The sequence below is a fragment of the Euleptes europaea genome, chromosome 10, assembly GCF_029931775.1.
Source record: "Euleptes europaea isolate rEulEur1 chromosome 10, rEulEur1.hap1, whole genome shotgun sequence".
Lineage (NCBI taxonomy): Eukaryota > Metazoa > Chordata > Lepidosauria > Squamata > Sphaerodactylidae > Euleptes > Euleptes europaea.
This window is the reverse complement of record NC_079321.1, coordinates 48074297-48184764: the sequence shown is the minus strand read 5'-3', so window position 1 is coordinate 48184764 and position 110468 is coordinate 48074297. Positions and strand designations below refer to the sequence as shown.

Below are 110468 nucleotides of genomic sequence, written 5' to 3'. Positions count from 1 at the left end.
GATGGCCAATGGCTATATACAATAAAACTTTCATTACAGGGAGGAGGAACGGCTGTGCTACTCCCGGCCATCGCTTATCCACCCTCCCTCAGGAAAGGGCTGCCTGTGGGGAGAGATTTCATTGCATAAGTGTGTGGGGAGGGGGATTTATATCAATGGTCAAAAGCTGTACGTTTAAAGTGCAACTGAAAGAGTGCCTTCAAAGTAGGGTTGCCAACCTCCAGGTAGTAGATGGAGATCTCCTGCTATTACAACTGATCTCCAGCTGATTAAGATCAGCTCACCTGGAGAAAATGGCTGCTTTGGCAATTAGACTCTATGGCATTGAAGTCCCTCCCCTCCCAAACCCCACCCTCCTGAGGCTTTGCCCCAAAAATCTCCTGCCGGTAGCTAAGAGGGACCGGGCAGCCCTACTTCAAAAGGGCTTATTGTGGTGACTTTTATTCCTCATAATAACAAGAAATGTATATGAGCATGGAGAATAATTATATGTAGTCTGAAACACAGGAAATGAGGGATGACTGCCTCTCCTTGCCATCTTTAAACAGCTTACCTGCAGATGTAATGTGTTTATACAAAACATGGAGCTGAGACCAATAGCAGCTTCCGGGTTCTTATGAAATAAATTCATGGAGCCCACTCACATCATGTGCGATATGGCTACATTCAGAGATCATAAACATGATGAGCCAGGAGGTCCTCAAGCTCATTCCCCTTGCCTTGTTCATGGTGCCAAGATTTCAGACTTCCTGGCTTGAAAGAAATCAGTTTATTGTGAGGTCTGAATTGGGATGCTTGAAGAAGTTGTTTGTTTCTTGCCTACAGAATGTTTTTCTAAGATAATTTGATCATTGTTTAGAATCCCAATTTCTAAGCGAGAAGCAAACTGGGATTTTTTAAAGCACCCCAATATGGATATGACAACAAAGTGTGGTTTCTTTCAAGCCAGAAAATCTTCAGTCTTGATTGTGCATACAATGGAAGGAGGAAGAAGAAGAAGCATGCCAGCCTGAGGAGAGTGTGAAGTACTAATGCAATTAATGTCAACCCCACAAAAATCACAACTTTTGACTAGCATCACCTGCTCATACATACTGATTTGGAGTTATTTGTGGACTAAGAGGGAGGGAGGGAAAACTAACTTTCCTGTTTGGGCAGCTTCTCTGTGCCTGGTTGTTTGGACTCAGCACTGATTGTTAGGAAAGTTACTATTTACAAATGGATGTAAGGGCGATCTGGGTGCGGCATCTGTCACCCCATTGATCACCAGGGTTGATTCGGCTGATCTGGCCGGCTAGGCGGGTGTCCCCTACCTCCCTCACCGCTCCATGTGCATCCCTCCTGAAGCTGCGCATTCTGTGGAAGAGGACGACCATCCCAGATAGAAGGAGTGTACCATTCTTCGGTCAAGAGTATATTATTTATAAACATACTATGTGTAGATGTAGCATGCATGTCAACATGTATTGTGTGAACTAGCCACTAGTTCACCTTGCTATACTGTCAGCTGCAATCTTATTATAACAGTTCAGTACTCCACTAATAAGTGATACTTATTGCCAGGGCACAGCCTGGAACCCCTGTGTCAGGTCCCAGGGCCAGAGGCAGAGGAGGGTAAATAGCAGTTTGAGTTCAAAGCCAAGGTATGAAAATGAAAAAAATAACATTGAAAGATAGATTGCAATATCTTTTAAATAGTTTGCTATGTCTCCACACTAGATCTTTATCAAGAATTGCAAAAAGTTAAATATGAACTAAATAATAAACTATCAGAGCAACCCATTTTACAGATATAAAATACCACTTCAGCCAAAAACAAGGGTGTATTTTAAAGATAGTCTTAAGAACTACAAATGTTTGGTATTAATTGGAATCTCTATATTCCAATATATAAACATGTTTCAGTAGAACACCACAAGGTGGCATTACGATATTGCTTAATAAGCCTCAGACAATATACAAGGGGTAAAGGAAATTCCATAAAAGGAATGTCTAGTAATATAGACAATGTATAAGGAATTGGCACAATTCATTAAAATTAATGGGACTAACAAAAAGAATTTCAGGGGACTTGCAGTGCAAATCTAACCATGATTACTTAACAGTAAGCCCTCTGGCTCAGTTAATTATGCTTAGCTTGTGGTAGCAACAGAAATGGCAAAAATAGGGGGGGAAATTAATTTTACCATGACAAATAGAATTCATAGGAATGGCGTGTTACTAAGTTTTAATGTTTTCTTAACTTCAGTTTGGCAAGTAAATCTGCAGCACTGGACATGCTGAGTCAGCAGACTCATTATTAGGGTCTTGCATAACGATATACCCAAACAAAAAATAAACTTGAAATTAACCATTTCAGCAATCTTCAGGTTTTGGGTCGACCGAATACCAAAACCTGGGAATCTGCCTAAAACTGAATAGGCGATTCCCGAAAAGCCGAATAATTATCGCCTATTTGGCTTTGGGCAGATTGCCAGGTTTTGGTATTTTTACCTACTGACTTGTTACTATCTATGAGAGATAGATTTGGTGGATGGGGCGATGTACATTGGTACATAGGGTTGCCAACCTCCCAGTACTAGCTAGAGATCTCCTGCTATTAAATTTGATCTCCAGCCGATAGAGATCAGTTCACCTGGAGAAAATGGCCGCTTTGGCCATTGGTCTCTATGGCATTGAAGTCCCTCCCCAAACCCTGCCCTCCTCAGACTCTGTCCCAAAAATCTCCTGCCGGTTGCCAAGAGGAACCTGGCAACCCTATTGATACATGGAAAGGCAAGGACATTACCATGTACTATTAACACAATACTTATGCTCAGAGAGATGATGACATTCTACTGAAATAGAATTTCTGAGCTCCGCATTAAGCTTGATTGTGTATTTGTGTTCTAATTAATATCAAAATATTTGCTTTTCATTCCATGTCTTGTCATAAAAACAAAGGTATAGACTATTGATATTTTTGAAAGATTCTGCCAGAATTTGTAGGCTGACATGAACTTTTTATCCGTCTTTTGCTCATTCTCTTTTATTTCAGGAATGTTCATGCTGTATAGAAGCAATGGAGATTTGTAGTATCTTACTTTATTGACCTTGTGCAGTTGCCTTTCAAGGGGATGGGTTACTTTGTTGTTTCTTAATCCTTTCTGGTGTAGAGAGCTATAAATTCTTTATAGCTGTACATAAGAATCGTATGTATAAAATGGTATTATTGGAGAATTGCCCAAAAGACTTTAAATACAAAATAACCAATTGTTACTTTGATCAGATCTCATTTTCTGTGATAGTTCAAATGTCTTGCTCATTTCTATAAAACAACAAACCCTAATAATACAGTATGAACCTATAGCCTTATAGACTTTGATCAGACTACTGCTAGTTGATATTATATTAATGAAGAACATTAAATATTAGAAATAGATTAAATGTGCTTCATGATACTTGGTGTCCACAAATGGATTCTTATAAACATGACTAGTATCATTCAGCTACTCAGACATTGCTTAAACAGCTGTGGTCATAGGGTTGTTACTACCTTTATATAGATATAAAGTAAGCCCTTTCCAGATGTTTCCATCATGTGTACTGAGAGCCCACCAACCACATGTAATAGGGCACTGGGACTGGCTAATTTTTATCCGCTAAATTATTGGTTTTAACTGTTTTTAAAATGTGATATTTTTAAACAAGAGAGATTCTAATCTCACACAGGATGTATCTGGTCATTTTATTCTGGCTTTTGCTGTAAATAAATTCATTCATTCATTCATTCATTCATGTAATAGGGGGATATACTACTCACGATCAATCTTCTCTATAGGTGCAATTTCAAAATTGTATGTACAAGGGCACTGTGCATATTTACCATGTGTGCACACTCTTGGTATATGTGAAAGCCAACCCTGAAAAATCTAATGATACTAAATCCTCTATACCAAAGCTGTACATGCACGGTAAACATGTAACTAACCACATTGCCGTGTTCAAACAACATGGGAACTGCATGTATTGTGAGGATCACAGAGAATATGCACTTCCATTAAGCATGATTGATAGCTTCCTGGTACACATGACTGTAAATTCTGAAAAGCAATGTACTATCCCTGAGAAGTGTAATTCCTAATTGTGCTGTCTAGGGTGAACTCGCATTGCCACATGGCCATAATCCCATTAAAACTGTTATACTACTCCACAGAAAAAATGAATGCAATCCTAGATTTCTATATATCCCCAATGGTTGCACCCTTAATACAGGTAAAAGTCTTAAATGCCCCCCCCCTTAGAAGCAATGGTCCACTTTTAACAAAAAAATATATTGATACTAAAATTTAATAAGATGGTTTTTAGAACTCCTCCTTCATGAAGCACTGGGTACTATTGTCCAGTTAGATGTATATGTAAAACTATCTAGGAAGAAATAGAGATGCGTTATCTTTTGCCAGTTCATATGTTTGCAGCAACATTGTACGAGTTGTTGTATTCTCATGCCACACCCAGTACAGCTGAAGGAAACAGAGGAGACCATACAGGCAGGGTTGGTGACCTGGTGATCTCCTAAACAATGGCTTGGATTCAGTGACTTGCAGGTGGAAACTTGAGTGGACTTAGTGCAGTTCTGCTTGTGCAAGCTCTTGTGTAACATCTAGCGCTTTCATCTGTATATATTATAGTGCCTGGAAATTGGTTGAACTACATCTTGCATAAGCTGAAATGCGGGGGTGGGGGGGATACAATATGTTTGATGTACTGTAAGCGGCTAGTGCAGTCTATTTCTTGCGTCTCTGCTTGCACACGAGCTTTAGCAGAAGCAGAAATTTTGTGCGGGCTTCAACCCAATATGTTAATGTAGTCATTATGGTATAATCAAATTCTACAATTTTCAAGAAAGCTTATATATCTTTTATTTTTTCCACGGATCACAACATGGTTAAAACAAAATGAGTTATCTGTATAAAAAAATTAACAAAGAGTAACCAATTCTTTTTCAAGTTGCTGATCTTGTATCAGCCGTGTACTTCTGTCATCCTCTGGTCTTTTCTGGACTCCTGTTACCCTGACCTCAGAACTGAACCTGACCTTGGAATTGGATTGCTCCTCTGGTACTGACACATAGTGGGGGGTCTGCCAAACCCTCCCAAACCACCAATGAGCCCTGTCCTCTGTGGGAGGAGGTTTCTTGGCAAAGGAATGAGCTACCAGTCCTGTGTAGGTCTTTAAAAGTCCCCCCAGGAAACATTCCTGGGATCTTTTCCCATTGCGCAAGACAGGCCATGGAGCCAGGAGGCCATGGCTTATGCTGCCCACATGCAAATTGAATCTGCTGGGCTTGAGTGCAGGAGGCATCATCACTGGGGTGGGAACAGGGAAGCAGGTTTGGGTTCTTGGCCCCTGCTTACCTGTCAGTGAGTGGTCGCTTCTTTGGGTTGAGTCTGCAGAGATGGGGTAGCTGTTCATGTTCTGCAATGAGACATATCAGTCACACACAATATGGACTTTGCTCTTCCCCCTTGGGTGCTCGGGCACAGTGCTCGCCCAGTAGTGTGAAGTGCCCTCTTTGTGCCTTTCCCACCACCAAAGTGCCACGACACTCTCACCCCAAGTCCGCACAACAGGGAGCTCCGAGACAGAGTCCTGTGCCACACACCCTACCTAATGAGTTCTGGGGCATCCTGGCTGGGGCTTTGTAGGGCTGAGGGGGCAGTGATTGGGTGCTGAGGAGGGGGGTTGTCCACCACAGGGAAGGGAGGTGATTAGTTGCACCCGTGGTTGGCATCCTGTACTCCTCCAGGCCTTTTTGGCATGGCTGCACCAGTGGGGGGGCACTCAAGTTTTTTGTTTGCATGGACACCTATGGGCTACACCATGTTTTTTGCTGGAGTAACTTTCTGCCACTGACTGGGGTGTGTGTGTCCGTGTGCTGAAAAACCTTAGGGAGCCAACTAACTCCAGCCATGCCCCCCGGCTCACCCACTTTCACCCTGGCGCAGGGACCTTCACTACTGACGGGCCAACAGGCAGTTGCCATGGGGCTGTGACGATGGCCAAGAAAGGCAGGGCAGCACTGGGATTCTGTACCTGCGTAACTCCAATTTATGAGGGCATAGCTTTGAGATAGGCCAGCATAACAGTTAGTTGGTTCCTCTAGCTCTTTCAGCCCCCCCCCCTTAGGATTGCACTGTAAATGTATGAGTATATGCAACACTCTAGATGAATAAAATGTTTAAATTATTTTAAAAACTATTACATCATTTTAAAAAGTATAAAAGAAGAACTATTACTGATATACCACCCATTGTGTAATGGATAAGGCTGCAATCCTATGTAAAGTTAAAGTTGGAAGTAAGCTCCTTATAGCATAGCCAAACTTTTGATTGAGTATACACTTGATTGGGTTGCAGTCCAAAGAAGGTTACAGTGCAACCTATTTATTCTGGGGTAATCCCAGTAGTGTTGATGAGTATACTCTAGTAGTAAATTGATTATGATCCACCTTATGATTCTGTTATGGGCTATTTACAGCTACTTGTCACACTTTCCGTATTCTCTTTTGTTAAATGGGGCACCAGTTTCCTGTGTTGCTACACAGGAAGCATTGCAAGAATTACACATTATTCAATTGTACAATTACACCATTTGTAGTAAGCATGAACAATTATGCCAGAACAAAGACAGGGTGTGATCCAGCCAAGGTTTAGAGCTCTTACATTTTATTGATTTTAATGGGACAAATTAATCCTCCTATTTAAATTAATGAGAATTGAGATTTTAAAATTTAAGTAGATCAACAACATGATTAAAATTGATTAATACATTTGCCACCCTACATGCTATTACACTACTGTGAATTATTTCATGGACACATATATCTTATCCTAAATGGCCTCAATTCCAGAGAAAATTAATTGTATTGAAATTAAAGGGAGGAAAATTAGTCACAATGATTTTAGGAATATTTAAGCACTACCTAGACTGGGGCCACTCTGTATGAATCAGTAATACCACTAGTATACCACTACTACTATCTAACATTTACTAGATATCAACAATTTGCTTGTATCATGAGGATGACTATCTTGTGGCTTCCATTACAGCCTATTCATGACAGAAGCTCTACATCAGCGCAAATGATACTAGAAAGCAAACACAGAAATAGATTCATACAACCAGTGCATTTCCTCTGTTGTCCACACGAAGTACTCAAGTTGCCATAGCAGCCTGCATCCAAGAGTATTGATTATCATCTTCTGACTCTTCTGAAGGAGAGGCGCTTGGTAACTGTAATCCATGCTTAATTTAATGCAACGTGGTGTTCTTAAGGCTTTCTTGAAGAAAATTCAAAAAACTTAGTTGGCACAGAATGCAACATCTCCATCTACTGTTATATCATAATCATGTATTGCTTCAACTTCACTTTCTGTTTATTAACTTTCAGGCCCAATTCAAGGCATTGGTTTTGACCGTTGCATCTCTTGAGAAGCAGGATTGTGCATGTTTTATGGAATGTCTTTCTTTCCTAAAGGGTTGCAAACTGCCTGGGGGAAAAGTCCGGTCTCTCTCATAGAGGCTTAATAGGATGCTATTTACCAGGAGATCATCAACCAAAAGAGAGACTGCAGCCAATAAATCAGAAGGAGATTGAGACTGGGAAGCGCAGCCATGAAATAGCTAGAAAAGATCGTTAAGTGTAAGGATGTGTCACTGGTGACCAAGATTCATACTATAGTATTCTCCATTAGTATGTATAGGTATGAAAGCTGGACAATGAAGAAAGCTGACAGGAAGAAAGTTGATTCATTTGAAATGTGGTATTGGAGGAGAGTTTTACAGGTACGATGGACCACCAAAAAGACAAAAGAGTGGGTTCTAGATCACATCAAGCCTGAACTCTCCCTAAAAGCTAAAATGACCAAACTGAGGCTATCATACTTTGGTCACATTATTGAGAAGATGAGACCTTGAGACCTTGTAGAATCCTAGATGGAGAGATTTGGTTGTGTATAAACAGGAAAAATACCAAATAGTTTCCAAATTCTCCATATCCTGATTCCTGAAGGACCCCCAGCTAGTACTTTTGAATACTAGATGCTGGGGACAAACAATGGGGCCTTCATGCCCTCTTGTATATTTTTCTGGATGTTAGAAACAGGATGCTCAGTTTTGACAGTGGATTTCAAAATATTCAGGTCACAAATAATTATAGATTAGGAATGAGGACATTGGATGAAATCCAAATGCAAATGTACAAACAGTACTTTGAATGTTTTCCTGATAATCTCTTCTGTCTAAAATGTTGAACTGTGTGTTTTGGACAAAACAATTATGGTAACAGTGACCTTAACTTTTATTCCTGCCATGAGCTGTAGTACTACAGCATAAGGAAACATAACAACATGTCTCTGAGATAAAGGATATTAATAAGAGATTTATTGTTCATGTGTCACCGAAATAAGTCTATGACTTAAATCCACAAAATATTATGTATCTAATTCTGAACCAGGCCCCATGCAGATTTTAAAAAAGAGAGAATGGGCCAGGTACAGATATGGAGTATTTTGTACAAAACTGGATGACCCCTCACAGGTATGCAATTTTTTTTAAAAAAATTGAAAAATAAAATTTAATGTTTAGTGGAAAAGACTGGCCACTGTTTTAAAGAAGGTAAGAGCAGCCACCTGCCACTGTGTGGTCCAGGGTAGCTGGGGAGGATGAGGAAAAGTGAGCATGGGAAGAGTTGGAGCTGCCACCACCTTTCTCTATCACCTCTGCAAACCAGGTGGGACAACCAAGCTGAGCAGGGGTGGGGTGAGAGCTGCTGCCACCCTGCTCCATCATCACTGCAAGTAAGGTTGCCTACCTCCAGGTACTAGCTGGAGATCTCCTGCTATTACAACTGATCTCCAGCCGATAGAGATCAGTTCACCTGGAGAAAATGGCCGCTTTGGCAATTGGACTCTATGGCATTGATGTCCCTCCCCTCCCCAACACCATCCTCCTCAGGCTCTACCCCAAAAACCTGCCACCAGTGACGAAGAGGGACCTGGCAACCCTAACTGCAAGCCAGGCAGGTGAGCTAAGTTGGGCGCTCGAGGAATGGGAACTTCTGCCTCTCTCACTCCACCATCAGCACTGCAGGTGAAGAGGGGAGGAGTGGGAGTTGTAGTGGTCCACCATCCCCTCCCCATGCTACTTCCCACAAGCATCCAAGAGTTGGTGGGGATCTGTATGTGTGTGAGGGGGGTTGCCCTTACTTGCTCCCTTCCATCCTATCATATGGGATAGATTCTTCTCACCTCTCACACTTATCCATCAGCCATTTGAGGCACATACAGAGGCAATGTACATATGTGAGCTAGCTGCTGCACATATCTCTCCCCACCTGCTAACACTCTAACCTGGTCAGGTGTATTTGGTCTATGTTATGCATGGATAAATAGCCAGGCACTTGGGTAAAAATCTTTTGGTTGCAGTTTTAAAGCTTTACAAAGGGGGGGAAAAGATCTTTATTCACAAACTTATATCTCAACTTTCTAGGAGCACAGATACACAGGAAAAGAGTATCAGAACATTAGCAGAAGTGTCACAGCAGATAATATAAAGAAACAAGACCATCAGGCTAACTTGGTTGAACATGTCACTTGTTTTTCATTGACCTTCCTTTCAGAAGAATGAGCAAAGCTGGAACTTAGAAATAGTGGCTGGTCAATGCAGACTTCATCCCCTTTCTCCCTATTCCCAGGTACTTGACTTGTGTACTTTCACAAAGTTAACCCTTTTAACTCTTTCTCATCTGGCAGAGTTTCTCTTTGATGTATCCTGAACTAGGGGCCGAGTCCCCATGCTTCCCTCTACCCAATGTTAACCAGGTGCACATCCTTAATCATTATGTCCCTAACTCAGAATATCCAACAACTGATCTATCATACTTCTTCCTGTCAGGTGGGCAAATTATGATCTTCCTTTAATGTATGTTAAAGAAATCTTTGTTGTAAAAAAAATTAGATGGATCTGCTGAAACCACTGTTGTCTCCCTTTATTTTAAGAGTATGAGTGCCCAAATTGGTTTTAATCTTACAGGAGATTTTTTAAAAAAAGATGTGAGGTTCCTTTGCTATCTCTGCGTTTACTGAGGTAGCCATAGGGTGCACTTCTATATCCACTGATAACTCAGCAGCTGAGGAACTTCGCAAAGCCTGCTCCAAACTTCTCAGCTGTTGACAGGCTTGACTTGCTGAGAACACTGGTTAAATATAGCACAAGCGAGCTGAGCGCAACAAAGTCATCGCTCTTAACAGTGCTCAGGGAGTCCAGGAGAGGGGAAATGCAATCTTAGAACTTCACTGCCAAAGTCTGTGATCACAAAGCAACAGTTGTGGGTGGGGGCAAAAAAAGAAAGAGAGAGAAAGAGAAAAAGGAAGAAAAAAAGGCTATTGAACAAAAGCCTGGGTGGAATAGAAGAGAAAATTGGTACCTCCTTTTTCTTCTGACTAGCATTTCTCTGAACAGGAACTACGTTCCTCTTCTGCTCTCTTCCCTATTTCCTGCATTACTTCAGTCTATGGTAGATCTAGAAAAGTAAGCTTCTTTCTATGTGTTCTCCTGGGCTGGATATCCTCAGTCTTGATGATGCAAGCTAAATGTCTGAAGTCTTCCAAGAACAGAGTGCCTTATTGAAAGACCTACATCTAGCTGCTTACAGCTGGCAGGTAAGTCTGAACTGACTTTTTCTCCAGTGGATTCTTCCAGTAAGAATCATTACTTATTCTTGGTTGTGAAGGTTTCCTTGGTTCCTTTCCTTTTCTTCTGCTCTGTTGTGCTTCATTTGAATAACCTTTTTGATAAAAAAGAACTCCTCCTTTTGGGTTTCTCAGTACAGGAAAATCTTTGTGTTCTTCAAAAGATCTGTTTTACGAGCAAAGCCACTGGCAAAATTTTGAAACACTACAGGGCTAATGAGAGAGGCGATAGTATACAAAGACATGAGATCTAAATGAGCTGTTCAGTGTCATCTTTGTATAAATATATGTTATCAGAAGATGCATTAAGATTTGGCTTTTTAGAAGACTGGCTTGCAGAGAGTCATAACAACTATAAAACACAGTAATGAAGCCTGGATGGTAAGTAAGAGGAAACAATCATCCTGTAATATAATTATTTTTCTACATCTTGCCTGTTGCTTTCACTGATCTATTTTTGCGTATCTGTCACTGTGTTTGTATACTTGGTACATTTTGTCCTGCACTTCTGACAATAGCCCTAAGTGCTTCTGCTGGTATCAAGAATATCTATCACATTAAATCACTCTTCAAATGTTTACTTCATAGGAACAACTTCATGAGTCTATTCTCTGGGCACTCATTAACAGGGATATTTTTGTACATAGCAATGACTGAGTTTATTACTTTAAACATTATATTTGCATAGAGCAGTACATAATTTAACCGTCTTCCTAGAGTCCATGTTTTTGTTTCTTAGTTAGAAAGAAATATTTCAAAACACTTGGAAAGGAGCTCCAATTGACTTAAATGGAATGTAATTCTAGTCATGGATATTCAGGACTGCCATTTAGAACTGATAGTTTTGGTCAGGTAGACACATAATTGTGCTAATGTTTAACTATCTAAAACAATTTTTAAACAAACACCCATAATCTACTAATGAATAGTCAGTGCTTTTTTAAAAAGTGATATCGAAAGCATGTAGTTTTCTAATAATAAGATATGTCACTTTAGGAATTGCTGAATTTTTTGCTTTGTTCCTAATTCAGAAAGTTTATTCTGTAGAAGTACTAGGAAGATAAGAATGCTTTGTTTCAGTTAAATGCATGTGTAACAGGGAGTGGCCACGGCTCAGTCATACGGCATCTGATTGGCATGCAGCATGTCCAAGATTCAATTCTTGGCATTTCCAGTTAAAAGAATCAGGTAGTAGGTGATATGAATGTATGGCACACTAGGAATGTAATTGTTAACATGTTTTAACTTTAACCTCAGGCTGCCATGTACCTGTTAATCTTTTGGTTTCACTAAGAATGAGACAGAATTCCAAAAACCATTGAAAATGTTTTATATTATTCATTTTTCTAACATATGCCAAATGCATTTTTGATCCAGTATCAGCTGTAGGCATTAGATCAATTTAATCAGGCCCCTGGGTTCCGTTCTGCCCTGTTGAATACAGTCTAACCTCCATTTTTTTTCTTGTAGTACATGTCTTCTGCCCCTGCTTCTACTGCCCTCTTTCTCTTCTTTCACCAAAAGAACTTATCAACTTCAAGTGCCAGGAAACAACTCCTAGCCATCTAATAGAACAGGCAACTCTCCTTCTCTTGGCTAGTGAGGTCAAAACAAAATTAAATTATCACAACAGCAATCTGATATAACAAGAAAGGCCCTTCAAATTTCATGTAAAAAGATATATCCTACTGCAGTGAAAATTTATCCTAAGGGAACAGAAAGATACAATACAAAACTGACTTATAATGCAATCCTAAGCATCAAAACCCACTGAAGTCAAGAGTTTTAGAAGGGTGTTACTCTGAGTTCTTGAATAACTTGAGATGCTCCATCGTTTTCATTTCTGCAATCACCAAGTAGAACGGCTGATGTAGAAAAGCTTTATGGACTTCTTGCTTTGTGGTAAATACATTATTTTGTTCCCTTTTAGTGAAGCTCGTGTTAATGTTTCTTGGCATTTTTGATGGGTTAATTAAGGTTCTATCCCCCCCCCCCCGATATCTGTTTTGTCAAACAACAAGCTCAGGATTCAGTCCCAATGTAGCTCCTGCAAACTGATTGGTTGATTAGTTTCACCTAATTAAAAAAATACTGTGATTATAACTCTTTCCACTGTAAAGTAGGCAAGCAGGCTAAAGTTACTCTTCTGAACAGGTGTCCACAAAGGGACTCGGGGATTTTCCTATCAAATCTGTGAAATATGTAACATAGACTTTTCAGCAGCTGTGCTCAGATTGTTAATAGCTTTGACCATTTTTCAAAAGTTAAAGTTAAATGAGCCCTTAGGATGGACTATAAATGTATAGAAGTAGTGATTATTGCCTTTGGCTAAAAATGTTGGTGTTGACTGCATCATCCATCAGCAAATAGTTCTGTCTTTTCTCTATCCACCCCCTAACTCCTTCACTTTCAGATGACCTTACAGATGTCACAAGAATAGGACTTCTTCTCAATGGCCTGATCCTACAAGCATGGGCTCCTGGTGATAGGCAGCTTCTTATTCTATTTCATGAGAATGGAGTCAATAATGCTGACTTACTCTGTGTAATCCACCTTGAGTCCAAGTGAGAAAGGCAGAATATGAATAATGTAAATAAATAGCTCTGCTTTTGTCTAGGGTTGCCAGGTCTCTGTCGCCACCGGGCCAGGCAAACCTAGCTTTTGTCACTACAATTTCAATTGGTTGGGCAATAAGAACCACTGTTGCAGATGGCCCACCCACAAAAGCTGATTGAACTTGTTGTGTATGTATTTAGTGGGGTAGTAAGCAAAGGGAGATTTAGGATTCTTGTAGGTTATCCGGGCTGTGTAACCGTGGTCTTGGAATTTTCTTTCCTGACGTTTCGCCAGCAACTGTGGCAGGCATCTTCAGAGTAGTAACACTGAAGGACAGTGTCTCTCAGTGTCAAGGGTGTAGGAAGAGTAATATATAGTCAGAAAGGGGTTGGGTTTGAGCTGAGTATTGTCCTGCAAAAGTATTGTCCTGTAAGTATCAAGATAATGTGCTAATGAGGGTATGGTATGTTAATATGGAACCATTGTATCCTGAAGTGATCTGTTAATGTGTGTAATCCAAAGCTAATCTGTATGGCTATTGTTGAATGTTGTCTTTGTCTGGAGGTTTTTCAGGGCAGGAAGCCAAGCTTTATTCATTCTTAAACTCTCCTCTTTTCTGTTAAAGTTGTGCTGATGTTTATGAATTTCAATGGCTTCTCTGTGCAATCTGACAAAATAGTTGGTAGAATTGTCCAGTCTTTCAGTGTCTTGGAATAAGACCCTGTGTCCTGTTTGTGTCAGTCCATGTTCAGCCACTGCTGATTTCTCAGGTTGGCCAAGTCTGCAGTATCTTTCATGTTCTTTTATCCTTGTTTGTATGCTGCGTTTTGTGGTCCCGATGTAAACTTCTCCACAGCTGCAAGGTATACGATATACTCCTGCAGAGGTGAGGGGGTCTCTTTTGTCTTTTGCTGATCGTAGCATTTGTTGTATTTTCTTGGTGGGTTTAAACACTGTTTGTAGGTTATGTTTTTTCAAAAGTTTCTCCATCCTATCAGTGACTCCTTTAATAAATGGCAAGAATACCTTTCCTATGGGAGACTGTTTTTCTTGAGTTTTCTGAATTTTGTTTGGTTTAATGGCCCTTCTGATTTCATTCTTGGAGTAGCCGTTTGCTAGCAGTGCGTGATTTAGATGATTAGTTTCTTCCTAATCATCTAAATCACGCACTGCTAGCAAACGGCTACTCCAAGAATGAAATCAGAAGGGCCATTAAACCAAACAAAATTCAGAAAACTCAAGAAAAACAGTCTCCCATAGGAAAGGTATTCTTGCCATTTATTAAAGGAGTCACTGATAGGATGGAGAAACTTTTGAAAAAACATAACCTACAAACAGTGTTTAAACCCACCAAGAAAATACAACAAATGCTACGATCAGCAAAAGACAAAAGAGACCCCCTCACCTCTGCAGGAGTATATCGTATACCTTGCAGCTGTGGAGAAGTTTACATCGGGACCACAAAACGCAGCATACAAACAAGGATAAAAGAACATGAAAGATACTGCAGACTTGGCCAACCTGAGAAATCAGCAGTGGCTGAACATGGACTGACACAAACAGGACACAGGGTCTTATTCCAAGACACTGAAAGACTGGACAATTCTACCAACTATTTTGTCAGATTGCACAGAGAAGCCATTGAAATTCATAAACATCAGCACAACTTTAACAGAAAAGAGGAGAGTTTAAGAATGAATAAGGCTTGGCTTCCTGCCCTGAAAAACCTCCAGACAAAGACAACATTCAACAATAGCCATACAGATTAGCTTTGGATTACACACATTAACAGATCACTTCAGGATACAATGGTTCCAAATTAACATACCATACCCTCATTAGCACATTATCTTGATACTTACAGGACAATACTTTTGCAGGACAATACTCAGCTCAAACCCAACCCCTTTCTGACTATATATTACTCTTCCTACACCCTTGACACTGAGAGACACTGTCCTTCAGTGTTACTACTCTGAAGATGCCTGCCACAGTTGCTGGCGAAACTTCAGGAAAGAAAATTCCAAGACCACGGTTACACAGCCCGGATAACCTACAAGAACCAATGAACTCTGACCGTGAAAGCCTTCGACAATATTTTGGAGATTTAGGAGTTTGAGTTCCGCACGAAGGATCCTAAACCCTGCTCGCTCTACTGGCTAAGCAAACGGATCCTATTGGCCCCAAGCCAGCATGTTCCATTGGTCACTGAGAGGGTATTCCCCCCCTATCATGGATCGGGGGGGAGTGGCCACAGGCGGCCAGGGGGGCATATAAGCAGGGCATGTTCAGTGTGTAAGTTAGTTTTGTGCTGAAATCAAATAAAGCTGTGTTGTTGAACTCCGTCTCGGATCTTGTGAATCCTTCCCACGTGAACTTAACAGTGGCAACGAAGACTGGGGAGCGGCCTGGCTGACCTGCTGACTCACTCTCGCTCCGCCGTTCACAGTGACCGGTGGGCAGCCCGGTCCGCAACGCTGAATCACACGCCAGCTTACCAGCAGCTTCCGCCTCGCTCCGCGACCTTGCTGTGTCCAGGCGGCCGGCCCGATTGCTGATTCGCTGGGATTCTTGGGAGAGACGACACACACACTGCACGATGGCCACCATTGGTTCCGTAGAAGCCTTCGACATCTCCCGCCCCTGCGAGTGGGAGAGTTATGCCAACAGCATTACTTTCTTCCTGTCTGCCAACTCAGTGACGGATGGCGAGAAGAAGTGCGACGCCTTCCTCAGTGTTTGTGGTCCCCGGACATTCCAGCTGGCCAAGACCCTGCAGGCCCCGGCAAAGCTGAGCGCCTCGTCCTTTGACGACATCATGAAGACTCTGAGTGAACACTTCTCTCCACAGGCCACTCAGATGGCCCAAAGCCTGGAATTCCACTTGCGTGACCAGGATCCCGGAGAGTCCGTCACCGAGTACCGCGCTGCGCCAGATCGCGAGGTCCTGCGCATTCAAGGACCTCGATAGGACCCTGCGGGACCGCCTCACCTTCGGCTTCTGCAACAAGAAGTTCCGCCGCCACATCGTGGCCAAGAAGGAAGTGACTCTGGCCACTGCCATCGAGGAGGCCACCGCAGCCGAGACTCATCCCGCCTGCGAGGTGATGCTTCTGGAGTTGCTGCCCTCCCCTCCCCTCTATGCATCGGACATCGCCGCGCACACTGCGAAGGATCGTGCCCTCACCCGGGTCCTTAACTGGGTGGGGAAGGGGTGGCCGGCGACCCGGTCGGATGGGGAATTCAAACCATTCGCCTCCCGCCAGACCGAACTATCCCTGCACAAGGGGTGCCTGCTGTGGTGGAGCCTCGTCGGGATCCTGGCCAAACTACGCACGAAAGTACTGTAGGCTCTACACGCTAGCCACCCAGGGGTCGTGCGCATGAAGGCCCTAGCAAGAAGCTATGTGTGGTGGCCGGGCATCGACGTTGCTGTCGAGGAGTGGATGAACCATTGCCAACCCTGCCAGGAGTCACGGCCGGAGATGCCATGGGCCCCGACCCAGCGCTGGGAGTCTACCCACACACCCTGGTCCCGCATCCACATAGACTTTGCAGGGCCGTTCTAGGGTAAGACATTCTTGATTATCGTGGACTCCTACTCCAAGTGGCTGGAGGTGGTTGACATCGGTTCCATGACCTCGAGTGTGGTCATCTGTGAGCTGCGCAAGGTGTTCACAACCCACAGCTTGCCCGACACCATGGTCTCCGACAACGGGGCCCAATTTACGTCCTCCAAATTCAAAGACTTCTGGCCAAGAACCTGATCTGCCACGCAACCTCGGCCCCGTTCCACCCCGCCACCAACGGGCAGGTGGAATGGATGGTCCGGACAACAAAAGATGTGTTACAGCACATCGACCACAGTGACTGGGACGGGGGGCTAGTGGGCATCCTCTTAGCTCAGCACACCACACCCAACTCCGCGACCAGCAAGAGCCCCGCAGAACTCCTCGACTGGCTGCACCCTGACCTGGCGCCTGAGTACCCGGGCCGCAAGGACTCAACCGCCACACCGAGGGTCATTGAGCAGGATGACCCCGTGTTCGCCCGGAGCTATGGAGCGAGCCCCGCCTGGATCCCAGCCACGGTCCAGGACGCCACCGCCCCGGTATCCTATCAGGTAGCCACCCCGGAGGGGCGCGTTCTGCGGCGCCACATCGATCAGCTACGTCGCCGCCCTGCCGACTTGCCAGAAGCAGCCATGGTTCCAGCGCCGCTGCCGACCCCCATCACCAGTGAGACGGAACAGCTGGAGCGCCCGGAGCCACCGTTGCCGCTGCCTGTGACGGATAACACCTACGACCCAGCCACCGAGGGTGAGATTGATCTGGCGCCAACGGACCGTCCAACGGCCCCCGTCCCGGCACTGTGCCGTTCCCAGCGGAACCGCTCACGGCCGAGCTACCTCCTAGACTTTGTGTGCTTCTAGTGCACCACGAGGATTGCTCGGACTTAAGGGGGAGGGGTGTTGTGTATGTATTTAGTGGGGTAGTAAGCAAGGGGAGACTTAGGAGCTTGAGTTCCGCACAAAGGATCCTAAACCCTGCGCACCCTATTGGCTAAGCAAACGGATCCTATTTGCCCCAAGCCAGCATGTTCCATTGGTCACCGAGAGGGTATTCCCCCCATCACGGATTGGGGGGGAGTGGCCGCAGGCGGCCAGGGGGGCATATAAGCAGGACATGTTCAGTGTGTAAGTTAGTTCTGTGCTAAAATCAAATAAAGCTGTGTTGTTGAACTCCGTCTCGGATCTCGTGAATCCTTCCCACACGGACTTAACAGAACTATAACAACAACAACCATTATCAGGGTGGATTGAGACACAAGAAAGTAGGGTTGCCAGGTCCCTCTTTTTGGGGCAGAGCCTGAGGAGGGGAGGTTTGGGGAGGGGAGGGACTTCAGTGCCATAGAGTCCAATCACCATAGCCATCTTCTCCAGGTGAACTGATCTCTGTTGGCAGGAGATCAGTTGTAATAGTAGGATATCTCCAGCTAGTACCTAGGAGATGGCAACCCTAAAGGAAAGGCCATGGAAAAAGGCCCCATCCCACTGCATAGAGGGGAGAAGAGGAGCAGACTGCCCACTTTGCACAGTGTGAGGCTGCCTTATTGTAGTGGCAGTGACTCCCACCTGCCTTGCATGGACTACCCTGCATAAGATGTCTACCCTTACCCAGGGATGGAGATGCCTTGGTGCCCTGGGCCATCGGCCCCCTTCCAGACTTTTCCTGTTGGCCGTAATGGTCAGTCTGTCCCTGACCATTATGGATTTCATTTGTTATTGGGCATAGTTGTTTTTTTCTGTGGCACTTCTCAGGGTGCTTTTATTGTTTGCATCATTTAGATTTATTTATTTACTTTATTTGCAGTATACCTTTCTCTCTGAAAAGTCCGGTGGATTCAGCAACACTGCCCAACACTTGCAAGCCATATAGGAACCATGCTGATGTCTGTTCAAAAGGAGCTACAGGCTCAGCATGGGTGGTACTGTTCAAAATTATGTGTAACTGCAGCATTTGTTAGTGTCTTGCTTCTGCTCTGATCTAAATTTAGATTGTAAATTGCGCAGGGGCCTGTGTTTTGCTTTGGTTACTCTCTAAACCATTAGGCACATTGATGGCATTACACAAGTCAAACACAATAATAAAGAGAGGATTATGGGGCAAACTTACCCAACATGCTGTTTGAAACCTCTACCTTGTGGTCTACAAATGCCAAATCAACTGTAGGATAAGTATATAGCATCAGATATGATTTTAAACAAGTAGTGCAACATGGAAGTTGAATCTTGAAATGGTAGAATGGGCTATACCAGTGCAAATTAGGGGTGCCCTTTTGGAGTTGTTTCCTCACATCAAAGTTCCATTAGTTAAACATCTAGCAAATCAGGGAGAAGGGTTCTAGCTCAGCCAGCATTTTCAGAGATGCTTATTAAAAAATGAAGGAGAATTCAAAACTGTGGTTCCCCTACCTGCAGATTTTAGTGGTGCAGTGCGTTCTATCACCTCTGAATTATATTACTCTTTCTTCTTCTGGCATGTGACCAAAATGCTTGATAGTTCCTGCTATGATCATGGCTTGGTATTAATGCTTATCCCAGGCATATGGGCCCATAGATCAAAGAAGCAGACCCATGCAGATGTGCAGCATTTCAAAAGCCTCTGAGGTGCAATGAAAAAAAGAAAATGTGCAAAAAAATCATAGGATAGGTGCTATTTCGGCCTCTCGCAAAATCAGTTATTCCAAAGGAGGATGCTAGCCCAAAGCTCAGCACCATTGCCTAAGTAGCAATCCTCCTAGCCAAAAAGCTCAAGGGGGGATTGAACCCCCCCTCCTTGTAACTGTCCGCACCTGCTTACAAATCCCTGCTCCTCCAATTTAGGCATTAGACCATAGTGTATGCTTGAGTTATTAATGCAGCAAATTATCTGACAACTTTGTGGAATCTAGACTGTCAGGGCTATTGCTTGATTAGGCTTTTTTGGCACAATCACCCACTAACTGCAACTTCTTCCTTTTGGTCCCTCCTTATCATCTTTTCCAATGAACAAAAATAGTGATCTTTGTCATTGGTGACAGAATACATTGGTCTGTATTCTGTGTGACTGTCCTGGCTCTGTGATTCCTTCTTCATCAACTATCCAAGACCTTGTGCCACATTTAGTGCTTAACGTAATTCTGTTCTTGTGCTTAGTTCCAGTTGCCATTTCCAGTTCTTCCCCTTTCCCACAGAACAGGCAGTCTATATCTTCCTCATCCATTCCCCTGTTGGTGCCTTATTTGCCTGTGCTAACAGACCTCCTTCTTTCCTGAAATAAGCATTTTACTCTGCTACCAAAAATATTTCAACTGTCCTGAATTTGTTTTTTAAATACTATATATTATTTTTAAAAATAATCTAGCTCATATTTCCCCCCCATAACTTTGGTTTTAAATTATGTAAACCATCCGACTCTACTTCTATGGCTCAGTCGAGAGAAAGTTAAATTCCACAGAAATCAACAGAGCTTAATTTAGCTGTGACTCACTGGATCCATTACTTTCAATGGATTTAAGGGCAACTAGCTCTTTCTAGACTGAAAATTATCACTATAAAATCCTAATCATCCTGTTCACCAACTTGGGATCCTATCTATTTCCTTGTAACGACATAGGAACATAAGAAATAGATTCACTATTAATGAAAACTGCATTTTCATGTCACTCTTGGCTGTTCCTTCTAAAGTGTTACAAAGTATTTCTTCACTGATGGTTTAAAAAAATGTAATCAGACATTAGATGCACAAGTCACATTCCATGAGGTTTGCTCCACTGGTGTCCAATACAAAGAGTACATTACTTGGAGAATGATGTACTAGAGTGCTTCCGAAGTTGTTCCTTTAAACATGAATTCTTTCTGTGATAAATAAGAAGAATGTTACATTTTATAGAGAGGTGCAACCCTCCAGGACATGTAGACTGTGTTTTGAGACTTCTGAACTGCAAGGTTCCCAAAGTACTGTAACCTCCCCATAGCTCTTCAGACAGGATTGGAAAGAGTCCAGGGAATTCACCACATATGGAGAAGGATGACAGAGATAGGAAACAAATTTTCCTGACTCCAGACACTGGCCAGAGGCTGAACAGATGCCAAGACATTGGTTCTTCCCTGCTACCCAGAAGGAACTTTGCCACATTGCTGGTTGTCTTTTGGCTACAGAAGGATGGCCTCCTTGGTTCCAGTCATTGGTCACAAGGCAAAAAAGCTCCTGGTTGGATGTATCTTCCCCTCCCAGCAAAGAAGGATTATGGAATTTTTAATTCATGAGTTTTTTGAGGAAATTATATTTTGTTCATTTATTTTTCACAAAAACCACCAAATAAATGGGTGAGCTACCCAGAGGCTAAAGGAAGGGTGGGATATAAACCTAAACTAATAAATAATAATGTTGATGGATGTTCATAGCATTGTCATCCCCTCAGTCCCCTCTAAACACATCAACAGGCACATTTTAATCCACTAATAATGGTGTCTCCATTAATCCGTTTCTCCTCCTTGAAAAGAATGTGTGTGTGTGTGTGTGTATTCCTTTATTTACATATTTTTGAGAAGTTTCAGAATGTGCTTCATGACATACAACTGGCAGAGGAATGTATACACACGGACAGTCAGGATCTTGTTTGGAATCCATGGTTCTCAGGCCCAAAGCCAGAAATAGTGTGCTGAGAAGGATTCTCAGGGGATGGGGAAACTACAGCAGCCAGAACATAAATACAGGTAGCCTCAAATATTTAAATAATAATAGAAGTGTTTTTTTTTAGCAAAGACACTGGATGCCATTGTGTCATATGTTTCAGTCCATGGTAGAGTAGCATACACTCTCCCTCCAAAATCCCCACAAAAGCCAACAATGGTTTTTACCAGAGAGACAGACATGGGGTACAATCTGGATAGTCAAATCATTTGAATTCTCTGTTGAAATTGTAACGAGACAAGTTTTAGCATTTGATTAACTCTCTCACTGAAATTGACAAGTCTTGAAAGTACTTAAATTGGGCTAGTATGGAATGCCATACTGTGCATTCCAACATACAGATTAAAACTAAAAGCAATGCAGGAAGTGAGGATAATACATACAACATGCATAATTAAACAACGCTGCACTAAAAACACAGTGTAATACAGATGGTTGTGCATTGCAAGCCAATAGATATTCAGGGGAGCTTAATCAAAGTCTCATTGACAAACTGAGTTGTACCCAACCAATTGCCAGGACAATAGGCATAGATTTTGCCCATAGACCTCTTTCTCCAGCAGTCCCTTTTGATCCCAAAAAGAAATTGATGGTACCCACAGGACTTGCATAAAAAAAATCCAAACCAGTTGGACGAGGGCTACAGTAAAATGAGAATAGGGCAAACTCATCACCTCTGCTTCCTCCTATTCACACAACTCTGTTTTTGAAAAAAGGAGGGGGGATGATAATAGCCCAGTTCTTCCTCCTAACTGCCCCCAACCTGCATTGTGTGTTGTGGGCATGGCCCTATAACTCCAGGAATTATCTTTGTAGAGGTCAAAAGGGATGCTGGGGGAAGAGGAATTACTGGGAAAACCCACACCCACCAGTGCCTTCCACTGGCAGTTGTTTGGATACAGCCCACTGATTGCATATTTGAAAAATAGTCTGTGATGACTATACTTCAGCATAAATTTGGTGCTTTACTTTCCACAAACAAATGGGTGGTATCTTTCCCAAAGAATACATAATAAATAAGGTCAATGAGAGAATATATCTGTGGGGTTTTTTAGTTGAAGCAATTATGAACACTTTACCACACACTCTTTTAAAATGTTCATGAAATTATAGCATAATATTTGTGTTTAGGGAACACTGACTTTTGTTTATTTGCTTTTTCGACATAAAATTATATCTGTGATCACCAGATTTACTGGAAAAAATGAGAAGTAGTGTCCCAGTGGAAACATTCATTCTGCAGTCTTATGATTGAAAACTAAACTATAACTCCCTGTGTATGTATTTTAAGAGTGAAACATGCTTTCTGGCTTCACAGTATGCATTTCTGCAAAGAGTGGGTGAAAATCATATGAAGTTCAGCGAAATAATCTGGAGCATGAACAATCTCCCTTAAATGGCCCGTCTCACAGTGTAACTGACATAAACAAGCAACAATGCAAGGGGATATCAGTATAAGGATTTCTGTACAGGAACTGCAATTGTTTCCTTACTAAAAATGTACATTGTTGAAGGTACATTATTATTCAATTAACAGTACTGAAAATGGGCAGAGAGGATCTAGGTTCCTTTATGTTTCAAATGTATTTTACTAAATATCAAGAGTTCAAATGTCTAAATGTAAATTGTTGGATCCAGCAGTACTATGAGTAGGAAAGAGATAGTTGCTAGGCCTGTTCAACAATTGCTTGCACCAAGAGCTTGCAAAAGAGCTATACTAAAAGTAGCAACTATCAGTGGTCTTAGACTTTGTCTTGTACAAGAGGTTGCATAGGCTGTTGACCATTAGATTTAGTTTCAGTTTGTTCATCCCACTTTTCTGCCATGAGGTGTTGAACTGTCCTTTCATAAGCAGAAGGCCACGTGCAGACCTTCCGATCCAACCTTCATACTTCAATAGCAAAACAATGTTGAGTGTTATGACCAAATAAATAACTATTTGTGTGTGTATAAAGTGCAGTCAAGTTGCAGCTGAATTATGGCAACCCCTTATGGGGTTTTCAAGGCTAGAGACTAACAGAGGTGGTTTGGCAGTGCCTTCCTTTGCACAGCAACCCTGGTATTCCTTGGTGGTCTCCCATCCAAAAACTAATCAGGGTTGACCTGGCTTAGCTTCTGAGATCTGACGTGATCAGGCTATACCATGCTGCCTTCCCTCCAAATAACTATTTACCACACTATAATTCAAATTTCAAATTTTGAAAATGCTTGGTTTGACTTGCTTTCTCTAATCTTAATACAACTACACACTTTTAGTATTGAAAGGTTCTCAGACCTTCTTTAACAACTGTTGGAACGACAGCAAAACTAACCATTCCTCCAGAACATTGACACTAATATCTTTACTGGGGAGGAGGCAGATGGGGAGAGGTCCAGTATATTCTCTGTGAAACAGAACCATAATTCTTTGAACTGATGCTAGCTGAACAATATAATGGACATGGGATTCAGTTGCTTCTTAGTCATAAGATTTCAGTGAAAATGGAAATCTTAATGAAAAGATGCTCCAGTAGAGTAAAAAGAGTAAGCGTGATTAATTGGCAGCATTTACATCATTAGAAATAATATGCTGAAGTAAATCATTCAATTTCAACATTGATCATTGGTGGTAACTGACCTAGTGAACTAATTCATACAGTCAAAAACCAGGCATTTATGCTCAGAGCCGGCTATGTGGTAGAAGGGTAATCTGATTTCTCCATTGCAGTCCTAGTTTAATTGTAGATGAATAATTTTCCCCACATACAATTATGCAGGCTGAAAATACTTCAGTCACATGACACAGCAAGTACTAATGATGGTAGGGAAGAACACTGACCATAAGGTCAGGGCTTTTGGGGTGGCAGGAGGAATGCTTTTAGTCTGGAACTCATCCATTCTGGTTTCTTTTAATGTAGGACAGAAAGTGGAGAAGCATTTTAAAATTACACTGCTTAATGTTTTCAAATGATACAAATATGGAAATGCAAAAACCAATCTCTAAATGTCACATGTGAAAATGGCCTGTGATCAGTCCTAAACCTCACCTAGATCTCAGTTCTGGGGAGGGTTTTTGGTTATTTTTCCTTTGGGAGGAAATTAACTTATGTTGCTCTCAAAATTATATTTTAAAAAGTATCATCTGTTTTTACAGAAAGATATGTGAGTTCTCTTGAAAGTTGAGAGTCAGTCAGTCAGTATTACAGCCCACAGGCCATTCAGAAGCAGAGTAAAACAGATTAAAACAGATTAAAACAGTAATATAAAATTCATTATCTACATAAAATCTTTCCATACATCACTTGTCCTAATGTATCTAACAGTTAAAAGGTTTGAATCTGAGAAAATCATGCACTGGACATTATCTCAGCCCATATTCTCATTGCAGAACACAAAAAGTTTGCCACACATATAGTAGTTCTTTGGTCAGCCCCTGCCAATAAGACTTTGAGAGTCTTCTGCTCGAGGAACAGTTTCTTATCAGCCAACACAGGATCCAATAAATCCAAGCATGCCTATACACAGAATCTACAGTGGAAAAACCCATGAACCATTGCCTCAATCAGGTTAACAGAGCAAAGACAAAATCTACAATTAGAATGTTTTTGAATCTTCCTGACAGGACTGCATATGGTAGCATGTTTAATCTAGCCAGAATAAATGCATAGCGATATCTTGGAATGGTTGATATAGATAGGTAACATGCATATTGATGTGGGATCCATGGAGTTAAGTTAAATAGTAGGGGAGAGAACACACCACGGGCTTTAGCCAATGTTTCTTGGATAGCAAAATCTTTTATATGGTCATTAATTGCTAAACTAGCTTTACTTAATCCCGTGGATTTAAAAAAAGGGGAGGGGAGACCAAAAATGGTCAATTTCTCATCTGTTGGGTTGAGCCAAATTGGGGTATAAGGATCAGTCATCACCCTGTAAAGAAATTGTTCTGATCACTGATGAACAAAAATTGGATTCTAAATCTGAATGCTGCTAGCCAGGCCAAATTTATAAGTAATGTAAGACCCGTTTCTAATCTAAAGGCCAAAGAGGGTCTCGACTATAAAATCGAGAGAATCGAGCAGTTTGGGGTTTATAAGTTGTGTTCTGCTTTGTGAGAAGAAAAAATGATCATCACTTTATAAGCAGCAAAGCCAAACTTTAGAAGAACTGAAAAGTAGCAATGTTAGAAGCGTTCAGTTAAATAGTTATCTGATTTTATACCCTATTTTTGTAAGGTCTCATTGTATGTGGGTGGCACTGTGCCCTTGCTTGTCTTGCTCGTACAGTAGTCACTGTTACCGTTTATCAAACATATTGTTTTTTTTTTAAGAGAAAAATATAAAACAAACAAGTATGTGATGGAAAGCAGTAGACTATTGATGTCATCCTCATATACCGCTGCCAACTTGCCTTGTTTATTGATGAGATCTTTGAGAAAATAAGGTCTTTCCCACACAAAGATGAATCACGGGAGAACTAATGGGGCTAAGTAGCCTTTCGTTGTTTTTCAGATTCATTTTCCCTCTGTGTTCTAAGGCACTTAAGCTAAAGTAACCCTGTAATAGTTTGAGTTCCGGTAACTGAATAAGGCTGACATAAGGAAAGAAGCAGGGTAGAGTTTGTGGTGCTATTTTAGCACGACGACCTGAGCAGTTAAGGAAATGAAGCAATGGTCATTTATTTGGAGATCTGCAGTCACTGTGACAACAGATATATACTGACAAAATCCTATACATCATTCCTGCCTCTGTTCAAAGTCTTTGAGTCCTGCAGGCGGATTCTCTCTTAAGTCCCTTACATACCTGGCAATGGGGCTGACACATGGCATTCCTCTTTTGTAATGGTTTATGCAAGTCATTTTGGAGAGCTAGCAATAGTGCAATGTGTTTAGGTTCGAATTGGCCATTTCAAGCTGTACATTCTAGAATCTTGTAGCTTTGGGGGGATCTTGTGTGTGTGGGGGGGTGTCTCTGCTTTCAGTTTTTAAAAAATCAAGTGTCTATATCACAGCTATGAAGAAAGTGAATCTGCTGAGTTGGACTTTGACTTACAAAAGCTTATGCCACAATAAATGCACTAGTCTTTAAGATGCCACGGGACTATATTGTTTTATATGCAGGAAGTATCTAGCAAAAAGGCACCCCACTGCAGACCCCCCCCCCTGCACCCCAAAGCAACCAGAGATGTTCTGGGTTTCTCATTCATCCCATTTCCAGAACTACCCACAGGCATGTACACTGTGGAGTTTCAACACAATTAATTAGGGTTTCCAACCTCAGTATTATAGGGTCGTTTGAAAAACAAACTAATAGGTAGTCGCATTTTACTCTGATTTGTATTACCAGCATTTAAAGAGCAGTAACATTATCATTCAGGTGGAAGAATAATTTGGAATAAAGAGGCCTTGGCTCTTAATGGGATTCATTAGAAACAAACACCATCTGACTTGCAAATCTATTTTGGAACTAGGTTTGTTCACTCTCTTACTGGTGGTAAGATGCAGCTGCTGGTTCGTCAGTATTTCTGCTGACAGCTACAGCTGACAGATTCATTTCAGTTCACTACAACATCAGCTCTGCTTCAAAGTCCTTGCTTTGATTGTAAGTGTTTGAAATGCCTCTGTACTCTCTTTCCCTCGTCCCATAGTCTGATAGTGTATTTGGAAGTAATTCCACTGATTTTTCGCTTAAATGAGGATTGTGGCTTTAACCTACATAACAACTTGGTAAAGGCAGTGGAGTCACTGAAATGGTTTCCCAGAATGCTATGCCCCCTCACCTTGGTTTGAAATTATATTCTAAGGAGGGCTATTTGCTGAAATATTATACAAAAACTATGTAGTGCAGCAGGGGTTCTTTGATAGCAAGCATACCATTGCACTAGGTACACATTCTTCTCACCAGTGTGATGTGGATCACCACATGAGTGGCAGGAAGATGACCAACTTCTTCACAAATATAGGCCTCACACCCACACTGTTGAGTGGGGTTGACTGGTGATGTCAGCTGCAATTGGGGGAAAGGGAGGTTTCTGGGGCAGAGTCTGAGGAGGGTGAGGTTTGGGGAGGGGAGGGAATTCAAAGCCACAGAATCCAATTGCCAAAGCAGCCATTTTCTCCAGGTGAACTGATCTCTATCGGCTGGAGATCAGTTGTAATAGCAAGAGATCTCCAGCTACTAACTGGAAATTTGGAAAAAAAGGGAAAGGCTCCATGCTGTATAGTAGATAAGGCAAACCAGAAACAGCACGCAAGAACAATATGATATAAATATAAATATATTAAAGTGACAAGTGAAAAGGTGAAATAAGCAAAAATACAAACAGCAAAATGCACAAATATATACAACAAGTTCAAAGGTAAGCTTTCAGATCACAGGCTTTGAGATCCCAGTCTGGTCCATTATGAAATGATACCTATTAGGTGCATTCTATTTCCTCTTTTTTTGCTTGCATAGCTGATGAAGCCCATAGCGAAACGTGGTCACATGATCTAGACAACACGTCCTATCAATGAAACTATGGATTAATTCTTGATGTTTGTTCCCAAGCTATCTGTCTACTTCTTCCTGCAAAAGAGAAATACAAGATTATATAGAACAAGCATTTTCAAGATCTGTGATCTGAATATTTACCTTTGAACTTGTTTTATCATATCAGTTTCTGACGATTGTTTGAATTGTCTAGGCTGGGAATTATTTGTTGTATATATTTGTGTATTTTGCTGTTTGTATTTTTGCTTATTTCACCTTTTTACTTGACACTTTAATATATTTATATTTATATCATATTGTTCTTGCGTGCTGTTTCTGGTTTGCCTCACTAACTGGAAGTTGGCAACCCTAATTTCTACAAACCAAAATAACATCATGTAATGTAGAAACCATGTGGATTATCAAAAGGAGGACCAGAATCCTGTGACTGCTCATAAATCTATCTAGAAGTTGTTTTATGTAATAACCACTGAAGACATCAGCTTACAGTGCAATGCTCTATGGCAGAGAAAATGTTTATCCCTAGGAAGGTTCACACATTTTTGTGCCCTGTGTGAACTATGAACTTGTTGAAGAACAGATTTACTTTTAATTCTTCCATTTGAACAACATTTTAAACCTCTGTGTATGAAAGTTTTGTTTTTTTAGCTTTATGTGCAGCTGAAATGCCTAAAATTCCCAAAGATGCAGAAGATAACAGTGGCTCAGTGTCAAATAAGCACATACTTTAAAATGCTGTCATAAAATTTCACAGGAAGGAAAACAAACTGTACATGTTAGATTTTCTTATACATTTCAAGAGAACTGCCAAAATGAATTCTTTGCTGATGAAAAAAGAGACCAAATTCAAGCAGCGTCTGCTCATGTCATGTTTTTTAATACAAACTAACATCTGTAGCTGGTCATGAAGAAAGTATGATGGACAATTTTACAGGAGACAATGGGATGGTTATGATGTAATGTCAGTCCATGGCTTGGCATTACATGAACAAGTTGTATTCTCAAACATTCCACTTCTTCCTCCCATAGGGCAGTTTGAAAAAATTAGTGATTTCTGCTTTAGTGTAAGCCATTACATCATTACATCCAAATTAGCAAACCAATGTTCATCCTCTGCTTCTGAACCATGATTACAAATAAGCTTTAAACTAAGGACTCAACAAGACATTACTTCCAAATCAGCAAACTATCAAAAACCCCTAAGAGGTCCAGGAGAATCGACAGAGTTGCCCGCCCTCTGTCTATCTTCCAGCATAGGTCATCCACCAGGGTAACCAAAGTCCCATCACCAGGCCTAAAACCATACTGGAAAGGATCTGAACAATCTACTATATCCTGGAAAGTTGTCCAGCCACCACCAGTTCAGTCACCGTGCTCAAGAAGGGAATATTTGAGGCTAGTCAATAGTTATTTTAATTAATTAATTAATTGATTGATTGGTTGATTAAAATATCATCATCATCAAGATGATGATGCCCCATAGAGCCACCCAGGTGGCTAACAAATTAGAACATACAAATTGTACACTGCCCTTTTCTTGTGGTTCAAGGTGGTTCAAGGTTATTGAGATCTCCTGGGTCCTGGGTAAGCTCCTTTAGAAGCAGATGTCCCTCAGCCTATTTCAAGGTGACCACCCCCTCTTTCAAAGAGGCATTAAGTACTGCTGAGACTAGGGTTGCCAGGACCCTCTTTGCCACCGGTGGGAGGTTTTTGGGGCAGAGCCTGAGGAGGGTGGGATTTGGGGAGGGGAGGGACTTCAATGCCATAGAGTCCCATTGCCAAAGTAGCCATTTTCTCCAGGTGAACTGATCTCTATCAGCTGGAGATCAGTTGTAATAGCGGGAGATCTCCAGCTAGTACCCGGAGGTTAGCATACCTAGCTGAGACTTAGTCAGCAAGCCCCCCTCCTGGCAGATTTAAGTAGCCTGGAAGGCCAAGCATCATTCGAACAGGTGATAGGCCTCAAACTTCCAAGGTTCCTGTCCTTATCTTTGGACTGAATGTACCAAAAAGTATCTAAACCAGCTGGACAAGTTGGCATCCTGGTACCATCTGACCCTGTCACTGCTAACACAGAGTCTAAGTCAGAATGAATGTGAGATTTTTATCTGCAAAGTACTGAGCAAAACTGTCACAACAGGCCCCTGGGCAGTCCACCTCCTCCTGCAGGCCAGAACTGCTCTACTGGCCTATACTGTGCAGACACAATTGTGGTTGAAAAGTCTTGTTTCTTTGCCACCATCAGTGCCACGTAATACACTTTAAAATGAGCTTTCGCCCATGCCTTATCGAATTCATCCTAAGTCTTCCTCCACTGTTGTTCTAGCAGTCTCCTTTGTCTTTTCATCCCCTGAAGACCCTCAGTAAACCAAATGGTTTCCTGGGCTCTCACTAGGGTTCCCATATGCCCGGTTATGGTGGGCAATCGCTTGCCAATTAACCGGGCTGCCTGCTGCCCTTCTGCTGGTCGGCGGGTGGAAGCAAACCAGCTGCGGGGGGGGGGGGTGATCCGTGCGCACACGTAGCACGATGAGATTACTTCCGGGTTTACCCTGGTAGCACTGCCATCATGACTGGGACACTCTACCCCCCCCCCCAGTGTGCTTAAATGTGCTAGAGCATCCCGCGTGATGCCATAACTTCCGGGGTAAACCTAAAAGTGACATAATTGTGCCATGCATGTGCAGGTCGCCGCCCTCAGCCCCACCCCCACTAAGCTCCCACTGGTGTCGTCAGGGGAACCTAGCAACCCTAGCTCTCACACTTAAGAGAGGGCACCTGGGAATGATTGTGTCAACCACCCAGGTAATTTCCTCATTCTAGAGGTCAACCAGGGCATTGACAGAACTCACTGTCACCCGTACTTTGGGTCTTTGTGTTGATTATGCATGCTGTTTCCCACTGTCAGAGCTCGCCTTGCTCTCCCCCTGCATTGCCCCACGTTTTGCTTGTGGAAAAAGGCAGGGGGAGAGCGAGGCAACCTCTGACGGTGGGAAACGGCATGCATAATCAACACAAAGACCCAAAGTCGTCGGATGGGTGATGGTAAGTTCTGTCAATGCCCTGGTAAGGGGTTGGCATTCCTTGGTTTCCATAGGTTGAGAATGCTCCATTGTCTGAAGTGGGGGTGGAAAAAACTTCAGCAGGAATATTTGAGTCGTCTCTATTGCATTTCTGTCTTAATTTCTCTAAATTTTCTTGCAAATAGCAGAACCTTTTAATCGTTTAATCTTGCTCTGAAGGAGTGAGAGAACTAAAGGAGGGGAAAAGGCTGGCTTCAATCGCATCCAATGCCACTTCACCTAAGCCCCTCATGGGCCTCCAACTTGGGATCAGAGGCACCAGGATTGGTTAAATGTGCTCTGTCTGGGGACCCTGCAATCTTATTCATGTTCATGCCATTAAAAGCTTTAATGACTCATTTGCACCCATAAGCCACTGTTAAAGAGACAGGACATTTTTCTTTTATATATTGCGTGTGTATATAGATCAACACATTTTTATCAAGTGTGTCCAGTATTTTTGTTGAACCCATCTGGCAACCCTGGAACACAGCTTGGCCAGAGGTGCAATAGGGTTGTCCTGGCTGTCTGCTGTCATCCTGGAGGAGACCGGAAGGACTTGTATTGCTGCAGCTGGTAAGGTAGGGTAGGGTCCTGCCACTCAACACAACCTCTGCTGGTTTAGACAATAAAATATGGAACTGGATATCATCATTGTCAGAATGATGCCCCACCTCACGACTATAGATGATCTCCCCCAAGAGCTTCCTATCTCATACAAATGGCTCATGTTTTCCCAATGCAAACTTTTGTGTCCCATTCAGTGAGGAAACATCTAGACCATTACAGCACAGAACCTCTAAGACCTACTCCTGCTTCCAGGCATCTCAATAGTATCTCATGACCCACTATGTAGAAACCTGCTTAGCGATCTAATTACAACCACAAAACATATGTTTAGCTAGAGATTGTCCACCAGAGCCATCTAAGCTGTCTGATAGCCTGGCCTAAAGCTAAACTGAAAAGTGGTCAAGGGTATATTCATTTATTCAGTAAATTGGTTGTATAGAATTAACGAGAGATAAGCATTTACTTAGGTAAAAATGACCCTGGTTTCATAACTTCCAAAACAAGTATTGGAGTATAGGCCAAGATATGCACACCACAAAATGCTGATCTAAAAATAAAATAAAAAGATGGTACAGAATCACAACACAAACTAAGCCTTTAATGCACTGGAGCTTTAATACAGGCAGAGTTTGATCCAAGCTTTGTCTTTGATCATGCAACTGATTAAGAAATTATTCAGCATGTTACTTCATTTCACAAGCCCTTTGCCATACATGGACTTGCAGAAATAAAAATCTTAAGGATTATAATGTCACAAGGAATTTTAAGGGCACAGTATAGACCATAAGATTAATATGTCTTTCTGTCTAGTGCTTTGCAATCTTTATTTCACAACTGAGAAACAAGTCTATATTTGTTCCATTTAACAGGTGAGACCAGATATCCAATACTTTGCAGGCTACTTTGATGAGACACTGGGTCTGTGTGTATGTGTAAAGTGCTATCAAGTTACAGCTGACTTACGGCAACCCCAGCAAGGGGCTTTCAAGGCAAGTGAGAAGCAGAGGTGGTTGGCCATTGCCTTCCTCTGCAGAGTCTTCCTTGGTGGTCTCCCAAGTACTGACTCTGCTTAGCTTCTGAGATCTGATGAGACTGAACAATACCATGCCACCTTCCTTGGGTCTAACGATTTGCTACATAAAAAAGTATGCAACAGGCAAATTTTTCCATTCTTCTCCCTCTTTGCTGACCAGGGCTAGCACAAGAATTGGGACTGCTGCCATCAGTCTGGCCTAGGAAGGCAACTAAACTGTGAGACTTTGCATTTCCACTGCATCTCATTTAAAGGATGCTGTAGCATGTGCAAAGCAGCTCTTCACTGTTAGCACACCAGCACAAGACCCATGTAGGCTAAAGATCTCTGGCATGCTAACTATGTATGTGTAGCAGCTTTGCATTATAGGCACCAGCTGGTGCCAGTTCATTTCTGGCCTTATAGAGCAGGACTTGTCCTGCAGCACCATTTCATCCCTGGTATCAGCCCCACCACCAGCCTGGTCCACATGGACCAGGAAGGCCAGGAAGGAAAATAAATTACACGCAAAAAGGAAAATGAATGGGATTATAAAAAAAAGAAAGAAATGTTTCTTGCCACTTCTAGTTGCCAGTAGCCAGAAAACACACTGCTGGGTAGCAGAAGTCACTTTAATATACTCATTCACTTGGTTTGTTGCATTCCTAATGTTAATGAAGACAATTCAAAAATTTTATTTTTTAAAATAAAGAGATCAATAAAAAGTTTAATGTTAATATTTTTTACTTTAATGAAACCTACTCTAAGGCACACGTAATTAAAAAATAATTTATACATCCAAGGAAATGGTAGACTAAATGATGTCATGGTAACAAGAGTGCTGCTGCTTCTTCCCTGGAGGTTTTTAAGAAGAGGCTAGATGGCCATCTGTCAGCAATGCTGATTCTATGACCTTAAGCAGATGATGAGAGGGAGGCCATCTTCTGGGCATGGAGTAGGGGTGTGTTGGGGGGGGGAGGTAGTTGTGAATTTCCTGCATTGTGCAGGGGGTTGGACTAGATGACTCTGTGGTCCCTTCCAACTCTATGATTCTATTATTCTATTATATGATTCTTCTGAGTTCCAGGGCTGTCAAGAGCCACATCAGGGGTCCCAAACTTGCAATGCAATCCTAAGCAGAGTTACACTTAAGTCCATTGGTTTCTATGAATTTAGAAGGGTGTAACTCTACTTAGGACTGAACTTTAAGACTACCCCAGTCCTTCCCCGGCATCCAGGTCTAACAAAACAAATCACGAGTCGACTCATTCAGCACCAGGGGATAATAGGTAGGGTTCCCAATTGCCTAGTAAGGCAACTCACCTGGCTGCCTGCCAACCCTCTGCTGGCTGGTGGGTGGAAGTAGGCCAGCTGGGGGGGGGGATCCATATGCACCACGCACATGTGCCGTACCCTGGAAATGCCGGCGACACTCTAGCAACCTCCTCCAAAATTCTATGGTTTCCATAGATTTTTGGAGGGGAATTGCACCTCATGGCCCCATAGATGAGGCTCCTGCTGGAGCCACGTAGGACCTGGCAACCTTAATAATAGGTAACCATAGCATTAAGTGTAATGAGTGGTCAAGTAGATACAGTGTTTGTATTACTGGGTTCCTGCAGGTGGGCTCTAAACTGTACAAAGGTCCAAAGTCTTAGGTTGAGTGCAACAAAATCCAGTTCATCTTAAAGGAGAATCCTCAGGGCCAGGAAAATGTCAGCAGCCTAGAAATCCGTTCACAGGAAGACAGAACTGCAGTGAGTGTTAGGCAGATATGTGGTGAGGTGAGGTGAAGGCAAAGCAGTATTGAAGGCAGTATTGCAGAGCTGGGAGACAAAAGGAGGCAGAACAGCAGATGGATACAGTCAATAGCAGGAAAGAAAAGAAAGTTGTAATGCTTCCTTTCAGTCCTTTGTATTGCTGTAATTCCTTTCATCCAATCAGTTCCAAATAGGGTTATCAGGTTCCTCTTCGCCCCTGGCAGGAGGTTTTTGGGGCAGAGCCTGAGGAGGGCAAGATTTGGGGAGGGGAGGGACTTCAATGCCATAGAGTCCAATTGCCAAAGCAGCCATTTTCTCCAGGTGAACTGATCTCTTATCAGCTGGAGATCAGTTATAATAGCAGGAGATCTCCAGCTAGTACCTGAAGCTGGCTACTCTACTTCGAAACGTGATAGCCAAACTATGCCCAGAGCTATGTTCACATTAAAAGTCCAGCCAACGTGGCACAACCACTGCTTTTCAAGCCAGGAAACATGGCCTCGGGGTTTCCATTGACAATTGAGATCATCTTCTTCAACAAGACCCTCCCCCACCCACCCCCCGGTCACTATCCATGGCACTGGCAGTGTAACAAGTTTGCTTTGAAACACAAGAGTATCTTTAAAGCCCCATGAATTACCCTTTTTCGTATTACTTCATAGATTTGACAGCATGAGTCTTCTGGAGTGTCTCTTTGGGCCCTGCAAAGTTATGCCAAGTTTGAATGTTTCCATTCCTGTATTCTTGTCAGCGTCATTCTGCCATGTTTAGTCTCCATGGCCAACAATGTAAAGAGACTTTGGCACATCAAACCAGTGTATGTGTATGGGGGGGGGGGAAGCAGTGGAGTAATAGCAATACAAGCCAAAGTGGATATGAAGGCACGCAATGATTAATATCAGCAATGGATGGAAGGGTTTCTAAAAATAAGCAGGGAGGCCTCATGAACTGTGAAAAGAAATTTTGGGAATAATGGGGGAGTCAGGAACCCAGTGAAGAGTTTTAAAATATCATTGCTTTATCAAGAGCCAAAGTGTATTGTATGCATATGTTAACACACACACACACACAATGTGAGTTTAATTTTTAATTCTGGGGGGAAAAGAACTTTCACACTGGCCTGTCGAAATGCCTGCCTTACAAAGGAGCTCTCAGGATAGCAAACCAACTAAGCAGTCACCTTTCTGGCAGCTTCTACAGTGAGATACATTTTTTTGGCATCAGAGAGTCAGAACGGTCTTGCAGAAACAGAATATGGATCACTGCACCTGAAGGTGCTTTGAGAGATGCCTGAGTCTCTCCAGCCTCTGAGCTGTCACAAAGTGAAAGAGTTAGCCTAATCTCTTCCCCTTCACTGTGTGCAGGGGTCGCCTTAATGAAAAGCAGGGCTAGCAGGCCTGCTGGACAAGGCCACGGAAACCCATCATAGAAACCCATCACGGAAACATCATGATCATTACATCATGATGGTGAGTTGGGCCAGCTCATTTCCCTGCAGAACCAACTTGTTTTTTTTGGAAGGGGGGGCTTCATGAAAATGTCTATGACAAGTTTTATGAATGCATTTTAACATGACCCTGCATGTTATATTAAGTGTGTGTGTGTGTGTTAGGGTTGCCAACCTCCAGGTAGTAGCTGGAGATCTCCTGCTGTTACAACTGATCTCCAGCCGATAGAGATCAGTTCGCCTGGAGAAAATGGCCACTTTGGCAATTTGACTCCATGGCATTGAAGTCCCTCCCCTCCCCAAACCCCGCCCTCCTCAGGCTCCACCCCAAAACATCCTGCTGTTACCAAAGAGGGACACAGCAACCCTAGGTTGGATCCAGGGGTGTTGGACAGGGGGGTGGGGCCACATTCCTTTAAATGACAGACTTCCACAGAGGCCAGGGAAGAAGTGAGCTGGAGTTCTCCCTGCTAAAGTGCAGTCTAGCCGGGGAGAAGGAGAGAGAGAGCAGAAAGGGAGGGCCTGGCTGGGCAGGATGCCTGAATAACTTCCTCACTCCCACTCTGGGCAGAAATGAATGCTTGTGAGCCCTGTTTCCCCACAGTACATATCTGAGAAAACTTTGCTATGAAAGTTGATGACACAGAATGTACCTAGGATTCTGCAGGATTTTAAAAAATATTCTTTTAAAACATGCAGGATCATGGGAAGGTTTTCTTGAAATTAAAATGTTCATTGCTTATCTTTTTAGCTCTGAAGCAAACCCAGAAATGCAAGCACACTATAAACCTGACAAAACCCCTAGAGAAGACCTTCACATTATTAATATTCTGTACCTTTTCCTGTAAAGCATAACATCCAATATAAAATAGATTTTGAGCTACATATTAAACAAGATATACCGAGGGCTGGTAAGAAACAGCGTCTGTTAAAAAAAAATCATTAAAAACTTACACAATTTGATTCTGGAACTGGTAATTCAAGATTTATGTTTCATATTCAGATGTTCCAAGATGAAAATTTATATTTCATTATCTGTAAAATAAACTGCTTTCAACTAGGGTCAAACTTTTCTCTCTGTTATGGGGCTGTAAACCCTCTGTAAGTCTGAGTTTGGCTCTGAGTTTACCATATTTCTCTCCTTTTCAATCACCCTTTTCAATTCAGGCTTCTTTGAATGTGCTCTTAGATTACATGTTGATTGTAGAGACCGTAAATGTCAAGTTATTTTCCAGCCCTTTCCCATTACTTATAGCTTCTCCCACCACTCCTTTTTGCAAGGATGTACAAACAATGCATTTAGAAAGGACATGGGAAAATGCGTCTGGTGCTAATATAATTGCTACTACCCTGGCTGCCTATCAGTTGTCCTCAGGGGTATTACTTAAATGGTGATTTCATTTGATATGACCCTTCCTCTGTTAAGCAAAATAACATTCTGCAGAGGTGAACAAACAGTGCGGGTTTTGTGAGTCAATGTAGAGACAGCTGGCACCAAGTTGTGATTTGAGTCAATGGCGTTGACTCGCTGTGCTTCCAGGCAGAATGTCTGGAGCCAGCCCCTTCCAAGAAAGCTAATCTTCAGGGCATATATAGACATCCATTTTTCAAGAGCAATGGCAACCTCTTCCCATTGCATACCATTGCATAAGGTCCTGTCTTGTTGCAGGGACTTGATAGTGGTTCAAATGGAATGGAGCAATGGAGGTGGCTTAGGGTTGCCAACCTCCAGGTACTAGCTGGAGATCTCCTGCTGTTACAACTGATCTCCAGCTGATAAAGATCACTTCACCTGGAGAAAGTGGCCACTTTGGCAGTTGGACTCTATGGCATTGAAGTCCCTCCCCTCCCCAAACCCCGTCCTTCTCAGACTCTGCCCCAAAAACCTCCTGCCTGTGGTGAAGAGGGCCCTGGCAACCCTAAGGTGGCTGCAAGAGGGGCTAGCCTTAATCTCAAGAAAAATAAAATCAATAATGTACATAAATGGAGTTGCCGGGTCCCTCTTTGCCACCTGTGGGAGATTTTTGGGGTGGAGCCTGCCTGAGGAGGGCAGGAGATCTCCAGCTAGTACCTGGAGGTTGGCAACCCTATACATAAACCTGTGACGTGTGACAGTTACTTTTTGTAATGAGCTACTCAATCTCAGTACTGACTGAATCCAGGTATGATAATGTCCAAGCTACATACCCAGCAGTTTCCTGCTGTTGTGGCCCTAGAAATAGAGATAATGTCCAATCTACATATCCAGCAGTTTCCTGCTACTGTGCCCCTAGAAACAGAGATGTGTTTTTGTAATGTGTTCATACAATCTAAAAATTTCACTTGATGTTCTAGATAGTTTTACAAATGAATAGTTTGTAAATCAGCAAATAGTATCATCTTATTGTGCTATTTTCATCATAGAATTTTAAAGAACTTAAATGGATTGTGAAGCCCAGCAATTTGCCCTGATTCAATGATGACTGAAATGGGTCAGTCTTTGTGTTGAGCTGTAGTTTGGGGAAATTGTTTGAAAGCACCCTGCATGATATTAGTTTTCCTAGCAATCAGACTAGACCAGGGGTCGCAAAAGTGCGGCTCCCGAGCCGCATGCGGCTCTTTGAGCCCTTGAGTGTGGCTCTTTCCATGTCCGGGCCCGGCTGAGTAGCGAAAGGGGCGGGGGGCGGGAGAGAGTTTGTGCAGGAGGCGCTTGGGTTACGTAGGAGCGACCACGTGCCGCTGCTGCTGGCGGGCCTGCTGTGGGGAGAAGTCTGCAGGAGGCACTCGAATTACAAAGGAGCGACCACGTGCTGCTGCTGCTGGCTGGCCTGCTGTGGGGATTGGGGGTTTCTTAAGCAGCGGAGGAAGCAGCCGCCGTTTCGATATTTGCACGGTAAGCCCACCCGCTGCCTCTTGGCTTCTGCTGTTGGCCCCTCGAGTCCCTCTTCAGAAAGGCTCGAGAGAAATTCTCATTGCTTTGGACGTGCTTCGCCCAGACGAGGAAGCCCCGCGCAGCGCCTTTCTCGCTTGAAGCTGCCCACAGCCCAGAGGGGAGGGGGAGGCAGAGAGCGAGCTGCCCCGCCACCTCCCCCCTCCCTGCCGCGCGGGCCTCTCTTTCTGTACGGCCGCTTTTGCCCCCAGGGCTGCAGAGCGGGCCCAAGGCCGTGCTCAGGCCGCCCCTGGGAGGGGGGAGGGGGCTGGCGCCGTGGGCTCGAGGGAGGGAGGGAGGAAGGGGCAGTTGGGGGACTCTCCTTTCTCTCCCCCCCCCCGTGGAAGCCGCCTGGGCGCGCGGCCCTGCCTGCCTGCCCCCCAGCTGGGGGGGGGGCTCCTCCAGCCAAGCCACCTTGCCCGGGCACCCGCCTGCCTGCCCTGAATCTGGAGCCCGTCGGTCCCAGAATGGTGTGGGGGGGTGAGCACCTGCCCCTCCCTCTGGTCAGGAGGGAACTGGCATGTCCGTGGCGGGGGGAAGGAAGGATGGACTGTGCATCTCCCCCTTGTTTGTTTGCATGGAACACACACAGACCAGGGACCTGCTGGCCTCTTCCTCTGTGCCTGGGATCCCTCGACATCTGGACCCTCGCTGGGTGATGGTGGTGGTGGGGAGAAAACAGTGGGCCTTTTTGTCTGGCAATTGTTAGTCCTCCCCTGGCCTATTACTACAGGTTTCCCCTCTTCCTGCTACTTTGTGCCTCTTTCAAAAGGAACCAGGGAGGGTTTACACTCTCCCCACAGCCATTCACCATCCCACTGTGCAGTAGGTGCTCTACTGGTTTCCACTTCTGCTAAATTTTAATTAAAGTTTATTATGTTAATAAACAGTGTATCTACCTATATAGTTTGAGTTTAAAAAATTTGGCTCTCAAAAGAAATCTCAGTCGTTGTACTGTTGATATTTGGCTCTCTTGACTAATGAGTTTGGCGACCCCTGGACTAGACTAAAGATGCTTGGTAACAAAAATGCATGTCCTATCAACTGCAATGATCACAGATTTTAAAATTGTTTTATAGTGTTTAAGACAGCCTGAGAACATTTGGATAAATAGGTGGCATAGTAATGTGGCAAATAAATTCAATCGATAAAATTAAATAATTTAATACCTGGAGCCAGGTGAAAAATAACTTTTTGTTACTCAGGCTTTCAATGGGACTTAAAATTGTCTATGCCTCTTCTTGGCAACGACTCTTACTGAATTATGGTTTGTTGATTTTGCTTGTTGCTTTTTATTTTGTATTAATCTCTTTCACTGCCAATATGGCATTTTGAATGATTTGAAAGCCACTTTGATGACAGTGGGAGTCCTTAAAATATTTTTAAAATATTTTTGTATGGTACCGTCTCTGGTACTCCTGGTCCACTGTAGGCTCTGAACATGGGACTAGAAATGGTAGATCAAAGAGTGGCATAAGATCCTCTCTAACTATTGTTAAAAAAACCCCAAACTTCTGGTCAATATTGCTCAGTGGTTTGAGCAACAAGGGGCCTCACCTTTACCTTTTCATGGGACAGCAAATCTTTGCCTCTGCCACACCCAACTGCACCTTGAATGTGCCTTGTCCTCACTCTCTTAGCTTGGATCTGTTGCTGTACCCTACAACAACCTGATCTAGTGCATCAGGACTCAGAAATGCAATATAATATCCTTTTGGGTTGACGATGGGTGGCTGGAAGACTTAAATGGATAGAGAACCAGAATTCGGTTTCTGTACAAGGTGGAGAAACTATGCAAATTTTGATCATTATGATAGGGAATTTGAAGGCAGGCAAGACAGCTGGAAACAATAGTCAGCAGTTGTTTTTATTATCGACATAGTGCCATTACTGCCCATGATGACATCAGTTACTTCCCAGGATTACTTCAATAAGTTCATGCCATGGAGGAAAACAAATTATTGTGGAAGGAGCAGAAGGCTTCAACAGGATTCAAGCAAAAAGAGTATATATTTTTTAAAATACAGAATCTATTTTTCTTTCAAAAAATGGTTCAGTTCTGTAACAACAATAGAGAAATGCCAAATGTTTTCCTTATATTGAGGATTAGATGTTTCATGAACAAAGAAAGCCTTTTCCAGGCCAACTAATCTATTGGGTAACTTGCCAGGCACATTTCTGCTAACGACGATGAAACAGATTTGGATGAACATTAATTGTTTCCTTTTGAAGTTGCCATTTAAACTTCAGGAGCTATTCTGTAAGACAAACAAGCAAGCAGAAATTTGAGAAAGGAAACATAGGTAAACCTCGCGTTATAAGGGTTTTGGGAAGAGACGTATTTAAAAAAGCTTCAGAAATGGTTTCAACATGAAACCGGGGGGTGGGGGGTGGGGAGTGCATTCAAGATGTAATAAAACATAGCGAGACGCTTTAAAAACACGTAGCAACACTCAGTGCGGTAATATAGAGCTGCACTGAGGAAGCTTTCCTGTTGTCCAGTTCCATTTTACATCAGTAATGTATGGAAGCTTGGATCACTGGGATAATCCTAATCATGTATGACATTAGCCCTGTGAGCATGCTACAGCTCGAAGTCTGACTGATTTGAAACTGGAGGGTTTTTTTTTTTAAAGGACCAATGAGCCGGTGACTACAGAGGTGTGTGAGTGTGCGAGGAGGCTCCTTGTCACCCCTGTCTCTGTAGCTGCTGGCTCAGCTGTTCTTTCTAAACTTTCTCCCAACTTCTAATTGGTCAGGCTGCAGGGAGAAGCAGTGCAGGAGCTGGGCGGGGGGAGATTCCTCCTAGGGTTGCCAGGTCCCTCTTTGCCATTGGTGGGAGGTTTTTGGGACGGAGCCTGAGGAGAGCGGGTTTTGGGGAACGGAGGGACTGCAATGCCATAGAGTTCAATTGCCAAAGCAGCCATTTTCTCCAGGTGAAGTGATCTCTATCGGCTGGAGATCAGTTGTAATAGCGGGAGATCTCCAGCTACTACCTGGAGGTTAGGAAAACAGTGCAGGATAATATATATACACAAAGTGCAAATTTTATGAGCTACTGAGATGAAACAAGGACCATATACATAACACATACAAAGCACAAATATATACAATATATACAATCTGCATAAAGCAGAAATGATTCCAAAGGTCTCAACAGAGTACCAGGTAAGTATTAGTATTGTAATCTTTGTGTATAAAGTCCATATAAAGCCACAGTCATCAATGGATACGGCCGTTTCAGATCCACAGCAGTGGAAATCTTTCTTCAGTCCTTCAAGAAAGTTCTGTTATACATTCATAATTCCTTCCCATGCAGGGTAAGTACAGTTTGTTTCAATCAGACGTCAGCAAAGTACATCACATAGTGCAGCAAGTGATGTACTTTGCTGACGTCTGATTGAAACAAATTGACCAATTAGAAGCTGGGAGAAAGTTTTTAAAAGGTAGCTGAGCCAGCAGTTACAAAGACAGGGACATGAGGAGCCTCCTCACCCGCTTGCACATCTTTATAGTCACTGCCCACCTGCTTCTCCCCCCTCCCAAGCAGCAACAGTGATGGCTCTCCCAGCAACCTGCCGGTTTCTTCCTCCCCCCTCCTCCACAGCAGCAGTGGTAGGGCTTTCTGGAGCCACCACATTGGTAGCAGAGCTCAGGAGCTACTGCATCGGCAGCAGGGCCCCTGGCAGCTGGCAGGGCTCTCCAGAGCTGCCGAAGTGGCAGCAAAGTCTCAGGAGCGATGGTGGTGGTATCTGTGACAGGGCCCCCTTCTTGTAAGTGCTCTGCACATGCGCAGAAGGTGTTTTTGCTTTGGGGGGGATTTAACCCCCCAATGTATTCTTTATGTTTTTAGATTTTTTTGGAAACCTGGAGGTTCCTCCAAGTTTGGAGAAAAATCTTCTTTCTCTTAGTGTGGACTTCAATCCACAGATTTAGGTATCTGCAGATTTCCCCCCACCTGAGGAATAGCTATTTAGATTTTTTAAATTAAGTTTGCATACAGGGAAACTATTTTTCCCTGCCTGAAAGAACTGACACAGAATAAAGTATTACAGACAGATTTTGAGCTAGAGAGGATAATGGCCTTAATGGAGAGCAACTGGTTCCATATCTAGAAGTGGTTTGAAAAGGATGATAGATGCTTTTGAAAGAAGCTGACAATAAGGTAGGTGAAACTCAGTTTACTGCAGGAAAACCAAAGGGTAAAAGGAAAATACCTGGAGAGGAACAGAATTGTGACAAAATTTATGAGAATCAAAGCCTGCAGTTGCACATAATTCTGTGGAGTAGATTAAATATGTTGTGGTTTGAAAGATGGGGGAAACTAGCATTTGACATGGTCCTGATCTTTTTGACAGACCGAAGCAACTGTTGAAGAGGGTAAGCATTTAACTGTAGTTACCAGTATTGTCACTGAACACTGGAGCTGATTAAAGAATCAGTTTAGGTTGTCATAGGCCTCCTTCATTTTTTAGGATCATTGCTTTCATAATATTTGTCAAACTTCCAAACTCATTTATTACTTGAAAACATGATATCTCATATGAAAGTCCTGGATGACAAGAGATCATGATACATGAATGGGAAGTCTTGAAATTGTAGCTTCTCTTTTGGATTCTCCAAAGTGTGTAATACATTAATTTCGGAGCACTCCCACTGTAAATATGAAGTCTGTTTGGGTACTTAGCTGTGATGATATATGATTTTACCACAATATATATACATTTTAAAATAAATATTTATCATGTGTTTTAATTTGTTTTCCTGTGTAGGTCAGGATGAGATCCCGAAATCCAGGTGGGGAAAGCTCATCCAATGGGCATTTCTCCAGGTCAAAGCCCATTACCAACACCATTGAAAATCCAAACTTGCAGGAAGATGCAAAGAAAAAGAGCAAATGTAATCGAAAAGGAGAAGAGATCATCTCAGGAGCAGTCAAACAGCACAGCAAATTGCCAGCGCCTGGTGAGAAGAAAAGCAAGAAATCCATAGAACTTTCTAAAGAGGACCTGATCCGGCTCCTCAGTATAATGGAAGGAGAATTGCAGGTACCTCAGAAATTCTCTTCTGTAATTTAAAAATATATTTTTGCATGTGAACTATAAACAGAATGCATGCTTTCATGCAACAGAACATTTCTAATGTGTCTTTCTATGCTGTGCAATAAGCCATTTTGAATCTGGTGCAGAATTAGCCTCTTGTGAACTAAGGTTGTCTGCTCCAGACCTTACAAGAGCTTCTGTAATTTCAAAGCTGTAATTATGTGCATAGTTGACTAGCAGTGAGTCACATAAATCTTCCAAGCAAATATGAATAGGTTTTGGCTGCTGTCAGAGCTGCACAGAAAGGATAAACCCACCAAGGATTCTTTTTATCACTTACTGGTGCTAAAAGCATCAATTCTGCCTTCAAACAAGCTTACGGCAAAACTAAATGTTACATGCAGTTCCTTGATTCTTTTCCATGACAGCTCTCTTTTAACTGGTAAAGCAAATACAGGTGGCTGCACACTATGTGGAGGACTAGCTTGGGAGGAAGGGGCTTTATTTTCCAACCATTTTTCCTCAAATTGACAGCCCACTCCCTTTTAACCACAGGGATAAAAGATAAGAGACTTGTCGGCTTCCCACTTTATGGACTTCCCACTTCCTAGAACACAGATTGAGCTTGGAGTCCCCATCCTGTGTAACTATCAGATGTCAGTGCATCCCATAGAACATGTGACTTTTCTCCAATGGAGCAAATTGCATTCCCTGGACAGGGCTGCCAAGTGGAGGAGGGGGAATCTCCCCCCCATCCCATTGCTCACTACCACTTAGAGCAGCGACGGGGCAAAGGTGACAAAGGGTAGCTCTAGGAATCCACAGAAACTCAATTGTAAAGCCGTGGAGTTTCTGGAGATTCCTAGAGCTACCCTTTGTCCCTTACAATAAGAACATCTCCTGTCAATGAGAATATCTCCTGTGATGCTGCACCCCCCAGCCCTTCTGCTGGAGGGTTGGACCATATCATGTTGGGAAAATGGCATGGGGTGAAGCCTTCACACAAGCTGTGATCACAATTCAAATCAGGAACCCCACATGCAGCTATTGAGAAGAACCTAAATGTCACATCTGACTTTTACACAGGAGGGCACCCCAGACCCATCCTATATATTCTATAATCTGTGGGAATCAGCCAGTTTTTAAGAAAAAAGAAACCTAGGAAAAGAATAATTTTTGACCAGAAATTTGACTGAGATGGAAAGGGTTAACTCCCCCATCTTCTGCTTAGTATGAGATTATCTGTAGCTGCTTGTTTTGATAGTAGGGATGCCAGGCAACCGGCTGGCACCCCCAGGAGATTTCTGGGCAAGGACCGGGCCAGAAATGATATATATAGCGGCACATAACACATCTGTCTGAAAACCAGTGTCTTGGACAGATGTGACATTTTGTATTGCCAGATTTCCTTTCTGGACTTGTTTTTTTCCTCCCGATGCTCAAAGGAGCAAAAGCAGGTGGGGAGGGCCCAGCCAATTGGTGGTCTCCTTCCAGACGTGTGCAAACGGTCTCCCTGTTTGACAGGTTGCCTATCCTTTTCCCTGCTTAGGCTAATAACTGGCTCAGAAGGGCTGGTTATGTGGAGTGAGCAGGTAAGCTCACTCTCCCAAAGCTGTGAAAATGACACAAACTGCCTCCTCTTCCAGCTTTCGTCAAATGAAATTGTAGATGTGAGGGGATCAGATCATAGATCTCTCATGTCTACTTAAGCTCTCAGGTCTTTACAAACATTCCTTCTAAATAACTTATTTCTCACTTAAAAAATAAACACAATCTTGTTTAAGAAGCAGAGAATTCGTGGAACAATAGTGGCAGAAAAGTTCATTTTTAATATTTCATTTGTTACAAATGAGAAAGACAAGAGAAAACTCTTATTAGAACAGGGCTGGAAATAAAAAGTAAGTCCATGATGCAACAATGAAACAAACAAACAAACAAAAAAACTTACTAGCCATTCAGACCTTTTCCACACTGTCTGCTTCCTGTGCCAGACCTGAGCTGTCACTGCTCTCTCCAAGAGGCAGACCTCAGCTCCCCCTTTCCTCTTTTGCCCTCCAACATTTCATCCCCCCCTCAAAGGTGATTGGATCCTGGAGGCTCATCTGAGTGTTTTTCCCTTCAGGGGCAGGACAGCCTCCTGTCCATCACACAGGGTGGTAGAACTTTCTCTTGGCGATAAGGAAATCTATGTGGAAGTCCAAGTTAAATGGAGATGGCTGGCCAGAACTCTGTCAGGAGGACAAGCTGCTGCTGACCCAGTTTCCAAAAGTTCCTGTTCAAACCATGTCTCTGTACTTTGGAGCAATTCCAAGTCAGCCATCTGTTTTCTAAACAGGCATTCAGAAAAAGAGAAGAAAAACCAAAGAATTCTTTTGGGGGGGGGGTGCGAGGGTAAAACAGTAAAATATAGTACAATAATTCTAAGGCTTCTGAACACAAATTAATTTATATTTTGAAAGTTAGTAAGAGGTAGAGCTTTTGAAAAGACAGTCAGAATGGAACAAAGTATGATTGTGCTCTTTAAGTGGACAAACTCACCTTTCTCAACTGGTAAGAACCTTGCTACCACATCAGTTAGAAATTGTAGGAGAAAGGATTGTGGCTGTCTGAGGGAGCACACACACACACACATATATATATATGGGGTTTACTCATAGATACATATGTTCCGTATTTGAAAACATATAAGACTACTGGAGACCCATAGGAAACTTGCAGGGAGGGTGCATTGTATCTCCCTTGCCTTTGCTTGCTTCCCTCTCCCCTCTCTAACAATCTTCCACCCCACTTTTCCTCCCTTCTCTGACAATCTCCCCCCTCTTTTCCCCCCACCTATTCTCCATCAGTCTCCTCCCTCTCTTTCTCTCCCTCCTCTTCTCTGATAATATTTCCCCATATCTCTTTCTCCCCCCCTTCCCTCCTTACATTGCCCTCCTCTTGGGCCACTGGGGCTGCCCATGCTCCAAGACCCCAACAGTTGGCAGGGCCCCTGGGAGCTGTCATGTCAGCTGCCAGGTAAGTAATCTGCACAAGTGCAGGGTTTTTTTTTTGGGGGGGGGGGAGTTAGCCCCTCCAATATAATTTTGTAAGATTAAAGATTTTTCTGCAAACCTGGGGGATCCCCTAAGTTTGGAGAAATCTTTCTGTCAGGGTGGGCCTGATTCATGGATTTAGATATCTGCAAATCAGCTCACACTTGGTTGTTAGATATATAGATTTGTGGAATAGTATCACTGAATATATATATCTGTTATTAGATTAAAATTACATTTTGGGATCCTCTGATCTGGTTTGTAATTGCTTAAGCTATAGCTCAAGTGCCTTCCTGTTCTACTAGCATGTTCAGAGCCAGATTAATTTTTTATGTTGCAAAGTGGCGTGATGGCATCCTATCTCCAGACCTAAAAAAATAAGAGACGTCAATTTCACACCCTTCAAACTTTCTTTCTGTACTTCTATTTTTATAATTGAGGTTTTGGGGACTGTTTAGTCTTCTGGTTCTCAATGAGGGTGATAGCATAATGGTAAAAGGAATCATTTATTAAGAAAAGAAATCATTCTCTTTATTAGGCAAGACAGTAGGAAGTCCAAGCATGTAAATATTAACCCTACTGATAGCATAGGGCCCCCCTGTGTAGCCTTGGGTTATAGATAAGAAGGGAGAAGAAGCTTTGAAAGAATATGTTCTTATGCAGGCTATGGGAAGAGTGTGTTCTCATACAAACTGTGAAAGAAACTGTTTTGGTAAAAGCAAAACAAAGCTGAACTGAAATATGTGTACAGTATGGTATGCCAACAGCACAGATACCGGTAGTTGAGATTTTACACATGTCTAGGAATTGTTGCTGGGCAGATGCAGTGCCCAAGTTTGGGTAGAAGAGGTGTCTAATTGAAACGAAACATATTTTTGAGCCAATCAGCATACTAACTGTTAAGGTATACAAGTCTATGGCAATCTTATTGTGCTTTGTGAAAACATTCCCAAGTGGCTTTGCAGCTACAAAGTAAACTTTGCTTTGCACTTTCCTCCATGTGTGCGGTCATCAGTCTCAACTGCACCAAGCAACGATCCTGTGCCTAAATTGGGTAACAAGGGCAATGCTTGGACTCAAGTGCCATCTGGTATTCACTTGGCCTATTATGAGTAGGCTTACCAGGTGCTGTAGCTCCATCGGCGGGAGCTTTCCAGTATCGTTGTTACAATGTGCGAAACGTGCGCGCGCCTGGCGCGATGCACATGCACATCTTGCACAACGCGCCCACATCACTTCCGGGTTTACTCGGAAGCGACGTGGACACTGTATCAATCTCTGCCGAAACTCTATGGTTTCCATAGAGTTTCTGCAGAGGTTGCTAGAGCATCTGCATCGCTTCTGGGTAAACTCGGAATGATGTAGGCGTGTTGCGCGGGCCCGCGTTGCCCACCACCACCAGGCACTTGGCAACCCTAATTATGAGGGGTTTATAGGTTTGAAAGAACCACACAGTAGGCTTGATGAAAACAACTAAGAAAGAGGTTAATTTCAGTGGTATGTGTCTGGGTTCTTTTTTCTCCTTTTCTCTAGCCTTCTAATTACAGTAATAGAGTTACTGGAGAGCCGGGGCCTCAGAAAGAGTAACAGTTACAAAGCAGGTTTGTTGTTTCACTGATTCAGACTTTTACCATGAAACAGAGAGGCATTTAACTTTTAACTGGTTTTTGATATCTACCGATCTTCAAAATACCTGAAGACCCCAGTTGGCTGCCTGCCTAACTAGCAGACGTTCTAATCCTTAGAATCATAGAATCATAGAGTTGGAAGGGACCACCAGGGTCATCTAGTCCCACCCCCTGCACAATGCAGGAAATTCCAGACTATGTCCGCCACCACACACCCCCAGTGACCCATACTTCATGCCCAGAAGATGGCCAAGGTGCCCTCCCTCTCATGATCTGCCCAAGGTAATAGAATCAGCATTGCTGACAGATGGCCATCTAGCCTCTGCTTAAAACCCTCCAGGGAAGGAGAGCTTACCACCTCCCGAGGAAGCCTGTTCCACTGAGGAACCGCTCTAACTGTTAGAAAATTCTTCCCAATGTCTAGACGGAAACTCTTTTGATTTAATTTCTCCCACCAACATCCAACAACCCCTAGCTCAGTCAGTTGGTCAGCAGTTAAACGGCTCAACTCCTCCTTTTTCTTCTTGTTTTCAATATTCCAATCCACCATTTGTAAGTGGTTGGCTGAGGCTGCAGTCCTGGGGTGGGGGGTGGGGAATCTCCTTAGGAGCCAGCGTGACCCAGCGCCGGCGTAGGTGCCACTTTATCATGCGATAAAGTGGCACCCACACTGGCACGGGGCAAACACGCCAGCGTCCGGGAGCCACGGAGCTCCAGCGCAGCCACTATGGAACTAAATCCCAGAAGAGAATGGCCACACCAGTGTGGGGGAGGCGTTCCTGGGGCGTTCCCGGGAACAGAGCTGCCATTAGGCAGCTTCCACAGCCCTTTTGGCCCGGGAACATCCCCTTGAGTGGTGGGGGGGCTTCACCACCTTTTTGGGGTGGTTTTCAATGGGGCCTCCCCCACCTTTTCTGTATTTTTATTTTTAAAGACCTTTTTTCCCCTTTGCGGTGGCTGGGATCTACTCCCCCCCCTTTAGGAATGGGCTGTGAGTCTCCTAGAGGGCAGAACTTGACACTGTCACAGGTGTGTTTTCCAGAAAATTATGAATTGGGAAAAAAAATCCAGTGCCATAAATAGTGTGGTCTAATAGTGTAATCTAATTTAGCATTGAGAGCCAGTGTGGTGTAGTGATTCAGAGCCGTGGATTCTAATCTGGAGAACTGGGTTCAATTTCTCACTCCTCCACATGAAGCCTGCTGTGTGACCAAGCTTCCTCTCTTTGACTGTTCATATGTTGCCAACATTAACCAGTGTTCTGCCCTTCCTTTCGCCTTGCCTGTCTATGAAATATCACATCATAAAATAAGTAAAAGCATTCCAGTCCTTGTTCCGGGTAGGTTTGCAGTATTCGAAATTCTTCCAGATTGCAGCACGACATTTACCTTTTGTGGTATGATGAGAGAACAGTCCCCATGTTCCAATCCCAGTACAGCAATAGAGTTGGGTTTATAATATGTATAAATATATTGCTTAGGTGTATATTACTACTCTAAGAAAAACAGATTTGTGTCTTTTGATCTTTCACTCAGTAACTGCTTAAGCAAAACATGTTCCTAATACAAATTAATTTTTAATGAAAATGAATATAAATCACAAGAACCTTTCTTGTATGTACCGTATCTGGGTTAAAGGCTCCACCTATTGGTCAATTGAGGTGCACTAAGTATAAGAATCTCATATAGCAAACTATTGTGTGTTGAAGCTGTTATCTAGCTCTGCCGTAACATTATTGTTTGAACAAAAAATTATGTAAGATGTGAACAAAAAAATTATGTAAGATGGATTGCAAAACCATCAAATAGCTATGCCTCTGGACAGATTCACTTCAGATACCAACACCATAAAAGAACTTACTATAAATAAATTTCCATAGCAAATTGCCAGCCATCTCCAAAGATGATATTGGAAATAAGCTAAGGCTCAAACAATTATCTGATTTGTGAATTTACAGCAATGCATAAAATTGTACTGTATTTTACAAATCTTGTTGAAACAAGACCTACTTTGAATTGTAGATAGCAGTTCTCAAATGTTTGCTTGGAGGGCCTAGCTCTGGAAGGAGAGGAAAGAAACAGGCAGGTAGATAGATAATCAAAGGCAGATAGATCATCAAAGGCATCAAAACCAACTTCTAGTAAGTAGCCTGAGTCTGGCCAATTGGGAGGCTACCAAATTTTCTACCAGTCATGGGGCCTCATGTTGTACATCTCTATTTCCTGTTACACTAGGCAACTTCAACAAACAGTCCCAGGCAGCTTGAGCAGGTAAGTTTCACTGGACTTAATGGGACTTACTTCTGGATTATACACCTTTAGGTTTGTACAGCCCCAGTTCCCATTTGTAGCTCAAAAGATTCCCTGTTGTAACCCTAGAGTCCCTGACACAGTATGTAATGTAAATATTACTTCTACTTAGGAAAAAACTTTGTGGGGTAAATGTGGGGCACTGGATTTTTATGATTTAAAGTAGCCTCTTCTCCTTGCAGTGGTTTCTGTTGGACAACAAAGAACAGCTGTTTATACTGCTCACCCTGCCCTGAGGATAAAACCCCAAATTTCTGCAAATAGGAATCAAACCTAACATTAAGGAGTTAGCTGATGCTTCAGATCTCTGTATTGTATGCATGCATCACAGGTATATTTATAAATACGGTTGCCTTCTCTCTAATCCTGTCTCTAAGTCTTGAGTTTGAGGGGGTTGATGATGATGGTGCAAACAGTACTTGGTGGGCATACTGGATTAAAAGTGAGTACCACTTCCTTAGCATAACCCGTGGTTGTCCTTTCTTTCTGTAAGTGTCCAGAAATTGGTGAAGGAAAGAATAGGGATGCTCTGTTACCCTCAATAACTGCAGCCCCTAAAAATAACATGTGCATGATATTTACACATGGCTGAATTTGGCCATGATACCATTTATAACAACTGGTTGCAGGAAACCACAGGTCAGCTGGCTTATCTGTTGTGGTATCTTTTTTCCTAGGGCATGTAAGACATATTTCCACATGCTTTGATTGGTGGGCATAATCTGCAGTGACCTTTGGGGTTTGCTTCTTCTGCTGCCGAGGATCATGGCACCATAGGCTTCAATAACCTCTCCCTTGGTGTGATAATACAGAACAAAGCTCTTTTTTTTTCAGTGTCAACAAAACTAGAAGTGATATCTTTCAACCCTTTAAAAGTCTGAAAACATCAAGTGGAGTTGAGTTAATTCCCTGTCATGGGAATTTGCTGTCCCAGGGCCAGACTACAGATAATGAATTATGTCAGTGAAAGGCTCTGGGGGCCGGTTCTCTTCAGAGCAAAGTGACATCATCGATGCAGCTCTCAGGCAATAAAGCAGAACCAAAAGCTGTGTAGGCAGGAAATAATGGAACAACAAAAAAAGGGGGAAAGGGGGGGGACTCAACCAAATATGTAGAGAGAGCTTCAAAGGTTGAGCTACAAACTATAAACTACATCAAAACAATTACATTTATTGCGAGGTGTACACTATAAAATTGTTAAAAACACAGGGCCTGGAATGCAGGCTACAGATAAAAATATCAGTTATTACATTCTTACAGTGCATTCCTAAAGAGAGTTTACTCCAGTCTAACCCCATTGAAATGAATGGGTTTAGACTGGAGTAACTCTCCTTAGGAATGCACTCTTATACACAGTTGATATACAATCAATATAAATGACCAATGCAGGAAATAGTGGACAGATGTCTCCCAGTGCTCATTTGATCTATTTCAAACCTCGGGGCAAGAAGTAGGGTTGCCAGGTCCCACTTCACCACCGGCAAGAGATTTTTGGGGCTGAGCCTGAGGAGGGCGGGGCTTGGGGAGGGGAGGGACTTCAATGCCATAGAGTTCAATTGCCAAAGTGGCCATTTTTCTCCAGGTGATCTGATCTCTATCGGCTGGAGATCAGTTGAATTAGCAGGCGATCTCCTGCTACTACCTGGCAGTTGGCAACCCTAGCAAGAAGTAATGAAGTGAGACTCCTCTGCATCTCTGCAACTGTCCCCTCTGTATTTTATTTCCAAATGCATGAGGCTGATGTTCTCAGTCCCACTGGAAATGCATTTATATGAAGTTTCACACAGACTGAGGAATAGAACCAGCTCATTGACTTAGACCAGCTATTTGCTTAGCCCAGTATCTTGCTTCTGACAACAGATTGTATTTGCTCTTTCAGGGAAGGTACTCATCAGCATGCTATAGTAGAATACCCCATTAACTCAACTGCTCTGACAGGTTCATAATTGGGCTGTTCCAAATAAACAGATTTTCACAGGCATCTTTGTGGAAAGTGGCATTTAGTCAGCAATAGCTGGAACAAAGGACAATTGCTTGTGAAGAGAGTAGTTTAAATATGAAACTGTGGAGCACTGAAATAGCCATGCACAGTAGTGGTAGTGAAGCAGTTTCTGTTATGAATAGGAAGTGATGCACAACCCGTCCTACCAAGTGTGCGATGTGCAACTATAATGCAAAATAACCATTGGAAAACTGTGAAAATTACATGTACACAAAAATTGCCCTAAACAAATGTTCCAGAGAGCAAGGAATATTGATGGATATTTAGGAAGATATTTTGATTTTGGATTAGAAAAACTGGGTTAAAGTAATTTTAATAGCTAAAAATCATTCCTATAGGTGCAGGGTTAAGGTTATCATCATATGTTTTGTTATATTCTAGCTTTCTTACTCCTGGACCAAAAATATAATGACATATAGCAATTTCAGGCAACCCAGAATAATGCCACAAGTGCACCATATATAATTTCTCTTCTTCTGAAATGGAAAATTAGATGACACATTTTACATTGGCAATAAATAGCTCCTGAATACTGTGTGTCTTTGAAAACCAAGTGTCATTTTTCTTACACCTGGACCAGTGAAGCAAGTAGTTGTCCAATAGTGTAATACATCAGGACTGTATCTAATTTTGGTAGCCAAGAAGTGCATTACAAAGATAACAAACAGAGGTGCATGTAAGACAAACAAATGTATTTACATTTTCTTTTAAAAATCCAGCTATTATATTTTGCCATGCTTGGGACCAGGCATCATATGTTTGCCAACTCGCAATGTCATAATTTACTGTCCGTATTCCTGGACCAGTCAAACAGAAACAAACACAGCCAATAATAGTTATGCTTATTATTGAAACATTTCTGAAAGTATGAACAACCCATCAAAAGTATGGGTAGGTGGCAGGCTGCATTTGTACATTATCATTTCTATATCAGTGGCAACCATCATTTACCATTGGTAAATAGCCTTGTGGTGTATATTAAAGCCATAAGCCCTACACCATGAAAATCAATGTGCTTAAGGATTAGGGTTGCCAGCTCTGGGTTGGGAAATACCTAGAGATTTTTGGGGCTGAGCCAGAGGAAGGTGGGGAGAGGGGAGGGACTTCAATGCCATAGAGTCCAATTGCCAAGGCAGCCATTTTCTCCAGGTGAACTGATCCCTATTGGCTGGGAATCAGTTGTAATAGCGAAAGATCTCCAGCCACCACCTAGAGGTTGGCAACCCTATTAAAGATGCCTGTTATACTTTGATCATTGGAATTACTTTTCACTGACAAAGGAGGAAGGTGATTTTTGCTGATTTCCTTCTTCCAATACCACACATGGAGTTCCATCCACAATTCATAGCATACAATTCATGGTTTCTAAGTGATAAAAACATTAACCAGTACAATAAGACAAGCGCTGCATAAAGATGTGTTGTACAAATGGATCTGATGTATGTCTTAAAACATACACAGTACTATTCTAAATCTCCCAAAACTGACAAAAGACCTGCTCGTTTACCTGAGAGATAAAAGCTAGTATACCCCTGAATGTACTTGTGGCTGAGAACAGCCACCTGAATCTCTCCAGAGACCCACCATGTGAAGTTGTACTCATGTTCTTTGTTAGGTCTGTGTGAAAAGCTTACAAAGTCCTTTGGAATTTAGAAAATGTGCTACTGCAACACTGCATGGGGGACCCAAGACCTTATCTTATTTCTGATCCTGGTGCGCAGCAGCTGTTGAACTATTAATAAACAGACCAAGTAATACAGGGTGCTCATGTCCGGGGTTTGACAGCTACTTTAATGGCATAATCAGAAGAAAAAATATGGACTTGGTAAACTTTGATCCTCTATTTCATGGTACTTATGCTGATATACTTCTAGCTGTGCACTACGGAGATTAGCAGAGCCATCCTGGGAAGTAAATCATTCCAGTTGAATTCCCAGTGATTTCATGGACCACAATTTATGAATTATATTATTGTCTTCAGTGTTATCAAGCTCCATCATAGCCTGTTAGACATTGTTTACTGTATTACTGATGTGCCAGTATCTAACATGGCATATCAATTATCTGGGAAACAAAGTTGTTACCAGTTCAAAGTCAAGATTAAATGGGTGGGGGGAGATTGGCTTCATGGGCTGCTTATAGTGTGCCAGACAGCCAATGAATTGTTGCTTTAATCCAGTACAGAAAATTTTGCTCGATGTCCACACTGCTGTATTTTTGGGACATAATATTTCTTATTAATACTTTTAATCCAAAAAGCAATTGAATGTAGCATCCTGTACAGGAGAAATACAGAAATGCTTTAAAGATACCATTCGTGCTCCCCCTACAATTGTATTGTTAGATCACAAGGAATGCCTTTCTGGATCAGATCAAAGTCCATCTTGTCCATCATTCTGTTTCCATCAATGATCAGCCAGATATTTCTGGATGCTTACAAGCAAGGCATGATGGACCAACAGTAATTCTTTTTATTGTTGTTCTCAGTTCTGTTTCTCAGAAGTATACTAACTCCAAACAATGAAGATTTTATTCAGCTGTGAGAGCTAATGGATATTGATAGATATATTATTGAATTTGTTGAATCTATTGACAAAACATTTGAAGCTATAGGCAATCCCCATATTAGATCATGATGAAGAGGGGTTGTGGCTGAATAGTAGAACATCTGCTTTGGCATATGCAGAAGGTCCCAGGTTCAATCTCTAGCCTTCCCAGGCAAAAGTATCAGACAGTAGGTGATGAGAACAACCTCTTTCTGAAACTCTGGAAAACTGCTGCAACCATTCTGAATAGACAATAATAATCTTGGTTAAATAAAGAGTGGGATATGATCAAAATGGTGAATGTAAGTGCCGTCAAGTCACAACCAACTTATGGCAACCCAGGGGCTTTGAAGGCAAGTGAGAAGCAGAGGTGGTTTGTCATTGCCTTCCTCTGCAGAGTCTTCCTTGGTGGCTTCCCAAGCAAGTACCAACCCTACACTCCAATATTCTAGAGAAGTTAGAAACTGGGGAATATGTTGGTACCTCATGTTATAATGAAAGAGAATTGGTAGGGTTGGATCCAGCACAAAACTTCCACTTGTGCTAGAGTTCTTGCGCAAGTAGAAATGCGGGGGGAAAGACCTCAATAGCCTCTTAAGCTATGTCAAACTTATTGTATCCCCACTTGGGTTTCCACTTGTGCAAGATCTTGTGCAATTAATTTCAAGGCACTATAATATATAGGTGGGAAAGTGCTAGTTGTAGCATAAAATCTTTATAGGTGACCCTAATTTCTAGAGCTGAGAAATATGCTCTTTCTACACACCATTCACAATTTTATAGATCCCCATTATGTTACCCTTTAGTCCCCTTTCTAAATAAAAGTGCCCAAAACCTTTAGCCTTTCCTTAGTCGGTTCTACTTCTCTATGTAAGGGGTTTCCCCATCTTCAAAGAAAGAGGACTTTGTTCTACCACTAGGAGCTCAGTTGTTGCACATAGAGCACAGGGTTGTGTTGACGGTATCAAAATACCAGATAATGCTATTATTCCATTGTGTTAATGCCTAATAGGGTGTGTAAGTGCTGTCAAGTCGCTTCCAACTCATGTGGACCCTATGAATCAATGCCCTCCAAAATGTCCTATCTTTGACAGCCTTGCTCAGATCTTGCAAATTGAGGGTTGTGGCTTTCTTTATTGAGACAATCCATCTTTATTGAGTCAATCCATACTTAACAGTAGTAATACTCAAAATATTGATGCATAACCTTGCAGGCTAGAGAAGACGTTATCCACATGCTGAAGACAGAGAAAATCAAGCCTGAAGTTCTGGAGGCACACTATGGATCTGCAGCTCCAGAGAATGTCCTAAGACTATTGCACAGGGATGCTATCCTCGCCCAAGAGAAATCTGTTGTAGAAGATGTCTATGAGAAGCCTATTTCAGAGGTAAGCACCTTTCAGTTGACTGTAAGAATACTAACCAATTTGAACTTGCATTTGGTCCTTTTTAATACCAATGCACTGTACCAATAAAGAAAGCAGGGATAGAACCCCCTATTCACCACTTCCACATGACTTGATGTAGCAGTACTTTCATATATGGATAATACAGCTGATTTACTGTGGCTGTAGTTCATTGACATCAATGTATGTTTCACTCTGCACAGGATTGCACTCTAAAACTAGAAACTAAGGGTACTACTAAGGGAGCCAACATGGTGTAATGGTTAAGAGTGGTGGACTCTAATCTGGAGAACTGGGTTTGATTCCCCACTCCTCCACATGAAGCCTGCTGGGTAACCTTGGGCAAGTCATAGTTCTCTCCAAACTCTCTCAGCCCCACCTACCTCATAAGGTGTCTGTGCAGAACAACACACTGATGTTCACATTGTTATGACATTTGTATATAGTCTTAGGAAGTTGGTTAGCTCAATACATGAGAAATTAACTGAGCTGACTCTCCAACATCTTGCTGCACATTTGTCCTATATTCACCACAAGATACCCATTCACACATCACATACACACCTGCATGCTGAGCTACTGATACTGGTAGACCAATTCTATGTTCTCCTAACTCTCCATTGACATAGTGACCAAGAAAGCATAAGCTCTGGATAACTATTCAAGGAGGCATTCTTTCTCCCTACTTCTGTACTTCAGACAAAACATCTCACATAACAAATGTGGTGGAGTTTATTGTTTGACAACCACTGGTAAGTTTGCTGTACTATGATGATGCTTAAAAAAACATACATACACCATAAATGCTGTAAACACTTTCTGTAATTTAATTACAAACAGACATCAGACCAGGCCTTCAGACTTCATTGACAATATTCCGTCCACTCAGGCTGAAACCTCTTTGTTTCTCTACTGAAATCTAAAATGAGACAACCTCCTCAGGTCTTTGTGACTGCCAACTCTGACTTGGGAAATTTCTGAAGATTTTTTTGGGGGGGGGATATCTAGGGAGGAAGGAATTTGGAAAGGGGGCTCAGTGGGTATGTGATGCCATACAGCCTGCCCTTGGAAGCTGCCATTTCCTCCAGGGGAACTGATCTCTAGGGTTGCCAGGTCTTTCTTTGCCACCAGCGGGAGGTTTTTGGGGTGGAGCCTGAGGAGGGCGGGGTTTGAGGAGGAAAGGGATTTCAATGCCATAGAGACCAACTGCCATGCCAGCCATTTTCTCCAGGTGAACTGATCTCCATCGGCTGGAGATCAGTTGTAATAGCAGGAGTTCTCCAGCTAGAACCTGGAGGTTGGCAACCCTACTGATATCTGTAGTCTGGAGATCAGTTGTAATTCTGGGAGAAACCCTGACCTGGAGACTGGTAACCCTATAAAGTTTCTCATCAAGGTCAGGCCCTCAGAACTTCATTACAGATGAAGCTTGATAGCATCGACATTTTAACTCTGCTTCCTGACTTTTTATTGAAAATATTAAAAGAATAATAGAAAGCATTTTTTAAAATTACTAATGGCTGCTTATGAAAAATAGACGAGACCATGCCACACTTATGAAACATATCCTTGATCTAAAGTCAGCCAATGGCATATTTAACATAGTTAATTTTACATTTCAATAAACCAGCTGGACATACTCGAAGAAAAACAGAAAGAAACATACCGGCGCATGCTGGAGCAGCTTCTCTTGGCAGAGAAGTGCCATCGGCGCACAGTTTACGAGCTGGAAAATGAGAAGCATAAACATACAGATTACATGAACAAGAGCGATGACTTTACCAACCTCTTGGAGCAGGAGCGTGAAAGGTGAGCTTTAGAGACGGCCTGCTGAATAAACCCTGTTTTTAGGTCAGACAGGAAATTAAGGATTTAAATGACATTTTCAACAGAAATTCAGAATTGTGGTTATTGTAGGCTCTCCTTGGTCCTGCTGGTTCCCATCAGCCGGTGGCCTTGGCTCCTTGGACACTCTCTCTGAGGACACCGAGTCTGAGCCTCTGAGCTTGTCGAAGGGGGTCACGATACCTCCCTGGGGAGGTTGTTCCATAATTGTGAGGTCGCCAATGAAAAGGCCTTTTCTCATATACCCACCAAATGAGCTTCGATTGATGGGGCAGTCAGAAGGGCCTCTCCCTGTGATCTTAATTCCCCGGCAGGGACATATGGGAGAAGATGGTCCTTCAGATAACCCAGTTCCAAGCTATGTAGAGCTTTGAAGTTCAAAACCAACACCTTGAATTGGGCTTTGGAGTGGATTGGTAGCCAATGTAATTGCTGAAATATCAGGGTCACAGGCCCCCAATAGCTGGCCCCAACTGCAGTCTAGCCGCAGCATTCTACACTAGCTACAGCTTCTGAAGACTCTTCAAAGGTAGCCCCAAGTAGAGTGCACTGTAGTAGTCCAGTCTAGATGTAACTAAGGCATGGATCACTGTGGCAAGATCTGACTGACCCAGGAATTAGGGTTCCCAAGTGCCCACTTATGATAAGCAATCTACCGCCCATTGTTCATGTTGCTCGCTGACTTTCAGTTGGTGGGCGGGAGATTTAGGGAGGCTGGGTTGGGGGCTGCAACCAGCGTCATCTATGTGATGACGTCAGGTCGGGTTTGTTGGGGGAGCCCCAACCCGGGTGGTGGAGAGAAAAGCAGCTCCGTCCTCCTTGCCTCCCCATTAAACAGCTGATTGAAAAAACAGCTGATCAGTAGCGAGGTTCTGGGGTGGGCGGGGAGGATCGCTGGAGAGGAGGAAACAAGGCGACCCATGGCAGCCACCACCCGGAAAGCCTGAGGAGCTGGCCCAGCCCTGTCTTCCTCCCAGGGTGACCCAAGCCCATGCCTTCCTGAAACTGGGCGCTTTTGTATAGCAAAACAGAGATGCCTGGAGGTTGCTCTGCTTGCTGCTGAGGCAGGAGAGCCCTCGCTGTGTCTTCTGATGCTGGTGATTTATTCAACCCTTCAGCATTGCACTGGGGGGATGCTCCAGCACTCGCAAAAAAACCTCTGTGGTTTCCACAACAACGACAACAGAATAAAATGTAACAATAACACATTCACTAGAACTTAGCCCAAATAAAGAATTATATAAATTTGTTTTATGTAGAAAACACAACAAACCAGAGCCAACAAAATTCCTTCTACAAAAGTCATAACTGTCAAAATCATTTGGCAAATGCCCACTGGAATAAAACTGTTTTACAAATATTGCAAACAATGACAAGAGAAGGTACTTGATGCTCCTCCTCTGATAGGCCATCCTAAAGGATGAAGGCTTACTTTTACAGGGGTGAATTTCTCTGTCTCAGTAGTAGTCAAATTTATTGTATAAGACCATAGACCATTACAATATAAAAGCAATATAACAACAACTTTTTAAAAATGATTCAGGTCAACTGAAACTTCTGAAAGAAGGAAGCCTCCTGCCATAATTGTTCAGATGAGGTATGTGCAGGGCAATGTTGGATATGTTCTAGAATATATTTACAGTTGGAGATGGTGAAACACAACAATATCTCAAATTAACCGCATGCCTTGAAATCTTTAACAGCGTACAGACATTGCACAGTAGATTCCTGTCTTGGCTGACATCTTGATAAGGAAAGTGTTCCATGAATGTTCAAATTCTGGAAACCCCTGTGATGTACCATTAGCTATCAGTAGAGTCAAATGGTAAATACCACTATAACTAAACCACTATATGTGCCAGATGCCAAATATTGTATTGAAACCTGTAAATATTCACATTGTCAGATAATATCTGGTGAATATGCAAAATGAAAATTCCCAAAGGAGTATGATGAGGATGACTTTGTGGAGCAACACAGAACTGTGAAGCAACCAAGAATATAAAAAAATGTTCCGTCTCCACTTTGGGTACATTTCCATTTTTAATGTCTGAATTTTCAGACATTGTTATATAGGGACTATCTTCAGTGGTCATGGTAAGCCACTTGAAGGGAAATATAGGCAGCTGGTGGTATATATGATACCTGCTCTTTACAATGTCCAGTGTGGTTATTAGTGGATATATAGGACCCTAACTCCTTAAAAGAATGGCTTCTCACTTGGAGTCATTCCTGTAAATTGTGAGGTAGAGCAATAATGGAATACAGCTGTTGATAAACTTCAGTCCCCCAAAAATCATGCACATGGGAACTTCTGTGGAGAAGAAGGTGCAACATGTCATGTTGTTCTCTCATGCTAAGTCTGTAACTTTCTAGTACACCACCCCTCATTTGCCACATAAATGGATAGGGATCATGGCCGATTGTGTGTGGAGGAACTCTATTGTTTGCAGTCCTTGGAGCCAGTGAGTGCGTTGGAGACCTTGACAAATGCCCTTACGTTGTTTTCCTTATCTCTCCATGCAGAAAAATTGCAAGTGTAGCTTAGCTTAGTATCATCAGCCCTTACATGGGTCTCTTCCTGAAGGTCAAACTGCTGGAAGTGATTTCATGTTGGAGGTTTCCTACAGCACTGTGACCTGAAGCCTTCTTCCTTCATTAAAGCTGCTGGATCTCAACGATAAGTTCTTCCATGACAGAATTAAAAATAACATGCTATTTTGCTTAAAAGCTAACCTGTTCACTCTGCATTTCCTTCCACCTATAATTATATGTATCTAGAGGATTCTCAGACCCCCTTGAATCGTCTTCTACAAAAGCTTTCTTTCAGCGGCATTTTCTGCCCTCCTCTCTCCATCCCAGCACCCCCAGCAAAGAAAGCTTTGGAGAGTTTCTTAGTGGTCTGTGAGAATGCATTCCTCTCTGTTTCAGTCATGCTGGCAGCGAGATGCTCCTTGGCTGCTCTTCTGGTGATGTAATGCTGGGATTGCATCACCTGCAAAGGAAACTGATCTGCAAGTAATAAAGAGCACAGCCGCCTTGAAACAGAAACGGGAGCACTGATGTTAGTGGATTTCAAACATCTCTTTTTTCCCTTCCCCCTTTTGTGCTTTTGTTATTCAGGTTTCCTTCTCTCCTTTTTCCCATGAGAAGCAGGCTGTTGAGCCTTTCTTCCGAAATGTTTTCATTTTGCTCCACTTTATTTCGTATACATGAGATGCAGACAGAGGGCGAGAAAAATGTCTGTGGAAGCCGAATTCTGAGAAAGACCTTCCCCCTCTGATACACTTCAGATCTATGACTTTAGTGGGTTTATACAACAGAAATTATAAAAATGGAAGCAACAGTGAAAGAAGAGTAAGCCACAGAATATTTTTGCTAGTGGCTGATTTAGGTTACCGAAGGTAGGAAGGCATAAGACCTGCCTTAGTTCGTTCAGTGGACCTTTTTTGGTGTTATTTATTCCTTTGAACTGCTGCTCCCCTGCCTCACTCATGCCATCTCAAACTGCATTTGCAACTTCAGGAAAACTAAAAAAAAATATGCAGGGCAATTCAGCCTGGAACGCTCTGCTAATTACCAAGCATAAATGGCCATAAGATTACTTTCTCTGCCTTGGTTCTAAAGTAGAATCCCAAAAGGGGAGGGGGAGAGAATATCACACTGAGTTATTGTGGGAATCCATATCATTGTATTCATAGTTCATCTTACCAGACATCAGTGATAAAAGTGGCAGAAAGAGATAAGTAGGAGAAGCACATTCTGAGGGTTCTGGCAAAACACGGCTGTACATTACTGGCAAAACTATAACAGGGAATTAGATTGTGGCTGCAGTTTTAACAGCACTTTACTGGGAGTGAGCAGACTGAATAAAATGGGACTTACTTCTGAGTAGACCAGCTTAGGAGTGCTCCCTTTGTCTACTTTTCAGTGATCTCATTAATATGCTGAATTTCTTGTAAATAATTTTAAAGTTGCCTGAAAAACAAAAGCAAGAATTTGGATGATGGAGGCAAAATTTTATCTTGGAAGGAATGTATAATAATTTAACGTAAAGATTTTAGAATTACTTTGAGGAACATTTAAAAAGCCCTCAAATTCAGCTGTTCTGAGTTCCAGCTGGCTTCCAAGATAGCTACTAAGCCTGAAAGTAGTCTCAAGCTTTTGTATCTATTAAACATCTGTCTCCATTACGGAGACACAAACTAAATAATTGCAGCCAAATTATAACTTGGGTGGGGGGGAAGCCCAGTGATATCAGGATGCAGTCTCCAAACATTTTAGCAAGGGTTATGACCTAATCAGAGTTATTCAACCATTTTCTTGATTAGTATTGACTACCATAAAGGTGCCCTGGCCTGGATGGCCCAGGGTAGCCTGATCTCATCAGATCTTGGAAGCTAAGCAGATTCAGCCCTGGTTAGTATTTGGATGGGAGACCACCAAGGAAGTCCAGGCTGCTAAGTAGAGGAAGGCACTGGCAAACCACCTCTGAATGTCTCTTGCCTTGAAGATAGGGTTGCCAACCTCCAGGTAATAGCAGGAGATCTCATGCTATTACAACTAATCTCTAGCCCAGGGGTCGGCAAACTCATTAGTCAAAAGAGCCAACTATCAACAGTACAACGATTGATATTTCTTTTGAGAGCCAAATTTCTTAAACTTAAACTATATAGGTAGGTACACTGTTTATTAACTTAATAAACTTTAATTAAAGTTTTAAGTCTTAATTATACTATAGGTGCACTGAATAAAACTTGATATCATACTTAATAGTGATCTTATTTATTGATAAAAATTAAATTGTAAGTCCCTGCCATTTCCCCCTCCCCGTCCGGAGTCCTCGTCTGGAGGCCTGGTCTACTGCCATAAAAGCCTATTGGTAGACCTGGCCTCCGGCTGAGTCCCATTGGGAAGCCAGGTCTACCCATTGGCTTTCTTGGCAGTAGACCTGACCTCCAGAGGCCCATAGAAGCCAATTGGTAGACCTGGCCTCTGAAGGGGGACTTTTTCCCCTCCTCGGAGTCCAGGTCTACCGCCAAGAAAGCCAGTGGGTAGACATGGCCTCCCAATGGGACTCAGCCGGAGGCCAGGTCTACCAAAGGAAGCCCGCCCCGCCCAACAGCTGATAGGCGGGCGGGGGGGGGGGCAGGAACCGCTGAGCCGCCCGCCCAGCAATCGCGTGGCTAGAGGGGAGGGGAGGCTTTAGCCTCCCAACCATTGAGGGCAAGGGAAAGGGACCCTGCCATTCTCCATGGCGGGGGGGGGGGGGGAGAGACAGCGCTCCTGCTCGCCTGCTCTCTCTCTCAGGCACGCCGGCTCCGCAGCCCAGCTGCCGGCGCGAGCGGGCGCGAGAGCAGGGGCTCCGAACCAAGTTTGGAGAGCCGCACTCAATGGGCTAAAGAACCGCATGCGGCTTGGGAGCCGCAGTTTGCAGACCCCTGCTCTAGCCGATAGAGATCATTTCACCTGGAGAAAATGGCTTCCTTTTGTAATTGGACTCTATGGCATTGAAGTCCCTCCCTTCCCCAAACACCACCCTCCTCAGGCTCCGCCCCAAAAACCTCCCGCCGGTTATGAAGAGGGACCTGGTAACCCTACTTGAAGACCCTGTGGGATCCCCATGATGGCATGTTACACACACACCATAAAGGACTGCCTTGAATCTGTTTTTAGAGAACAGATGGTGGTGCTTCTGCATGGCTGATAAAAAGATACCACAATTCTAGGATGTGCCCTTTTCAGAATTTATGACTGTGAGTACCAGAAGCCCGACAACTATGTATATCAGGAGCATCCACTACCCCAGATCTTTCTGATATACATGGTTGTCATGTTGTCTGAAAGGGGCCACACATGGACTTGGTGTGCACATATAGCCTCTGTACTCACTACACCAAAGCTGTTGGTGTAGCATGTACTGAAGCTGAAAATCCACACATTGCCCCTTTCAGGCAACATGACAACCCCAGACATATCACGGGAAATTATCCACAATTGCCAGCCTCCTGTTACTTATGGACCATAATTAGGATTGCCAGGTCCCTCTTTGCCATCGGTGGGAGATTTTGGGGGCAGAGCCTGAGGAGGGCGGGGTTTGGGGAGGGGAGGGACTTCAATGCCATAGAGTCCAACTGCCAAAGCGGCCATTTTCTCCAGGTGATCTGATATCTATTGGCTGGAGATCAGTTGTAATAGCAGGAGATCTCCTGCTATTACCTGAAGGTTGGCAACCCTAACCATAACGCCTGAGAAGGGCTGTGGTTTGTGTGATGTGGAGTCACAAGGACATGTGAAGAGTGGTGTAGTGGTTAGATTGTTGAACTAGGATCTAGGAAACCCAGGTTTGATTTACCAACTCTGCCATGGAAGCTTGTAGGGTGACCTTGGGCCAGTCACACACACTCAGCCAGCCTGACAAGTTTTTTGTAAGGATAAAATGGAGGAGAGGATAACAATATAAATAGCTTTGGGTCCCCAATGAGAAGAAAGGTAGAGTGTGAAGTCAGTAAATTATGTATAAGAACAGTTCAGTGCCATCACCTATATGTGAGTTGCTAACAGGTCTGGAGAAAAATGTCTTCTCCCTTTAACAGAAGATTAATATGTGGAAATAGGCAGCTGATGCTGTTTGTGGCACAGAGGTAAATAACATCACCTGGTGAATTCTATCCCATTAAGCCTCTATTAAAGGGACCAGACTTTTTTTCTCCAGGGAATTGGCAACCCTAGTCTAACCTGGGTCAATGTAAGGAGCTATTCTCTGGGATAAGTAAATATGGTGGAAAACATTTTTCACAGCTGAGCTAATTTGCAACAATAATTATGGAAACAGTATAGTCCCAAGCCTCTTAATGGAGTCAGCAAGGGTCAGCTGAGGCCCAGCAAGTGTGGGAAATACACATTGGACTTCAGGGCCTCAGCCTTCTAACCAGCATCTAAATTCAGATCAGGGTGGCCAGTCATTTCTATGGAAATCAAACTTAGACCACAAAAACCGGAGAGAGGTCTGATGCATTCAGAATAAAATCTCAACAGATTTTAAACTCTGGAGGCCATGAAACACTGAAGGGAGCTATGTGCTCATCCACGCTGTAAACCTGATTACTTTGTAGCTGAATAATGTGATATTCTGAGGAAAAAACTGTGGCTAGTTCCTTCCAATCAGGAGAGCCCAAAATAGTCTGCCTACTGCAAGAGACTGTGTTCTGAAACATAGGAACATTTCGATTGCAAACCTTTGTCACTGGCTTCTATCATGGGACTTCCACGGCAGCTTGCTGTGCAGATGTTAGCATGGGGTAATATGCATCTCCATGCCTAGAAAAGCTTCACCTGCTGATATCTGCCTGCCAAGCTGCTGTTAAAGACACCAAGGGAAGCTAGGCCAGATCTTTATTTCCTAGCCATTTGTCAAGGCTCCTCAGCATGCCCTTCGACACTGCATCTCACACTGGTTCTTTGAAAGAACTGACAACTAATTGGGTTGTTTAGGACATTGGCTAGGTCTGCTTCTAAGTTTATGACTTTGGGATTAATTCTGAGGTACATGAAAAAAACCTTGCAATTTTGCTTCTTTTATTGTTCATCCTTAACTTTCTGCTTCTTCACACTAAAACAATGAGGACCAAGAAGATTTAGAAAAGCTGTGGTGAGAGTTTGACCTATCAGACAAAAGTTACATACTCAGTGCCAAGAGAGTATTTTACACTGCTTCACATCTTACTGCTTATTAAACTTAAAATTAAATATTTTATTATTATTACAACATATAGTAACAATTAGTAAAGTTGACTCTCTCTATAGAGAATTTATTACATAAATTTTGAATGATTCATTTCTGTACTGTTTCATTACAGTGCATTCATAATAACTCTTATTAAAAAAGCTTCTTTTAAAACATTTCTTTCTTAAATCCTTCCCTTTTTACTTTATTTCTCTTCTGAGCCTCTCACCATATATGTATAAAAGGCATTCAGTTTTGCCTGAAATTCCAATCTTGGTCTGTTATTTATATATGATACTAAACTTGCTATGACACCATATGCTGCCAATTTGTTTTTCCGTTCTTATACAGCTGGGCATTTGTCTACTTTCCACTTTGCTGCAAATATTCTTTCCTGTTCTAAGAGCCCATTTTTGAAGGGAAGGCCGAAGCTCCTTAGCAGCTGGCATGACCCTGCACCAGTGTAGGTTCCACCTTATCATGGAATAAGGTGGCACCTTCATTGGCGCGGGGGCAAACATGCCAGCATCCGGGATCCACCAGCTCCCGCTGCCAGCATAGCCCACACCTGTGTGGGGGGTGCGTTCCTGGGGCATTCCTGGGGGAGGAGTTGCCATTAGGCAGCTTCTGTACCCCTTTTGCCCCAGGAATGCTCCTTTTTTTTGGTGGTGCAGTCCCGTTATAGGCAATGGGGGATTTCCTCCCTTTTTTTGTTTTTAAATTTTTAAACTACTCTTTTTGCCTCTGCGGCAGTCAAGAATCCTCTCAGGAGATGCACAGCTGCACCGCTCCTGGCCACTGAGGATCTGCCCCTGAAGGTGGCAGATTGGGCTGCCCCAAGTTCATTCTCTCTATTATTCCCTTTATTGGCTCTCGTTTTTCTATTTTCTTTTTTGCAGCTATTGCCAACAGGGCCGTCTTATAAAAGCCTTACTTGCTTCCCAGACTGTTATGGCAATTCTGGCTGTGTTACTGCTTTTGAAGTATTCAATCAGATCTTTCTTGCATTTGTGCATGACTTCATCTTGTAGTAGTAGTGTATCATTCATTCTCCATCTTCTTTCTGTCTTTTTTCCTGTTTTCCAACTTAGTTCAATTGGATTATGGTCTGCTAGGTCCTTGGCTGAATTTATACTTTTTTACATCTTTAATTAATGCTTTTGAAATCCAGCACATATCAATTCTTGAGCAAGATTAATCTCTGTCTGAGAAGTATGTAATTTTTTAAAATCCAGATGTAATTTCTCCAAACATGTTTCAGTTCTAACATATCTCGTGGAAACTTGTTTGGTGTTGCAAATCTTGAGTTGATTCTAAAAATTTGATAAATTTCAGGAAAATCTCCTTGTATCTTCATGAAATTTTGGATTAGTTCTTGAAATCTTTTTTCTAGATTTAAGTCTCCAAATTCTTCTGGGATTCCCCCAAAACATAATTTTTTACTTCTGAGATTTGTTTTCAGAACTTTATTTTTTTTTTTGGTTGGCTTTTTCTAAGGAACTTCCTTGTGATTCTAGTGATAGATCAACATCTTTTTTTTATTTCTTGGAGTTCTTGTTTATTTTCTTGAATTTTATGACTTATTTCCTGCAGGCCAGATGTTATTTCTCCTCTTACTTTTTGTATGTCTTCTTTGATATCTTCAGTATTTTTCTGGGTCCTTTGTTTGGCTTGTTGGAGTTGGGATGAGAGATTTTTATTTGCCTGTTTCAAGTCTGTTGCAAGAGTCTGGATCTGCTGAGATAGAGATGTTGATATCTTCTCAAATAATGGTGTCTGTATCCTGTTCTATACTGGCATCTTTCTTAGTTGCTTGAGTACCCGATGCCTTCTTCCATGATTTCCTTCTTTCTTTCAAGATTGTATGCAATTTTTCCAAATAACAAAACAGATGTAATATATATTTTGTTTCTTTTGCAACCAATCAGCACATCATCTGCATTCCCTTTACATTTAGTAAATATGAATTCAAATTCCCAACACCTAAGATATGTATATTCATATATATGACTTGTATGTAAGGTATATTATAGTTAATAAATATTAATAATTATTATTTAAAAGAAGAAATTAAATAAGTAAGTAGTTCAATAATGCTAATTGTCAATTACATTTTGTATTCAATGTCAATATCAGTTAATTTGATCACAAACAGAATTTTTGTCTTTAAATAATTTGTCTTGTAATAATTGATAATTTTTGTCTTGTAAAGGATCTATATTGGGACCAGTGCTGTTCAACCTGTTCATCAATGACCTGGAGATGGGGGTGAATAGCAAGGTGACCAAGTTTGCAGATGACACAAAATTGTTTAGGGTGGTTAAATCAAAAACACATGAACACATGAAGCTGCCTTATATGGAATCAGACCCTTGGTCCATCAAAGTCAGTATTGTCTGCTCAGACCAGCAGATTGTAAAGAGCTCCAAAAAGATCTCTTCAAACTGGAGGAATGGACATTAAAATGGCAAATGTGATTCAATGTGAGCAAGTGTAAGGTGATGCATATTGGGACAAAAAATCCCAACTTCACATATACACTTATGGGATCTGTGCTGGCAGCAACAGACCAAGAAAGGGATCTTGGGGTGGTAGTGTATAGCTCGGTGAAGATGTCAACCCAGTGTGCGGCAGCTGTGAAAAAGGCAAATTCTGTGCTGGCCATAATTAGACAAAGAATAGAAAATAAAACTGCTGCTATCATACTACCCTTGTACAAATCTATGATTAGACCACATTTGGAATACTGTGTACAGTACTGGTCACCACACCTAAAAAAGGATATTGCCGAGCATGAGAAGGTGCAGAAAAGAGCAACCAAAATGATCAGGAGGCTAGAGCAACTGCCCTATGAGGAGCGGTTAAAACGCTTAGGGCTTTTTAGCTTAGAAAGAAGGTGGTTGAGGGGAGACATGATAGAGGTCCATAACATTATGCATGGTATGGAGAAAGTGGACAGCTTTTCTTTCTATCTCATAATATTAGAATGCATGGTCATTTGCTGAAGCTGGAGGGTGAGAGATTCAAAACAGATTAAAGGAAGTATTTCTTCACACAATGCGTCGTTAAATTGTGGAACTCCATGCCCCAGGATGTGGTGATGGCTGCCAACTGGGAAGGCTTTAAGAGGGGAGTGGACATTCTCACGGAGGATAGGGCTGTGCATGGCCAATAGTCAAAATGAATACTAGTCATGATGCATACTCATTCTCTCTAGTATCAGAGGAGCATGCCTATTATATTGGGTGTGGTGGTACACAGGCAGGATGGTGCTGCTGCACTCATCTTGTTAGTGGGCTTCCTAGAGGCACCTGGTTGGCCACTGTGTGAACAGACTGCTGGACTTGATGGGCTTTGAACTGATCCAGCATGGCATTTTTTTATGTTCTTAAATATATATATATAATTTAAAATGTAATATGAAAAAATACTAGCAGATTGCAGAGGTAAAAAAAAAATTCCTTTAACAATCCCAAGGAGGGAAGCAGGTCCATAACATTTTTTGTTCTGTTTCCTGAAAGGGGGAGGGGGGAATTTTTTAAAAAACAAAAAACAAAAAACATTGTTTATAAATTCTCTTCTTTGAGCTCTGTACTATAAATGGTAGTTATAAAATCCAAGACTGCTTTTAAACAAGGTGGCAATTTAGTTCAATTAATTCATCTTTTGCAGATTATAAGCACAAATATCTAAAATTGCTGAGCTGTTTAGTCTGTAAAAATGCATTCTTGGTTCCCACTCATCATACCTAATTGAAACTTAAATGCTGATAAGTCTCTAGCGTTTAAAGTTTAATTAGTTCCTCTATGATAGAATGAAAAAATAAAGAAAAGAAAAACAACTTCCATAAACAGTTCACATTCAGTGCACAGTCATCATGGCGAAACGAAAGTAAAATGCCGGAATGTCTCGTCTCATAAATTTGATTAATTCCTCTCTGAAAGATAGCATAGAGTCCATTAAGCTAAATAAGAGAGTTCAAGGTTCCAAGTTGTTCCAAGTTGAGAATTTCCAGAAATATGAGTCAGGAATAAGTTGTAATTAACAGATAACAGATAAAAAGGCAAAGGCAGACTTTGTAGCAGCTTGTGAAGCCCTCGGTGATTTCAGTGCCTCAGAAAGATGACAAGCCTCCTTGGAAAACAAGGGAAATCTCTCTTCAGCACACCGGTAGGTTGAGCCTTCCCAAAGATTAGGAAGGGGCTGGGGTTAATTAATAACCCTGCCTGACATTTTGATGCCCCCGCACAGGAAATGCAAGAAAGCACATACTAAAATGTGCATTCATTTGGTCGCCTTCTTGGCTCCTCCTCCAATCTGGTATTAGTCTTCCTTTGGGTCACAAACCACACAGCTGATTTATCTTGCACAGTGAATATTGTGGATAACTAATGAGAAGCCCTGTGGTGCAGAGTGGTAAGCTGCAGTAATGCAGTCTAAGCTCTGTTCATGACCTGAGTTCGATCCCGACGGGAGTCAGTTTCAGGTAGCCGGCTCAAGGTTGACTCAGCCTTCCATCCTGCCGAGGTTGGTAAAGTGAGTTCTCAGCTTGCTGGGGGTAAAGGGAAGATGACTGGGGAAGGCACTGGCAAACCACCCCATAAACAAAATCTGCCTAGTAAACGTCGAGATGTGATGCCACCCCATGGGTCAGGAATGACCCGGTGCTTGCACAGTGGACCTTCACTTTTTTTTTTAACTGAGGAATAACTTTGCTATGTTTAAGGAGAGCCAAGAGGCGATTAAAGGATATGATGCTTCAAAAGCACATTAGCAAGTCTAATAGATTTTAACCTCAGCTCTGAACATATGGTAGTTCTCATCAATTTTTATATGAAATCTAGACTACCAGCTGAAGTTGTACCACATATTCACTTTCCTTAAACCAACGGTCATTACCTAAGGATGCTACATGCTTCTGGCTGTGCCTTTAATAACTGCATGACAGACAGACATTCACAGGGTAGACCTTCAACAGTGGTGGAAGTTCTACTTGTTCATTTATGAACTTCTGCCTGCCATGTAGCTGTTACAAACCCAGAAATCCACCTAAAAAAACAGCTGGTGGGAAGGGGACACTACCTTTCTTAGGACTGCGAACAAGTACTATATTTTAGGCTCAAGTCCTATATACACTTCCAAAGAGTTAGTAATGTGGTTATAAAGACATTCAGAATTCAACTGTAAGAGTATAAATAGTCTCTATTGTTGTAAAACCTACTGCAATCCTACTATGTACAGACAGTTGCAGACATATTTTTGTGTAAGAATATTTGATGTAATGATTTCATGCAGCATTTGGTAAGAGGTATGTATGACTGGCATTCACACAGCCAAAAGGGCTTCAATAATATTCTCTAATGGTACTAATGTCCATGCCTCTAGAATGCTCAGGCTCACTTGTACAACAAGAGCGTTCCTGTGTTTTTTGCTTTTGGGTTGAGCGTGTAGTATAAAGTCAGGGTTGTAATTATACCACAAAAGAGAATGTTTTGCACCATTCAAGTGAGTTATTTGATGGAGGAAATGGAGAAATAAGGCTAACAGGATCAAGTCCAGTGGGACTTTCTAGCACATATGGTCATATATGTTGTGAGAAGCCAAGATTCTCTTAAGTTAAAAAGAGGGAAAAATAAATACAGTGGTGGGTGGGGGGAGGTAGCAGTATCTAAAGATAATCCACTTAGTTCATGAAACTATACAAGGCACTAAATGCTTAATGGGATGACTTAGCCCAATTCACATGGTGGAATTTAAAGGGGGGAATAGAACCTCAGTCCATCTACTAGGCTGGGGGAGAGAAACCACCCTCGAAGAACACTATAGTGTTTTATATCATCTGCCTAGAGCAATCCTGTTTTAAATAAGAACAATGGTTAATGACTAAGGCCAGTTGTTCTGGCCAGTTGTTCTGTCCAACTGAGGATTTTTAAAAAAGGAAACATGATGTAAGTAATATAAAATGTATAGCCTGAAATCAGTACACCTTCCAAACTTTCTGTTTCCCCTAATCTCAGAAGCATTCTTTTCCAAGGATATGTTATATTTTTCTTTACTGAATGCTTCCCCAAGAGGCACAATATGACTAATGCAATATATTTTTAAGTATATTGGAAACAGCAAACTTTTTTTCTTTCTTTCTTGAGTTTTGTTGTACGTACACAAGCAGTAGATTTTGGGAGCTCATTAACGACCATTAAACATCTAAGATAAACTTGGGCATGTTTGCTAATGATCCTAATTGTCAAAAAGTATCACCTCTGAGCACAGGAAGAAAGTCTGGAAGTTCATTAACACAAGATTTATAGTAGTTTCTTTATGGAGGATGCCTTTTGATTTGTTTGAAGTGCCCTTTCATGACAATAAGGAAACACAAGCCCAAGAGAAGGGTTGTTTGTTTTTCTGTAAAAGAAGCATTTGGCTTGCTTTGGAGAGTTTTAAGCAATGTAGCCGTGGAATCTGGGTAGGGCTGTGGATGTTACCTTTGCTGTGAGTTCCTGTTCTTGTGGGGGTCTGCTATCGACCGCCAAAGACCCCAGTACTTGTGAGGGTCTGCTATCGACCACCAAACCAGGCAGAGGACTTGGATGGGACGCTCCTAGACCAGATCACAAAGTTCTCAAAGAGACGGGACATGGTGGTCATGGGAGATTTTAATTACCCGGATATCTGTTGGAAGTCCAATGCTGCTAAAAATGCAAGATCCAATAAATTACAGACTTGTCTTGCTGACAACTTCCTATTCCAGAAGGTGGACAGGGAAACAAGGGGGTCTGCTATCTTAGACTTGATTCTCACCAACAGGGAAGAACTGATCGATGAGGTTAAAGTAGTAGGCATCCTGGGTAGTAGTGACCATGTACTCTTGGAATTTACAATCTTGGGGAGAGGAAAACCTGTATGTAGTCAGACATGTAGGTTGGACTTCAAAAGAGCAAATTTTAACAAACTTAAACTTATGCTAGGTAGAATCCCATGGTCAGAAATACTTAAGGAGAAGGGAGTTCAAGAAGGGTGGGCATTTCTTAAAAATAAAATACTGAAGGCACAATCCCAAACCATTCCTATGAGAAGGAAAAATGGGAGGAGCCTAAAGAGGCCAGGGTGGCTCCATAAACAGCTTTTTAAAGGGTTGAGAAATAAAAAAGACTCATTTAGGAAGTGGAAGGAGGGCCTTATAACCAAAGAGGAATATAAGCAAATAACTAGTGCTTGTAGGGAGAGTGTTAGGAAAGCTAAAGCTCAGTATGAACTTAGGCTAGCGAGAGATGCTAAACGCAACAAAAAAGGGTTCTTTTCCTATGTACAGAGTAAGAGTAAGAACAAGGACAAGATAAGCCCATTGCGTGGACCGGAAAGTGAAATTGTAACAGGAGATGAAGAGAGGGCAGAACTCAATTCCTACTTTTCCTCAGTTTTTTCTCATGAGGGAAGTGGTGCTCAACATGGCATAAACAGAACATGTGATGAGGGAAGGGATTTGCAGCCTAGAATTGGCATTGGAGTAGTGCACAAACACCTGGTTTCTTTAAATGAAACAAAATCCTCTGGGCCAGATGAATTGCACCCAAGGGTACTCAAAGAACTTGGCAGATGTAATTTCGGAACCTCTGTCCATTATTTTTGAAAAGTCTTGGCAAACAGGTGAGGTGCCAGACGATTGGAGGTGGGCAAATGTTGTCCCCATCTTCAAGAAGGGGAAAAAGGAGGATCCAGGTAACTACCGACCCATCAGCTTGACTTCTATACCAGGAAAAGTGTTCGAACAAATCATCAAACAGTCCGTCCTTGAGCATTTAGAAAGGATGGATCTGATCACTAAGAGCCAGCATGAGTTTATCAAGAATAAGTCATGTCAGACTAATCTTATCTCCTTTTTTGAGAAAGTTACTACCTTGCTGGATCAGGGGAATGCTGTAGACATAGTTTATCTAGATTTCAGTAAGGCATTTGATAAGGTCCCACATAGTATTCTAGTTGACAAATTGGGAAAATGTGGGTTAGATCCTATTATTGTTAGATGGATCTGCAACTGGTTGACAGATCGTACCCAAAGAGTGCTAGTTAATGGTTCCTTGTCCACTTGGAGAGAAGTGACTATTGGAGTTCCTCAGGGATCTGTGCTGGGCCCTGTGTTGTTCAACATCTTTATAAATGATTTGGATGAAGGAATAGAGGGGATGCTTATTAAATTTGCAGATAATACTAAATTGGGAGGGGTAGCAAATGCGGTAGAAGACAGAGCCAAGATGCAGGATGATCTTGACAGGCTAAAGAAATGGGCTAGAACTAATAAAATGCACTTCAACAAAGACAAATGTAAAGTTCTGCATTTAGGTAGGAAAAATCAAATGCATAATTATAGGATGGGGGAGACTTGTTTGAGCAGTAGTGTGTGCGAAAAGGATCTTGGGGTCTTAGTAGACCAAACACTGAACATGAGTCAGCAGTGTGATGCGGTAGCTAAAAAGGCAAATGCAGTCTTGGGCTGCATCAACAGAAGTATAGGGTCCAGATCACGCGAAGTGATGGTATCGCTTTACTCTGCTCTGGTTAGACCTCAACTAGAGTACTGTGTTCAGTTTTGGGCACCACAATTTAAGAAAGATGTAGACAAGCTGGAACGTGTCCAGAGAAGGGCAACAAAGATGGTGAGGGGTCTGGAGACCAAGTCCTATGAGGAAAGGTTGAAGGAGCTGGGTATGTTTAGCCTGAAGAGGAGAAGACTGAGAGGGGATATGATAACCATGTTCAAGTACTTGAAGGGCTGTCATATAGAGGAGGGTGCCGAGTTGTTCTCCTGGAAGAAATGGGAGATTCTATGACACCATGTCCTTGCCAAGCTCCTTCTCCTCCCTAAACTCTGCCTTCCCAGGTCCTACCTCCAGATCTCCAGGATTTTCCCAGGCTGGAACTGGCAACCCAAGTGGTTGGCTGAATTTGCTGTATAATGATCCTGCAAACACAGGAATCCTTTTGCAGCTACAAATATTATGTTGCGGTTCTCTCTTAAATACATACAACAGTTGTCCTTTTAAATTGCCTAAACTTAAAACTTGGCAAGCTATACAAAGTACGTGCCCTAATTTTTCAGTAAACTACAGATAGGCAACTGCCAATTGTAATTAACCTAATCTTTAGTAAGGATAGGAGCCCTGTGGTGCAGAGTGTTAAGCTGCAGTACTGCAGTCAAAAGCTCTGCTCACGACCTGAGTTCGATCCCGACGGAAGTCGGTTTCAGGTAGCTGGCTCAAGGTTGACTCAGCCTTCCATCCTCCCGAGGTCGGTGAAATGAGTACCCGGCTTGCTGGGGGTAAAGGTAAGATGACTGGGGAAGGCACTGGCAAACCACCCAGCAAACGAAGTCTGCCTTGGAAATGTCGGGATGTGATGTCACCCCATGGGTCAGGAATGACCCAGTGCTTGCACAGGGAACCTTTACCTTTTTAGTAAGGATGCTGATGTAAGGCTACTGTTAGAAATAGTTTCAGTGGGAAAGCTATTCCCCCCCCCAAAAAAAATGAAGTTGGAGGAGGGGTGTTTTGGTTTCCATTTTATTTTGTGTTTTAATTCCTTTGCAACTGATCGACTGGCTTTCTTTCACGCGGTTTGATTTCAGCTCCTTCTGCTGTTTCATAGAGGATTGCCCATTGTGGCTAACACATGTTAAACAAAACTGGCTGGAGTTCAGTAGGTTTGGAAAGGGAGGATAAGTGGGGGAGAGGGAGAACAGCCACCTCCCCCCCACACACACATTTTCTTGCTAGGAACTAAGCTTTTCCTGTGGCCAACTTTCCCCCATTGCTTTGCTTTCTGAAGAAGTAAGGCTGCTCCCTCCACCGCCCTCCTCTCACTGCCCAAAGTGAAATCTGCACAATAATGAGCCATCTAAGAGAGGGATGACATCATCAGCGAGTGGTCCCAAGCTGTTTTGCACAACATTCACCTTTCATTGTTCTGATGACATGGCTGGAATGTGATGGCGAATTCCCTGGAGAGCAGGGGGGCTACGCAGGGCCTACCGACTAGCAAAGAGGGGAGGGGGCTAGGGAGAGGGCTTCTCCCTGGAAAGTAAAGAAAGCCATGCTCTGCTGCGGGTTTGTTTGCTTCCCCGGTGTTAGCTGTTTCTGGTAGATGCACATTTTCCAGCGGGTGCTAATGGATTTCCTTGGCAGCAAGATTCAGCAGTGGGCTGCCGCGAATAACTGTGTGTGAAGAGCAGACACGTGCTCAGAGGGATAAATAACTACAGGTTTTTGAAGTTAGCAGCTCAAGTCTGTGCCGAGCCGACTTGAGGAGGGAAACCTCTGCCTCGCAGCACAACTAGGTTTTCAAGGTAATTGATATGGAATGCTTTGACAGTTTTTGTTAATGGATGCTCTGAAATTAACTCTTTCCTTACAGTTGTTGTGGTTTTGTTCATGCAACACAACCCCCACACCCAAAAAGGTTGCTACGGAAAAGATAACTTCAGCTAGGAAGAGACTTGCCTGAACTTTAAATCCTCTGTTTATCACTGACACATGCAGACTCTTCCTCTGGTTGCCTTCGCTGACCTGTGTTGTAACTGTACTGAGGATTTGCAGTTATGCAACTGAGAAGCGGTGTGGTATCTGAAGGCATTCTGTGTTGGGAGGACCTTTTCATGGCATTTTATGGCATTTGGAAAGTCAGTGGCTTATCGAAATCAGCAAAGCATCCCATGACTTCAAATAGGAAAAGTAGCTGTACTTTTTTGAGTTAACAAAAAGCAGGAGATACTTGAGCCTAAAATGGACTGAGTGAAAGATGTAGTCTGATTCTTTGTTAATCATTGACTTTTCTTGAAAAGGTGACTTTCCTGCTCTCTTAATTCTTAAAAGTTACAAAGTTCCATTGGCTGAAGCATTATGATTAGCACTACTGTTTACTTTGGGCATATTTTTAATAGAAGGGTAACTAGTATTCTTTCCTCCTTCCCCTCCCCTGTGTTTTAATTTAATTATTTATTAAGTACATTTTTAACCTACCCTTTGTCTAAAGAGTTCCAATATTCTATAACAATGATAGTGGTACTAGTGGTAGTATTTTCCATATCAAAGAATTTCACAAACTAACTTTGTCTCATACATATTACTACAGCCCTATAAGGTAAGCCAGTATGATTATTCCCATTTTAAAGACACAGGGCTCAGTTTGGCAGAACAGGTTACCCAGTACATTTATACATGAGGAAAGATTTCAGCAGGAGATTGCTACATTAAATAAATGTGTATAATATATTTACATGTATTTCAAATGATATAAATGTTTTCTGTGAATATGTTTCTGCTGCATTGCTCAGTAAAAGTATACAGTATCTGACACTGGATATTTATGAATACTGGTACATTAACAATGCAATCCCAAACTCTGCAAAGAAATGCACTACTAAGCTGCATTTCTTTGTAATTCCCCTCCCCCCTTGCAAGAGTCAGCCAAGTATAAAAGACTTTACCTAAAGTTCTTCTTTTGTTTGGAACTGAGTAATAAAAGGATGCAGTGAAAATCTAGCATTAGCTATATCTCTGCATCATAATTATGTGCATTTTATTGCTTAATTTGACTAATGAGGAAAAACTTTCAGCACATAAAATAATGAAGACCTCAGAAGTAAGTAGTCTCTGTGGACTTGGTTGTGGGAAGGGGGCTAAGCATTCACTGAAAAAAGGCCAGGGCAATAAGGTTTCAGAGCTGAAAGCAAACTCACCTTATGCTTTTATCCCAATCTTAGTGAAAGAGATCTCTGCATGTATGCACATGAATACATCAAGCTGCCTTGGTAGTCCAATGGTCTATCAAAGACAGTATTGTCTATTCAGACAGGCAGTGGCTCTCCACAGTGTCAGGCAGAGGTTTTTTATATCACCTGCTACCTGATTCTTTCTACTAGATTGAGCCTGAGTCCTTCTGTATGCAAAGCAGATGCTCTGCCACTGATCCATGGCCCCTCCCCTTGTTCTAGACATACAGCAATTGCTGCATGAGGAACTGGGGGGCATAAATCAAATGTGCATTCAAATGTGCATTAAAATACAAAGCCATCTGGCAGTGATACAGTCTCTCTCTGATTTTTATTTGATGCATATCTGAATGCACATCCTGTCCACATTATCAAGCTGAGGCCATGGCTCATTGGTAGAACACATGCTAGGAATGCTGAAAGTCTCCGATTCTCTCTTAGCATCTCTGCATAAAGGATCTCAGATAGCAGGTACCAGAAAAGGCCTTTCTCTGTCTGAGATCCTGAAGAGCTGTTGCCTGTCACAGTAGAGAATACAGGGCTTGATGAACCAGTGGTATAAGGCAGCTTCATATGGTGATTTTCCTAGTTTCCTGTTTCCTATAATCATGCTGAAATACAAGCTTGGATCCAGTGATCCATCAGCAGAAAGTGCTGATGGTCATGGATCTTTCCAGCATTCACCCCCCACCAGCAGGGCTTTTCCACCACAGGAGAGTTTATTCCAGGGGTTACAGAACCCATGTGGACTAAAAGCCATGCAGATTGGGAAGCTGCAGTTGGAGAGTGGGATGAGAGTGCTCTTTCTTCTTCTTCTATCAATAGTACTGGAAGAGGAGGCAACAGCAGTCTGGTTCCCTTCCTCTTCCCCACTGTAGCCTCCATCCTTCATGGCTATTAGTCCCCTTGGGTCCCTCAACCCCAGCAATAAACTTTCCTGGGGCTGAAAAAGACTGCTTGGGGTAAGGGGGATGCAGGAAAGATCCATGATCCTTGGCTCTGTGGATCTCTGGATATAACCAATAGTACTTCACACTTCATGATGTGTTTTTAAAAGTGCTTACCCTCTGAAGCTACACACTAAATATATTGCAAGCCAGTGCTTGGGGATTATCATGGATTTGTATTACTATTACAGGACATTAGTAGTAGACATTCTAGAACTGATAAATGATGCAAAAGTGTGGCTTAATCAGATAGGAGTGGCTGGGTATCATTGGGTAAGTTCTTGAAATCCGTGGTTTAGCAGGCCAGGTCTTAAGCACAAATGCTGGATAGGGAAGGTGTGTGCCGCTCCAAGGCTGGCTAGTATGGAGCCTACATTCCATTTAGGAAACGTGTTATGTATGAAAGCACTCACATGCAGGAAATTACATGAATCCTATGAATAGATCATCATGGGCTTCACACATTCTTCTTCCATGGAAGTCCTTTTCAGGTAGGAAAATTCCTTGTAATGTCAAAACAAGAGTCATGTGGCATCGTAAAGACGAATAGATTTACTGACACATAGGTTTTCATGGGCTAGAGCCTGTTTGAAGTAGCAACAAGGTAGGCTGTGGCCCACAAACAGTCTGGGGTTCAATAAGTCTGTTAATTTTTAAGATGCCACAAGGCTCCTTTTTGGTCTTGCTGCAACAGACTAGCGTTGGAATTTGTAACATGAAGCTTTTTGTGTAATTTCTAATAGCATACAAACTGAAGAGTTGCCTCCAATTATATGTGCTATAATTTAACGCATACTTTAGATGTGTGTCAGTTTTCTGGAGTGCAAGACTGCTTAGGTTATAAGTTATAAAAGCAGAGGTAGGTTGTAAAAACATCTTATTATTTTCTGGAAACCTTACAATATTTCTGGTAAGTGGAAATATGTGAGTATTATGTGAACTTTCAACTTAAAGGAGTTGTATGGAGAAAATTTGCCACTACTTTAAAAGGTAATAAAATGAGCCATTTCATGAGAATTTAATTAATTTGATATGCTGTTAGGTTAGCTGTGAGGTAGCCATTGACGGGAGGGCTGGGGATTAATTAGTTAGCATCTGAACTAGAATCAAACTGGAGAGTTAAAAAGCAATACTTATGAACCTGAATTGAAACAGAACCAAGACTTTGAATGGTTTCTGTCTCTCTGGTCTTAGTTCTTGTACACCTGGGCACGAGAGAAACCTGTGTTGCCTAAAGTGAAGATCCTAAAGAAACAGAGAATTCTGAAAAATTATTTTACTTTAAATTCACAGCTATTGGGACTTGTGCATTTGGACATTACAAGTGTGCGTGTGTGTAAAGTGCCTTCAAGTCACAGCCGACTTATGGCGACCCCTTTTGGGGTTTTCATGGCAAGAGACTAACAGAGGTGGTTTGCCAGTGCCTTCCTCTGCACAGCAACCCTGATATTTTTTGGTGGTCTTTCATCCAAATACTAACCAGGGCTGACCCTGCTTAGCTTCTGAGATCTGACAAGATCAGGCTAGCCTAAGCAATCCAGGTCAGGGCTGGACATTACGTAGCACACAGCAAATTCCACTCATAAAGGTTTGCTAGCACAATGACTGAAACTTGTTCTTAGCCTGCCTTTTCCCTTCACAATTTCACTGAATCAAAAATACAAAATCCAAACAACCGTATTTTCCCTTTGCAGTGAAATTGAAGAAATGCATTGAGGCCCTATTATTGTATAAATTCCAACTTTTTGGTGGAAATTGCCCCTTTACTCTCTTGAAGAATGTACTTTGAGACTCTTCCTCCAGTTAGTTTCTTCTTAGTACAGGAAGTGTGGTGTCAAGGTAGGATACTAGGCTGAGGTCCAGGCCACTAAAAACTCAATAGCCTGAACTTCTGTTCCTTCTGTAGCAGTTCCTTGAATGTCTTGACTACTTTCTCCTCTTCTTGCTGCACTGAATCATGGGAGGGAACATGTATGATAGGGCTGGGGGACACTCAAACTAGTCATGAAAATGCCCTTCTTCTTCCAGACTGCTTTTTCAAAGGTAGAAAGTCATACTACAGCAGAGTAGAGAAGAAGCAGTTGCCCAAGATTCTTAGGGGGTTCCCTTTCTTATGTGGTCTACACAAAGATACGTAAGTCCTCAGCCTTCTTCCTATTATTGAGTCATAGATGGGCCACTAAACATTGGGAAGGAGGTTCTGTTAACCAAAGAGCAAGCCACCTTATTTCCCCAGTGTCTGGAGCCCTCCACCACAGTGCAGTAGAATCATGTGAGCTCTAGTCCCATGATAATCCTATAAACAGACATCAGCAGACAAGCAGTCCAAAGAGAGTTGATTTATTGGAAAATCCACAGGATAACAGAAGCTAATGGTCAAATGGACACTAATGGAAACTACTAGCACAGTACAGGGCATATATGGAAGAGCTTAGGGCAAATCGGGGTAGATCTGGATGCCATGGCAACCCCCCTCCCTGGAGCTGTCAGGGAGGTAGGATTCTTCCGGCATTCCCACAGAGTCCAGTCTAAACATGTTGTTTGCAGGGCTAGAGTTGGCCTTGGCCAGCATCTGGAGGAACCACAACATTCCTTTTTCAGGCCATGCCTGACAAATCATGGTAAGTGATGGAGGCCTTGTTGCCCTTCCTTCAGCAATGTGCAGCTGTGTACATATCTTGCAAGACAGCATGGTGGGTAACACATCTTCATTGGCTCAGATGCTATTGTTTCTCCTGTTGGTCTGTGCTGGAAGGTGGGTTGAAGACTCTTCTCTGCTACAGCTAAATAGGTGGTGTCTGGGAAATGACAGGCTTAAAGGGCTGGATTGTCTTCTTTATGGTTTGGCCAATCAATGTGCACAAGGGACATCTAACAGCTTATATGCATTATTAAAGAGTGTTTAACTCATTCCTTCCCCACCAACAAAAACAGTAGCACACTGCACATTTTGGCAGATGTGGATATGGGCCAAAGTACCTAGAGTTGTATAGAGTTTTAGAGAACAGGAATAAAAACGTTTTTGAGAAGAGAGCCTATGCACTATTACATTGTGTGTGTGTCTTTCCCCGCTTCAGATTAAAGAAACTTCTTGAACAGGAAAAGATCTACCAAGCCCGCAAGGAAAAGGAACATGCCAAAAGGATCAACAAGCTAAGAGAAGAGTTAGTCAAGCTCAAGTCATTTGCACTTATGTTGGTGGATGAAAGACAGATTCATATTGAGCAACTTGATCAGCAAACCCAGAAGATACAAGATCTGACCCAAAAATTAAGAGAAGAAGAAGAAAAGTTGAAAACTGTAAGTTCCAAAGCAAAGGAGGATGGGCAGAAATTGATGAAATTAGAGGCAGAACTTGAACACAAGACATCATCATTTTCTCAAGAACATGAGGAGATGACCTCTAAATTGGTCAGCCAAGAGTCACACAATAGGCAGCTCAGACTTAAGCTGGTTGGCTTAACCCGAAGAATTGAGGAGCTGGAAGAAACCAACAAAAATCTTCAGAAGACTGAAGAAGAGCTTCAGGAGTTGAGAGACAAAATAGCCAAAGGAGAATGTGGGAACTCTAGCTTGATGGCTGAGGTAGAAAACCTCCGCAAGCGTGTTCTTGAAATGGAAGGCAAAGATGAGGAGATCACAAAGACTGAGTCCCAGTGTAAAGAGCTTCAAAAGAAACTGCAGGAGGAGGAGCACCATTCCAAGGAGCTAAAACTGGAAGTGGAGAAACTACAGAAGAGAATGTCTGAACTTGAAAGGCTGGAGGAAGCTTTCAACAGAAGCAAGTCGGAGTGCACACAGCTGCATTTGAACCTGGAGAAAGAAAAGAACTTAACCAAAGACTTGATCAATGAGCTGGAAGTGGTAAAGACACGAGTAAAAGATATCGAGTCTTCAGAAAGTAAGCTGGAAAAGGCTGAGCTCCTCTTGAAAGATGACCTTACCAAGCTGAAGTCATTTACTGTCATGTTGGTTGATGAAAGAAAAAACATGGTGGATAAGATAAAGCAGGAAGAGAGAAAAGTTGAAAGCTTGAATAAAAACTTTAAGGTGGAGCAAGGCAAAGTTATGGAAGTGACTGAAAAGCTCATAGATGAAAGTAAAAAGCTTTTGAAGCTGAAATCTGAAATGGAGGAAAAGGTGACCTGTTTGACAAAGGAAAGAGACGAGTTAATTGGCAACCTGAAGAGTGAGGAGGAAAAATCTGCTGAGCTGAGCTGCATGGTGGATCTGTTAAAGAAAAGAATTGATGGTATAGAGGAAGTTGAAAGAGAAATAGCCAGAGGCCGAGCTAGAAAAGGACAGGGTCTCTCTGGCCAGGAGGATAACAAGATTAAAGAACTCACAGCTGAAATTGAAAGACTGAGAAAGCGTCTCAAGCAATTGGAAGTGGTTGAGGGAGACTTGATGAAGACTGAGGATGAATATGATCAGCTGGAGCAAAAATTTAGGACTGAGCAGGACAAAGCTAATGTCCTTTCTCAGCAACTGGAAGAAATGAAGCTCCAGATTGCAAAAAATAAAGCCATTGAGAAGGGTGAGGCAATGAGTCAGGAAGCAGAGCTGAGGCACAGGTTTCGACTGGAAGAAGCTAAGAGCAGCAACTTGAATGCTGAAGTGCAGGCACTCAAGGAGAAAATTCATGAGCTGATGAATAAAGAAGACCAGCTTTCTCAGCTCCAAGTGGATTACTCTGTTCTTCAGCAAAGGTTTATGGAAGAAGAAAATAAAAACAAAACCATGGGGCAGGAGGTGCTAAACCTAACAAAAGAGCTTGAGCTGTCGAAGCGCTACAGTCGTGTTCTGAGACCCAGCATGAATGGCAGAAGAATGGTAGATGTACCTGTTACATCCACTGGAGTACAAACTGATGCAGTAAGTAGTGAAATGGCAGAAGAAGAAACGCCTGCTGTGTTTATAAGGAAATCCTTCCAGGAAGAGAACCACATCATGAGCAATCTTCGACAGGTGGGCCTTAAAAAGCCTATGGAGAGGTCATCTGTGCTTGACAGATATCCTCCTGCAGCAAATGAGCTTGCAATGAGGAAATCCTGGATTCCATGGATGAAAAAAAGAGAGAATGGTTCTCTAGCAAATCAAGAAAAAGGAACCCGAATACATACCAGTCCAGAACATCCTGGGGGAGTGGTCCTTTCTCCAAAGCAGGGACAGCCCCTTCATATTCGGGTAACACCAGATCATGAGAATAGCACGGCTACTTTGGAGATCACTAGTCCAACAGCGGAAGAGTTCTTCTCAAGTACTACTGTCATCCCCACCTTGGGAAACCAGAAACCACGGATTACCATTATTCCCTCTCCTCACATGTCCCAAAAAGGAAAAAGTGGAGACAGCCCTGTGGGCCCAGAACGAGCTATGTCCCCAGTTACTATAACTACTTTTTCAAGAGAGAAATCTTCAGAGACCACTAGATCTCCCTTTATGGAAAGGCCCGTGTCCCCCATTCAGATCATGACAGTGTCTACCTGTGCTGCACCAGCAGAAATTACTGTGACCCCAGAATCACAGGATATGACCATGGGGAGGGCTGTGTTTAAAGTGACACCAGAGAAACAAACTGTCCCAACTCCAGTCCGGAAGTACAACGCCAATGCAAACATTATAACAACTGAGGACAACAAAATTCACATCCACTTAGGTTCTCAGTTTAAGCGCTCACCTAGCGCAGCTCAAGATGGAACCAGCCCTGTGATAACTGTTAGACCGATGAATGTAGGAGCAGAAAAGGAGATGATGACTGGTACCGTTCTTCGTTCTCCCAGGAGTAATGTAGCATCGAGGCCTGCAGCAAGCAAAGTTACAAGTACCATCACTATAACTCCAGTTACTACATCATCCACACGAGGAACTCAATCAGTGGTAAGCAATATTTATGTATACATGCTTAGGTGACCGGGGAAAGGTTAGATAGTAGGAATCAGGGTTGTCTAGTGTACACAGTTTGACTTTATTTGTTTAAAATATATTTAGACACCTCTCTCAGCTCAAAAGTGCTCCAGGGGTGATTTATAACATAAGGAAAGCAATGAAGCATCCACCTTTCCAATAAAAGATATACAGCTTGGATCAAGGAGGGTCTCAGTCCAAGTCTAACCTCTCATTAAGGAAGACTGTCAAAATGTGTGTGTGTAAAGTGCTGTCAAGTCGCAGCCGACTTATGGCGACCCCTTTTTACCCCCCCCCCCAAAAAAAACCTTACCTTTGTTTTTGGGTTATATTCAGGATCTGGATGCTCATTAGAGAATCCTGGTCAGTTCTGGTATCCCTATCCTAAATATTCCCGGAAATATCCAGGAATATCCAGAGCCGGTGTTTTAAAGCACCATACTTGTGGTGGTGTTTTTTTTTTTTTTGCTTTTTACAGGTTTCCTGGGCAACGGGAGGGAGGGGGGAAGGAGGCAGCTTCCACAGGCAAATGGGATCACATGTTAGAGAGAACTTTCCAGGTTGGTTCTGTTGGAATTTTCTGGTTTGACACTGGTTCTGTTGGGCTTGCTGTCACATTGGCTCTGGGTTCTGCTTGGCTTCTGTGGTTTTTGACACTGGTTCTGTTGGGCTTGCAACAGTGCCCCTCCTTGCAAATTCAAATTTCAATACCTTTATTGGCATACCCTCCTTGCTTAAGTTGGTTCTGCTTAGATTCTCCGTTTTGACATTGGTTGTGTTGGGCTTGCCACATTGCCCTGTTGTTCTGCTGGGATCCTCTGGTTTGATGTTGGTTCTGTTGGGCCTGTTGGCTATGTTTGCATGGGGAGGATTTTGGCCATTTTATTTTATTTTATTCGATTTGTATCCCATCCTTTCCTGACTACAGTCAGGCTCAGGGCAGCTACCAACCGGGATAAACAATAAATGTAAAATATATACATACTATAAACTTTAAAATCTCATAAACTTTATACAATCTAAAATCCAGTCAGTGCCCTATCAATAAAGAACTAAATAAATACAATGTTGTGACAGGAACAGGAAGGAGTGGAAAAGAAGGTAAGGGAAAACAAAAACTAAAGTCAGCTAAAGAGATGAAAGAAGGTAAATAAACATGGAGACACGGACTGTGTGTTTAAACTCCAGACTAGATATAAATCCAGGCTAACAGTTTTCCAGATTACCCTGCAGCCTGGGAGTTTCCTCACTAACTCAATCAGATTTTTAGGAGAGCAGCCTAAAAGTTTCCCTACAAGTCTGTTCTTGACCAAAGACTTTAAAAGGTACCAGGAGAATTGAGAAATGATCCATCATGGTACCTCTGCCAGCTTGGCCAAATGGTGAGATAAGCCCAAATTTCATGTTAATTGTTCTTGTGTATTTGGCTATTCTTTGTCCTGGAGAAAGCATGGAATTTTTTTCACCATAGGAAATAATGGAGGATAGCGGGGGGGGGGAAGCTTTGTTCAGGGTTCTATAGAATTGGATCCCTTATCCCTTGGACCAATTCACTTGGAACTTGCCGGGGGGGGGGGTCTTTAGTGGACAGGCAGCACCAACTCTGCTGCAATTCTGGTGTCATTTGCTTGAAAAACAGCCTTCTACCCCGTCCCCAAAAGATTTCCCATAGGGAATAATGGATCTGAATAATTTCAGAATCCTGAAAAAAAAACCAAATCCAGATACCAAACTTGTATTTGGGACCCGAATAACCCAGAATACCAATAATTATCCACTCTCTGAAATCTAGATCCAAAAAAATACTGATTTTTTTCCCCTTGGTGCACATCCCTAGTTATCACATGGCAACTCCAAAACACGTGTGTGAAAGTTGCTCCCTGCTTGGTATGCTTCCGGCATACAACTTATTCCTTGATACCAAACAGTCAGCCTTCTGGTTAATTTTTAATGGGATTTGGCATAATTGAGTGTTTTACGACGGTTGCTTTCACAAAAGTTGTTTAATCTAGAATGGACAGTTTATCCATTCAGTTGCAGTCATGAAAAAGATTAAGGAGTAATTGTGTTGGCTACAATAGAACATATAATAGGACTTTACATTGACAGATTACTATAGGGAATGTAAGGGATGATGGTCCATTGGCTACGAAATGAGAGTTTCTAAAACAGAAATGATTTCAGGCAGATTAGAAATAAGACAGGTCCACATGCAAGAGAACAATTGAATTAATCACCACCCATTTATCACAGTTGTGGAGATTTTTTTCTGCAGTTCAGTGACATTCAATAGACAATTCTGTGGGCTTCAGCTGTTGTCTTTTACCATTTAATCTCGGCTAGGATTGCACATGAGCTGGGATATGGACCTGAATTTTCCCATGTCTAGACCCAATACTTGAGCCATTTCACTACACCAGCTCATGTTTGCATGCTGTTTGTTCTGACAGCGGTTTTTTTTAAAGTGCATTTGCTCCCTGTTTGTAGAAATAATGGGGGTTACTGAACTTGTATTCCCAGAAATGTATTAAGAGTTTGAAAACGTTATAAAAAATACTGTTCGCACTTTGTTTGGCCCCTTTAGCGATGAAGACGTCTGCCAACCATTTATAAGCTGTGGTATCCAAAACCCTTTTAAAGCGATGTTTTTTATAACATTTTCAAACTCTTCATACATCGCTGGGAATACAAAGTGCAGTAACCCCCATAGATTAGATAATCCTGTATTGGACAAGGTGTTTGACTGGATGGGCTTTCATTGCCTACCAGCTTTGATTCCAGATGCTTGTAGGAAATGCACGTTTCTTGCATTGGGGGCAAATATATTTTGTCTTATGTAGGGGGCAAATATATTTTGTCTGAAAAAAACAGGTAGGTAATGGCAAATATCACAGTGACACACCATAGTATGTTTTACATGAGTGAGCCTTCTCCTTGGGCTCAGGCCTGCTGGTATTACTTCCAGTTTTGGTTCTCTATACACATCTTTATATTATATGTGTGTGTGTACAGTGCCATCAAGTCGCAGCTGACTTATGGCGACCCCTTTTTTGGGGTTTTCTTGGCAAGAGACTAACAGAGGTGGTTTGCCAGTGCCGTCCTGTGCACAGCAAGTCTGGTATTCCTTGGTGGTCTCCCATCTAAATACTAACCATGGCTGACCCTGCTTAGCTTCTGAGATCTGACAAGATCAGGCTAGCCTGGGCCATCCAGGTCAGGGCTTATACTATATAAATACACATAAATTTGAACTTCCTCTGAAGGAGCATGTTCATAGGTTGAAGAGGCTGATGGATGTTGGCCTGCAGTGGCAACCTCCAGATCAGAAAATTCCTGGAGATTTTAGGTGTGGAGCCTGGGGAGTATGGAGTTTGGGGAGGGGAAGGACCTCAGCAGAATATAATTCTATAGAGTCCCCCCTCCAAAGCAGCCATTTTCTTCAGGGAAAACTATCTCTCCAGTCTGAAGATCAGTTGTAATACCAGATCTCCAGGCCCCACCTGGAGGTTGACAACCTCCTCCATAGCATGTAGCACATTTATTATATATACAACAATATAATATTCATAAGCCCTTATCGTTAGTGTGATCCCTACTTTAATAAGAATATCCTGTAACAAGTCTATTAAATATACAAGAAATATCAAAATACAGCTTCAAATCTAACAAAATAATATTTAATATTTTGTTCAGTCACAAGAACATAAGAAAAGCCATGCCGCATCAGACCAAGGCCCATCACGTCCAGCAGTATGTTCACACAGTGGACAACCAGGTGCCAAAAAAGATACTTCTAACTTTTGTTACTAATTCATCACCATAAGAAAACCTCATACTAATAGAGCATATTTTATCATAAATGAGCTCATAGCACATAAATAATCCATATTCAATAGAAATACCAAACATAGCAACCATATCTGCTCATAACAATGATACACAGTTGTACCAGTCAAAAGATAAGCTTAATTCTTGCCTCCAAAAGTGAAAGAATGGTTTTCAACGTTTTAAAAAAATTGGGTTCCAGGCCAAAAGATTTCTTTTTACCCAGCCTTTTAACAGACGAAGTTTATCTTTTTAGCTGTTTATGCTTTGCTTCTGGCCTGAGATCTGTTTTATGGATATATTTATCCTGTTCATGTCCTGGCTTATTTTTAACATCCTGTGTTGTTTTTTATATTATTTTATGATTATTTTATTGTATGGTGTTTTTACTTGTAAGCTGTCTTGGACTCTAGAGAGGCAGCATAAACATTTCCTTTTCCCCCCGCCATCAAGTCACGTCTGATTTATGGCTAGGGTTGCCAACCTCTAGGTAGTAGCTGGAGATCTCCTGCTATTACAACTGATCTCCAGCCGATAAGAGACCAGTTCACCTGGAAAAAATGGCTGCTTTGGCAATTGGACTCTATGGTACTGAAGTCCCTCCCCTCCCCCCCACACACACGGCGGCGCACGTGGTTCTGCGCAACCGGGCTTCAGCCTTCCCACACCCCAGAGTCCACCAAAGGCCTTCCCAAGCCTCTGCCTAATCGGCTCCCCTGCGCATGCTCCGCCACAGGGAGCGGCTGGCTTCTTCTTCTGCCCCCGAGGGGGGGTGGGAAGGCTAAAGCCCAGTTGCGCGGAACCCCGTGTGCCGCTGGGTGTGCAGGAACCCTGCAGCACACTTTAAAAACCCCTCTCCCCGCTCAACAGCTGACAGGCGGCGAGAGGGGTTTTTTAAGTGTGCCGCAGCGTTTCTGCAAGCTGCGGCTTCAAGAACAGTTTTGGAGGGCCGTGCTGCACGTTTCTATGGAAGGACCCTGGGGCTCCCGAGGGCCACAGAAAATGTCCTCGTGGGCCGTTTCCGGCCCACGGGCCGGAGGTTCCCCATCCCTGTTCTAAATAAATAAAATATGTCAACTGAGGACAATACACAATGCTTCTAAAAAAGTAGGCTCCAATCCATGAAAAATTAAGCCTTAGTAAATCTGTAATCTTGAATGAGGCATCCCATAATACTCTGTTGATTTTCAGAATTATCTCTCTTTATCCTGCCCCCCCCCCCCCGAAGGAGCTCAGGTCAACATATATACATCTCCTATCCCCATTTTTCACAACAGCCGTATGAGGGAGGTTAGGTTGAAACAGAATGACTGGCCCAAGATCAACATTCATGGCTGTCTAGGGATTAAAGTGTCTTCATAAACTGTAGGGGAGTTTTTCTTTCATGTTTTATTATTTTATGGTGATCATTGATAATTTATTGAGATGGTTGCATTTTCTGTTTGGAATAGAGAAAATGTAACCAGATCAAATGGTTGACCTGTAAAGTGGTATAAACTTATCTTTGCATATTAAAATAGAATTACAGATAAAGTCAGTGACATTTGAATTTCATCTCCACAGCACAACCAGTGATACAGAGTTTCATCTGTTCTTGGAATTATGTTCTCATGTTTTACAGTGAACCATAGATGTAATGTTAAATGATGTAAGACATTGCTTATACTTGCTCCTCTTAAAATATGTTAACACATTCACAAATTGCTGCAAGCCATCTGTAATGTTTAACTGGTTGTATGCTGCGGGGATTTATCAGTCATCCCCCGGGAATCTGGGGAATTGTATGGTGCTCTCTAACAACATTCTCAACAACTCATGACTGAATGCATTTGCATTGTGAAAAATCTATATACGCATCCTTACCCCTAGTAAGCACAACAGAGAAAAAGCAAGGCTAGAAAATTTATCCTTCACAACTTTGGGTTGGCAGTTCTAAGTTGGGAAATACCTGGAGATTTGGGGGGTTGAGCTTGAGGAGGGTGGGGTTTGGGGAGGGGAGGGACTTCAGTGGCCTATAATGCCATAGAGTATACCTTCCAAAGCAGCCATTTTCTGCAGGTGAACTGATCTGTCACCTGGAGATCAGTTGTAATCCCAGGAGATAGCCAGCAGCCACCTGGTTTTCTATGTGCATGGAATGCTATTAGCGGGATATTTCGTTCTGTAATCTGTCTCATCTGCATTTAGGGTTGCCCCCGGCAATGAGACAGATTCTTTAATCTGTCTCATCTGCATTTAGGGCAACCCCCCCGGCAATTTACCCCTCTGCCCGCTGAGCACCTGAGGGTCAGCGGGCAAACGTGCACGCGGGTGTACATACCGCGTGCACGTCACTTCCGGTTTACAACCGGAAGTGCCGCCTCACGAGGGGCCTTATATCACTCAAACTCTTAGTTTGAGGGGTAAAGGGCTGCTTTACCATTCAAACTAAGAGGTATAAGGCGCCTTGGGAGGCGGCACTTCCAGTTCTAAACCCACACACATTCCCGATAGCAGCTGGATAGCCTCCTGCCGGAGGAGAGGGGGGACCTGGCAACCCTATCTGCATTGTGAAGTGGTACAGGCCAGGAACATTTTTTCCACAATTTGCTATTAAAGTTGCCAACTGTGGCTTGGGAAATTCCTGGAGATTTTCTGGGGTGCCGGCTTCGGTCAGAGTTTGGGGAGTTCCGTGGGGATGTGATGCCATACAGAAGACCCTCCAAAGCTGTCATTTCCTCCGGGGGATCTGATCTCTGTAGTCTGGGATTGGCAAACTTATTTGCTATTTAGACAGGGCCTGAGAGGCTAGCACTCCCTGGGTAGTGGCCGTACATATGATTGGGCGGTCATTTACTTTACTTTAAAAGCTTGTTAACTATGAAGAGCTGCAAACTATGAAGAACTGCAGCCAAAAGTGAATAATTAACATGCTGAAACTTTAAAAATGCCTGAGAGTCCAGCTGCTCCATGTAATTGCTGTATGTTTACTTGCACTGAAAAGTCTTCAGGAAGTACAGGATGTTGGTCACTTTGGCTGTGTATTATGTTGATACTGGTTCAGTGGTGATAGAGAGCACCTGCCTTTGCAACAGTATGCAACTTCTTGACACCTGCTACTTCTGACCTGAAGGGGCCAAGAACAGGGTGGCCTAAGTTAGTTATTGTAAATTCTTCTGGCTGTTGAAAAAAAGTATTAAAAAATCTTCCTACTAAGAAGAAGAGTTGGTTTTCCCCACCATTTTATGGTTGCTGGCTAAACACAAGTCCAAAAGAAAAAAAATCATAGGAGTTTTTCCCAGTGCTCTCTCAAATTCCCAGTTTTTCTGCTGGACAAACTGACAAAATTCGGGTGGGGTGGGATGGAAATAGGGCTTTCTGCCCCTACCCCCTGGCCTTGACATTTCTAGCTAACTACCTTCTGAATTAATAGTAGAGATAAGATTTTAACTGGGAACTTCCCAGTTACAGCAAAGTGCATTGCACTGGGTCACTTGTAAGAGCAAGAAACGTCAACAGGATAAAATGGATTTCAACATGTATTGGTCAGACTACTCAATATATATTAGTTGCTTTATTTTGCTAGCTGTCATTGACTGTGGTTTAATTTAAATACATGTTAGGAAGTCTGTGAGGAATTAAAGAATGTGGTAAAAACTTTAGAATCCACACATCAAACCCTCCAGAATTCTATAAATCCTCAGAAGATTGCACAAGCTTATTTTCCCTTCCCCTTTTTTCCTTTAATTGAGGTGCTGGAACTCTTGACATTCTATCCCTTCTGGAGGATTATCAGTTCTCAGGTTGGTTTGGGAGAGGTTTTTGTTGTGGGATGATTTGGACTGTCTTATTTTTCTGCATACTGATCCTTAAGTACAAAGGAACCCCTGCCTTGCCTATGGCCTGATGAGATGGGAGACATCCACTTTACTATTAGATGTAGGGAGGCTTTGAAAAGACCAAGCCCTTCCGTTAGAGAAGGCATTACAGATGGAATACTGAGCTACAAGAAGAAATTCTTAATGCTTCATTACGTTTCTTTGTTGTTCATTGTCTTGCAGACAGGACAGGATGGGTTGTGCCAGAGACCGACACCCACCCGAATCCCTGTGTCTAAAGGTATGAAAGCTGGGAAGCCAGTAGTGACAGCCTCGGGAACAGGAAATCAGACCAAATTTGAGCCTCATGCCGAGACTCAGTCTATGAAAATAGAACTGAAGAAGTCTTCAGCCAGTAGCTGTCCCTCCCTTGGTGGAGGGAAGGCCTGAGGGCAGTGGCTAAGGGGGTATGTTGTGCAGATTTTACTGCTACCATGGAAATAAGCCCCCTGTCTTTTTCATGTTTGCACTTACTAATTAGGTCTGCTGATGCTGTCACTCTTACTAATAAGTGTGTGTCTTACCTATTGAATGTAGTAACCCTCCCTCTTCCCTCTCTGTTGAGTTCAAATCTCATTTAAAGTAACCATGTTCAGCAATTTCTAATTTGAGGCTGCTGCTTAGAGGACTTTTCAAGTTACTATCCTCCCTATCTCGTTTTCTTGAAAAATCAAATGGACATTTTTTTGCCTTGCATAATCATTGAGCCAGTACCCAGTACTCTTGAGACAACTGAATCAATGGTTTACTAGAGAAATAGTGTGGGTGAGCACTGGATTTATAGGTCATTTTAGTAGCCACACTGTTAGTTCATCTGGTGTTTCTAAGGAAGAAACTGGTAGTATGGAAACATCTCTTTAAATATCACTAGCAGATTCTTTGTGGCCTCTCAGAGGATTTAATTTTGATCAAGCCAATGTTTTCTTATTGCTCAAATAGAACCTGACTAAGGACTTGCTAAAATCAGTTGAAAGCTTTTAATTGATTTCAATGAGCCAATAGTATAGTAAGGAATCAGAATTTGATTGTGCTTTGTACCTTTTGATATTGGCAAGGTCATCCCAAATTCTCACAGGTCTATAAACAGAAGGTGGGTAGTGGTGTAAATGGAGATTTGCTTATTATATGGATAGGCTGTTGGTTACAACAAATTCTGGATATGTGCATTTTTTAGCATTTGCACATGTAAGTTTCTTAGTAGAGTTTAGTCCAGACTTTATTTCTTGTACTGGAGTCATATGAACATATGCAGCTACCTTATACCCAGTCAGACTATTGAGCCATCAACCTCAGTACTGTCTACTAGCAGTGGCTCTCCAGGATTTTCTCCAACATCTGCTACTTCTGAACCTGGGACCTTCTGCATGCAAAGCATGGGCTGTGTCATTGAACCCTAGCCATTCCTGACGGCCACTTGAAATGACTTGCTTTTATTTTGGAAAGCATGTTTTAACAGTAGTGAGTGTGAATTTGCTTGAGTGACTGCCATTATAACTGTGCTAGTCTGACAGAACCACAACTGTCATGAACTGTTCCATTGCGGAAGATTGTCCACAGAAGTATCCTACAAGCTCCGACTGAGGTGACTTATTTGTTGTCAGGTTTATTTATTTATTTATTTGGACATTTATATCCTGCCTTTCCTCTTGGCTCAACAGGAAAAGAGAGTATCATTTAAAAAAAGATCAGTTGCATGGCTTACTGAAACTTCAGTCACAAATTCCTTCATGGTGTCATGAAATAGGGAAAGAAAACGTACAACAGCAATGAGAATCTAGATACAGCCAGTTAAATTAAATGGCTAAAACACTGTGGATTAGGAAAGTATCCTAAGAATCTGTGCAGCAAAGAGGTTTCTGCATTTAATTTATGTAATTTAGAAGACGTTTGAGGGAGGAATCTGTGAAGGGAAGATGGCCAGCTATTGATAGGTTTAGATGGTATGTGAATTAAGGAGGAATGAACTGTGAATGAAATGTAGGCCAAAATAATATATTAGTCTGCCATTCTGTCAAAGATAACAAGTATTTACAATAGAAAATCTAGTGAATGGGAAACAGTTTATTCCCCCTCTTTATTAATTTATTTATGGGTTGAAACATTTCATTGGCATTTTAATTCACCACACATGGTTAGCTACAAGTTTAATTAGGTTTAGCAGGAATTAGTGGATAGTTGCCCCCAAAAGACAGCCCCTATTGACTTTCTGATGATGTAAGCGTACACAGCGGTTTCCGTAGGAGATTAACAATGCAGTCCTAAAGAGAGTTACTCCAGTTTAAGTCAATTGAAATGAATGGGCTTAGACTGGAGAAACCCTCTATAGGATTGCACTGTTAGCATCAATGGCAGTTAAGGTGTATCTATTTTTCCATGTTAGATTCCAGTAACTTCTCATGCTTAATTTCAGCAGCAGTCTAAATCTACAAAGGAGAAACAATCTAGTTGTTTTAGCCCAAGAAAACATGTTAATGGGACACTCAAAGTTTAGTTTGTATTGGCTGCTGAAATGTAGAATAATTTATAGCAGTAAAATAAAAGTTCATGCAGATTGATACAGTTGTTTGGATTTAAATGTGTAGAACTTTCTACAATAACATACCTTTCCAAATAAATTAAGTTGGTGCCACAGTACCAGTAAAAAGGAAGTGCTCCCTAAAGCTTCATCCAAATAGCCATTTGCACACAACACTAGAGAATGTTTAGTAGAAAAGCTGGTAAAACCAGAGCACTTAATAAGGGGTGTATTAATTTCCTAGATTTTCTCCTGCCTCGTTACACACAATAACTCACTGAGCTCCCTGTCCTCTTTCTCTCTTTCATAGAGACACCTGCAGCTACTGTAGTACGTGTGTGTGTGTGCGCTCGCATTTTCTCCTCTTCACAGCTTCACATCGCTTCTCCCTTGCTCCTTTCTCAGTAAGACTGTGGCAGAACTAGCCAATGCAGCAGCCGTTTCCCTCCTCAGGAAAGCAAACTGGTGCTTTCATGTGGAGAGGATCTTGGAGAATGGTGTCTTATGCCTTAATGCAATGTGTGACTTGAGTATTGTGGATATATGTCTGATCAGTGACAATTCTTTTCCATCAAAAAGAGGGGTAGTGGCTCAATCCTATCTTTATAGTTCCCTCCCCCCAACAAAGAGGCATGATTTTATTTCAGAGTCACACTAGTGGGAGATCATCATATCATCATACATATATTTAGATTTATGCCACTTTTCTGCCAGAGTTCAGGGTGGCATACACAATCCCCCCCCTCCATTACATCTTCACAATAACCCTGTGAGGGGGATGAGTTTGAGAAAGAGGATAACTGTCCCAAGTTCACCCAGTAAGGTTCATCGCAGAGTAGGCATTTGAACCCAGATCTTCCAAGTACATACCATATATCTAATTCTGAACTGTGCCACAGAAGATATAATTAATGGATCTGCAAAATGGAGCTAGGGACAGAGGGGGGATTTCTTTACAAACCTGAAGGAGGTCCCAGGCTTGCAGAAAAATCTGAACTATCTATCTACCTATCCTCCCCAAAATAATAGAAACAATGCCTGTAGCTTTAAGAAAGGAACGCCCACTGAGCCGTCAGTGGCCATTTGGAGGTTGCTAGGCAATCCCAGAAATATTGCTGAGACTTCCAAGCCTTGGTTTCTGTAACAGCCCTGGAAAAGGTCCCATCCCCATCCCCTGTTATGTTCCCTGATGGACTCAGTGGGGCCATCAGAGACTCACTACCTGTGCAACTAGCCCTGGCTTTTCCCAGGGACAGGCTGCCAGGGGAAGGGGAAAGCTGAAGACAGGGCCAGATAAAGGTTGAATGGCTGGTGGGTGGAAATGAGAGAAGGAAGCAGAATATGGTGAGAGACAATGGAATCTGCCAGGGAAAGGAAAGAGGAAATAGTGTGTGGGTGTGTGTGGGGTGGGGAATGACATGCTTCTCACAAGTTCTTGCAGGTTCCACATTTGTACAATTATAATAATTATAACATGTCCTAAGCCAGGGGTCTCAAAACTGCGGCTCCAGAGCCGCATGCGGCTCTTTGGCCCGTTGAGTGCGGCTCTTGCGCCCGCTCGCTCCGGCAGCCGGGCTGCAGAGCCGGCGCGCCTGAGAGAGAGAGCAGGCGAGCGGACGCGCTGTCTTTCCCCCCCACACACACCGTGGTGAATGGCCGGGTCCCCCTTTCCCTTGCCCTCAATGGTTGGGAGGCTAAAGCCTCCCCTCCCCTCTAGCCGCGTGATTGCTGGGCGGGCAGCTCGGCTGTTCTTGCCCCCCAGCCTGCCTATCACCTGTTGGGTGGGGCGGGCTTCCTTTGGCAGACCTGGCCTCCGGCTGAGTCCCATTGGGAGGCCATGTTTACCCACTGGCTTTCTTGGCGGTAGACCTCGACTCCGAGGAGGGGGAAAAGTCCCCCTTCAGAGGCCAGGTCTACCAATTGGCTTCTATGGGCCTCCCGAGGCCGGGTCTACTGCCAAGAAAGCCAATGGGTAGACCTGGCCTCCCAATGGGACTCAGCCAGAGGCCAGGTCTACCAATAGGCTTTTATGGCGGTAGATCTGGCCTCCAGATGAGGACTCCGGACGGGGACGGGGAAATGGCAGGGACTTACAATTTAATTTACGAGGAACTATATTTCCCCCCTTTTAATATACAAATCCAATGCCTCTGTGACTGACATAATGCCTTTTTTACTAAGTGGTAGGGACCCCAAAGCTACATTGTCAGTGGCAAGATTTGTTTCAGTCCTTATATCCCTCCAACACTAGATATATGCTGCTCAAGATCAATTGATCAAGGAGCTTCTAAGGGATAAAAGGAAAAAGGAAAGGAATTTTTATCAATAAATAAGATCACTATTAAGTATGATATCAAGTTTTATTCAGTGTACCTATAGTTTAATTAAGACTTAAAACTTTAATTAAAGTTTATTACGTTAATAAACAGTGTGCCTACCTATATAGTTTAAGTTTAATAAATTTGGCTCTCAAAAGAAATCTCAATCGTTGTACGGTTGATATTTGGCTCTTTTGACTAATGAGTTTGCCGACCCCTGTCCTAAGCAATATGCTCATCATTTTGATGTATGCAAAACTTGTATATTGCAAGATACTGGAGGGACTGCAGTGCATATCCACTCTCTTCCCCAGGCCCTATAGGATCCATTCAGTGGTGGCTGGACTACCCAGTACCAGGATGGAGGATGAGGTTTCGCCCTTGGTACAACAGTAACTCTGAGTTCAGTGCTTTATTTTTTCTATGAGTCTGAGTGGTAACCATGGCAAGGAGTACGTTCCGAAACACTACTATGTCAGTGGATAAGTCTGTTTCCATCTACTGAAAATAAAGATTGCTCCTATCTGTACTGCAGGATAAAAATAAGGTCAAGGCCAATGGTTGCAAGTAAAGGAAAATACATATTTTATTAATCAGCTAAAAATTACCTACCCATTTTGCCAACAGGCTTCTTCAGGGGAAGAAGTCCTTCAGTGTCTTTCAACAAGAGTACAAGATCAGTAGCATTCTGAAAGACTAACGGGATTTTCAGCTGAGTAATAATGTATATATTTTTCCTGTACATGTACCATTGGCCTTGGACTTATTTTTATCTCTCAGTGACTAGTGCAGCCCTTTTATTTTCTCTATCTGAGCTTCCCCATTCTGGGTTGTCTTTGTTTGGCCAGCTTCTGTGATGGAATGTTCAGGGAGCAGAACAGAATGTTCGGACCGATTATAGAAAGAGATTATTGAGTACCAGACTATATAGGCCTTATTTTTAGATGGGCACTTTAATTGATATTAGGATGATGTAATATCATTTTACTTTGATGTAACTTATTGTCATCCCCAAGCATACATACTCTACAGTAGGACTATGCAGGAGGGCTGGCTTTTGGTTTTTGGTGGGGTAAGGATTGGATGATAGTGTATGATTCCATGCTCAAATCATAGGATGGCTTCTCTGTGTGCCAAAACAGTATGTATGTTTCCTGACCCTTTTCAGGGCTTTATGAAATGTCTTTCATGTTCACGACTAATCTAAAAAGGCTAGAAATGAAAATCTGTTCTCTGTATGCCATTCATTCTCTGTATGCCATATGTGATTAAGGAATGTATCTATCACCCAATGAATTCCGATGAATTTTCTGCATACGGTATGTTGCTGCATTAGCCTAGATCATGTGCAGTTGCTGCTGTTAAAATCATGCACCAGGACACTAAAGTAACATTGACCTTTCCAGGTGGGTATCCATGATAGACTTAATGTAGTGCATATATGCGCAGGTAACTTTTCAAGATTAATGTGGGGGGAGGGGCTAGGTCATTTTGATTACCACGTAAGGTGGTCAGGCTAACACACTCCTGTGTTTTAATACCACAGGCGACCACAGTAAGAATGGTTTTAAAGGTCTCTTCCATGCTTCTCTTGCACACTAGCTGCTGAGCTTGGCTTGTTTGAAACTGTATTTGCTGGTAGTGAGATCATCATTTTGGGCTTATTTTCATTTAGGGTCATGTTTTTCTTTCTTCGATCAGGGTAGTTCGCTTAATCTTGACTGAGCTTTTGTAAGCACTTGAGCAAATATTGTGCTATTATAAAAGTTGACTTCATTTTAAAAACATCTTGCTAATGTTCAGATTGGAGCATTTATTTTTATACAAAAGAAGCCTTTGGTTGACAAAGCTAAGGAGAAGTGTGTTTGGATTTAATATTATGTATTGTAAGAGACACAAATGAGACATTCCATAAAGGATTTTAGAAGACAGAGTTTTAATGCTGTTTTTAAAATGGAACTGGTATTCCAGGATGTTTATCACTGGGTCCTACTAAGCAAATAACTTTGGACAGATACAAATAAGGGCTAATCTAAATTATAAAGAAACACTTAACATATCACATCACTATTTAGGCTTTACATAAAGGGTTCAGTATGAGCCTCAAAGGATGCTGCTTAAAATATTCTGTAGCAAACAACATCATGCCAGATATATTTGGTTGCACCAATTATAATGGGTTCTTTGACTGCTCTCTGAGTCAAGTTAAAGTAGTGCCATCTAGTGGTAAACTTGTAGAATAGTTACATTTTAAAATGAAAACATCACTAAACATTTTGAGAAACCAAACACCATATAGTTCCACAAATAAGACACATGCACTAAAGTTACAAGAGAATGCTTATTGCTTGCAGACAGCTATAGAAAAAAAATCTAAGGAATGCACATCAGTTTAGCTAGAGCAGAAAAATAAAAGAAAATTATGAAAACGTAACATATGCATTTGTGACACTTATATACCACCCATCGGCCCAAAAGGCTAAGAGTAGTATTCTGGAGAAGGAGGTATGGAGGAGGAGGTAAGTCTTTCCTAAGGTCACCCAGGGAGCTTCTGAGTCTGGATTTCCACATTCATGCTCTAGCTGCTGCATCAATTCCTTGGTGGACTGAAGCCCTAGTAAATAGGTTGAAGCTTTGTAACTATTTCTCCACATTTTTCAAAGGTAATTTCAATGGAAGTATGGCTTTTTTTCAGCAATTAGTTATTAAGAAACCATTCTGAATTGATCCATTCATAAGAAGAGTGAAGAAATAATTGTGTATTATAATACACTTCGGTTAGTTCATGATTGGCAGGAACAGAGATAGTTTGACATGCTTGTGCACAGTCTCCTCCTTCCTGCAGAGGCACAACTGAAGACTTTCTGGTGTGGAAACCTTTGAATCAAATACCAGTTTGCTATGACATCCAAATGCAGGTGCCTCGAAAAAGGAAAGGGTATTTCCTCCCCACAAACTGTGATAAGAATCGGAGGGTGAATGATGGGTTCCAAAATCAGGAAGCTTTCAGTGGTGCTCGGTGTGCAAGGGGGAAAGGTTGCTGTGCACACAAGCACAGGAAACAAGCAAGTACTCATGCTAGTCATGAACAGAGACAGATTTGTGGTGACACACGAATGCTGTCATAGTAGCTTGATAAGCACAGATTCCAAATAAGTCAAGCAAAAAAAGAACAGGTAAAACCCAGGAAAAATTTGCTTACGGTGTATTATTACTATTGAGTTTTAATACATCTGGAGAACTATCTAGGTAGGGTTGGCAGGTCCCTCGTTGCCATCAGCGTGAGATTTTGGGGGTGGAGCCTGAGGAGGGCGGGGTTTGGGGAGAGGAGAGACTTCAATGCCATAGAGTCCAATTGCCAAAGCGGCCATTTTCTCCAGGTGAACTGATCTTTATCAGCTGGAGATCAGTTGTAATAACAGGAGATCTTCTGCTATTATCTGGAGGTTGGCAACCCTATATCTAGGTCAGGGAGTCCAGTCATTTGTCAAACAAACAAGAAAGCACACAGGCAGAGAGAATGGAGGATCTGTTTGCACATACATCATTCTCTGGGGGTTACCGCACTTGTATTCCCTGCGATGTATTAAGAGTTTGAAAACGTTATAAAAAATACTGTTCGCACTTTCTGTGTATTCCCACCGATGTATTAAGAGTTTGAAAACGTTATAAAAAATACTGTTCGCACTTTCTATGTATTCCCACCGATGTATTAAGAGTTTGAAAACGTTATAAAAAATACTGTTCACACTTTGCTTGGCCCCTTTAGCTGTGAAGACGTCTTCCAACCATTTATAAGCCGTGGTATCCAAAAACCCTTTTAAAGCGATGTTTTTTACAACATTTTCAAACTCTTAATACATCGCTGGGAATACAAAGTGCAGTAACCCCCTCTGTCTACCCAGTATAATTTACTCATGAGCATTTGCCAGTGCCACCAAGTAGCAGGGCATGTAGGAGGTATGCATGGACATCCTGTTCATCTTCATGGCCCTCTTACCTTGTGGCATATGAACAGACAGTAAGTAGGAAAAAATGGCTCTGCTGAGATTCTGCACCAGCTAGCAGATTGATTTGTGCTGCGTATATAAAATACAGGGGAGGTATAATGCAGTTAAATTACATCCTTGTTTATATTCCTCCTTCTAAGCTCTTCTTTGGGCAGCCTTGGCATGAGTAATTTAGTCATGCTTCACTTGGATCCTCGACACTTTGAAGCGTCTGGAACGTAGCAAGACTACTGACGGGTTTAAAGAATTAGCAGTATGGGTCCTTAGTTTTTCACATATTCCCATGGTAACAGACATTGCTTTGCTATGTTTCTTTTCTGTTTAGAGAGCATCGTCATTCATCAGTTACGCATGAACTCCAGATGAGTCGATGTGCATAATCCGGATGTGTGTGTACTGCTTCTCAACATCACTTGGTTGGGTCACTGCTGGATCTCCATTACTGAGATCTTCCATGCTACTGATCACTTATGGAAGTATTTTACTGCTTCCATTGGAAATCTGTTTTGTTGTGTGTGCAGATTTTAATGTTTGTTTTTATAAAAGCAAAATAAACCATAATGTGTTTGCCTTTTGTAAACTAGATGGAAAGAAAGAACCATGTTCTCTTGGGCCGATTGAATTTTACTCTAATTTTGTAAGCCTTTGGATCAATTGGTACAGGATTATTATTATTATTATTATTTGGTTTGGTGTTCTTACATAATTTATTTTTATAATAATACACTTTGTAATGCAGGGTTTGTGTGGATTTTTTTTGCCAAATCTTCTGATTTCTGTGGCACATTGATTTGTAGAATACACTGTCAAAACTGCAATATGCCAGTTTGTATTTTTTTCTATTGGAAATTGTAGAAATGTCAACACAACCTCAAAAATGGCACCTTTTAAGAAAATTTACTGCAACATGTTCTTGCCATAAGGTGACTGTGATATTAACTGCCCTGAAGACTGCTCAGTGGGATAGTGATATGGGGTTGTTTATACTGTTTTTGCACTGTGATGTGGTTTAACATAAACTGACTACCAACAAACCAAAGCCTTGAAACTATTAGACTTAAAACCATTTTAAAATGTTGTATGATGGTTTCTATTAAACTGTGATCATACAATATGTGCTTTTTATATATGTCTTTACCAAAAAGTTTCCTTTTTATCACACTGTGACAAATAAATTTTAACAGTAATGTTAGAAAAGCTTATATAGCATTGATACTTATTTTAGTGCTAACTGGATGAGGGACTAGATAGTCATGCATGCCTCATTGTGACCGTGAATGGGGGTCTGATTAAGTTGCTGATCTGAGCCTATGAACTTGCTCAGCGTGCTAAGATGTACTCTGAATTTGCTGTGCTCTAGAAGCCAGTTATACCTTTATTTGTCCACAGCTGTTATTTCAGATTCAATCCAAATTGTTCTGTTTTAGTAGTTGTTGGGATCTCAAGAGCCCCTAAAGAGCCTAAAGCATTTAACCATTTTTTGCTTCCTGCTTCAGCTCTTCATGCTGCAGGGGATGCTGTAAATAAAATATTTTTAAACGGTGTAAAAATTATTGTATTTATAGCATTCCTTGCATGAATGCAGGTTTGGGGATGAGAGGACAGAGTGACTCTGCTACTAGCTTACAGCATGTCAGGACATGGAAATGGAATGAAGGTGTAAAAGAATATGGACGAGATATTCCTCCAGAAATACCCAAATCCACAGCACACAGAATGAAAGTTGTGCTTGCCACCATACATACTCAACAGCACAGTTTCTTGACTCATGTACCTATCTGATATGTGAGTTTGCTGCATTCACACGTTTATCCATGAAATAACCCCATGGCTGTCCTACAGATACTGCTCAATGCCAGTGAAATTTAAAGGGCTTTATGCCAGACAAACCGGACCTGGCTGTAAGGAAGGCAACAGATAAGTCTGGCATAGTTTTCATCTTAGGGACACAACCACCCAACTGTCTGTCTTAAAAAATCTATTTCATGTTTTGTGCTGGCTTCAGGGTGTAGCACTCCCTTGACTTACACAGAGGTTTCCACATAACATTATCTGTAATTGTCTGTTGCTCTGAAAATCATGAACATTAAAAATCTAAATGGTGTGTGTTTCTGCATTTTACCTTTGTTTTCTAGTAGTCATCTCTGGATTCTGTCAGCCATCTCTCCATCCGTACTTTCCTGTTCTGTCATAGTTGTCTTGTTATTACTATTTTTTCATATATCCTCTCTCTGGAGGCAGTGAAGCTGTCCCCCGGTACTCTCTGCAAATATGCAAAATGGAGCAAACGGGATAGCAGCTGTCAGCAGTAATCTGTTTCCACATGGATATGATGAACTAGTCCATTTCCTGAGTTGTTCTAGAAAAGCCAGGTTATGGAGAAATTTCAGGCACATGTTTCAGCATTCCCATCCTATCTGATGTTCCTCTTTACATGTGGGTGCTGTAAGTCCAAAGCATGCTTTAACAAATGTGGCGTGCATCGTGGCTAGATTGGAAGACCAAGACTCTGGGAGACCAGGTTCAAATCCCCACTCTGCCATGGAAGCTTGCTGGGTGACCTTGGGCCAGTCACACACACAGCCAGCAATGGTGGTGCAGAATGTGGAAAGCCGTCTCTTATCAGGGATGGGCTGCTGGGATCATATCACTCCTGTTATGCAATCTTTGCACTGGCTCCCTTTTGGTTCCCGAGTCCAAGGTAAGGTGCTGGTACTTACCTTTAAACCCATTCAGGACCTGGGGTTCACGTACCTGAAGGTTCATCTTTCACGATATGCCTCCTGAGCTTAGGAATCTGTTCCTGCTGATGACCGTCAACCAAACCAAACCAAAGAAAGTGGGCTAGCTGGGGATATATTCAGTTTTATTTTTTATTTTTTGCTTGCAGGCCAGTTGTTGGGGGAAAGGAGGAAACTTTTCACCTTTGGGATGCTTTCTGGTGCACCTTAACATGTAACTGGACTGACAAAAACCTACTGGGTTCTGCTCCCAGACCCACTATAACGTCTGGGCCCTTTTCTGCCCCCCCTTTTAAAAAAATACTATATACACATTCCCTGTGAGAGCTGTCAGGGAGGAAACAAATGTCACCAGAGAAAATAAGATGTTTTTGAAAGAAAGACAGGAAGCTGGGAGTGTGAGTGGGCAGGAAGCAGCATGAGCGAAGGAGGTAAGAACTTTAAGCTCCTGCAGGGATTGTATTTTTTATATCTGGGCCAGGTGAGACCTCTATACTTTTAGAGACCTTTACAATACATGCAGAAAGGTGATTCTATACATACACAGCATTGCTCAAATGCCAGTATAATAGATGACAAGTACCCTTCCAGTAGGCAATGTTCCCTTTGCTCCATGTTCCCCCACTAGAGTTGCCAAACTCCAGGTACTGGGGGAGAAACAGGCACCTCTATACTAATACCAAAGGTTAGGAAAATAGTATAGGAGCGAAGAACATTTACAAACTAGGTGCAATTTATATAAGCTACTGCGATACCTATATACATACAATGTACAAACACAAGTAACCACACTATAACCAACACACAGTATGTACAAAATATACAATCAAAGGGCAAAAAGTCTTTCAAAGGTCTCAGCAGAGTACCAAGTAAGTAATGAGTTCAAGTTCAATATTCAAGATGAATGAGAAGCCACAATCTTCAATAGGATACGGCCGTTTCAAATTCACAATAATGTAGAATCCTCTTCAGTCCTTTCTGTATTTTAAAATGGCAGTACAGTCATATACTCTAGATTACAGCTATTCAAGATACAAAGTTAAATGAATAAAACATACTTACAGATAATTGATTCCAAAGAGTGTATAGTCATACACAATCATTTTCATATCCCACACAGGGTAAGTATAAATCAGGTTACTATAAGACGTCCAAAAGGTACTTCACATCATGCAGCATTAGAAAATTAGAAACTAGCTAGCAGCTATGTAGTAATGGACACTTTAAGTGTCACAAATGCATGGCTTGTAATTTATGCCTTGAGGTCAAGGAATTTACTAGAACTGACATGAACTTTACCTTCAAGTTGCGATCCTATACCAATTGTGACACTCGTTTCTGTGTGTACTGCCTCCTTTGTCCGTGTGGAAAATTTTATATTGGATCGTCTATTAGACCTATTAAGAGTCGTATACTTGAACATAAGTCCAGGATACGGGCTAAATTAATTTCTGCCCCAGTAGTGGAACATTTCCTTCAGCAGCGTCACAGCGAGAATGAGCTTCGCTACTTTGTGATCTGGCGTTTAAACAGGAAATGTTTTGATAGATGCAATAATGAAAAGATACTGAGACAAAAGGAGGCTTTCTTCATACATCTCCTGAACACGCTGGCTCCACATGGTTTAAATTTGGACAACGATCTGACATGCTTCCTCTAAAATACTTCTGTCCCCTTTAAGATACATGCATGCCAGTGGCAAGGTCTGGCTTTCATTTCAGATCTGACTGTACTGACGCACACCTGCGTTTACTACATAGCTGCTAGCTAGTTTCTAATACTCTAATGCTGCATGATGTGAAGTACCTTTTGGACATCTTATAGTAACCAGATTTATACTTACCCTGTGTGGGATATGAAAACGATTGTGTATCACACAATCACTCTTTAGAAGTATACACTCTTTAGAAGCAATTCTCTGTAAGTATGTTTTATTCATTTAACTTTGTATCTTGAATAGCTGTAATCTAGAGTATATGACTGTACTGCTATTTTAAAATACAGGAAGGACTGAAGAAGGATTCTACATTATTGTGAATTTGAAACGGCCGTATCCTATTGAAGATTGTGGCTTCTCATTCATCTTGAATATTGAACTTGAACTCATTACTTACTTGGTATTCTGCTGAGACCTTTGAAAGACTTTTTGCCCTTTGATTGTATATTTTGTACATACTGTGTGTTGGTTATAGTGTGGTTACTTGTGTTTGTACATTGTATGTATATAGGTATCTCAGTAGCTTATATAAATTGCACCTTGTTTGTAAATGAACCTCCAGGTACTAGCTGGAGATCTCCTGCTATTACAGCTGATCTCCAGCTGATAGAGATCAGTTCAGCTGGAGAAAATGGCCACTTTGGCAATTGGACTCTATGGCATTGAAGTCTCTCCCTTCTCAAATCCCGCCCTCCTCAGGCTCCGGCCCAAAAACCATCAACTGGTGGCGGAGGGACGTGGCAACCCTATTCCCCACACATCCCAAAAACCCTACTTTATTTTTTCACTGGCTTCAACTTGTTAGATTTATAATAGACACACCAAATGTTCAGAAATTAGGGCTGACATCTTTGGATACAGGTTATCCTTCAGTCTTGAAAGAAAACCCACAGGAAGAAAATGGCTGGCAGTGGGTGGGGAGTTGTAGTGTAAAGTGATAGACAGGGAAAGCTTCTCCCATACTCCTACTTCACCACTGAAAATTCTCCCCTCCTGATTCCCCCCCCCAATAGAAATGTTTGTAGTGAGAGGGCTTTAATAACAATAATATTAATGATAATAATTATGTATTAGACACCCAATGAAACTGGCTATAGATTCAGAAAATATTTTGTCACCCAGTGTATTATTTATTAACATATGAAATTATCTGTCACAAATTATGATGGCCATTGATATGAAGGGTTGAAAGGGCAAGATATGAATTCATGGAGAACAGGTCTATCACTGATTATTAGCCATGATAGCTAAATAGAACCTCCTAGGGTTGCCAGCTCTGGGTTGGGAAATATCTGGAGATTTTGGGGGTGGAGCCTGAGGAAGGCCAGGTTTGGGGAGGAGAGGGAGCTCAGCAGGATAGAATGCCATAGAGTCCACACTCCAAAGCAGCCATTTTCTCCAGGGGAACTGATCTTGGTCAGCTGGAGAGCAACTGTAATATCGGGGGATCTCCAGGTGCCACCTGGAGGTTGGCAACTTTAGAACCTCCATGTCGAAGTGGTGTGTCTAGTGTCTTTGAATAGCAAACTCTGGGAAAGAAAACAAGCCTTCCTTGTAAGCTTCCAAGAAGCGTCTAGCTGGCTGCTGTAAATAGAATGCTCAACTAAATGGGAAGGGGAGAGTTCTGGTTCCTGTTGAGCTGGATGCTGCGGGGAGGCTGTGCTCCATCCTGCGTTGTTTTAATTTTTTTTTGTGTGTGTGTGTGCTGCTGCTGCTTCTTTTTAACATAAGATTTGGCTGTGTTTATTAAGAAGGCAAGAAGTTAGTAAGGCGTTAGTAAAGAAAGATCCTGATCTGGAGGCTAAATTTTAATTAGGACATCCCTTTGGCCATGGCTGCTGGTTCTCTTTTTGCCTCAGTAATGTGGCTGATAAAACCAGCCGGTGAGAATTCACTTATCTGAGTGTTAGGCATAGCCTCCTACACGCCCCTTTCAAGTTTTATGTAAGTAACAGTTAAAACACAGGGTGTTTTAATATAAATTATTTTATTCTTTGTTTTGTTAACTTCTCTGTATCCAGTACTACCGGTATCTAGAGAAGCCAGCTTTGTAGGGGAACAGTGGGACACTTAAGCAGTTTTGTAGATCATTTTAGATTGAGTTTTGTATTGGAGGGTATATTGTTTACTTAGTATTTGTTATTGCGTTTGGTTTTATGTTTGGCTGTAGCACATTTAGTAGTTGATTTGTTTTCTCCTTCTTCCTCCCAGGTAGGGGAGTGGCAGGTTGATTTATAGGCTTAACTGCCTTTATTTTAGTTCCAGCCTCTAAAATGGGCAGTTGTTGCTAGTGGGGGGTAGAGAGAAAAGAATATGGATAAAAAGCGAACTAGATGGGAACTTCACCTGAACCAGCATAACTCTTCTTATGTTCTTAACCTGAAGATGACCTGAAAGAGGGACAGAAATGGGTGGATGAGTGAGTTGGTTCTCTACTCTGTCCTACTTCTGTTGTCACTAAGCATACATAGACGTTCATCTTTTTGCTTTTGACCACAGAAACCTCAGCTCCGAATTAGAGTAAGATGCTGGCAGTGGGAGTATGGTTGCAAACAGCTAGGAGAAAAAATGTCATGGCCTTTTAATAGAGGCTTAATGGGAAATTATTTGCCAGTGTGAATAATTTTTTTTAAAGTATGTACTTGTATATATAATTTTAAATAGAAAAAATATGTATTACGATGAATTTAAGGTCTATATGTGTATTAGAAAGTTTAATAATTATGCAAATTTAGGGTTTGTAAAGCTAGCCAATTAAAGAAGAAGGGAAAGAAAGAAGGAAGTCTTTAGTCTGGTTAGAAAAGAATCAATCAGACAGCAATAAGAACGTAGCAATCCTATTGGCCCCTTCAGCAAACTTTGATAGGAGCCAATCACTAGTTAGAATTTTCAATTCCCCCCCTTCAATGTATAAGTACAACTAGCTTAGTGAGCAAGAGGACACAAGGAAGAGCTCTGAAGGACTTCATAAAACAGGGACAGAGCTGAAATCCAGATAAGAAGAAGAGTTGGTTTTTATATGCCGACTTTTTCTACCATTCAAGGGAGAATCAAACTGGCTTACAATCACCTTTCCTTCCCCTCCCCACAACAGACACCCTGTGAGGTAGGTGAGGCTGAGAGAGTGTGACTAGCCCAAGGTCACCCAGCTGGCTTCACATAAAGGAGTGGGGAAACAAATCCAGTACACCAGATTAGCCTCCGCCGCTCATGTGGAGGGGTGGGGAATCAAACCCAGTTCTCCAGATCAGATTCCACCTCTCCAAACCACCGCTCTTAACCTCTACACCACACTGGCTCTCAAATCAAAAGATAACTGCAGCAGAGAATTCTTTCAGGAGGTGGAAGATGCCAGAGAGCTGTAGACCAGGGAGGGATGAATAGCTGTGGAGTTAGGCCCCAGCAGCCTGGCTGCAGCCAGTTTAAGGCAATGACCACAAACAGAGCTGCTACACTGAAGTCCTGGGGAGAGAAGATTCTCTCCCCCCACCCCAGAATGCTGGCAGAAAAGGCCTTAGAAGACTTGAATTAATTTGAAAATTTGAATTAATCTAGAACAGGAGTGTCAAACTTATTTGTTAGGAGGGCTGGATATGACATAAATGTCACTTGGGTGGGGCAGGCGTACCATAAATATTTAATACCAGAGATACAAACTGTATAGAAGACATGGGCAGAGCCAATTAATGGTATTATTTTTTAACCTTATTTTCTACTTAAAATACAAACATACTTAAAACAATACTCTTACAGTATTTTCTTTTATTCAGCAGTCTTTGATAATTGACACCTGGGGGAGGTGGCTTCCTCGGCTGGTGAGCCCACAGCGGACTTGTGAGTGCCGTCAAGTCGCAGCCGACTCATGGCGACCCCTTTTGGGGGTTTTCATGGCAAGAGACTAACAGAGGTGGTTTGCCAGTCCCTTCCTCTGCACAGCAACCCGGGCTTTCCTTGGTGGTCTCCCATCCAAATACTAACCAGGGCTGACCCTGCTTAGCTTCTGAGATCTGACGAGATCAGGCTAGACTTGCCAACCCAGAAAACACCTCTGGAGTCTGGAGATCAATTGTAATTCCAGATCTCCAGGCCCCACCTGGAGGGTAGGGGTTGTGGCTCAGTGGCAGAACATCTGCTTGGTGAGCAGAAGGTCCTAGGTTCAGTCCCCTGACATCTCCAGCTAAAGGATCAGGCAATAGATGATGTGAAAGACCTCTCCTTAAGACCCTGCAGAGTTAGTTGGAGTAGACAATACTGACTTTGATGGACCAGGGGTCTGATTCAGTAGCAGCCAACTTCACGCGGGTGAAGTTGGCAACGCTGTCCCCCAGCCCACACCTGCTGAAATGAAATCAAAAAAGCTGTCTGAGACGACCAATCTCTGGTAAAAACTGAAAATCGCCCTACATGAAGAAACTCTAGGGACAAAGAGTGTTGTCGCTCTAGACCTCGGCCACATTATGTCGAAATCCGTGGGAGCGAGAATGGAAACCGAGGCCAATTTTTCACCAGAAGTGCCCAGACAGCTTGCCGGTGGGACATGACACTATTCCTGCCTCTACTGTCTGGGCTACTTCACA

The 110468-nt window shown here is 42.3% G+C and overlaps 1 protein-coding gene across 4 annotated transcripts; it reads left to right on the top strand.

The window, feature by feature from the left end:
- The first annotated feature begins 10208 nt into the window (after positions 1-10208).
- FILIP1 (filamin A interacting protein 1) lies at positions 10209-101938 on the top strand. 4 transcript variants are annotated; one of them, XM_056856303.1, is made up of 7 exons: positions 10209-10703; positions 43530-43805; positions 56531-56704; positions 58353-58531; positions 82079-84881; positions 92774-92997; positions 101759-101938. In XM_056856303.1, the coding sequence occupies exons 1-6, from the start codon at positions 10635-10637 to the stop codon at positions 92978-92980; spliced, it is 3708 nt and encodes a 1235-aa protein (XP_056712281.1). In that variant the 5' UTR covers positions 10209-10634; the 3' UTR covers positions 92981-92997; positions 101759-101938. The 4 variants fall into 4 exon arrangements, with proteins under 4 accessions (XP_056712281.1, XP_056712283.1, XP_056712282.1 ...); XM_056856304.1 differs by having other exon boundaries at positions 10210-10703; positions 92774-92831; XM_056856305.1 differs by lacking the exon at positions 92774-92997.
- The last annotated feature ends 8530 nt before the right edge of the window (positions 101939-110468 follow it).

Coding starts and splice junctions, on each gene's coding strand:
- FILIP1 (XM_056856303.1), top strand. CDS start 10,635: ATGTCTGAAGTCTTCCAAGAACAGAGTGCCTTATTGAAAGACCTACAT. Junction 58,532..82,078: donor TTGGAGCAGGAGCGTGAAAG/GTGAGCTTTAGA, acceptor TCCCCGCTTCAG/ATTAAAGAAACTTCTTGAAC. Junction 84,882..92,773: donor CACGAGGAACTCAATCAGTG/GTAAGCAATATT, acceptor ATTGTCTTGCAG/ACAGGACAGGATGGGTTGTG.